Source organism: Vipera ursinii, assembly GCF_947247035.1.
Source record: "Vipera ursinii genome assembly, chromosome: 3".
In the NCBI taxonomy this organism is placed as follows: Eukaryota; Metazoa; Chordata; class Lepidosauria; order Squamata; family Viperidae; genus Vipera; species Vipera ursinii.
The window spans coordinates 120,086,895-120,231,073 of NC_139516.1; the positions used below are offsets into that span (position 1 = coordinate 120,086,895).

Genomic DNA, 144,179 nt, shown 5'->3' on the forward strand with positions numbered 1-144,179 from the left:
TTCACCTGATCCCAGCATTTCTCAAAGATAAGACAAAAATTTGAGCTAGGCTGAAGGTTACTAGGATACAATTTACAGGTAGTCCTTGAATTATGATAGCAACAGTTCAAAGTTACGACACCCCCGAAAGTATTTACAACAGTCCTGAAATTACAAATGTTGCAGCACCACGGCAGTCGTTCACCCTGACAACTGACCGCAGAGATGCTGCAACATTTCCCCTGCCTATTTCCCCCACCCCCTGGAACCTAATAGGCATTGGCCCTGCTATTCTAGCCCACAAGCCTCCTCCCCATCCCATCACTGATCACTCACCTTTGGAAGATCTGCAGAGACAGGGCCATGTGGCAGAAAAGAGGCTGTCTTCTCAGATGCTGGTGAAGCTGCTTTCTTTAGATTCTGTGTTCTTCTGTCCCCTTTGCAAAAGGCTTTTTGCACAGACGATGGAGGCCTGCAGGAGCGTGAAATTGCACACCTACACCTACACCCACCCCCGAAGGCGTCTGTTCCCTTTGCAAAAGCTTTTGGTAAGGAGAATGAAAGCCTTTAGGGATGCGATCTTATGCTCCTTCAGGCCTCCATTCTCTGTGCCAAAAGCCTTTTGCAAAGGGGACAGAAGAACACAAGATATAAAGAAAACAGCTTCACCTTCATCTGAGATGACAGCTGCTTTTCTGTCACATAGCCCTGAGCTCTGCCGAACTTCAAAAAATAAGTGTAGAGAAGGCCAAAACAACTATGAGGATCCTAAGGTTGGGAAGAGGAGCAGGAAATATCTCAGTGTGTGTAGGGAGGCCTTGGGTGGCCAGAGGTAGGTGGTGTTTTCCTGCACTAGGGCTCTCCCCCCCCCATGCTCTTCTCCACCCCGGGGTACCTCATGTGCACTTAACAACCAATACATTCAATTAACAAATGTATCGGGGAGTGGAGGGATGGGGGATCATTTATTTAAAGTGATTCAATTAACATTATGACCATACTGGGTAGGGTTCATTACAATCGTAACTCGAGGACTATCTGTATTTGGTTTCGGGCTAGGATACAACTTACTTGGTACCCGAGATTATGTTAGTTCTGCTTTTCGTTATTTGATAAACATTGTCAGAGATGACTAAGCCAAATAAGAAATAAGTAATTTTGATTACTTGTTAGCATCGCTGCCTTTACTGTGCAGTTGATACATGTATTCCTTGTTTTCCTTTCATTTAAATATATCTGAAAACACACTTTTTGAAGCATCCTTTCCCAATCTTGTTTAATTATGTTTTCTGATATTATGTCTTCAGTGGGAAACACTGACCTGTCCATCTTTCCAGTTGCTATACATGTTCATTTTCCATTTCAGGTTTTATTAAACTTTTAAATAAAAGTTTCCTTTAAAAGACAAGAATCCTGCCGTTTCACAATCACTTCCCCCCAACATTTCTGATATTTCACTTCCTTTATTTAGGCTTCCATATGAGTTAATGTCTAGCCAAGAGTAGCTCATTTGCTACTGAAGGAGAAAGTTGTCAGGAATTTCCTGGAAGAAATACGTTTGGCACAGTTTTCTTCCAGCAAAAGTCAGGTTAATTAAAGTCCTTTACTACAACACTCCTTCAACGTTCTAGATCTTGCATTTGAAAAGCATCAGCCACATTTTCTCCTTGCTTGGACACTAATAATATGCACGAGAAATTGCATTTTATTGTTCCTTCACGTATTTGATATCTAAATTTTCCTCAGCCGGTAAGGCTATTTTTCACACACTGTTGCTTTGCTACTTCCCTTATGTATATGTTGCATCTTCCATTTGGTATATTCCAAACATATTCCACCTGGTCTCAGACTTATTAAATTACAATAAGTTTGCCCCTCTGTACTATAACTTTTAAAAATATTTAAACGCGTTTTAATATAGAAACATTTCCCCTTTTTTCGATTCATGGTTCTGAATGTGACTGTTATCCACTGGGCTTGCTCCTTTATAGATTTTCTTTCTTGTGAAAAGTGATTCCCTCTGTTTCCCTTTCTTTGATCTGATAATGCTTTGTTCTCGCCCATAGCTGGAGTATTGCCACTCACGGCTTCGGTCTAGTGATGTTTTTTTCCCAGGGATCTCTACAAGCTTGTGGTTGCTGTAAACATCACTGTGATTGTTCTTAGGCAGGAAGGTGAAATTCATCTACGGTATTCTGGTGAAAGTCCAACACCTTAACAACCACACCACAGTTTTCATAGCATAGGAAAATCTTTGATCCAGGTTTAGCCTGAGTTCTATTGTATTGCCTGCATTAAAGGCTGCAAGGCACGGCCTGCTGAAATGCACAGCCTGTTAAAGTACAAAGTGGAAAGGTAGTCCTAATTTGAAAATTGCGGGAAATTTCTTTTATCTAAGAAGTTACGGGCAAGTAAGTTGTGATATAATTTTAGGTTAGCTGTTGCCAGTCAAGAGCTTGAACCAGCAAGAACAATTGGCTTGCCTAAAATTGTGAATCAGCAATTCATTAAATTAAAGCATCTCTTTATTTCAGAATTTGGTCCAAACAGCACTGTCTTGAAATTAAAATTGCCAGTATTAGAATATGTTTGGCATGTTTCTAGTTTAGTTTAGTTTAGTTTATTAGACTTATATACCGCCCTTCTCCCGTAGGACTCAGGGCGGTTCACAAGGTTTTTAAAAGAAACAATACTACAATTACAAAAGTTAAAACAATTAAAATGATTATATTAAACCTTGAATATAAAAAACCTAGTTAAAACCAGTTAAAACTCCAATTAATACCCTCAGTCCAGGCCAGAAAGCTCAAAGAGCCAGGTCTTCAGGTCCCGGTGGAATGAACGGAGGCCAGGGGCAGTCCTAAGCTCTACAGGAAGCTGGTTCCAAAGGGCCGGCGCACCCACAAAGAAGGCCCTCCCCCTGGGTGTTACCTGCCGATTGGATCTCTTACTGGTGGCACCCTGAGAAGACCCTCCCTGTGGGAGCGCACAGGACAAAGGGAGCTTGATGCTGGCAGCAGGTGCTCCCTCAAAGCTTACTGTATTTCAATTCCCCTTTTTAAAATTAAGAATATTACTAAGGAACACATGGATCATTTGAGGAACTCTGGAATGTCCCATTAATAAATCAATGGCTGAAAGATTCTATTTGAAAGCGATTGGATGGCACCAGGAGATTGGAGGAAGGAAATTATCGTGTCCCAGGAAGAAACAAGGGGGGATTTATAGTCCACTTAGTAGGACATTAATACCTGCAAAGATTTTATAAGGAGAGTGAACTTTAAATTCTGTGAAAACTCTATGACAGGGGTGTCAAACTGCCGGCCCGTGGGCCAGTTGCATCATACTGAAGCCGCGCCCACTCCATTGCTGGGAATGCAAAAAGAGTTGCGATATGTCGCAACACGTCACGTGACATGGGGTGTTTGACACCCATCTCTATGGTAATTTATCAGAAATAAATTGTTCTCAAGAACAAATCATGAAAAATAGTCTCATATTTGATCAGCTAACTTACTATGAAAATGCTATAAACATAGTACTTGTTAATGTGAGAAAAGCAATTAAGTAACTCATGACATTCTAATTACAGATCTAATTAAATCTACTTGAATGGCATGACAAGTAAAATATATAGCTGTCTAAAAATCATACCCATCAGGCATTCATCAATCATTCCTTATCAGATTGAGAGTATAAAGTGGGTTGTTACATGTCTTAGTGTCTGAACTTGTCAACATTTTGTTAGTGATTTTGATGAACAGGTAAGTGGAATAATTATCAGATCTGCAAATTACACAAAATGGAATAATGGGAACCCGAGTCAACTGGGGCAAAAAAGAGAAATGTCATTGTATTCTGTATCAGCAGTAATCATCAACAGAAGTCATCGCTCCTTTATTGCCAGCCTGCCTCAACTCAGGTTGTTACTACATCTATAACTGAGGGAATATTACCACTCCATGTCAGTAAATCTCCCCAAAGGATCATTAAATAAGGATAAATATGCTACGGAATAGTTAAAAATCATCAAACGCCAAATGGAACTTTAGATGAATTTTCTTTATTAACAGTTTAAATATTTATTTGTACATAATTTTTAGTGCAGTCTTTCAAATAAAATTATCAAACTATACAAAAATGATGGTTAAAAATTTGGTGACAAAGAGAGCGGTAAGAAACATGGAAACTCAATCATTTATAAATTCTCCAAAGCTGTGAGAATCCAAAGAAATCTTCTTTATTATCTTTAGTTTAAAAAGCTGCAAAAATATAAATTGTAAATTACTGTAATTAGCAGCTACAACAAGATCCTTTAAAATTGGAACTTGGTGGACTGAAAAATGTCTAGAAAAAAAGATGAGGATGAATCAATCCATAAATAAAGTGCTGGAGGTCTTAAAAACACTTAGAAAAGGAACAGAAGCACAACATCCCATTATGCAAGTATATTTATGCTTACAGCAAAATGGAATATGTACAACTATCTGTGATTGCAACTCAGTATTCCATGGTCATCACACCTATAGGTTATCTTGCTGATGCTTGGGTGGCCAGGAAGAAGCAGCAGAAGGAACAGGAACAAGAGCTGTGAATTGGCTATTTACAGAGGCTGAGAGCATAGCAACAGCAGCTTTTACTGCAGCAAACTCAGATGGACTTTTGTTAGAAATAGAAAGGAAAACAAGTGAAATATGCTATTCCCTTTTCAAAATATGACTTAGTCTTGCTAAGAGTTCCCTGTATATTAAAAGCAATTTTATTCCTGCTATTGTTTTGGCCTATGTTAGATTGCAAGTTTACATATCTGAAACCAATTACACCTGTGTTTGGCAGTAGGAAGGTATAGTAATATAGTTTTTACAATTCATGTGAAAATGCGATTCAACAGATACCCTGTGCAGTCCAGTACCTCTTATCAGCAATGGATAAAAATCTTCCCACTATTTCAATAGTTTTCTTTGTAAGTCTATTGCAAGGGCTATGGAACTACCATTTCACTCAGTTTTTTTTAAAAAAACAACAACAAAGAAATGAATTCAGTTGGGTTCCCATGTTATCAGTTTCACACATGTTGTTCATTGGAAAATGCAGGTACTCACAAAGACAAGGAGTGGGCCAAAGACCTATGCAGCCCTTCTATGGGAAATTTGCCCTTTTATTGCATATTCATTCAGGAAAACCAACATGGGCAGCCTAATTCAAAAAACATAAGCACCAGGATAGAATTAGTGTAAACTAAAACGCCTTTGAACTCTTTCTATTGAAGTAACTCTAGATCTGAGAAATTGTTGTGCTCATGAATTGCAGGTAAGGAGAACCAGCTCTCTCTTATTGACTCCCTATGTGTGAAACGTTTGGCTCTACAATGTCTTTTTCTGCCTTACTTTCAACAGACAACTGCCCTTGGGTTATGGAAGGACTGGAACAAGTCTTCCTCAAAGAAGTATCCTGGGTCTCCATTGTGAAGAGGTTGGCTTCAATTCTTTCCAGGTCATCTGTCGCAGCTTTTATCTTTGCACATAAGAGGTTGATATACGTCTCATATCGGTTTTTCTGTAGAGGGCAGTGAAACAGAATGAAAGCTATTTATCTGGCCCAAAATTATTTAGGAGATGTGCAATGAAAAACAAGGTGGCATGAATCATGCAAATCATAGGTGTATTTATATCTTTTACAGTTGAGAATTATTCCTGTCTCCTCAATAGAAAACGTAGCGCATCCTGAAAGGACATAACTTCATTTCTCAATTAGGAAAAATCTTTTGCTTGATCATGGGATGGAAGTAGATTATGATGCCCAGTTGTCAGATGCTTTTGTGCACGTCTCATCAAGTTCATTAGTTCTTCTACTGACAGCTATCATTTGCCAACTATCGGTAGGAGATAATAGAAGACTCACCTCAAAGATTAAGTAATGTTCCTTCAAACGATATTCTTCAGCCTCTTTTGACTTCAGGCATTTCACTACAGGGTGCAGTTTATGTTCAGTTAATTCATCTGTAATTTGCCTCATTTTATTCTCATGGGACTGTAGCTGTCCTTTCTGATAGAAAAGAAGAAAATGTTAACTCATCCCTTCTGTAAAATAAAACTATTTTATTTTAACAAATGTTTGTGCCTGACTGATTTCAAAAATGATCCTGCAAAATATATTATTCTTGTTGCTTTCAAATTAGTGTAGTGTAGTGTAGTGCAGTGCAGTGCAGTGCAGTACAGTACAGTACAGTATAGTATAGTATAGTATATAGATAGTATACTACAGTGTTAGTTATCTTAGGCAGGTTATACATTTTAAATAGAAAGGTAGCATAAGTCACATAAGATATGGGAAAGAAACTCCTCCTAAGCCTGGCAATATTTCTGCTACCTGTCTACCTGTCTCCTGCCTTCATCCCAAAACAGATCAGCCAAGGCATGTAAAGAGGGAGCAGAAATGACTTGCCTTCTTTAATCTGAGTTTGGGGCCTTCTATGATTTGTGATGCATATTCTGCTCTTGCAAAAAGAAAAAAAAATGGACAAGACAACCGCTGAGGCCTGCTCGGCAGCACGTTTTATTCAGCGCTTGCCTGAATTCCAGGCCACCTTACGTGCACCTTACATTTCAGTTTTACCTGACAGAGTTTAGTTGATGAAGATGGCAAGAGAGGCCGGCAGAACTTCTTCATGGAGCAAATAGCAGCTGGAAATGCAGGGGCAGAAAAAATGGCAGCTACCAAGTTTATTCTCAGGATCCAAGATAGCATTTCTCCCTTGCTTCTATGGAAAGTAGGCAGCATTGAAAGCCAAACGGTCAGAAACATACACACCCAGAGAGAAAGACATTTATCGTGCCACTCGTATGAAAAGCAGACCTGATCATTGGTACTGAACTGAAATACCTTTCTCTTTCACATCAATAATGAATCCTTCTTCTTTGCATTCTTCTTAATAGAGGCTCTCTCAAGTTGAGTTCTAAACCAGAGGTCCCCAACCTTTTGAACACCAGGGACTGGTTCCATGGAGAAAGGTTTTTTCGTGGATCGGAGAGGGCATGGTTTTGTGTGCTGCCTGCATCCCATGGATGGGGCTTTGCTTGTTTGTGTGGACCAGTTGTTGACATGCCACAGCCCGGTACCAGTCCATGGACTGGGGGTTGGGGACCCTGTTCTGAAGGCTGACTACATGCAGGTTTCTTGGCCACTGCTGGCATCTGCTGCTTGAGTTAAGTCTTGGGGGTCGTGGCCATGGTCTGTGGCCACAAAAGGTATTAAAGGGGGAACTGTGGTGTAGAAAATGTTGAGAACCACTGACCTACATTATTGCTATGATTTATTTGTGTTTTATAGATATAATTATATTTGTCTGGACATAATTTATAGAACCTGACAATTATGTTGGGATGAATATTCTTTTTTCTTTTAATGTAGAAGAAAACAGAATATATATATATTCTGAATATATATATATATTATTTTATACAGTATTTATAGAGTAGTCCTGAATTGCTTCTATGGTACTATAGAACTGTGTCCTTGCCTTCAAATAATGGCTTCTAATGCTAATTACATGGTAATTGTAGGAGATGACCAGGCTAAGCCAGAGGGAGGGGTCAAATATCTCATAAGTCACGAGTCCCTGCAGGCCACAAAAGATCTAAGTCCAGCCCAATTTGAATGCCTCTCTTATCTCCTGCACTTTTCCCTTGACTGCTAGTTGGTCAGATTCTTGTGGAGAGCTTAAACTGGCAATAAATCTTTATACTCATTTGAACTGCCTGAATTTCCAGATTTCCCCAGCGCTTGCTACTGTTCATTTACTGAACAGTAAGATCTGATGATAATGTCAATTATAATAAGAACCTTAATGTAATCATGAGACTTTGCTATATGAAAAGAGAGCTTATAGCTGAAGAAACACAGTCCATGGACCGCAGTCCCCATTTTTTGAGGTCCCAGATGCCCCCAAAATCATGTCACTCAAATTTACAAACATATTAATGGTTGTCATGATTGTTCAGTTTTTCATTAACCTAAGAACTGAAACAGATGAGTTAAGCTTCTGCCAGGCTGAATATGCCCTATTTTCCCTTTTACTTCCCAAATTTCTATGGCCTTTGGAAGGTGTTAAAAACAACATCTCAAATAAGTCACTCCAAGTTGTAATAATCTTTCCTGTGTTACTTACGGAGCTTGGAAGAGGAACACTCTCCAGTCTGCTGTCTTCAGTTTCAACACATTGGACTTTTTGCTATAATCCGAGGCTTTTGTGGCTAAGGCATGATGAATGCGAATAGCATTCTTCAGATCTACTTCAGAAAGATCTTTATCAGGTTTATATTCATCCTGTGACAGAGAAGAAAGATAACAGCAGCTCGTCCATAATCATTTGAATATAGTTTTTTGTATCGGCTGACAGATATTTCTCCAGATTTTCCTTTAAAAAACCCGAGACTCCAATCCAATGAAGACCATAAAAATAAATAGGAAAGAATAAAATCATATGATATTCACAAGAGGAATGTATAAAGCAGACATGTCAAACACAAGGCCCGGGGGCCGGATGCGGCCCGCGAAGTGGTTTCATGTGGCCCGCGAAGCCATCCTGGAAACAGTGAGGGAACGGCCCCCGCTGCCTTGGCCCTGGCCCAGAGACCCTCCTTCTGCCAGAGACCCTCAGATCTGTCCCACTCCTGCCCAGGCCCCCATAGGCACCCTTGATGCGAAGGATGTAGAGCTGGCCACGCCCACCCAGTAAGCCATACGCACTCTAGCCACACCCACCCAGTAGGCCACGCCCACCCTGGCCATACCCACCCGGCCCCCTGAGGGCAACTGCAATGCTGATGCGGTCCTCAATGAAATTGAGTTTGACACCCCTATAAAGACTGAAGAAATGTCTTGGACACAATAAATAAAGGAATTCACTTTTGAATACTCTTCCAGCAACTACTGAATCCTAATTTTTTTGTATTTATTTCAAAGTGTAAGTATGGAGCGTGCTAGTTCTTTTACAAACTTTTGCGTATGCATCCCTGGGACTGGTGTTGACAAGTGCTATATACTGCACAATTTTTTTTAAAAAAACCCAAGGAGATAAAATAAATGCAGGTTGCAAAGTATAATGTTGCATTTTTAATGCATGTGATATGTGATGAGGAAGCAGGATGCATTTTGTTATAAATAAGCTTCTCCTGGGGTAAAAGAGAGGGACCTATGTACTGATGAGTTAATGCAGTGATTCATATTACCCAGTGAATGAGCAGTGTAATATTTTTATTTTTCATGTTAACCAAGGTCTAAAAGTAAAACGTGTACAGAAGACAAGTACTTTTTTCCCCAAACAAAAGTTTATTAATTCAACACGGCAAAAATTGGGCACTCAATTCTACCCAAAGACATTTACTGGAATTAGGAAGTAAGATGCTATTGTATTATTTGATGCTCCCATTTGCCATAAACTGTATAAGGCCTGTTATATACAGACGTCCTTGCTGTTAGGCTAATTTTCTTCTGGTATGTTCCAGGACTTTCCAGTCTGGACTTTGCCCCAAAACTTCAGTGATCCAGGAGACCCTGTCTCATAACTGACTCTTCACGGAATTGTTTATCTCTTGTGGTGATTACAGACTCCTGCCCTAAATCTCTGGGTGCTTGAAGATATTTAACTAGTATTCCCTTATAATCTTAAGGCATTGTGTTCCTACTAATGAATTCACATTCAATAGTTGTTTCATAGGATTGCTGCATTTATGTGAGTAGTGTTTCATCACATAATATGCATTCTTCTTCATATTTCTGTTCCTCATTGACAAGTCTTTAGAAATGTAGATACTGTCAAGCATTTCTTGGCTTTTGGATACATGCCACACACCTCAAATAATGAAAATCTTCTCTCTGTGATTTGACTGGTGGCATGTGGATAATTCTTATCTATATATTAACAGCATGTTGAACAATTAGCTACCATTCACACTTTCTAAAACCTTAAGTAAGAATCACATACATGATCACAACAGTTCCATTACAGTATGTACTTTGTTTTAATCAGGTGTAACAGCTCTTTCAGATTAAACTTAAACAGAGTCTTCTTACATTCGTATATTAGATTATAGAAATGTTATTGACCCAAAATCACACACACCGAGAGAGATAATCACAGAAAAAGAAACACTAACCACACACAATTAAAATAATCTCTCAAATGAATAATGGTCTTAGTGGCTATAAGGGATTTCTCTGATATAGACTTCAAACTAGAAAAAAAGTATAGTACACAAACATGCATATAGGAAATATAAATCTGGTTTATAACTGCTTCTTATTAAAGATTCAGCAAAATATTCCATTGTTACTCATCAATTTATCTATAAGAAGTTCATTTCAAGGTTAATTTCAAGGATGATTCTGATCAAAACTCTGAGATGGATTTTCTACCATCTTTGGACAATATTTGCACCTAAACATTGTAGTACTACCCCAATGTGCAGTTCTTCACGTTTCTTGTTTTTATTGCTACATTATTTCCTAGCATTTTTTCTGCTTTCCATTTCTGCTTAAAATGAGAGGTATCAAATACTTGGAAAATATCATGTCCTGTCAGTGGGAATAGCAACTATCTCCTTGCTCCATGCTTCCTGTCACTTGTTGTAGAAAAAATCAGTTTCTGAATTTTAATCAGCAAGTTACATGCATGGAGGTATACAGACAATAGATGGGAAAACTATATGATAACAAAAATTAAAGGTGGGGCAGCAACATTTGTTATAATGTCAATGAATAGAAATTAACTAATTTAAATTGCTAGTTGAGTGCAGAAAACTTTCAAGTTATATATTCTGATCATATAATGAAAACCTTTCCTGGGGAAAGTATGGTTGGTTTCAGATGATTGGCTAAAAAAATTTATTTCCTGTGTAATACACTAGTTAATAGTTGTTTTAATTTTTTATAATCTATATTTTGCACTTTTTGTTACTTTATTTTGTTGCAGATTATTTTGTACAAATTGTTTTACTATTCATCTGTGTTCTACATCAGTGGCTCCAAAGAAATAGTGATACATTATGGAAATAATAAAATTAAATAAAGTGATTCATACATGATTTAGATGAGAGGAAAGAAGGGGAACTCATCAAATATTCAGATGGCACCAAACTGTGGGGAATAGCCAACACTTTAGATTTAGAAGATAGGCTTGAGAGAAAGATCTTGATAGACTTGAACACTGGGCCCTATCCAACAAATGCAATTCAGTGGCAAGAAAAGAAGATTTTACACAAAAACACAGATATAGAAGAGATGGCACCTGGCTCAACAGCAATAACTGTGAGAAGGATCCAGGAGTCCTGGTGGACAAACACTTACATATGAGCCAGCAGTGTGCTGGGACTGCTGGAAAAGCCAGTGTAGTGCCAATGGCTGCATCAACAGAGGGATAGAATCAAGATGACATGAAGTGTTAGTACCATTTTATACTGCACTGGTAAGACCACACTTGGAATAGTGAGTCCAGTTTTGGTTATCACAATACAAACAAGATGTTGAGACTCCAGAAAGAGTCCAGAGTAGAGCAACAAAGATGAAAAGGGGTCTAAACTGTATGATGAATGGCTAAAGGAACTAGGCATTTCAAGCCTAGTGAAGAGAAGGATTAGGGATGACAAGATAGCTGCCTTCCAGTACTTGAAGAGCTGTGATAAAGAAGAGGGGGTCGCCTTATTCTCCAAGGCACCTGAGAGCAGGACACGAAGCAATGGGTGGAAGCTCGTTAAAGAGAGACCCAACCCAGAGCTAGCGATTTCCTGAAAGTGGGAACAATAATCAATGGAACTGCTTGCCTCTCTGAGTTGTGGTGCTCCCTCACTGGAGGTCTTCAAGAAAAGTTTGGGCAGTCATTTATCTGGGATGCAGCAAGGTCTCCTGCCTTGGGCAAGGGGTTGGACTAGAAGACCTCCGAGGTCCTTCCAACCCTATGATTCTATGGTCCTATGAAAATAATAGGGGATATTGTATAGCTTATGGTCCCAATTCTTAAAAAAATCTTTAAAATCTCTTTGGAAGTAGATTACGGATAGGCATGTTACATAGCTATCTTTACTAATATGTAGGAATTCCTATAGGTCTGGGCTGTAGTTGATCAGAATTCTAAATTTTTAAGATTTCATACAGACAATACTTTAGCTTTGGATGACAAACACTCAATTATGAAGTTTTTTGGATAGACATTGCAGAGGAAAACATCAAAAATGTGTTTCTCTTTCGTTTTTCTTAATGACTTGGTGCTGCAGTGTGTTTTGTCTCTTTTGAAGAGGGTCTGGATGCAGCTCCTCCTGTGTGTGTGGTGGGGTGGTTGCTTGTGAAATTTAGAATTTGATTTGTGTGTGTGGATTTTATGCAGATTGCTAATTTGCTGTTATCTCCTTGTGTCAATATCTAGGAAGGGGAGTCGTTCTTTTTCTTCTTTGCCTGTATTAAAACTGTTGAAATAGCCTACTCCTAAATCATTTAGAAATATAAGAAGGAAAACCAGAACCTAACCTTGGGCCCAGAGATAAATAGGCAACCAATGTATCTGGGTGCTGGGAAGTGCAAAGTGATCTGAACATTTATGTATTTAATTTATATCCACCTTTATAGCAGCTAACATATCTAATACTCTTCCCTCCTCCTATTCCTCCTATTTTCCCCACAGTTCTGTAAAATGGGCTGGACTGAAAGAGAGTAACTGGCCCAAAATCACTCAGCTGGCTTTCATGGTTAAGGTAGAACCAGAACTCACAGTCTTCCGGTGCCTTAACCACTAGACCAAATTGGTGGCTCAGTGGGTTAGGACGCTGAGCTTGTCGATCAGAAGGTCGGCAGTTTGGCGGATCGAATCCCGAGTGCCGCATAACAGAGTGAGCGCCTGTTACTCGTCCCAGCTTCTGCCTACCTAGCAGTTCGAAAGCATGTAAAAATGCAAGTAGAAAAATAGGGACCACTCCGGTGGGAAGGTAACAGCGTTCCGTGCGCCTTTGGCATCTAGTCATGTCGGCCACATGACCACGGAGACGTCCTCGGACAAGCGCTGGCTCTTTGGCTTTGAAATGGAGATGAGCACCGGCCCCTAGAGTTGGAAACGACTAGCACATATGTGCGGGGAACCTTTACCTTTACCCTTATTAATATTGATTTTTTTATCTTTTATCTTTACCTCTATTACCTTTATCCTTTATTAATATTTTATACTCCACAAGAATTCTAACAGCTACACACAACACTAATTCAATGTCTCATATAACTTTTAAGCACATTTTCATATTTAGGGTATTACAATAATGTGGTTTAAGCATAACCAAATTAGTGGTTAGAATGCAGTATTGCAGGGTAATTCTGACCACAATCTGGAGTTCGATCCTGACAGGCTCAAGCTTTCTTCTGACTCAGCTTTCTATCCTTCTGAGGTCAGTAAAATGAGAACCCAGATTGTTGGGGGCAATATGCTAACTTTGGAAACCGCTTAGAGAGGGCTGTAAAATGTTATGGACCAGTGTATAAGTCTATTTAATTAGTTAATCTTCAAAGATAATAATAAATAGAGTATAACATGGTAATCCCATCTTGATGGTTTAGAGTCCTACTTTCTTGCTCTTCTTGTCAAAGATATGGTGATGCTGGGTGGTGATAGGCTTCCTCTTCTCCAATAGCTTATTCCCCCTAGCTAGCCGTGGTATTCATGAAGTCTTCTGGCAACCAAAGCAGTGATGGTGAAAGTGATATTTCCAGTCTCTAATTGTTTCTAATCAAATGGTCGTTAGGTGCCTCCCCTCCCTGCCTTTCCATGGCATTGCAATTGTGTTTCTCCTCCTATGGGGATCTTTCTCAGATGTTATGATGATATAGGAACAAGCGCCTCCATCCTTCAAAGAACTTGACACCAAGTATCTCACTCATACTTTCCTTCCCAAACTGAAATGTTTGATGATTCCTAAATGTATTTTCTTTCTTCCTTTCCTACTTTCTTTTTCTTCTTCCTCCCTGTTCGGCATGCCACATTCACCACAACGACTCTTCTTTTCTTTCAGTATTCCAACATTTATCTCCTCTATCTTCCTCACTCCTTCTTTTCTTGTTCTTTATTTTCCACTCTTCTACTACTTCATGTCTTTTTCCACTACAGTCTGTGTTCCTTACCAAGTTACTATGTCATTCTTCACTTTCCTCCCTCCTTTTTTTCTTTCCTTCCTTAAATTACATGTCAATTTCTCAGGCTCCTGGAAAATCCAAGTCCCCTGATCTGTTGACCTATACCAGACCAACTTAAAACCATGGCAAAGTAGAAGCTGGAAGTTAATATTCAATGCTGTAGGACCTAAATGCTGATTTCCCCCCCCCCATCTCCCCCTGAATTCTCAGGAATTCAAATAACATAGGATGATTATGTGCAAAAATCATCCTCCTTTAATTAAGTCTTTACATAAAACACACACATGCACACACACACACACACACACACACACACACAGAGAGAGAGAGAGAGAGAGAGAGAGAGAGAGAGAGAGAGAGACTCCTATGACAAAACAGTTCTGTGACATGTGGTTAGGGAGAAAAATAGGGAGAAATTTATTGCCCCTCTACTAAAGATTGAGGTACAGCATTAATGGCATATTCCATACATTTTGAATATATGGACAAAGAATTAATGAAAGTCAGATAAGTAATAGAGTCAGAGTTGGCTTTATATTTAGGTAGGGGGGGACCAACTATTAGAGGAACCAGATGCTGAGGGGCACCATTGGCAGCTTCCCAGATATTGCTCCTAAGCCTCATAGCCATGGCAATTTTTTTGGAATATCATTACCAGTCCGTAAGCTCAATTGTGATGGACAAGCCCATCCTATTGGTATTGTTGCAGCCAGTGCTTTTTTTGTAAAAGAAAAAGGTGCCGGAACTCACACATGTCATACAACCTGCCTTGCCTACACTACAAGGTTCCATCCAAAAAAGATGCTGGAACTCCGTTATGAGTGTTCTATGAGAAAAAAAGCCCTGGTTGCAGCAATGATCATTCAGAAGCCATTTGGCTTCTGAAATTGGAACATGACTGTATGTCTATGAATACCCTTCTTTTCCTTTGGTTCACAAAGCAAAATGTTTAGCTGGTTCCAAACAAAACCTTCTGCTGCCTATAAAGCAAACTTGTGAGTTTCCAGAGCCAGGTTTTAAGACTAGATTTTGTAGGTTTCTTCCTACGTTACATTTCTCCTAATATTGGTCTATTGGGCATTTTAGGTTTAATAGAAATTCTTGCCCTGAGGAAATATTCTGTGGGAAAAGGAGTTATCAACCATCCTTACCTTTTGCAAATACAGTATGGTCCCTTTAAGCACCGCATAAAATTTCTTCCATCCTCTTCGTCCTCTTGGAGCTGAAAATAATAGATAAATATTTCCCATGACTATCTGATTATCATGTGAAATCACAAGAAAAGTCCACAGAAAGGTCCTTTCAGATGCAACCCATAAAAAACAAGATAAGAGAGACTAATAAGAGAGACTAATAAGACTATATACATGTTTGTTTTCAATTTAATAGATATGAACAAGCACTTTTAAAATAAATAGAAATAAAATATTAAAGGATCACTTTTGAATTATCAAGCAAAAAAAAAAATGGAATGAGGTCACTCTTGGATCATGCCAAAAACAAAAACATGAGAAACAGTGGTATAGAATCCATGATGGGGAAAAGCATGGATTGAGCTAGATATCACCCACTATAAAGGTATTTAAAAGACAATGCATAAAAAATAGTAAGTAACCTCTGAACTCTAAGCTGTTTCTGACTAGATTGCTGATAATGTAAAAAAAAACATGTGCATTCCTCTGCTTTCCCTTTAATCCATAGTAAATTGAGTTAACTGGAATTGTTTTAATCTGGAATTATCAACATTTCAAGAAGTCACACACAATTTTATGTGTTGCACTTATTTTCTCTGTGAAAATGACTTCAACACTTTCTACTACAAACAATGGAGCGGCAAGGACTTTCCAAGGGCTTCTTTTCATATTTCTTCAGTGGAATCCAATAATCACATGTCGGTGGCGATTGTGCTCTAAGATGCTTTAATCCGTTACATAGTATGGGTAAGCCATGAATCACGGCTTTCCACTATACAATAAGTTACTATGAGACAAACCACATTAGTGTAAAGTAAGAGCCTAGTCATTGGGTTGCCTTTTGAAGCAACCTTTGAATTACAATTTAGGCATATGAAACAGTTTTTAAAACAATCACAATAAAATATTATTGATTCTGTAGTGCTACGTTGCCAGTAGAAGTTATAAGCTAGCAACTAACAAGGATGTTAACTTTCATTGATTGTGATTGGCTTAGTTTTGATTTAAAATCTTGTGTAAACCTAGTCACTGTGGCTCATTAAAAAAACATGATTAAAAGATGGATTTATCATAAATGTGATATATGAAACTAGGATTTTTAAATCCTTTTGGTTTGAACTGAACCAAAAGGAAAGATAATTGAACCTGAAAGTTGCCTGAATAATATAAAATGAGGAGATGAAGATGATGCCCTGGTGGAGCAGTGGGCTAATGCCTCCTTAAGTAACACCAGCTGCCTGCAATTAGTGCAGGTTCGCATCCCACCAGGCTCAAGGTTGACTCAGCCTTCCATCCTTCCGAGGTAGGTAAAATGAGGACCCAGATTGTTGGGGGCAATTAAGCTGACTTTGTAATAATGCTGCTTGGGAGGGGTGTGAAAGCCCTAATAAGCAGGCATATACATAGAATGAAGGCTACTGCTAAGCTTGTAAGCCGCCCTGAGTCTTTGGACAAGGGCGGGATATAAATGGAATTAAAATAAAAAAAATAAAAAATATGTCCAAATTTGTAAAATAATTAATTACAGACACATTAATTAATGGTAAAGATAATTTATTCCATCTTTATTTGCACTGATAGTGCAGGTTCACGTCCCACCAGGCTCAAGGTTGACTCAGCCTTCCATCCTTCCGAGGTAGGTAAAATGAGGACCCAGATTGTTGGGGGCAATTAAGCTGACTTTGTAATAATGCCGCTTGGGGGGGAGCTGAAAGCCCTAATAAGCAGGCATATAACATAGAATGAAGGCTACTGCTAAGCACATTGGTTTGTGCTTAAATTGTAAGCCGCCCTGAGTCTTCGGAGAAGGGCGGGATATAAATGGGATTAAAAAAATAAAATAAAATAAATGCATCATAGACTCAAGTTGTTATTGCATCATACCAATCTTGTCCTGATCTCGTCCTCCCCAATTAAGACTTACTTCTCTTCCCATCCATGTCAGCATGGGTTTTCCGGGTGAGGATGCCATGCTTGTAGGTAACAGCATTCTGGGCCTGGGGAGCATCTAGGAAAGGGTTACTGCCGTCAACTATCCTTGTGATTTTCTTTGCACTGGCCCCAAATTTATCATCCACCAATTCTGATAATGACTTCCGGAGTTCATCTTCATCACTTCAATGCAAGACAAAATGAATTTTAAAAAATTAAACCAAAACATAGATATATATATTTGGGGGTGGTGGTGGAGGAAATGCCACACAGTATTTAGAAAAAGAAAAAAGTCACCAGTTAGGTTCATTGTGACTGTTGGTCTAAAGTTATTAATATAGAAGTATTCCAGACTGCAGCATCAGAAAGGGAATGAAGGGAATAGAAGCAATTATTTCAATTTGCCTGTGTTAATTCTGAAGCTCTAACACAGAGGAAACTATAGTTGGACAACAAATGGGGATGAGAGTCATCTTTGGAGACAGGCTTCTGCCACACCTAGCAGTAATTTTTCAAGGTGAAACCTCACATACCCTGTGCAAATGGATGGAGACGAGGAAAGTAAGATTCAGTTGAATCTTTAACCAGATTGGAACGTGTCAGGTTACTTTTATGGCTCTCCAAATGAAGCAGGAATGGATTGGATTTGAATATGTATCATGCTGAATCATCATGATTTCTTCAATTTTACGACCTTTTTGCCACTGTTGTTAAAGCAAATCACTGCAGTTGTTAAGTGAATCACATGATCACTAAGCAAATCCAGTTTCCCTTTATTGGCTTTGTTTTTCAGGAGTCAGCTTGCAAATAAGCGATCACATGTTCTTGGGACATTGCAAACATAGTAAATACATGCTGGTTGCCAAGTGCCTGAATTCTGATCACATGACCATGGGGATGCTGTAAAGGTCATAAATGCAAGGACAGATGTAAATAACCTTTTCCGGTGCCACTGTAACTTTGCATGGCTGCTAAACAAAGTTATAAGTCAAGGACTACCTCCACAGTACAGTACTCCAGGAGTGTTTAATTAATTTAATCACTTAATTTCATTGTTACACAATGACAATAAAGATATTCCTATTCTATTCTAAAGGGACGCGGTGGCTCAGTGGGTTAGGATGCTGAGCTTGTCGATCAGAAGGTCGGCAGTTTGGCGGGTCGAATCGCGAGTGCCGCGTAACAGAGTGAGCACCTGTTACTCGTCCCAGCTTCTGCCAACCTAGCAGTTCGAAAGCATGTAAAAATGCAAGTAGAAAAATAGGAACCACTGCGGTGGGAAGGTAAAAGCGTTCCGTGCGCCTTTGGCGTCTAGTCATGCCGGCCACATGACCACGGAGACGTCCTCGGACAAGCGCTGGCTCTTTGGCTTTGAAACGGAGATGAGCACCGGCCCCTAGAGTCGGAAACGACTAGCACGCACGTGCGGGGGAACCTTTACCTTTATTCTACTCTACTCTACTCTACTCTACTCTACTCTACTCTACTCTACTCTACTCTACGCTACTCTATTCTATTCATAGAACTGCCAGGGCTCCAAGTCTGTGAGTGGCTCTAGAGGAGGAGCAGTGCAGCCTAAATGCACTCCCAATTAGGGTAAGGGAAGAGGAACTAATGCATGTGAAAGATACAGAAATTATTTTACTAAGCCACAGTAATTCACCCATGAGAGGTATTAAATAGAAAGGAAGAGGTGGCAGAGTAATCAGTATCCAGTGCACCCACAAAAATTTCCCTCACACAGCATAGCAGGCAGCATTCTTGGGAAGCATAATAAAGTACATGGAACAAAAGATCCAGCAAAGGGCATAGATGCTGGCCATCTTGTATGATCCTAGACTTAAAGGCAGGTGGAGAAGGTGGTGGGACAAAAAGGCAGGTGCTGATTCTGTGGAAGGCAGAGGGCTTCATTATCATCAGTTCCTCCAAATCTCCTGTGGAGATTAGTATGTGCAACATGACTTTGGAGCTGGTGACATCAGGGCAAAAGAGTAATCCAGCTGTCCACTACCTAGCTGATGCTTATGTTTCTATGAGATGTTACTAGAGGTCTGGTAGAAAATCGTTCCTATGACCTTTTGGAGCGTGTCGCCACTTGGGGACAGTTTTTTGATAACATCTGACCACTGTCCCCAGGATAAGCATATTTTGACTAACAAGCAACATTGTTCAACCCAATCATCAAGTTTTTCTTTATAATTAAGCATTTAGTCATCAATTTCTCTGCTACCAGATTTGACACCAGTCAAAAGTGAGCCCTGAGCCCTATTCATGCCACCTCTCCTTGTGTTTCCTTTGACTTCCCTTTCTAATTTGCTTTATTCTAACATGTCCACTGCTTGCCTATGCCCTTCTGGTGGCAGCTGCCTTCCTGCCTGCTTGTGCCCTGCCAGTCATTTTGGGTGGCTGCTGAATTGTCCCTGTGTCAAATGCTTGCTTATGCTCTGTCTTCACCACCTGCTTGCCTTCTGGCTGCCTCTCTGCACCATCCCCCAGTGCCAGACTGCCTCTTCTTCACTCCTTGTCCATTGAGCAGACCGTAGCAGCAGTGTGGTCTGACAGGCTACCTTTCTTTAGCTTCACTTTGCAAAAAGGCTATTTAGCAGCTGGGCTTTGGTCTCCTCAGTAGAGCAAAAGAGAAGAAGAAAAATACCCTTGAACGTTGCTGCTGAGATTGTCTCTATTTGTCTGGAGAAATGGAGTGGGACAAATTCTGTGAGGAATGACTGATCTTCAAAATCTCTGCTTCTCTCTATAATTTATTTGCAGCTTCTGAGCAATATCAAAGGGCTGATGAAAGCATGGATTGGGTGAATCTCATTCCATTGCACTCACCAAGAATTAAAGAGCTCTGGGGATACTGTAGAAACCTCGGCAAGTGGTTTTGTTGTTGTTAGTTGCAAAGTCGTGTCCGACCCATCGCGACCCTATGGACAACATTCCTCCAGGCCTTCCTGTCCTCTACCATCTTCTGGAGTCCATTTAAGCTCACACCTACTGCTTCAGTGACTCCATCCAGCCACCTCATTCTCTGTCGTCCCCTTCTTCTATTGCCCTCAATCTTTCCCAGCATTAGGCTCTTCTCCAGTGAGTCCTTTCTTCTCATTATGTGGCCAAAGTATTTGAGTTTCAACTTCAGGATCTGACCTTCTAAAGAGCAGTCAGGCTTGATCTCCTCTAGGACTGACCGGTTTGATCGCCTTGCAGTCCAAGGGACTCGCAGGAGTCTTCTCCAGCACCAGAGTTCAAAGGCTTCAATTCTTTGGCGCTCAGCCTTTCTTATGGTCCAGCTTTCACAGCCATACATTGCAACTGGGAAGACCATAGCCTTGACTATACGCACTTTTGTTGACAGGGTGATGTCTCTGCTTTTTAGTGTGCTGTCTAGATTTGCCATGGCTTTCCTCCCGAGGAGCAAGCATCTTTTAATTTCTTGGCTACAGTCCCCACCTGCAGTGATCTTGGAGCCCAGGAAAATAAAATCTGTCACTACCTCCATTTCTTCCCCATCTATTTGCCAGGAATTGAGAGGGCCGGAAGAAAAATGGGCCTGTGATTCCTTCAATATGTGTTGCTAGAGCCAATAAGCTTGCTAGCTTGGGGGGCATTGGGGTATCTGGAAATGTGTGTAGATGTGTTTTAGGTAACATATCAGATCTATCTTTTCCAACGATTTGCCTGATCCGTCTCTTTCAAGAGGTTTACAGGTCTATACTCTCATGCAACATAAATGACTTCTCTTGGACAGAGTCTTTTTATACAGATTTCCTCTGAAGAATTACTGGAAAATGGGTTTGACTGCTTAGAAAAGGGACTTGAGTTCTGGTCTAGTTCTGAAACATTACATCTGACCTTGAAACCTGATTGGGTTGTCACTACATATTGTATCTCAGGAAACATTTAAATTTAGATGTGCCAGTTCTGAATGATATCAACTCTCTTCCTGCAATTTTCAACAAAGGGCAAAGCATCTTCAAAGCATCCCCAAATATTCCGAAACATTCCAGAGTGGGAAGAGATGGACCATACTGTTTGAAAAGCACAAGGACTCTCAAATCATTAGATTCTGCTATGATGCTGGAGGAGTATCTTCTTTCTAATGAATTTTAATTATGGATATGCACTTTTTAAATTGCGCAAAATAGATCTTTCCAGTGAACCTCTGCAACAATAATTTTAGATTTTAGAAAGAACCGGCACAGTCATACTCCATTCAGTATCAAGGATACAGCTGTAGAGGTGGTCAACAATATGAAGTATCTGGGGGTGCAGATAACAAACAATCTGAATTGGTCTCTCCACACATCATCCTTAGTAAAGGGTGCAAACCAGCATCTGCATTTTCTGCGTCGGATGAGGAAAACACATCTTTCTCCTTCTGTCCTGGCCACTTTTTACAGAGGCACGACTGAGAGCATTTTAACAAGCTCCATCACTTTCTGGTTTGGTAGCAGCAGTGCCTCAGATAGAAAGTCCATACAGAGAGTGGTAAGGACAGCCGAGAAGATCATAGGAAGCTCGCTTCCTGGTATGTTTATAAGCGCTATGTACTTAGAGACCCCACACACCCACTTTACGGTCTGTTTCTGTTGCTCCCCTCTGGGAGGAGGTTTTGAAGTATTTCTAGCAGGACTACCCGATTCTGTAATAGCTTTGTTCCCTATGCCATCCGTCTGGTAAACTTGCATGCTTCGTTTTTCTCGCCATGCACATGTATACATAACCTGAACTAGACTGTTGTTTAGTGTCATATAATATATGTGAGTATATGCATAATTCTGTACTTATTTATTTTTGTCACATTTTTGTAGTGTATATTGGAGGCGGTGACCCTTTGAGAGCTGTATGCAACAAAATTTCATTTTAATGTATGCCAATTAATGTACATTCAAAGTGACAATAAAGTTATTATTCTATTCTATAAAATACGTATTTCCCCCCTTAATCTGAAAAAACAAACAAACAACAAAAACGCAGCAAAATCCTTAACAGCTCTTCTATATTAGTGAGATTTTGACAGCTGTGGACTCTAAAAACCCCATGAGCTTGTTTGCTCCAGCTAATCAATTAGACAATACAAACCTGGTATTCAGTTGATGCCCCACCCCTTTATATATTTGTTTCATGTTGTGTACCTATCTAGTGAATTTTGAAAGAATAAGCAACCAGAGCAGAAGCTAGGATGATGGGACTGCAAATCTGCCAAATTGGTATTCCTTTTCTTTCTAATGTTTGATATTTTATGGAGAGCAGAATGAGGTGGATTCTACCCAGAAGCTCAGAAGATGTAAGAATTCCCACCAAAAGGAAACTTGCCCCATAAAGAAAGCTCCCCCATTCCTAGACTGGGAGGCCCAGCTCATCATCATCCATGCCCTTGTAACCTCTTGTTTAGACTAGCAATACGCTCTGCTTGGCGTTGCACCTGAAGAGCATCCAGAAACTTCAGCTGGTGCAGAATACAGCTGCAGATAGATGCCAAATATATGGCACATATAATGCTATTAGTGCTTGATCTGCATTGGTTACTGATTATGTTTCCAGGTGCAATTCAAGATGCTGGTTGTCACTTGTAAAGTCCTGTATGGTTTGCAGCCAAGTTACCTGAGGTACCACTTTTTTCCAAGCATCTCCACCCATTCAATTTGATCTAGCAGATGGGGCATGCTACAGCTCCCGTCAGCCAGAGCGTTGACTGGCAGGGGCTAGAAGATGGCGTTTTCTGCAGTAGCTCCTGCTATTTAGAATGGCCCCAACTCTGTTGGTCTTTTGTAAGGCCTTAAAAACCTGGGTTACTGAGCCTGGGTGGTTACATCTGTTAAAGGTCCCATTTCCTGCCTTTACTGATGACAGGCCAAGCGTCTTGGCTGCTGTGTATATTTATTTTGGATGCTTTTTAGTGTTGCTTTTTGTTTTAAAATGATTTTATTCTTCTTGTTCTGTTCCAGCCTACGACCATCCCAGTTTGCTTCAAGGACAACCCCTTTTTTCTTTTTAAATCAATAGGATGGAAAAACCCAACCCAAATTTATTTACAGTTCCAAATAATAAAGTCCTTCAAACAAAAAAGCAGCAGAATATTTTTCTTAACAAAAATAAATGATTCATACATCAAACAAGAGTCAAACAGGAAGATTAGCAAGAACAGACCAGGATTTTCTTTGGAGCATGCTAGTCGTTTCCAACTCTAGGGGCCGGTGCTCATCTCCGTTTCAAAGCCGAAAAGCCAGCATTTGTCCGAGGATGTCTCCGTGGTCATGTGGCCGGCATGACTAGATGCCAAAGGTGCACGGAACGCTGTTACCTTCCCACTGTAGTGGTCCCTATTTTTCTACTTGCATTTTTTACGTGCTTTCGAACTGCTAGGTTGGCAGAAGCTGGGACGAGTAACAGGCGCTCACTCTGTTACACGGCACTCAGGATTCAACCCGCCAAACTGCCGATCTTCTGATCGACAAGCTCAGCTTCCTAACCCACTGAGCCACCGCGTCCCTACTGCATGTATACATAAATGTAATGTGGAAACTGGATTTACAGGAGAGAACAATTGACTTCCATGGCACAAAAATGTTAGTCTAAATATTGTATATATAAAGTCTGTATAAAGTATAGGTTGAAAGTGCACTTGGATTCTACCTTACCTTATGACCTGTTCTTTCCTTTTCTTGCTGACTTTAAATGGAGAAATCCTCTTCTAATCCAAATGAATGCCTAGGCTTCTACAGGACCACATCTCTTTATGCTCTTAGAATCACAGGGCTGGAAGAGACCTGCCCAGGTTTAAGTAGAGGGGTACTGTCAGAGCCCCTCAAATGTATTTGCCTTTAATCCTCCCATTTCTCTTTTTTGCTTTTGCCTATGTATTTTCGGGGCTTGCCATGCTGTTAGGGGAGGGTGCTTGCATGGGGAATATTATTTTGCTTTGCTTTGCTCTGTACGAGATGTCCTCCCTCTGGGTGAGATGAATGCAACCTGAAAACATCTGCCTTATCTCCAGACAACAAAGCTTGGGGCACTTGGGAAACGAAATCGAGAGAGACCTTGAGATGGGCGCTAAATCTCCAGCTTCTCAACACAGTGGCACCTGTGGATTGGCTGGATTTTAACTGGACGGTTGGACACTGGGGGAGGAGTTTTGAATTGCCTTTTTGATGTAATCCTTTACGTGCCAAATCTTTAGACTTTGCTTTGCTCTCTTGCCATCACTAACTCTCAATAAAAGTTCCTTTTGAGACAATGCTTGTTTCAAGGGTTTTGCTTTCTTGGGAGATCTAGCTGAGGCAGGTCCTTACAGCTACTATGATTTCTAGTGATCTGTCTTGATGTAGCCAAGGATTGCATTGACTTTTTTTTTGGCAGCTGCAGCACACTGCTGTCTCATACATAAAAGTGATTTTCACGGAAATTAATGTCCAGCTGATTAGTCTGTATTTTCCTAGATCCATTATATTTGCCATTCTCTTTTCCCTTTCTATCAGTTTGAATTGGGAAACTGGTTACTTCTGTCTTTCTATCTTTCTAATAACTAAAAATTTACCTTGTACTCTTCTTTAGAATCTTACAATATTTGAGCTACCCTTGCCATTAAGGCCCTCTGCTTTCAACCTGTCTAGTCCTTGGATTTGAACATTTACTGCCAAACCTTCACTCTCTTTTTGTTCTGCTGCCTTTGAGTCTTTTTACACAAATTTCTCTCTAGGTTGAAGGAGTGATCAAGACTTTGGAAATTTTTGGACATCTCTGCTATTTAAGTCCAATTTCAGGAGATTCACTGGCCAGAATTTTCAACTACGGAATGTTAATAAACTTTGCTCTAATTCTACCATTTGATTTCTGGGTCACTCTGATTATTATTATTTTTAAATCAGCATTCCTAGTCCTAAAGCAATGACAGCATAAACCACTACCTTTAGTTCCACAGTGACCCCACTGATAGTTGAAATGTACATCTGGAATGCTCACTTCTCACATATAAAACATTCCTTGTGTGCAGCTGTAATGATGGAAGCACCCAAAGAAAGTATTCAAATTGTTCACCAAGACAACTACTGTGTTATATGCTTCAGACTCTTTTCTGGCTTGGTAGAGCTTTAAGATCTAAGATGCAATATCATATACTGTGCACTTTCTCAAACATATTTAACCACTTCCTCAATTAAAAAGAGAGCCAGTTTGGTGTAATGATGAAGGCATTGGGCTAAAAATGGGAGACCAAGAGTTCTAGTCCAGTCTTAGATTTAAAAAGCCATCTACCTGACCATTAGCCAGTCCTCTCTCACATCCTATGAAGGAGGCCAAAGCAAATCACTTGCCAAAAAACTTGTCCAGAGTATTGCAGGGACTACAGGTAGTCCTCAACTTACGACCACAACTGAGCCCAAAATTTATGTTGCTGAGTAAGACATTTGCTAAATTTGAGTTTTGCCCTATTTTATGACCTTTCTTGCCACAGCTGTTCATCGCTGCAGTAGTTAAGTTAGTAACACAGTTGTTAAGTGGATTTGGCTTCCCCATTGATGTTGCTTGTTAGAAGGTCGTAAAAGGGGATCACATGATCCCAGGACACTGCAGCCATCATGAATATGAACCAGTTGCCAAGCATCTGGTTTTGATCACGTGACCATGGGGATGCTGCAACAGTCGTAAGAGTGAAAAACAATGATAAGTCACTTTCTTCAACTGAATGGTCACTAAACAAACTAAACAAACTGTTGTAAGTCGAGGACTATGTCAAATTTCCGACGTATGGCCTTTTCAAGTGACTCTGAGGCATTGTTTACCTTCAAAGTCCTTTATTAGCCTAATACACCGGCAAATGCTTGCTCGAAAGAAGCTGGAATCTGAACATATTTTCCCAAACATGTGAAATAGATTACTTAGTAAAACCAATATAGATGAATTTCAGTAGCAGTAAGTCCCATGAAACAAAAAAACTAATATCGGTGAGACTTCCAGGATAGAGAAATTGATTTTTGTCCCACACTAAATGGCTATGTGAGGGAACAAAGTTTTTCTTTTTTCCTGGCTTGTATTAAAATCCAAACTAAAGTATTTTCAATATCTGATGCTAAGCTCTGCTTTGAGGTCATCATTACTGAACCCTTTTCCTAAATTTAACATTTAATTTAGATTAGTCTAAAAAGAATGCTGCTAAAATGAAAAATGAGCACTGAAAATAATAGAGTAATCTGAGTTCCATTAAACAAGAAAGTCTCTGTGCCAAACTTGATTCTTGGTGACTGAATGGATACATCCATGTTGGGCTGGGGGCAACTACAGTGAAGAGGTTTCCCCTTGCCTTCTGGGATATGGCTTTGATTTCCCAACTCAGCCTACAGCAGACATGTCAAACACAAGGCCCGGGGGCCGGATCCGGCCCGCAAAGTGGTTTCATGTGGCCCACGAAGCCATCCTGGAAACAGTGAGGGAACGGCCCCCACTGCCTTGGCCCTGGCCCAGAGACCCTCCTTCTGCCAGACACCCCCAGATCTGTCCCACTCCTGCCCAGGCCGCCATAGGCACCCTTGATGCGAACGATGTAGAGCTGGTCACGCCCACCCAGTAGGCCATACGCACTCTAGCCATGCCCACCCAGGAGGCCACGCCCACCCTGACCATACCCACCCGGCCCCCTGAGGGCAACCGCAATGCTGATGCGGCCCTCAATGAAATTGAGTTTGACACCCCTGGTCTGCCTTAGCATTTCCCTGATGGTTCCCAGTGAAAACCCTCCTTAATTTTTTCTCAGATCAACCAAGGTTGGCTTTAACATGTCACGCCCTGCAATAGATTAATTAAATAATTTCAACCATTGACCCCACACCTCAGTTACAAGGTTGGCTACAAATAGAAAACAATGCAATGTATATTTAAAACAATTACTTACATTGCCCATTCTAGTTTTTCATTTTTTATGGAGTTATACAGGGCCTGAAACAAGAACATAGTATTATCAGAATATTTCAGAATATCTATTAATCATTATTAAATTTTCTGAAATGGGAAAATATTCTTACAGTTATTCTAACATACCATAGGGCAAGACAGCACTTACTTAGAATTCTGTGTACAAAAGCTAGACATAATACATTTTGCTTCAGCACGGAAGGCCTGGGAGAGCATCTTCTATTTCCCAGGAACAATAAGCCACTAAAGTGATTAGTTTAGAACAGTGATGGCGAACCTTTTAGAGACTGAGTGCTCACACGGCAACCCAAAACCCACTTATGCGTCGTCGGGTTCCGTGTGGGCGTGGCCCATTGGGTGGGTGTGGCCCATTGGGTGGGCGTGGCTGCGGTGGTAATGGCAGACTGGGTGGGACTAAAAAGTTCAATCAATCAATTCCAACTTTGCGAGATCTTTTTTTTCCCCGCAAAAAGTTGAAATTGATTGATTGATTGAACCTTTTTTTTTTGCACATGGTGGCGGAGGCCTAAAGCAAAAAGGGGTTATAAAACCCAGCTGAAGGCCTAGGACTGGGATGATGGCGCGCGTGCCCACAGAGAGGGCTCTGCGTGCCACCTGTGGCACACATTCCATAGGTTCGCCACCACGGGTTGTTCTGTTCCAGCCTACAACCGGCCCTGCAGAAATGTCAGGGACAACCCCTTTGTTATATTCAATAGGCTGGAATTAAGCCAACCAAATTTATTTGCAAAAACTAAACGAAACAGTTCAAAACAGAGTAAAACAAATACAGACCGAGACTATATCAGAAGCTCTGCAAACGGTTGCCTTCAGCAACCAGCACCTCCCACACATTCCCCTTTTAAACAACAGTCCCAGGGCGTGGCTTCTCTTTGCCTCCTCCCGAGGTGCCTCATTGCTTTTCTTTGTTCACTTCTGCTTGTCTGCCTCCTACTTTGAGCGTCCTTGAACAATGCCAGCTGTGGATCATCTTTGTCTAATCTTTCAGGCTCACACAGCTGGGTCTGAGGAGGAACAAGACGGGAGGGGCCTGGCTGAGGGCTCTGTGATGCTCCAAAGGCTCTCCAAACCCCTCCTCCTCCTCAGAATTGTCCGATTCAGCTGCTGAAACCACAGGCTGACGCTGAATCACAACACGGGTTTAGAACAAGGTGTGCAGTAGACACTTGTTCTTGAACACCTTCAAGCTGCCTCCTTTGTTTAATGGACAGTCCTATATGGAAAAATAGGTTTGAAGAACTTGCTTGTTTATTATGTGACCATTGCTCAGAGTATATGAACAATGAATAATCAAGACAATTTATGTTTCTTCATTAGGTATTCCTTTAGAGCATTTTTAGAACTACCTTACTGTTTTATCTTCATAGCTCTGGTATTAAGAAGATTGTAACCGAAAGAAAATGGTCTAATTTAAGTGAGGGTTTTTTTTGTAAAGAACAAATTCTATAAGATAGCTAGCTGTTTGATATAAATCTATATTAATCATGTTAACAGTGGCACAGACTACATAACCATTCTGCGTTACTTCTTGGTTTTTATTTCTTGTAAAACCTGTTGTATTTTACAATGAAAGGGATAAAGAAATGAACATCGGTTTGGAGAAACCTGTGTTGCTATATACAAGTAACCTGATTCTCCCTATTTGTTTTAGGTCTCCATGATTTTCTATGTGACTGAAATATGCAAGTAGAAGGAGCAATGCACCAGAAGCAGAGATAGTACTGAAGCAGTAAAAGTATTCAAAAGTGATTCTGAACCAGTAGCAGTGAAATATTGCTTGCTATAGCAATTCAAATAGCAATAGCACTTAGACTTATATACCGCTTCACAGTGCTTTACAGCTCTCTCTAAGCAGTTTACAGAGTCAGCATTTTGTCCCCAACAATCTGGGTCCTCCTTTTACTGACTTCAGAAAGATGGAAAGCTGAATCAACCCTGAGCCAGTGAGGATTGAACTGCTGGCTATGAGCCATTACATGACAAAGCGTGGTTAGAAATTAGTATGTAATTGGAGGACACACATATTTGGCAATTGCATCATATTCTGATACTTTACATTAGAACCTATTTTCTTTTCCAAGTTTGTACTACTTCAGAAGGTAGTAGAAGATGCATCAGTTTGAATACTCCTTGGTGAGCAGCTTCCTATTTAACACAAAATAAGTGCATTAAATAAAAACTTGGGAGCATCCTTAAATCTTTTCAAGAGACAGAAGACTTTAACACCAAAGAACTCTGAATTCAGTATTTTCTATATTTGCAACCTGAAGTAATATAACACTTTTTCTGATGATTTGCATTGAGTTTCATCAATTTGGGGGCCTCTAGATGTCTTGACCTACAATTTCCATAATCTCCAAGCATCATGTCCATTAATTATGTAAACTGAATAATACGGATTATAGTCTTAAGACATTTGTAGGACAGGGTGACAAAGGCGGATATAGACAATTTCTTAAGAATGAAAATGAGAATTTGCAGGGGCAGCATGTAAGCAGTGGTAGCTTATCATCCATTAGGTATGTGTTGTGTGAATAGGGTCTCAACTTCAGGCACATGGGCTTTTATCAATCATAATGACTAATTTTGGGGCATAACATTACCTTTAACAGATCCTTTGCAAAATCTTTCCCATCATTTAGTCCATCCAGATTTGCTGTAAACTGTTGGCAGGACATCTTTTTCCCAATATTCTATAATGCAGAAGAGCAGATCACTGGACACCTTTTTTTTCCAAAAAACCACAATGTTTTCAATACAATAATGAAATCTATGAATGCTCAGATAAATAAGGTAGATGCTTCCTATATAGCAATATTTCCCTAGAAATTGGGTCCAAAGTGCAGCCGAATGAAAAAGAAAGAAAAATAATAAGATTCATTTTATAAGCAGCCATGTTTTAAATGAATCAGGTTTGCGTGTGAACATGAAGTGAACTAACAGATTCTTCTCTGGATTCCATTCCTGAAAATTTCCCGAAGAAATGAGAAAGAGGATTGCTTACTGCAATCTCACTGGCCTCTTTCCTTAAAATCAGTTTGAAAAGCATGTTTCATCTAGTACTATGTCACAGGACTCCAAAGTGCTTAACTGGTGAACTATCAAAATCAGAAGCTTACCTGTAGGTGGAGAGGGAATGACGTAAGCCAGGGGTAGGCAACCTCGGCTCTTTTATGACTCATGGACTTCAATTCCCCGAATTCCTGTCAGCTATGCTGACTGAGGAATTCTGGGAGTTGAAGTCCATGAGTCATAAAAGAGCCGAGGTTGCCTACCCCTGACCTAAGCCATTTCTAACAGTTGTGGTCCCTGAGGGGTCCTTGGTGCACTCTGAGCTTGCTTATCTTCTTGCAAACATTTCATTATCCTAACTAGGTAACATCATCAGTGCTAGTAAGGAGTGCTGTTTGATGTCAATGTTTATATTCTGACAGCCAACAGCACTCCTTACTAACACTGATGATGTTACCTAGTTAGGGTCATGAAATGTTTGCAAGAAGACAAGCAAGCTCAGAGAGCACCAAGGACCCCTCATTTCAACCCTGAGCTACAAATATTCTCCTTCGTTAGTTGTAGTCCCTGTTCACATATTATTGAGAGGTTCCTGTAACATATCTAGTATATTTCCTTATTCCAAATATGTCAAATACTTTACATTAGGGCTTCAAAAACATTCAGATCAGGGAATAACTTCAAACATACATGTATTAATAACTTGTATCAATAACTTCAAACATACTTCCCAAACATTCAGATCAGGGAATAACTTCAAACATACTTTCCAAATTAATTTAAGAAAAAGAAAAATCACCCAGTACAGCCTTCTAATGGCTTGGATGATTAGAATATTCCTATGTATGCACAGAAGCTAGATTTTTTTTTCCATTGATGCAGAAATCTGAATTGTATTAATCTGACTTGGCAATTCAGTTGAAATATATAAATTGGGTCAATTTTCTAAATAATTCAAAGAATTGACTGGTGTTTTGAATTATCACACAACCATAATTCATAGATTAGTGCAGAATATAGGTATATCACTGGCATGGTATGTAAGGATACATCATTCCACATATGGGATTAAAAGCTGATGAAGTTGCTGGCAGTGATACCGGAACAATCATGTGAATCCTAATCTTAGAAGACAGTTGTGGCTTGTTACATCTGAGCAAGTGTCACAGCTGACCTCCTGTAAACATTGCAAAACATGTTGAAATGGGGTGCTATGGAGGAAACTACAAGTAGTCCTCACTTAATGATGGTAATTAGGACCAGAATTTCCATCACTTAAATGAGGTGGTTGTAAAGTGTGATGTCACATGATCCCCATCCCTTAGCGATGGCAATTCTAGTAATTCTGGTTGCCATCAATATAAGCCAGGGTGGCAAGTTCTTAAGCAAGGACTTCATGTGACTGGGCCATGTGCTATGGAGTACAAGATCCTATGGGGATGGGTGCTGCGGGCAGATACACACTATGGAATATCAGATCCAAAGATCTCACACTTGGTAGTAGGGCTCCTTGAGAGAAAAAGCAGCAGAAATTTATAGGAGTGACTTGAAACCTTCCCTGCTGGCTTTACTTTGCTTGGGAAGCCAGCAAAGAAGGTTGCAAATGGCCATCATGTGACTGAGAGACTATAACCGTTGTGAATGCAAAATGGTTGCCAAGTGACCAAATTGTGATCATGTGGCCATTGGGGTGCTGCAACAGCTGGAGCATCAAGGATCGGCCATAAGTACCACTGTTCAGCACTGTTGCAACAGTGAATTAGTTGGTCTAAATGAGTGGTTGTAACGCGAGAACTACCTATATTACAGTTTGTTGTGCTTATTCCTTAAGAACCATGCAGAATAACTATCTTACGCTGAAGCAATTGAAGGGGAAAATACAAGCTGAAAACAAGGAATATAGACCAGAATATGACTTTTTTATGGTCATGAGACTATCCTAGGGTTTCAGGTATTGCACTTTGTCCCTCCTTTTCTTCATATGTGCTTATTACTTTACACAGCTATAGCAAAATGTATTTTATCATGCAGATAATAAGGAAAATGTTCAATTGTTTCTTTTAATTGCCTGCCTGCTTTCTACATTTCTGAAGAAATTTACAGATCTGTAAACTCCCAAATTGTTTCACCAGATGGCAGCACTGTCTTAACTGTGTCTGTGCTTGGGCAGGGTCAGTTCATAACTTAATGTGAGACCACCAGAGAATCTGAGGCCTGTAAGGTAGACTGCAAAATTGAAAAACATGCGGGAAGGCAGTAACGACACAGCACTTCTGTGTTGCTGCCAAGTAAACTGCATGGATTTGCAGGAGGTAAATTTGGCTAGTGGGCGTCTTTACCTTTTTTTATTTAAGTTCATATATAGGGTGATCTCAGCCAGGAATAGATACAAACTGTTGCATGTACAGAATGCTCCATCCATGGAATGTCTGTTTTCGGATGATCAATGCATGGAGTAAAATCTGCAAGTTCCATAGGGTTTGCTTCATCAGAAAAAGTGCAGCCAGCTTTGGGCAGAATCTGAAAAGCCTGATACGCAGCTGTGGAATTAGAAGCAATATTTGTAAAATTGCCTTACCTTGGAGACAACTGGTGTGTGTGTGCGTGGGTGTACTTTCTCAACTTTTTAAAAGAATTTAGATGCACACACAATCACTTGTTGCTTTAAGCAGCACATTTTTGCTCTTCCATATTGTAGCTTCTTGCGACCACATAGTGATACATCGCCAGATCACCATATTGGAAGAAGCTGTAAGTTGAAAAGAATGCCTGTGCTGTTTCACACAAGTGGGTGTGTACGCACAGGATCCTTTTGAAAGCAAAAAAAAGACCCACCACTTAGTTACCTCCAAGGTAAGATACACTTTCCCCTTCTTCATGGCTCTTACAGAAATTTATTTCCTGTGAAAGAGAGGGAAATACCCATGGAAATCTCACAGGTATGTGGGGAAGGATTGAGTCTAACAAAAACAACATATGAAGAGATATGCTTTCATTTTTACAGCCACAGAACTGTAAAAACAATAACAGTTAACAGAAGAAAACAATGGGGAACTGTAAACAGTGTTGTATAAAGTCATTCCCACAATCAATTTTGGTTTTTACGTCTGGAAATTTACTCACAAATGTTAGACTAAAGTTTTTATGAAAAGACAAAACATGGTAGGTTGGTGGCAGGATTTTGAATTCTTTATTTTTAAAATCTGATTTTAACACAAATGTTCCTTACTTTGCGATCTATTTGTTAAGAAATATGATGAAATTTACAGCACTGGCAACATCTTCAGTGGGAACACCAATGTTAAAATTCAAGTAGGCAGTCCAAAGGTTTTTGAAAACTGTGTTCACAAGGAATGGTGATGGTTCACAAACATTGCCACATGATCCCTCTTATTAAAGGCTGGCAATAAAGATTTGGAGCAAACCATGAAACTAACAGTGCCTCCACATGAAAGGCTTATTGTACAATAAGATTGTACAAAGCATTCAAACAAGGTGCCTTCCACAATGTAGAAACATGAACAAAGCATCCCTCCCTGAAACTTTATAGAGGTGCATAAGAGTAGCGGCTTTTGCAAGACTCGTACACCCTTGTGACAATCATTTCCAGGCATCTAGGAGTGAAATGGTTGTCAAACTGTGGCAAGGAAGTTTTCTCTGACATTCAATCAGAGCTGCTTTTTATGACTTAAATCAACAACTTGGTTTTCTGCACTCCAAAACAGGAGAGATTGGGACTTTCCCTTTTTTGTTTTTTTTTAGGTATTCAAGGAATCCTATGATATCCCTACTCAGTTATCTTTTCCCCAGAGCGATATAGATCCAGATAAATATCCCTTTCTTCATAGGATTCAGTTTATAGTTCCAAGGTCCGTTTTGCCACCCTATTCTAAACTGTTCCAGTTTCTCCAAATCCTTTGTAAAGTATGGTGACCAGAACAGGCTAGTACTTGAGCAGGATTTGGTTAACTCTGGCTCATGTGAAGTTTGCAGACAGTAATAAGGTCTCTATTATGTTCTCTCTCTCTCTCTCTCTCTCTCTCTCTCTCTCTCTCTCTGTGTGTGTGTGTGTGTGTGTGTGTGTGTTTGTGTGTATGCACAGCTACGAGTCAATGCTGACTTCTGGCAACTGCAGTTTTCTTGGCAAGATTTTGGAAGGGGCTTGCCATTGTGTCCTCCCTAAGACTGAGGCAGAGTCACTGGCCCAACACCACCAAGCTAGGTGGGATTAGAACTCAAGTTTTCCAGTTTCTAGCTTGGTACCTTAACCGCTACGTCAAACTAGTTAAGGTCGGCAATACTAAGTCAGGCATCCCAGTTACTTTAGGTGACAGGTCTAATTTGTATCGAATCCTCACAGTAGTAAGCCGACAACTTTTAAAGTTGTTCTTTCTTTTCCTGCAAGGCTGAGTTACATTCTTACTCTACAGTGCTATTTTGCTTTCTGAAAATCCAAGGACCTCTTCCACAAGGATTTGAAAACTGTTTCTGGGTTCTCTTATTACTCCTATTTCCTGAGCTTGCTCCTAGTCTGATCCTTCCTTACAGAGACTTGTCTCTTCTCATTGTAATAAATCTTTACTCCTTCTCATTTGAAACGCGGCCATGCACAGCTGCACTGATCTTCTTCTCCAAAGTCTGCTAGCAGTTTCCACTTGATGCAAGATACTGTATACTCAATTGTTTTCAAGCAGGAACCCAAGCATATGGTAGATCTGCAGAACCACATCACTTTCTCTTTTGGCTTAGGGTATATTTCTTTTAGATTTCTCCAATATACAAATCTTCATTTGGGTGACCTTATTAGGTGCATCCGATTTCCACTCAAGTTTCAATACCCCAGGAATGGGTAAGATAATCCATGTAATGCAAGATGTAACACTTCATTCTCCTTTCTGTTGTAGAAGTATGTATAGCGCAAAACATTCAGTTTTAGGCTCAAAATATACAACAAAATAATGTCTACACTTCCATGCCCTGTAGTCAAATAAAAATGCAGTTTTCTACCCTGAGATCTACAGAACCCCAAGGAGAGTCTTAAAAGACCTGGTTGTTTCTAAAGGCCCAGAACATGGTGCGGCTCCATTAGCATATTTTGATTATGATTAATTATTATGAGTCTTCCTATAACAGTCCCCACTTCCCTACCTTAATTATTGCTATACTTTTTAAAAAATTTATATATTTAAACTCTTGCAAGCAGTTCAAAATCAGATATGACTGGGTGGCCATAGCAATCAAAATTCTATAAGCATATACATATCTATATGCTTAAAGAGCCTTAGTCTGCCAGATCGGTCCTGGGCTGAGGGACTCAACCAAGCAGGCAGGCAACAAGCGCATCCACTGGATAAAGAGGCCTCCTAGAGAATGTATGCCAGATGCATCACTTCAACCCCTGGAGTTCCCCTTGAATTCTATTTCTTAAAGTAATTGGTCAGGAAGAAATTCCATTACTGCACACACTGAGGACTGGGCAACCGCAGAAGGTCATTCCGCTGAAATTGCTTTTGTTCTGTACCAGCCTGCTACCGGCCCTGCAGAAAAGGCAGGGACAACCCCTTTACAAACGGCAAGAGGCTGGAATAAAGCCTGCCAAATTTATTAACATAAAACAGACACCAACCATGAAACAGGAGATAAGAAACAGGAACTATCCAAGCGGTTGCCTTCAGCAAACCAGCCCTCCCACACATTCCCCTTAAATACAGCTCAGGGCGTGGCCTCTCTCTGCCTCCTTCTGAGGTGCCCCATTGCCTTCCTCTGTTTACTCCTGATTGACTGCCTCCTGCGTCGGGCGTCCTTGAACAAGGCCAGCTGTGGGTCATCTTCATCCACGCTGTCAGGCTCACACAGCTGGGTCTCCACCAGGTGGGAGGGGCCTGGCTGAGGGCTCTGCTGAGCCTCAAAGCCATCATCAGCAAGCTCTTCAACACCCCTCTCCTCCTCCTCTGAGTCGTCCGACCCAACTGCCAAACCCACAGGCTGACCCTGAATCACAACAGCTTTGCTCTGTGATAGAGGAAGCACCATCTGTACAGCTCCATTTGCATGAGATTAGTGAATTAAATGTACAAAATGTCAAAAGAAAAAAAAACATAACAAAAGCTGAATCAAACACAAAACAACATTTGGGGGAGAGGGGGGCAAGCCAGAATCAGGCCTGACAGAAAGCGGCCAATATTCTTTTCACTAGTATCTGCTGACACTGGATTAATAACACACAAGAGACCTACAATATAGGGGGGGTTGTTATACATTTATAGTGCATTCTTTACATATTCTAATCAGAATTTTGGAAAATGACAGTAGGTTGTATAAGGAGAATAGGAGAATAGAAGAGAGCTGGAAGGGACCTTGGAGGTCTTCTAGTCCAGCCCTCTGCTCGAGCAGGAGAACCTGTAACCTTTCATACAAGTGACTGTCTGGTCTCTTCTTAAAAACCTCCAGTGATGGAGCACCCACGATTTCTGAAGGCAAGCCGTTCTACTGGTTAATTGTCCTCACTGTCAGGAAGTTTCTCCTTAATTCCAGGTTGCTTCTCTCTTTCATCAGTTTCCAACCATTGTTTCTTGTCCTGCCTTCTGGTGCTCTGGTGAAAAACGTGACCCCTTCTTTGTGGCAGCCCCTCAAATACTGGAATACTGCTATCATGCCGACCCTATTTCTTTTCTTTACACTAGCCAAACCCAAGTCCAGCAGCCTCTCTTCATGTTTTAGTCTCCAGGCCTTTGATCATTTTAGTTTCTCTTCTCTGAACTTTTTCCAAGGTCTCAACATCTTTTTTGTAGTATGGTGACCAAAATTGGTTGCAGTATTCCAAGTGTGGTCTTACTAGGGTTTTATAAAGCGGTACTAATACTTCACGTGATCTTGATTCCATGCCTCTGTTTATGCAACCCAGGATTGTATTAGCTTTTTTGGTGGCTGCTGCACACTGCTGGCTCATAGTCAAGTGATCGTTCACTAGGACTCCAAAGTCTCTCTCACAGTTGCTGTTTTTGAGCCAGGTCTCGCCTAATCTGTACTTAAACCTTTGGTTTTTCCTGTCTAAATGGAGGGTGCTCAGGCCTAGGAGAGGGACAGATTAAGGTAAGACAAAGTGGCTCTGGGTTGGAAAGCCATCTAACTACAGGGAGATACCATCTTTAGTTCAGGACAGGGATGCCTCCCCTCTGCAGAACTGGTTTGTACCTTGGGGATTCTGGACTAATATTTCCTGCCTGATGAGTAGACAGCAGCTAAGGCAAAAAAGGATCCTGGGTGCCAATTATGAGCCTTGCAGGAACAAGGGATTTTACTCATAGATGCTCCTTTTTAGTTATCACCAGGTTGAATTACAGCAATCTGCTCAACAAGGGAATATCCTTGAAAAGCTTTTGGAAACCACAGCTGGTCCCAAATATATCTGAGTAGTAATGGACATGCCATACTCACATGTGGCACTTCTATTTCAAGAGCTGCACTGTTTACCAGTATAGTACCAGTAAAGTACTGGTTGCCCCCTTTAAAGCTCTTCATGGTGCAGATCAATTATATTAAAAGCAAGATGTTAATTTTTTGCAAAGTAATCTGGAATGCATACCTGGCAATTAAATAACAATAGATCATGTTAAAATATTTAGTTTCTCACAGCTCTACCACACAGAGCACATCAAAATTAGGTACAAAAATCAATAGTAGGAACATCACTTTCATTTGGCCGGGGTGGGGGTGGGGGACAGGATATTTTAGGAGTCACAGAGAAACCGCGCCCATCCCATTGCCGGCAATGGGAAAAAGTTCTGATACATCGTGCGACGTCACTTGACATCGCGAGTTTGACATGTCTGGGCTAAGGCATTGTGACCATTTTATTCCTTTCCCCTTCTGGACAGGATTCAGTCTAAATTCTCAAGAACGTATATCTACATGAAGCCACTGGGTAAGAATCATCTGCCAGTGTGGGATGAGGTACCATCAATATGCTGCTGCTGATGTTCAAGCTTAGATTTCCATCCCAGGTGATCCAACTGATGTTGCTGCAATCTTGTGGTACCTGGAGGCTGTGTGGGTCTGGTTGGGGTTAACAGACTTTTGGCTGAACCTGGTAAGACTGAATGGCTGGGGGTGGATTTTAGTTCTGGATGGGGTTGCACTAATAAAGAAGTAACATCCTGGTTCATGGTCCTTTCTTTAATAAATGAATATCTGCAGACACCTCAGAAGCATATATTTTGAGAAATGACACTCATTCACATCAGAATAGCCCCATCCTCCTGCCTTAAAATTTGATTACAGCATACACTCATGCCACAAAAACTGGAATGTTATAATTGCTCCCTCTGGGGAAGGAGCGTATTTTAATGTTTGGTTCATTGTGTGTGATATTCCTATTTTAAAAAGTTTTGTACATGTTTATCATTTTTCCTGTTAATTGGTTCTGTTCTTATTGTTGATATTGCTAAACTCAATTATTTGTTTCTAATCTGAATATAGGAATTATTGGTTCATATAATATCAGTGGCTTATAACTCTTGTAAGTATTAGTAATTTCAATAAGTCGAAATGAGTTTAAAGAGCAAAGTTGAGAAAAATTATATGTTGCATACATTTCCTTTTTTAAAAAGTACACTTTAATAATAAACAAATTTATTTATAAAAAATGTTCTAGTGACTGAACTTACCACCTGAGAAAGGTTAAACAATACAGTAAAAGTAGAAGATCCAGGAGCAGGAGACAAAGAAAAGAGAAAAAAAACAAATAAACAAAAAGAAATTAATGTCAACATGTACTACTGAATGGCTACAATTCAGAGAAGCCTTCCAAACTTACACCTTCATCATATCTCCACAACCATCTCACTTACAAAGGAACTTAAATCTGGGACCTCAAAAGTTCTCTGCCAAATCTCCTCCAGGTAGAAAAGTTGTGAGATGTTGTCTGTGGTAACTTATGCCTAGTTCTCACAAATAGAACATGGCATGCTAAATCTATTTTGTGTTTGAGTAATTTTAGCTCAAACTAGAATTTCTGTTCACAACTAAGGTTTTTCTGTGAGAGTGGTCTCAGATCATCCACAGTTATTTTTTGATGCCCAATATGGAAACAACACTATTTATTCCCTTGGGTAACAGAGTGAAAAGCCTGTTTGGTGAGCTGGCAATCTTAGGTATTCTATAGGTTTAAAGTCATTATTCTTTCCCAAAGAAAGGCAGTGTCAGGTCTGCCAGGTTTGGCTTGGCACCTCACGAGCATCCTGCCATCAAGGGCTAGAGGGGAGGGGAAGAGGATGGATGGGCAATAAAGCTCTGTGTGTACATGATGGGAAATAGGGAGGGAGGAATGACAGGCGATACGGGCCACAGCAGCTCAGAACCAGTTTATACCAGCCTCCAAGGCCAAGCATCCTGAGAAAGTATGTGGACTTCTGCAAAGCATCTCAGCATTCTCAAAACACCTCGGTGAGTTCCAATTGGCTGAAAATTGCACTAGTCATGGGGGCAGGGCTGGGACGAGGGGAAAGCTTTCTGTATCTTTTGAGTGCAGGAAACTCAGAGCTAGCCTGACTTTACTGCAGCCAACACCTATAGTAAAAGAACCCTTGGTGCTTTAACAAAATGGAGTCGAGGGTCTTTCTTTCCTCAGGGATCAGATTGGGGCAGGTCTGACAGGCAGGGAGTCGAGATTCAGGAATTTATGGGAATGATGCAGGTATTGTTTGAAGGTCCTCAGAGAAGCAGAGAATTTAGTAGCAGATTTCTGGATGGTGCTTGAAAACAAAAACCCAAATGCCCCAAATCCTGGGAGAATTGAACTTAGTAAGGTACATTTGGCATACATATAAAATATAGAAAAAAGCCTGGGGAGAAAAGAGGAAATCCTCCATTTCTATCAGACTCTGAAGTAAGTAAGGCCTTACTTGCCTGGTCTTTTGAAGAGTTTAAAGACCTGGTTTTCCTGACTTGCTTGGGGCTCTTAGACAAACAATCAACTTTGGGGGTTGGCTAGTGTCCTAAAGAACCTTCCCGCTCCTCCCATTAAACTTTATTCCTGTTGTAACTGCCTTCTATTGAAACATATTTACAGGCTTTTATTTTAAATTGTACACTGCCCAGAGTTGCTCTGTGAGTGAAATGGGAGGTCTTTTTGACTGATAAATAAGTAAATAAATAAACTGTAGGTTAATGTAGTATGCAGATCATACTCTCCTGTCAAATATTTTAACTTATTCACAGAGTAGTAGTTAGAGTACTTTGGGATAATTAGGAAACCTAAAATGCTTTGTATCAAGGCTGCAGCTGTGGAGGTGGTCAATAGTATTAAGTACCTGGGGGAGCAGATAACTAACAATCTGACTTGGTCTCTTCATACATTATCTTTAGTGAAGTGTGTAAACCATTTTCCATTTCCTGCATCGGATGAGGAGAGCACATCTTTCTCCTTCCGTCCTGACCACTTTTTACAGAGGCACAATGAAGAGCATTTTAACAAACTGCTTCACTGTTTGGTTTGGTGGTAGCAGAGCCTGAGATAGAAGGTCCATACAGAGAGTGGTAAGGACAGCTGAGAAGATTATAGGAAACTCGCATCCTGTTATTCAGGACACTGCTTATAAGCACTATGTGTTTAGAACTCAAAGCATTGTTAGAGAACCCACACACCCACTTCAGTCTGTTTCTGTTGCTCCCCTCTGGGAGAAGGTTTTGAAGTATTTATAGCAGAACTACTAGATTCTGAAACAGCTTTGTTCCTTATGCCATCTGTCTTGTAAATTCGCAGGATTTTTTTTCCCCTGCCATGTATATGTATACACTTAAACTAGACTGGGATGTTTCTCTGTGTCATATACGTGTGTGTATGTGGATATATGCATATATATCCACATATATGAGAGCTGAATGCAACAAAATTTCATTTTAATATATGATGATTAGTGTAGATTTAAAGTGACAAAAATTCCTATTCTATTCTATTCTATTCTATTCTATTCTATTCTATTCTATTCTATTCTATTCTATTCTATTCTATTCTATTCTATTCTATTCTTCTCTCCAATCTTGGGGTTGCACTCCAAAATCATTTTGGTCTGGTAAACCTGGTTAACTGGTTTTTTGTTTTGCAATTTAAAAGCTTAGTTCTGAGGAAAGGAAATCTCCTGTAACACCTCACCCAAGTTCCCTTGGGAGGAGCATTCAGAAGCAGAAGGTGGCAGGTTAATATAAAGGACTGCCATAAAGAAAAGGAGTCAACCTATTCTCCAAAGCACTAGAAGGCAGAAGAAGAAACTGTCAGGTCTGCCATTGCATTGCTTCAGCCCTGCTTCACTTCGATGGCATCCTGCCATAAAAGGGGAGAGGGAGAAGTAAGGGGATATATGGGAAGGGGATGACAGGATTACAGGGACCAGAGGTGCCAGCCTGGAAGAGACCCTGGCATATCCAAGAACACAGGCGTGAGAATGGACTGCGAACACCCACCAAAGAGATGCCAAACTTTATGACTGTTACCAAAACACCTAGTTTGAATACAATTGGAGAATTGTAAAAGGACATGAGCCACCCCTCCATGGAGAAGGGAGCATCGACCACCATCCCTAGTGAACAAAAGCAACTGGTGTTCTTCCTGATCCAAGTGTGTAATTACATGCAGAAACATGGGGTCGACCTGCTGAAGTAGAGTAGAATGAGGAATGTAACTATGGCTTTGGAAGGCAAAACAGCAGAGTGGATGGTGACCCTCTACAATGATCATGTGATGGAACTATGTAACTTTGACATGAGGAAATGGTTTGAAGACCCCCTAGCCAACTGAAAGGCCAGAATAAAGATCAAAATTATAAGGCAAGGCAGATGACCTGTGGCTGCCTAAATTCAAGAGTTTCGGAACCTGGCTTGTAGGCTAGCCAACTGGCCCCAAGCTATGCTGATTGAGTGCTTCCAGAACAGCCTGAGCAACGAGATATTTTACACCTGTCTCTCCAGAGGTGTATCATGAACTCTCCAAAGTTGGTTCGTCCTGGCTGATGAGGTGGAGATTGATCTGGGTAGATACCATGGCTGTGCAAACTGAGAGTGGAGATGATCCTTCCCTACAGAAAAGGAAGCCCCAAAACCAGGGAAGTGGGATCCAGGCTGACCCACCAGCTGTTTTTGCTGCAGCAAGGAGGGTAATAGAGCAGCTGACTGCCAAGTACCCCAACTGGCACCTAGTCCCACGCAAAGAGGAGGCAAAGGCTCCAGAAAATCTCAAGAGACAGATTTTAAATGAGTGGAGGTTGTTGAGTTCACCCCACCACCCAGCAATGGTGAGGGAACTTCAGCCAAACACCCCAACTCTGTGGCAGAGAGTGACAATGGGACAGATGATGACCCCCTGGTAAGTCGCCTGTGATCCTCATGACAATACCAATAGAACTAGTGGTACCTTCTTTGGGGCACATGGAAAATCTGATTGCATTACTGGACTTGGGCTACACCAGGTATCTGGTCAGGCCTAGCACAGTGGGGAAACCGGGGATGCGGCTCGGGGAACTAAAGGTCCTGTGGCATTCTGCCAGCTAGATGGCTCAGTAGTAGCCCCCCTCCGCAACGTTCATCGTAGAGCTGGTAGAGATGAAAATAGGGCCCCACGAAGAAACCATCAACTTGATCATAGCACCAGACATGATAGACCTATAGTACTGGGCTTGGCAACTGGAACACCTCTGTAAATTGGAGGAGGTGAATGTTAAAAAACCATCGGAGAACAGTTGAGGGAGGGCTAAGAGAGAAATCAGCCTTGCAACGCCATATGTCATCCATTAGGAAAGTGAAAGGAGAAAGTGATGCAGTGGCGCGTGAACAGAGGTGGATCCTCAAATCCCCAAAGTACTGGGACTTGCAAGAAGTTTTCAGTGAGAAGGACTCAGACGTACTTCTTTCCCACCATCCCACAAACTGCTCCATAGAGATAATCCTTTATAGAGAAGAACCTGGCCTGTGTTCTGTTCCATCCTATGACTGGCCCTGTTTGAATGTCAGGGACAACCCCTTTTTATAATCAACAGGCTGGAAAAAACCCAACCAAATTTATTTCCAAAGAGTTAAAAAAAAAAGTGAAATGAAAAGTTCAAACAAGACTTAAACCAAAAGTTCAAATAAAAGTTAAACAGGAATAACAGACCAGGACTCTAGCAGAAGATCTTCAAACGGTTGCCTTCAGCAACCAGCACCTCCCATACCTTTCCCTTTTATCAGCAGTCCCAAGGCGTGGCTTCTCATTGCCTTCTCCCGAGTTGCCTCATTGCCTTCCTCTGTTCTGCTCTGCTAGATTGCCTCCTGCTCCTAGCGTCCCTGAACAGAGCCAGCTGTGGATCGTCTTCTCCCAATCCCTCATGCTCACACGATTGAGTCTGAACAAGATGGGAGGGGCCAGGCTGAGAGTCCTGCAGTGCATCAGAACCTCCCTCTGACACCAAAGGCTCTCCAAACCCCTCCTCCTCCTCCTCTTCAGAATCATCCGACCCAACTGCCAACCACAGGCTGACGCTGAATCACAACAGCATGGGGTTTTATTCAGCCAGCTAAGTCACATATGGCAGCACCATATTTCAGGAGGAAAAGGATGGATTACTGTGGGCTAAATGCTATTTGCGTTGAAAATGTCTAACCCCTGCTGCTGCTGAAAGACTTGCTTGCCCATCTAGCCAAGGAGAAAATCTTCACCAAATTAGATCTAAGAGAGGTGTATTATTGGCTGCATATTAAAGAAGGAGATAAGTGGAAAACAGCCTTCAACTGCCCTTTAGGATGTTTTCAGTTCCACGTGCTGCCCTTTGGGCTGCAAGGAGCACCTGCAGTTTTCATGCAATTCATTGACAAAGTCCTACGTGAATATTTATATACAGTAAAGGAGTCCTAGTTTACCTGGTGATATTTTGATTTACACTGAGACTATGACAGAGCATGTGAAATTGATTAGAGCAGAACTGAGAAAACTGTGGCACCAAGCTATACACAAAACTCTCCCAGTGTGAGTTCCACAAAAAAAAATGATTATTTGGGCTACTCCATTTCCCATAAGAGGGTAAAGATGGACCCCCAAAAGGTGAGTGCAGTACTGGAATCGGAACCTCACATACCTGTAAGCTCCAAAGCTTCCTGGGATTTGCCAATTTCTATTGGCAATTCTTCAATCAGAATAGAGCTGGAAGGGACCTTGGAGGTCTTCTAGCCAATCCCCTGCTCAAGCAGGGGACCCTATAACATTTCAGACAACTTACTGTCCAATCTCTTCTTTAAAATCTCCAGTGAAGAAGCACCCACAATTTTTCACTGCAAGCTGTTCCGCTGGTCAATTGTCCTCACTGTTAGGAAGTTTCTCCTTAATTCTAGATTGCTTCTCTCTTTGAGTAGTTTCCATCCATTGTTTCTTGTCCTGCCCTCTGGTACTTTGGAAAATAAGTTGACCCCCTCCTCTTTGTGGCGGCCCCTTAAATACTGGAATACTGCTATCATGTCCCCGCCTAGTCCTTTTTTCAACAGACTAGCCAAACCCAAATCCTTCAATCGTTCTTCGTAAGTTTTACTCTCCAGGTCTTTAATCATCTTAGTTGCTCTTCTTTACACTTTTTCCAAAATCTCAACATCTTTTTTGTAATGTGGTGACCAAAACTGGATGCAGTATTCCAGGTGTAGCCTTACCAAAGCTTTATAAAGCGGTACTAATACTTCATGTGATTTTGATTCTATGCCTCTGTTTATACAACCCAGGATTGTATTAGGTTTTTTGTACTGCACACTACTGGCTCATATTTACATGATCGTCCCTCTCACAGTTACTGTTTTTGAGCCAGGTTTCACTTAATCTGTACTTGTGCCTTTAGTTTTTCCTGCCTAAGTGTAGAACCTTGCTTTTCTCCACATTAAATTTCATTTTGTTGGATAGGGCCCATTGTTCAAGTCTGTCTAGATCTTTTTGGATTCTCAGCTTGTCTTCTGGGCTGTTGGCTATTTTTGCCGGCTTAGTATCATCCGTAAATTTGATGAATTTTCCTTCTATTCCCTCATCTAAGTCATTTATGAAGTGATTGAAGAGTCCTGGGCCCAAGACAGAACCTTGTGATACCCCACTGCTTACTTCCCTCTATGTAGATGTAGTGCCATTAAGGACTATTCATTGAATATGGTTTGTAGTCCAAATCCATCTGGTGGTGATGCTGTCTATCCCACATTTTTCTAGCTTAGAAGTAGATTATGGCCTACTTTGCTGAAGTCTAAGTATAGCATGTCCACAGAATTTCACTGGTCTACTAATTTAGTCACTTTGTCAAACAATGAAATAAAATTGGTTCGGCATGATCTGTTTTTAACAAACTCATTCTGGCTATTAGTTATAACTTTATTTGCTTCTACATGTTGGCAGATCTATTTTTTGATTATTTTTTCCAGTATCTTCCCAGGTATTGATGTTAGGCTGATTGGTCTGCAGTTTCCTGGGTCTGTTTACTTTTTCCTTTTTTGAAGATGGAAACTACATCAGCTCTTTTCCAATGCTCTAGTAGTTCTCCCAGTGCTCCAGGATTTTTGAAAGGTATGGTACAATGAGTCTGAGATAATATCTGCCAGCTCCTTCAAAACTCTGGGATGTAATCTGCCAGATCCCAGTGATTTATATTTATCAAGATTAGATAGGTGTTCTCCAACCATTTTCTTGCTTATTTTAATTTTTATTTCTAGTCTGTCTTTAACGGTTAGGGGTTTGGTAGGTTGGGTTATAGGTTGTTTTTTGCACGCGGAGTGATGCAAAGAATGAATTAAGCAGTTCTGCTTTATCTCTGCTGCCTATTATTTCCTTGTCATCTTCTCTCTTTAATGGATTGACTGTTTCCTTGAACTTGTTCTTGTTATTTATATGCTGAAAGAAACTTTTTAAAAAATTATCTTTCACTTTTGTTGCAAGTCTTTGTTCAATCTGAGCCTTTGCTTTCCTGACTTCATCTTTGCAGATTTGGGCTATCTGCTGATGTTCTGCCTTCGTTATGTGTCCCACTTTCCATTTTTTGTACTTGTCCTTTTCGTCTTTCCCTCTATCAGAGAGATCTTTGTGCAACCATACTGGTTTCTTCTTGGATTTCTTGCTTTTCCTCTTAAGTGGTATTGTACTGGATTAGGCTCTTATGATCATATTTTTCAGAGTTTCCCATGCTTCTTGAGTTGTTTTTCATTTTAGGATTTTTATCCATGGAATCTTTCTTAGGCTTTCTCTGAGTTTGTTAAAATTCATCCCATCATTTGCACTACCTATCACTAACCTTCTAAGACTAAGAGAGAGGGAAAACCCAAGCTGAGCCAGCCTCTTAAATGGACAGGAAACATGGTGTTCTGGGTGGTAATTAACCTGTTTTAGAAACAGATGCACTTCATACTATGTCCCCAAATCCCCTTTGCACGCACGCTGGCCAAGCTCTTTGTGCAACCTGTATATAGATTCCATAGTACCCCACAGAGGATCATCTCAGATTGCAGAGTTCAATTCACCTCTCAATTTTGGCAAGAATTCCTAAGGATGCTGGGCACCATGCAAGGATTTAGTTCCTCCCATTATCTCCAGACGAATGGAGGCTATGAATGCACAAATGGCATCCTGGAGCAAGGTGCTACGTTAACTACCAACAAGACAGTTGGGCTGACAACCTTCCATTCATGGAGGTAGCATACAACACAGTCCACAGCAGCATTGGTTTTACACTGTTCTTTACACCAGGTCAAGACTTCATGGTCATACCAGAACTGCAGCAAATCAATCCCCAAAATATATCATTAACAGACTGGATCGATAAACTACAAAGCATCTTGCCAGTAGTTTGCAAAGCACTGGAAGAGACACGTGAAACATACAAAAAATAAGCTAATAACAAATGACCCAAACCAAAAGACTTTAACGCTGGAGACAAAGTCTACTTATTTACCAAATACCTCCAATCAAGATAACCCTCAAAGAAATTTGGACAAAATACATTGGACCTTTCCCTATAATTAAAATTATCAACCCTGTGACAGTGCAATTGGAATTACCAAAAACCCTCAGATGCATTCACCTAGTTTTCCACTGCAGCCTATTGAAACTGGCAATTACTTCCCACTTACACCTAGCAAAGAAACCACCTCCAACCCCTGTCCTTACTGAGGGAGAACAACATTTTGAAGTCAAAAAGATCTTAGATTCACATAAACATAGAGGAAAAGTACAATGCTTGTTATCATGGAAGGATTTCCCCCTTCTGAAACTGAATGGGTTGATGCTCAACACGTTTGAGCCCCAAGACTCCTCTGCAAATTTCACAATAAATATCCTGACAAATCCCACTGAAACCGTTGTAAACTCTAACCATTTCTGTTGTTTGTTTGTTTTCTGTTTCAGGAATAAACCACTTTTTCAAGGGGTCAGAAGGTCAGGTCTGTCATCGCATTGCTTTAGTCCTGCTTCACTTTGATGGCATCCTGTCATAAAAGGCGGTAGGATAAAGGGATAGAGGGAGGGGGGATGACAGGGACCAGAAGTGCCAGCCCAGAACAGCTTGGCAGATCCAGACACAAGCATGAGAACAGAATGTGAACACCCACCACAGAGGCCCTAAAGCTTAGGACTATTACTAAAACACCTAGTTTGAATACCATTGGACAATTGTGAATGGGAGAAGGGAAATGCACTGGGTTTATGTGGGGATATTCAGATCTGGCTTTCCTTATGCTGTAACCACTTGGCTTTAGTAAAAGTACACCTTTCAATACAAATGGAATCAAGGGTCTTTCTTTCCTAAATGTTCAAGCTCAGATAGGCCTGACAGAAGCAATGGATGGAAGCTAATCAAGGAGAGAACCAACCTAGAATTAAGTAGAAATTTCCTGACAATGAGAACAATTAACTGGTGGAATGGCTTGCCTCCAGAAGTTGTGGGTGCTCCATCTGTCTAATGTCTATATATTTTTACCCATATGGTATGGCTGTTGTATTATTATTTATTATTCTTTACTCCCCCCTTTTATTGGTGATGATGATGATGGTGATGATGATGATGATGATGATGATGATGAAGAATCTGTTGGTTTGCATGTTCACCGAGTGCTTCTGTACCGGAGACAAATTCCTTGTGTGTCAAATCACACATGGCCAAATAAAGTTCAATTGAATTCAACACTGGGGGATTTTAAGAGATTGGGCAGCCATTTGTCTGGAATGGTATAGGGCAGAGTTCTTCAACCTTTCTGGCTTTGCGGACTGGTGGGGGGGAGAGGGGATAGTTCCATGTGAGTGGTGAGCAAGCGCACACAGCTCCACTACTGAATGAAATTGGTTGTTCTGAGCCAAAATATCTCACATATTTCATCATATTTATTTCTATAAAATGAGGAAGGTGGCAGAGACTTGGACAAATATCAGAGAAAACCTTTATTTATTTAAATGTATTTATTATTAAAATTATATACTGCCCAACTACCTTTGATTCCATGTGGTTCACTAAGCAGAAACAGAGAAAAATAACAATAAAACAATGCAATAGTAAAGAACAAAAAATGGCAAAAGTGGGCAACAATAAGGACAGATCCACAATAGTCAGAATTTCCATCAACCACTTTAACCAAAGATCTGGGCAAAGAGGCAGCAGGAAGATTGAAAGGGACCAAGTCGTCTGGGGAAAAAAAGGAAAACTTAAGCCAATAAGAAAAGATGGAAATCCAGGCAGAAATGTACATTTTAAGTAGGTCATATTCACAGCAAAGGACCACATTTGAAATGCAAGGAGGTGCTTCAAAACTGATTCTTACAAACGTGGACTCTTTCCAAATGAAGAAATGACCTGTAGGGGCCAACAGATCTCCAAAAAGGAGCTGGGATTACATTTGCATTGTTTTTATTATATAAATGTGCTATATTACAATTACTTATCTTGCACTATTTTAATGGTCATACGTTTTTTTAAAAAAAACTTGATTACTGAAAGCAAAATGGATGGGAGGACTGTATTCTTGTAAAGAGTTTTAATGAAGCGAAGCTTTAAATTTGATTGATTGAGCTGTAAAAAATTATGCCACATATATAAGAGAAAGAGATGCAAATTAGGAGATTTAATGCCACTGATCTACAAGGCCACTGGTTTATATTTTTAAGTGTGGAATGTTTTTTTTTAATTAAAGTAACTGTTTTTCAGTGTACTCAACAAATTTCAGCCCTCATCTAACAAAGGCACATAATTTAAGTTCTCCTTTTTTAATATACCAATTTAACAAACTGAATGTTACAAAAAAAATCAGGAATAAGAGTGAGTATCATCGGAGTATCCCTGTCAGCATGCCTGCCTGCCCTTTGCAGATTCAAGGGTAAGGATGAGAATGAGAAGCCTCCAAGAAGCAGCTCACTTTTATTACCACGCTTAAAGTAGCTTTCTCCCCGCATGGACCAGAGTCATTTTATTAAATTCCAACTATCTTGTCATCAAATTTCAGTGATACTATCTTGGGAACTGGATTTTACCTATTCCTATACTAATGCAAAACCAAAATGTTCCATGAATAATTTCACATATACACAGTGGTGGTTTTCAAATAATTTAACAATTGGTTCTCTGCCTCGCCTTCCCTCCACCTTGGTCGGGGTGGGCTGCTTGGAGGGTAGGCTAGGGTGGGGGCAGGAGGTCCCAGCAGGGGTGGGTAGGAGCTCTCAGTTTCAGAACTGCTGGAGGTCCCAGCTTGGGGGGGGGGCTGCAGGAGTCTCAGACTGGGGTGGGTGCAGGAGGGTGGGGGTCAGCAGGTCCTGGCTGGGGGAAGTAAAGGGGGTCTGGCTATGGGGGCAGGAGGGCCGGGACGCCTCCATGGAGGAAAGACTCCCCCACCGGCTGAGCCTCTCATCCACACTGCGGTCACATAGGATTGTGTAGAAGGGGTGCCAAGGGGGCTGGAGGGGGGGTGGCCGGTAGGAGGAGATCAGAGCTGCCACCATCTCCCTTTCACAGTGCAGCCCCATCTGTCAGGTCCACCATCATTGGCTTGGCATCACACTGGTGTTCTGCCATCAAAGGACTGAGAGGGGAGGCATGGGGGAGGGGACAAATGGGCAGCAATAAACCTGTATGCATTTTTTGTGGGAATTTGGGAGGTGGGATAACAGCTGAAGAAAAGCAGATCGCTGCAGGATTGATTCGTGCCAAGGCATCTTCAAGGCTGCTTGCCCTGAGTATCGAAAGTTACCAGCCCAAACACCTCAGCAATCCCAAAACATCCAAGCACCATCACATAGGCTGGGATTGGACTGGTTGGGGGAGAGGGATGGGATTGAAAGACATAGTTTGATTTTGTTGTGCAGGACACTCAAATTCCGCCTGACTTTAGTACAACCAGCATCTCTTAGTAAAAGTACTTTCACTTCAAACAAATGGAGTCAAGGGTTTTTCTTGCCTAAGGGATCAGACTGGGGTAGGTCTGACAGAGTCATTATTAGATTTAACACAAATGGAATTATTTACAATAATAAATAAATAACTTGAATTATTTACAATATATGAAGTTCTGGGTTTTTTATATGTTAAGTTCTAGATCTGTAGTTATATCAATTGTGGTAGGATAACATCAGACCTCTCCCCCAAATTGTTACACATTTTGACGTTGTATTCTGAAAGATTATTATATCTCAGTCTCTTCTCAGTAGGGCAATATTTTATTAGGTTAATTTGGAGTCACAAATTCATTAAGTATCATAAGTAAAGCAGGGAATGAAAAATGGGTTGTTGTTCAAACCTCAAGCCTGTATTTCATTATAACCTTAATGAAAGCATGCAGACATTCCAGGTAGCTTCATATGTCAAGATGGTTCAGGATTTTCTCAAGGGTTGATGAGCTAAAGAAGCAAATCAACAGTGGCTAATCCTTCACTTGAACATATTAAATCCAGTGGTTAACTTGAAAATTTCTTCATATTGAGGTAAAACACATTGCTAATTCCTATGCTAGGTGAAGAATAGAAACTAGAGAGTTTTATGTTACCAAATATTTTGAAAATAATTTAATTTCTATTCTAGCTAAGATCAAAAATACATTTTTAAAAAGGCTACGTTTGGCAGTGTCTTTTGCTCTACCTGGAGCATGAAACCAGATTTAATTGAAATGTTTAAGTCACTCCCCTCTACCATTTGTTTTACAATATTCATTTCCAAATTATTCTAGTATTCCCAGGTAGCCTCATATTTACCATAAAAGAAGAGTCAAAGGGGGAATCTCAGGGGAGAATCAAAGTTAGTCTCTTTATTAGCCATACTTACATGGCCATGGAGATCAGTGTTTAGCAGCATCAGAGCACAGGTGAGTGTATGGATTCCATCTGGAAAACACAAGGAATTTAATATACTTTAAAATTAGTCCCAAGGAATATATTCAACACAAGGCAGCTCCTATATCTGCTTAGCTCACTGGGAGGACAAGATTTGAGCATCTGGGAACAAACAGCTAGCAGAAGCTGATAAGATTAATTTTGTCCCAAATCCAAGAACTCTTCAAATTCTTAATAATATTCCTGCATTTAATTGTTACACAAAGGGTGAAAAGTGTCCAAAGCATCTGGTACATATTAAAAGAAAAAAAGAACAATAATGGCAATGTTGTGTGTGTGCCATCCAAGCAGAAAATACAACTGAAATACTTACCATTCAGATTTATGAGGAGTCCAGGAAACACATTGCTGTGGAAATGAGGGAATTTCAGCTATCCCACATTAATTAGGAATCAAACATTGCAATAACTGCTCTATCAGGTTCTTTATGTGCCTTGCAGACACTTTTATTATCCATAAGGTGAAGGAGGGAACTCAAGGTTCAGCCATATTGGGTCTAATGCATTCTACTAGAGCAGGGGTGTCAAACTCAATTTCATTGAGGGCCGCAACAGCATTGCGGTTGCCCTCACGGGGCTGGGTGGGTGTGGCCTGGGTGGGTGTGGCCTACTGGGTGGGTGTGGTTAAAGTGCGTATGGCCTACTGGGTGGGCATGGCCAGCTCTACATTGTTCGCATCAAGGGTGCCTATGGGGGCCTGGGCAGGAGTGGGACAGATCTGAGGGTCTCTGGCAGGAGGAGGGTCTCTGGGCCAGGGCCAAGGCAGTGGGGGCCGTTCCCTCACTGTTTCCAGGATGGCTTCGTGGGCCGCATAAAACCACTTCGCGGGCCGGATCTGGCCCCCGGGCCTTGTGTTTGACATGTCTGTACTAGAGGTAGAGGTGGAACCGTTTGCCGGTTGAGCTCCGGATGGCGCCTGACCTTCGCTCCTTCCGACGCGATCTGAAGACCTACTTGTTCTAACAAGTCGGCCTGGCCTGATGGGTGATGGGTTTGGATTTTAATATTGTTTTAGTGCATTTTAACTTATTGTTGTTAGTTCTGGGCACCTTGTTTAATCTTTTTTAATATTTGTATCCTTGTATTTTTATATGTTTGCCCTGTTCACCGCCCTGAGTCCTTCGGGAGAAGGGCAGTATACAAATAAAATAATAATAATAATAATAATAATAATAATAATAATAATAATAATAATAATAATAATTATTATTATTATTATTATTATTATTATTATTATTATTATTATTATTTAGTTGAAGAAGTGATAATTTTAGGAAATTTGGCAGAGTGGCCATATGATCTATCATCATCATCATTTTAGCCATTGCCTATCCACTGCAGGATGAAGTCCTCTTCTGCATATTTCCAATCAATATGGTCTTGAGCTTTCTTTGGCCAATTGGGTCCGCAATACTTGCTGATGTCATGGATCCATCTTGTTTCAGGTCTCTTTTGTGGATGCTTTTTATCAAGTGGGATCCATTCTACAACTGCCTTGGTCCACCTGCCATCAGCTTTTCTTGCTATGTGACCAGCCCATTTCCATTTCAATTCTTTTCCTCTCTTGATGATACCGTATACTTTCCTTTGTTCTCTAATCTATGTGCAGGTCCTTCCATCTTGTCTTGTAATGCCGAGCAGGTATCTTTTCATGGCTCTTTGCGCCACCCGTAGCTTTTATATCGATTGTGAGATAAGTGTCCATGTTTCACTGGCATATGTTAGAGCAGGTAGCACACACTGACTGAAAACTTTTCTCTTCAGGCATAGAGGGAGGTTGTTCTTAAAAATTGTGCTTAGCTTCTCAAATGCCTGCCAGCCACATTTAATATACCATTCAAAAAAAAGGAAAGGAAAGGACACATGATCTATAATTCAGTGTATTTCAGGCAGGGAGAACTAAGGCAATCAAAACAGTGTTTTAGTCTTCAAGAGGGTTGATTTTGATAAATGAGGGAGAAAAGTAAGAAAAACTTCATGTATGAAAATCCTGAGCAGAATAATTCAGAAGGGTTAGGAAAAATGAGATAATAAGGCCCAACCATAAGCAATGCCAGAGAAATAAAAATGGGGGACAGCTGATGAAATCTTGTTGCATCAAGAACTCTTGGAGTAAACAAAAAGGACAAATTTAGAAAATGGGCTCTAGCTAACAAAATGCTTTTCAATGGTAAGAAAAAAAAGCTAGGTTCTGAAATTACCTAGGGAAAATCAGATGCACAGGTACAAGGCAGGCAGCACGTGGCTCAGCACTAGTGCTAGAGAAAAGTCTCTACATTCTGGTAGATTACAGATTAAGCCCAAAATAGCAACTGCCAAAAGAGCCAATGACATGATATGCATGAATACGGGCCTTGGGACCAGATCATGGGAAGTGATAGTACCATTTTACTGGTGGTAAAATGTTGGACAGATCATCCTGAAATACTGTAATCAGTTCTGGTCACCACAACACAAAAAAGATGCCGAGGTAATGGAAAGAGAACAGCAACAAAGATGGTGAAGGGACTGGAAGCTAAAGCCATAAAGAACAGTGAAAAGAAATGGGTAAGTTTAGTCAAAAGAAGAGAAGGCTAATAGGAGTATGGCAACAATCTTCTAAAACATGGATGACAAAAGGGAAGGGGTGTGGATTTATTCTTCAGCGCACCTAAAGGAAAGACAAGAGCTGGTGGATGAAAGCTTTACACCGAGAGATCCAAATTTAAAATAAGGAGAAATTACTGACTGTGAGAGCTATTAAGCAGCAGAGCAACCTGCTTTTTGGGAGTCATCCTCCATCGCTAAGAGGGTTTTTTTTTAAAAAAAGCCCCACAAATGTTGGATATCCACTTATTTTGGATGGTCTGAGTATTCCTGTCCTGTGCAAGAAGACTGGAGTAGAAGACCTCCAAGATCCCTTTCAATTCCATGATTCTTTCTAGATCACCTGACAGTCACTCTTTTTTGTGAGGAGGTGTGTTTTACTTATGGTTTAACTCTCTTCTTCTATCACCTGTCTTATTATATCTTTCCTCTATTTGAGTGATGTTTCAATGACCACTCAGTGTTATAGCCAGAACCACTGTGGCCTTTTTTATACTATTTAATCACAGAATTTGGAGGGGGAAAGGAATACAGTTTTCCATTTGGAGCCCTTCCTGTTTTTCCACTGTTTGCTTTGCTGTTATTATCGTATGATGGTTAAAACTGTTCAGATGTAACAGCTGTATAATACCTTTTGAGTTGTGTCCACCTGACCTGTTGAATAATTGGCTATCCAGAAGCTAGGATTTCCTGGATTACAGCTCTGTCTTGATTTATTCAAAATTTCTAACACATGGCAATGGCTGTGTACATAAATCATTTGATTTTGATTTTTTTTCCAGCTTTCAGGAAGCCTAATTATTTTACTCTTCATGAAACAGGTGTCCTACCCTTAAAAGTGATAGCACCCAATGACATCAGCAAGTGTATAATGTGAAGTGTGTAGTGGGGTGGCCCAGGGCTCTGTTCTGGCCCCAGTGCTTTTCAACATCTTCATTAATGATTTGGATGAGGGGATAGATGGGGAATTCATCAAATTTGCAGACGCCAAACTGGCAGGAATAGCCAACACTCCAGAAGATAGGCTTAAGATACAGAAGGATCTTGAACATTGGGCGCTATCTAACAAAATGATATTCAATGGTGAAAAAAGTAAGGTTCTATATTTAGGCAAGAAAAATCAAATGCACAGGTATAGTATAGGTGGTACCTTGCTCGATAGTAGTAACTGTGAGAGAGATCTCGGAGTCCTAGTGGACAATCACTTAAATATGAGCCAGCAGTGTGCTGCAGCTGCCAAAAAAGCCAACACAGTGCTAGGCTGCATTAACAGAGGGATAGAATCAAGATCCCCCTTCATGGATTACTGCCTTGTCGTGGCGAAGGGGCTTGCGTAATTCAATGAAGCTATGAGCTATGCCGTGCAGGGCCACCCAAGACGGACAGGTCATAGCAGAGAGTTCTGACAAAACGTGATCCACTGGAGAAGGAAATGGCAACCCACTCCAGTATCTTTGCCATGAAAACCCTATGGACAGTACCAAAAGGCAAAACGATATGACACTGGAAGATGAGCCCCTCAGGTTGGAAGGCGTCCAATATGCTACTGGGGAAGAGCAGAGGGCTAGTACTAGTAGCGCCAGAAAGAATGAAGCGACTGGGCCAAAGCCGAAAGGACGCTCAGCTGTGGATGTGTCTGGTGGTGAAAGGAAAGTCCGATGCTGTAAAGATTTTTTCTCCATAGGAACCTGGAATGTAAGATCCATGAATCAAGGAAAACTGGACGTGGTCAAACAAGAGATGACAAGACTGAACATTGACATCTTAGGTATCAGCGAACTAAAATGGACAGGAATGGGTGAATTTAATTCAGATGACCATCAGGTATACTACTGTGGGCAAGAATCCTTCAGAAGAAATGGAGTAGCCTTCATAGTCAATAAAAGAGTAGGAAAAGCAATACTGGGATACAATCCTCAAAATGACAGAATGATCTCAGTTCGAATCCAAGGCAAACCATTCAATATCACAGTAGTCCAAGTCTATGCCCCAACCACCAGTGCTGAAGAGGATGAAATTGACCAGTTCTATGAAGCACTACAGCACCTTATAGAACTAACACCAAAAAATGATGTTCTTATCATCATGGGGGATTGGAATGCTAAAGTAGGAAGCCAAAAGATAACTGGAATAACAGGCAAGTTTGGCCTTGGAGTGCAAAATGAAGCAGGGCACAGGCTGATAGAATTCTGTCAAGAGAATACGATGGTCATAGCAAACACTAGAGATCAAATTGCCAACATACGCTGGATCATGGAGAAAGCTAGGGAGTTCCAGAAAAACATCTACTTCTGCTTCATTGACTATGCTAAAGCCTTTGATTGTGTGGATCATAACAAACTGTGGCAAGTTCTTAAAGAGATGGGAGTACCAGACCATCTTATTGGGCTCTTGAGAAACCTATATGCGGGTCAAGAAGCAACAGTGAGAACTGGACACGGAACCACTGATTGGTTCAAAATTGGGAAAGGAGTCCGGCAAGGGTGTATACTGTCGCCCTGCCTATTTAACTTATATGCAGAGCACATCATGAGAAAGGCAGGGCTAGATGAATCAAAAGTTGGAATTAAGATTGCCGGAAGAAATATCAACAATCTAAGATACGCAGATGATACCACTCTAATGGCAGAAAGTGAAGAAGAACTAAAGAGCCTCTTGTTGCAGGTGAAGAAGGAGAGTGCAAAACTTGGGTTGAAACTTAACATTAAGAAAACCAAGATCATGGCATCTGGCCCTCTCAATTCCTGGCAAATAGATGGGGAAGAAATGGAGGTAGTGACAGATTTTATTTTCCTGGGCTCCAAGATCACTGCAGATGGGGACTGTAGCCAAGAAATTAAAAGACGCTTGCTCCTGGGGAGGAAAGCCATGGCAAATCTAGACAGCACACTAAAAAGCAGAGACATCACCCTGTCAACAAAAGTGCGTATAGTCAAGGCTATGGTCTTTCCAGTTGCAATGTATGGTAGTGAAAGTTGGACCATAAGAAAGGCTGAGCGCCAAAGAATTGAGGCCTTTGAACTGTGGTGCTGGAGAAGACTCCTGCGAGTCCCTTGGACTGCAAGGCGATCAAACCGGTCAGTCCTAGAGGAGATCAATCCTGACTGCTCTTTAGAAGGCCAGATCCTGAAGCTAAAACTCAAGTACTTTGGCCACCTAATGAGAAGGAAGGACTCCCTGGAGAAGAGCCTAATGCTGGGGAAGATCGAGGGCAATAGAAGAAGGGGACGACAGAGAATGAGGTGGCTGGATGGAGTCACTGAAGCAGTAGGCGTGAGCTTAAATGGACTCCAGAAGATGGTAGAGGACAGGAAGGCCTGGAGGAATGTTGTCCATAGGGTCGCGATGGGTCGGACACGACTTCGCAGCTAACAACAACAACAACAACAGAATCAAGATCACGTGAAGTACTAATACCACTTTACAATGCCTTGGTAAGGCCACACCTGGAATACTGCATCCAGTTTTGGTCACCACGATGTAAAAAAGATGTCAAGACTCTAGAAAGAGTACAGAGAAGAGCAACAAAGATGATCAGGGGACTGGAGGCTAAAACATATAGGGAACGGTTGCTGGAATTGGGTATGTGTAGTCTAATGAAGAAAAGGACGAGGAGTGACATGATAGCAGTGTTCCAATATCTCAGGGGCTGCCACAAAGAGGGAGTCAAGCTATTCTCCAAAGCACCTGAAGGCAGGACAAGAAGCAACGGATGGAAACTAACCAAAGAGAGAAGCAACCTAGAACTAAGGAGAAATTTCCTGACACAACAATTAATCAGTGGAACAACCTGCCTCCAGAAGCTGTGAACACTCCAACACGGGAAGTTTTAAGAAGAGACTGGACAGCCATTTGTCTGAAATGGTATAGGGTTTCCTGCCTGAGCAGGGGGTTGGACTAGATGACCTCCAAGTTCCCTTCCAACTTTATTATTATTATTATTATTATTATTATAAAATCTGTTAGGATTCCTCTCTCTCAGCACAGTTTCCATGGAGACAAAGACAAGTGACTGGTAGTGAATGGGATGAGCATGGCATTTTTTGCCATTTCACCCTGATATGGATACTTCTTCCATTTTGGGGCCTAGTCAATTTCAAATGCAGCTATTCTCCTAAGAAGGGGATAGGGATACGCTATGTTGGTGGCCAATTGAGAATTTTGCAATTGCACTAAGCTGCTCAGTTGGTAGGAGTCTGAGTTTGTTTACGGTAGAAATAGAAGCATAAAACACCAAATCAATGAAATAACAGGAATAACCCTCCCCCCCACCATTGTTTCCCAAAGGAGGACCAAAGAATTTGGAAATCTACTTTCACTGTCTATATAAAAAAGAAGAGGAAGTAAAACAACTGCTTGAGACTCTGCTCTGCTCATGATATTGATCTGTTTGTTGTTGTTGTTTTTCCTTTTTCAGCTCCAGTTATAACAGCATAGATGGGGGGGGGGGGCGCAGAGGAAGGAGCCTAGAGATAACCTATAGCCAGACCATTTACTCCATTTCTGCTACAGTGCCACAAGTTTTTCCCTCTGACTGTTGATATGTCAAAGAGGATCTCTACCAATTGTTCTGTTTACCATTTACAGTACTACACACACAAAATCAGGATAGCCCCATTTGGCAGTGAACTAAGCAGATACAGTAAAGACAGAATAGATAGGTGTAGCCGGTCAGTGAATTTTATCACCTTGCTAAATTTTTGAGTTATTGGAGAACATTTAAAATTGGCTTTCGTTTATTTTTTTTAATGTATAAATATGTGAAATCTATAAACTAACTCAGTCCCTAGAATTTTAAGAGGCATACAAAAGCAATAGCAATGTAACATATATATATATATATATATATATATATATATATATATATATATATATATATATATATATATATATATATATATATATATTCGCACATACACAATAAATACAATAAAACCAAAACATAAGCTCCAACATTTTTTTTAGAAAAATAACATTCAGACTTGATGCCAACAACTACAAAACTATAAAACAATTATCCTCCAAAGGTCTTCTGCTACCGCCAAGTTATTACACCTCTGTAAAGAATGTGTAATCTCTTATTTATATCCCATTTTGCCCCCCCAATGAAGCATCTCCAGATGTTTTATGTTTCCCCATTATAGCCTTTAGCCTGATTTCTTTTCAGATGAACTTTGAAGCAGCTTGAGTTGAATAGGTTTGTCTTGAAATCTCAAATCATGAGTATAGGCCAGGGGTAGGCAACCTTGGCTCTTTTATGACTCGTGGACTTCAACTCCCAGAATTCCTGAGCCAGCATGGCTCAGCTTGGAAACCTTTCCCTTTCCCCTCAGCCTTGCTGGCTCAGGAATTCTGGGAGCTGAAGTCCACGAGTCATAAAAAAGCCAAGGTTGCCTACCCCTGGTATAGGCTTTAAGATGTGTGGATTTTAAGATGCGTGGATTTCAACTTCCATAATGCTAGCTGGTGTGAAGTCTACACTTTTTAAAGTTGCTAACTTTAAAAAAACACTGATTTAGATCAAACCATATCCTCTTTGAATCTCCAACTCAAACTTCACCAAGTTTACTCGTGAAGAAGGCCCTAATTTTTCAGCCTAAACCAGGGGTCCCCAACCCCCGGTCCATGGACCAGTACCGGGCTGTGGCATGCCAGCAACCAGGCTAGGCGTAAACAAGCAAAGCCCCATCCATGGGACGCAGGCAGCACACAAAACCATGCACCCTCCGGTCCATGGAAAGATCTCTCTCCACGTAACCGGTCCCTGGAGCCCAAAAGGTTGGGGACCTCTAGCCTAAACTACATAAGATATAAGAAATGTACCATTTGATATTTCAAGTGTCGTGTGTGGTGCCTCTTTTAAGTACTTAATTCTATCCTTCTTGTGCACTTTACTTCCTCTGCACATGGCCCTTATTCCTTCACACAGCATCATGCCTTATAAAAAAAGTGGTATGGAAGGAACTGAAAGGAGAATGGGAAGCCATAGGAAGAAAAGCAGGACGTAGTAGGTTTATCAGCATCTTCACATGCAACATTTTTGTATATTAGATAAAACAATCTGAAGATAATCAGAGCCAAAGGTGAACAGAACCAAAGCATTGCTCCTGTTACATGTCTTTGGAACCTTATATTCTTGGCCACAAATATTTGCAGGACCGTCTGCTACTGGGGACGACTTCCCATCGCCCAGTGCGCTCACACAGAGAGGGCCTCCTCAGGGTGCCGTCGGCCAGACAATGTCGGCTGGCGACCCCCAGGGGGAGGGCCTTCTCTGTGGGAGCACCAGCCCTTTGGAACCAACTCCACCTTGAGCTTCGGATGGCCCCGGACCTCCGGTCCTTTCGCCGCGACCTCAAAACTTTTTTCTTCCATCAGGCTGACCTGGATTGATGATGGGTTTTTAAATATGTTTTAATTTTTAACTGTGTAGTTAATTTATTTTGGGGCTGTTATTTAATTCTTTTTTTAATTTTTGTATTGTTGTTTTTTATTGTTGTTAGCCGCCCTGAGTCCTTCAGGAGATAGGGCGGCATATAAGTCCCATAAATAAATAAATAAATAAATAAATAAATAAATAAATAAATAAATAAATAAATGAATGAATGAATGAATAAATAAATAAATAAATAAATGAATGAATGAATGAATGAATGAATGAATAAATAAATAAATAAATATACCAAGAACACTATTATAATAGCATTGAAGCTACAGCTCACCATATTGTATCTAATTGTCTTACTGAAAATAGGGGCAGGAAGAGAAATGATAATAATAGTATCTGAAACACTGTTCTACTGTTTTAATAATCTGCCTGTTCCATGGAAGAATATCACCCCTTCTCAGCTGAGGCCTTTATTCCCTCTTCTTTTATTCAGGAAAGAAAAACTAGTCATTGTTGTTTTTTCCCCTGAAGCCCGGTGCAGTTCCTTTGATAAATTCAAGCAATGTTTCTCTCGCAGCCTCTTAAGCTAGAATACTGCCATGAATCTGAATACAATCTAAATAAATGAATTACTGAAATAAATTCGTCTGAGTTTGAGGGTAAACTCTGATCTTAGCTGACATCAACTCTTACCTTCTGATGTGCTTTCCTGGGGATTGCAGTGACAGTATCTGCGAGAGAAGTGGACGAGGACACGCTCCCGTTCCTGTGTCTCTCCCATAAGGGGGAAAGCTTTTAGGAAAGCTCTAAACATAGAAAGCAACTATTAAGAAAGCAACTAAACAAATAAGAAATTTAATACATCAAACTTTTTCAAGTTTTAAAGGTACCAAACCTTTTCGGATAAGAGATAATTCTGTGAGGATCGGAACTCTAAAGACTGAAAGTCATCAAGAGATTTGAGCTGAATAGCAGAGGCTGTGTAAAAGGCTTTTGCTGTAGCTCTTGATGAGATCCGATTTGGGTGTTTTGCTCCCAAAGGACCTTTGGTGGAATGTGCCCACCTAGTGACCATCATTCCCGTGGAAAAAAGACGCACTTCACTTTTGAAAACATCTAGGTGGCTCATACTTTTGGTTTTTTATTTCTTTTCATAGCAGAAAGACCCTCCATTCGGAGAGCAGGCTGGTTCCCTTTCATGGCACTCTTGAAGTCACCCAGTGACAACACTACACGGTATGTATTGTGTTGTGGGTTCTCGACCGCATGGCAATACAACAGACAATAGTTTCAGCATAGCCGCACTTTATTAGGAAAGCTCTGAACTAACAATAGGGGCTACCTGTACCCCCTTATATACCTGGCTAGGTACACAGGTAGCCAATCCCTTTATATGGTTTTCCCGCCGGGCGCTTATCCGCCAATCCCGTCACGGTACAGCGCCACCTGATGGTGACAGTGAACCGCTGCTTGTATTTTATTTATCCCCATACATAACACCATGGTCATCTATCATTTCAAGAAACAGCAGCAAGAAGCTACCTTTGGAGGAAGCCCATAATACTGGTCTTACGTAGAACGATTTTGTTGCAGAAAGGAATAAAAATATTGAATACACAATATTTTTGTGAATGTGAAACGTGAATGTGAAAAGACAGGAAAAACGATGGCTGAAGGGCTAAATACGTTCTATAGCAGTCCCACACCAGTGAATTTATATCCGGACGTTTCATTAAAAATTTGGCTTGCAAAATGAAAAATAGAATGGGTTGGATTTACTATACATTTGAAGCAGTAGAATATATGCACAAAATAAAACCAAAAATCCAGCTTATTTTTTCACAATAATCAATTAGATGTCTGCAGGAAGCCCACAGCAAAATATAAATGCAGTAAGTCTTCCCAATTCCTATTCCCCAGGAATCTGCATTAAAAGTGATCCTGTTTCTTATGCTGCATTCAATATATGAGCATAATGGCTAGAAGTTATTGACCTATATATCTTTTGTCAATTGTGTAGCTCCCTCTTAAAATCAAATCAAAGTTGTACTCTATTGTACCCTCTGAAAGTGAATTCTATAGCTTAATAATGTGCTGGGTGAAAAGCACATTATAGTGCCTGTGACCCAGATCATATTTTTATTAAGCCATTCACCATAACCCCTAGATATTTTTCCTAATTTGTCACTGCTAATTCACTGGCTTAGATGTGAAGTTAGAACTGTTTTCTTCAATATGCATTATATACTTATTTACAGTGAAATGCCTTCTCTTTGAGGAGCACAGAATCAATGCAAAGAAGTATGTCAGAGATTGAAAGAAATGTATATTAAGCGAACCAATGTAAGAGTTAGAAACAAGAGGGTTTCAAAAAAATCAACAATAGCCACAGCTATGTAGATGAAACTCTATCCCTTTGACATGTTGCAATGTGTATAAAAAAGGGGTGGACTTTGGATCACATGGCTGTGGCTGTCCTGAAAACACCCTGGTCAGAAGTCTGAAATGGAAGGCATAATTTCGTTTTACAGGTAAATATATAAAATAAATCAGATAGCACTTTAAACACAAAAAGTTGCTTTAGGAAATGTAATTTCCAGTAAAGAAGAGGTTAAGGTAAGGTTGGAGTTTCCCCATAGCCATTAGAAATGTGTCCTCACACCCTAATCCTGCCTTTCAGCCCATAGAAATTTATTTTTTCCCCAGTCCTGCCTTTATTACTATTTATAGGTAACTCAAGGCAGCAAACATACATAATGCACCCTCCCGCTCTTATTTTCCCAAAAGCAACTCTGTGAGGTGAGGGGCTGAGAGAGAGTGACTGGCCCAGAGTCATCCCACTGTGGGCTTTCATACCTAAGGTGGGAATAGAACTCAGTTTCCTGGTTCTAGGCCAGCACCTTAACCATTACACCAAACTGGCTCTTAATGGAGTCCAAACGTCTTGGATGAAAACTTCACACCAGTTCTTCACAGGAAGTCATCTTCACCTCACTATTTATTAAACATTGCAAGCAAAGCAAAGGTAAACTAGGGTCGTGGTTTGCCAAGATTTCATCATGCTCAATGGATGAAGAGGCCAGAGAGAACAATGTTCACATGTGGATCAGACTATTCAGTGAGTCAGTATGTGGTTTCTGCTCAACCAACCAACATTTCAAACTTCTTTAGCCTTTATAATACCCGACATTTTCTTTAGAGATGAACAGTGCTTGTTTCCCAGTTGTAATCAACCAATGCTATCTCTTTTTCTTTTTTAACCCTATAATGGTTAAGTAGCTAATAATAATAATAATAATAGTAGTAGTAGTAGTAGTAGTAAGTAAGTAAGTTGGAAGGGACCTTGGAGGTCATCTACTCCAACCCCCTGCTCAGGCAGGAAACCCTATACCATTTCAGGCAAATGGCTGTCCAGTCTCCTCTTAAAAACTTCCAGTGTTGGAGCATTCACCACTTCTGGAGGCAGGTTGTTCCACTGGTTAATTGTTCTAACTGTCAGGAAGTTCCTCCTTAGTTCTAGGTTGCTTCTCTCCTTGCAAAATTCCAGAAACATAAAATTAATAGATTTAATTATTGATTATCATCAATTAGCCCTGCTCACCTGAGTGCTTTATCCAAGGTCAACCCAGTAAAGTCGAAGAAACGGAGATATTCTTCTGCTACCATTTTGCTAAATTCGTTACTGCAATTAAAGATGACACCATCAATAATTATCGGCATACGCTTCACAAATAATCCTGTAAATGAATGTATTTGTGAGCATATACTAGAAATCAATGATATAGCAATATGAGAATAAAAGATGGGTGGAGAGGAAAGCAGGGAGCGAGGTGGGGTTTGCTATCCACCTAGCATTTATCATGACTATAACTACAATTATTTTACAGAACTCATCTTAAAAGCATCTCAAATGCTAGCATTTCTGAGAAAATCAAAATGAATAAATTCCCAGTGAAGCAGAGAATTTAACTCATTCCTTTTCACGCAGTGTTCTACAGATAATCAGAAATATGTCTAAATAGTAGTGGGATTCAGCCAGTTTGTACCAGTTTGGCAGAAACAGTAGCTAATTTTTTGTTGCCCGGCCCAGAATGGACTTCCGGAAGTGGCATCCACACAGAGAACCGGCTGTTCATATATCTGAATCCTACCACTGTGTCTAAGTCAGAAACAAGCCTTTACAGGACATTGTAAAAGATACGCAAGATGCATACCTCAAATTCACATGTTACATACTTTAGAAATCAGGATATGTGTTATATTTATACTCATGCTGCAATGCCAAATGTGCAGGAAAGGCAACCTTAGATCACGGAAACCCACATTTACATTACTGCTACTGTAATGTATTGGGGTTTTTTGCTTGTACTGATTCAGGTGTCTGTTTAAATGCTGCTTAAAGGTTGCTGACTAAGCCAGACTGGTTGTCTCCAAGAAGATCATTGGTAGATTTGGGGCGGGAATGGGTTCCTTTAAACCTATTGGCCGCCGCCTAGTGGCCAACTGTATAAGTAGCTACGCAGCAGCCACTGTTTCAGTTCTGTTCTGCTTGACTCCAATAAAGCATGTTCCTGTTTGTAACCTACCATCTCGCTTATTGCCTGCAAAGAACCAGCTACACAACAGCTACTTTAGGTAAAGGTTACAAAAAACAGCAGCTGCTATTATTTTCTGCTAGTACAAAATACCAGTTATTTATTTATTTTTGCTGATGGACAATGTGACATGCAGAAATATCAGCTTATGCAGGAATTCCCAATGTGAAATCCTTGTGATAACATACAATCTTTATGTGGTGTGTCTGTGTTTGCGTGTTTGAGTCAGTCTTCACTCCTGGCAACTACCTCCTAGACAAGTCCCTGCCTGCAATTTTCTTGGCAAATTGAAGTAAGGTTATTAATAATGAATATATTTTAAAGACTATCCTCAAAGGAGAGGAAAGATACTGAAACTGTGTGTTTTCTAAAATTGTTTTTCTTTTTCAAACAAATTGGGATTTATTTATTTATTTATTAAAATGTGGGCTCAAGCATAGGATGATTGACATTTGTTTAGAATTTTCAACTCCAGGGAGAAATTCAGCTAAGAATCTAATACAGAAGCTTTGCAGCACTGCTGACTGGTGAATTCTGGCAATTGTAGTCCACAGGTCTTAAAGTTACCAAAGTTAGACACCCCAGAGTTTTTATATACGGTAGTTTCTGTAGGTTATTCCCTTGGAATCACTCATTACAGACATGCTATTTTTAACTCAATTGTTTCAAGCAAAAAGTGAGTGACTCACCACCTTCCCCCCCCCAAGTCCAAATATAGTTACTTAATACAGGTGAAGGAAGAGATCCAGTTCTATTTTTACAGCCCTAAAGGCATGATACAATTCCACAGTACAATTTTTAGTATAAACATTCAAGAGACATCAGTCTTTACTTCATGTGTTGTTGTTTTTTAAAAAAAATATAAATATCTAGTAATGGTGTATTAAAATATTACCTCTCCAGGGGTGTCTGTGGGGATGGAAAAATAACATAAGTGAAGATGGCAGTCACAGTGTTACATAGATATACCAAGAGATAGGGCTTCAGTCCCATGGCTGACTGCCATCTTGATTTCTTTGATCTCTCTTGCCTCATAATTTGAATTTTCTTTCTTGAAATCAGTGACATTATTAATGAAGCACTATCAGAAAATGTGACTGAATCAATGTAATACTTTTAAACTAGACTATGGAATAAAAAATTAAGAAATAGTCCTAATGTAATCATGTACTATACATGATTTTTATATTCTTTTTAGTTAAAAAATATTGTCTCCCTATATCAATTAGATAAATATCATCATATTTACATTGAGGGCAATTTACCTCTGAGGATTAACTTTTTGTTTTAAAATTTCATTACAGTGTTTGCAAAGCAGCTACATAAAATATTTGGCTTGTCTCTAGTTGAACCATAAGATTTATTTTTTTTAGTCAGGCCATCCAACTGTGTCTGTTATGAACCATGATAATATAATAGCTGTTGATAAACAAAATTTCTTGTGAATCTTTTCTTGATTAACGTTGCCACCCTTCTGGCCATAATCATATTTCCACTTATGTAAATCTGATCCATCCATTTTCTAGACAAAATGCTTTTTAAAAAGGGAAATATTTATTTCTTGCAAGATATAGACATATAAGACGTACACAGAGACAACATCAGGCTTCATCTTAGTTTGTAAAAAAAATATTATCCTCGTAACACTCTTTGATGCAAGCTACACTGTCATTTAGAAAGGAAAAAGAAAAACAGAATCAGAGAGAGAGAGAGAACCTCTTCCTGGTTCCTGGTAGCAGTTTCATTACTGCTAGATCCACTGTGCATTTCCACCTTCATCATCACAACTTGTGGGCAGTTGGTGTTGTTGTTGTTGTTAGCTGCGAAGTCGTGTCCGACCCATCGCGACCCTATGGACAACATTCCTCCAGGCCTTCCTGTCCTCTACCATCTTCTGGAGTCCATTTAAGCTCACGCCTACTGCTTCAGTGACTCCATCCAGCCACCTCATTCTCTGTCGTCCCCTTCTTCTCTTGCCCTCGATCTTTCCCAGCATTAGGCTCTTCTCTAGTGAGTCCTTCCTTCTCATTAGGTGGCCAAAGTACTTGAGTTTTAGCTTCAGGATCTGGCCTTCTAAAGAGCAGTCAGGATTGATCTCCTCTAGGACTGACCGGTTTGATCGCCTTGCGGTCCAAGGGACTCGCAGGAGTCTTCTCCAGCACCACAGTTCAAAGGCCTCAATTCTTTGGCGCTCAGCCTTTCTTATGGTCCAACTTTCACTGCCATACGTTGCAACTGGGAAGACCATAGCCTTGACTATACGCACTTTTGTTGACAGGGTGATGTCTCTGCTTTTTAGTGTGCTGTCTAGATTTGCCATGGCTTTCCTCCCCAGGAGCAAGCGTCTTTTAATTTCTTGGCTACAGTCCCCATCTGCAGTGATCTTGGAGCCCAGGAAAATAAAATCTGTCACTACCTCCATTTCTTCCCCATCTATTTGCCAGGAATTGAGAGGGCCAGATGCCATGATCTTGGTTTTCTTAATGTTAAGTTTCAACCCAAGTTTTGCACTCTCCTTCTTCACCTGTAACAAGAGGCTCTTTAGTTCTTCTTCACTTTCTGCCATTAGAGTGGTATCATCTGCATATCTTAGGTTGTTGATATTTCTTCCGGCAATCTTAATTCCAACTTTTGATTCATCTAGCCCTGCCTTTCTCATGATGTGCTCTGCATATAAGTTAAATAGGCAGGGCGACAGTATACAGCCTTGCCGGACTCCTTTCCCAATTTTGAACCAATCAGTGGTTCCGTGTCCAGTTCTCACTGTTGCTTCTTGACCCGCATATAGGTTTCTCAAGAGACAAATAAGATGGTCTGGTACTCCCATCTCTTTAAGAACTTGCCACAGTTTGTTATGATCCACACAATCAAAGGCTTTAGCATAGTCAATGAAGCAGAAGTAGATGTTTTTCTGGAACTCCCTAGCTTTCTCCATGATCCAGCGTATTGGTAGCCATGGTAGCCATTGGTAGCCATTGGTAGCCATTGGTAGGCAGCCATTGGTAGGCAGCCATTGGTAGGCAGCCATTGGTAGCCATTGGTAGGCAGTTGGTAGCCATGACCAATTTTATTTTTCATTCACGTTGCATTACCTTTAACTGACATATCTATTCACAATCTATCCCAAATCAGTAAGTTATCTGCAAGTAGCTGCAGTTGAGTGCTAGAGCAGTTGTTGCACAATCAGAAGCTCTTCATTGGACAAAGGGACCCCGGTTTTTTTTTTTTTACAAAAGGTAACAATCAATTACTAGAATTATGTTATCCCTCTGCCCCCACTTACTTCTTGCCCAACTGGCGGGCCACATCACAGTGCTTGAATCCTTCAAGATTGTACAGCCTTTTAGCCAATCTTTTGGCAGCCTCACTGTGTGCCTTGCAGCCATTGATAAGAGTGTCTGTGCTGCCCTGGTCAAGTTGCTCTGTGCTGCCCATATCAGAATCTGAATCCAAAAGGCCATCTTTCATGTTGGCATCACTAGAACAACAAAAAAATAATTTTAATAAGTGACACTATGCTCAGATGTCAAATATCTGGGAAACCCAGAATTGCTTCCTCTTCCTACTCTTCAATTAGAATGTATCACATTTTTAAATCTATTGTTCTCTGATATTTTGACTTTTAAAAATTACTGTTATTTTTGTATTTTAGAAGTTACCGTTAAAGTTAATTTTGGCCATTGATGCTGTGTTTTGTGTGAGTTTAAGAATGTAAACAGGAGTTAGTAGGAGACAAACAACTCTTATTCTCATCTTTAACCCCAGAAACATTGCAGTAGCATAAGTAACCCTGAAAATGGTCAATAAGGTGCCTTCGGGACCTTGAGGATGGAAAATGCCACAAACTGATGATCAGAAGCCTCCAGGTTCTGCTTCCACCCTTAAAAGCCTTGTAGTAACATCATCATGACATTGGACAGTCTCTTGCAACATCTTGGAAGACCAGGAGCCTCAACTGCAGTCTTGGAATCCTGAAACATTGCTAACGAACAATGCAACTTGCCACTGTGTTCCTCAGTGAAAAGAAATGGGACAGCTCTTCCTTCTTTCATTCTTGCACCTATAATTGGTTGAGGGGAGGAATAAAAGGTGCTGGCAGTGAATGCCAACAGAGAGCAGGGGTTGGGTGGGACTAGTTCAGTGACAAATAAGCCTTACGATTATCCATCCCTATTGTAAAACATCTGATAAATGCATTTTAATGCTTAAGGCAGGAATAATTGTCTGCAGCAAGAGCTTTTTCAGAGTCCACAAAATTACAATTTGGCAAAATGACTCTCCGCAAATACAACTGAAACATAAACTGATAAGAAAAGATGTTACCCACTGATGTTAACATCATTTGTATAAACGCTACAAAAATATTTACATTTAACTTTGTATGTATTGAAAATACCAAGAATTGTATTTACTCAATGTTGGCAAAAGGAAAATACTATTCGAAGAAGAGAAGATCAAGGAAATGTATCACTAACTAGTATGTTGATTATGGAAACATAGAACCCTAACTATTATTGATTGTTGTTAAATATATGAATCCAAACAACACATTGTTTACCAAGTAGTAAAGATTGTTATTGTAAAAAAATAAAATAAAATGTATTTTAAAAAATTACAGTTTGGCCAACCTTCGTTCAACTGTTGAAAAATCTTTATCCTGCACTTTTAAAACTTTATTTTTTTTTAAAGAAATAGACCAGCCATCTTAGCAGTCAGCAGCTCAACAAAAATGGGTGCCCAAGCCCAAGGGAAGAGGCATGGCAAGCAGACACAGCCAAACACAGCTGTGGCTATTAACTAAATTAGAATGAAGTACTGGAAACAATCTGCTCTGAAAGGTGGGAAGTGGCTTGGATTATTTTTGAATTGTTGCTAGAAAAGACATGTTGAAAATGGAGTAGGAAAAGAGCATTGTGCGCGTTCCTGCACTCCAGAAGAGATGGGTGACACATACTGTATTGGCAACAACTTAAGAGAGGTGTGTGGATATGTTCAAAGTGTAAAAGGTAGAAAAGAAATTTTTGAATTCTGTTAGCCTATTATTATAAAAGTAATTTGTAAACTAGTACCTTAATGCGTTGTGGCTGACTTTTAGACATTTGTAAACATGTCCTATATTCTATTAAATCTCTTTACCGACTCTTGGGATTTAACCTGTTTTCTTAAACTAGATTTTGCATTGACTTTCAGCATGCATATTGTACACTTGAAAATGGAAGACAATGAGACTGATATATTTGTATGGTGCAAAAGGAACCCACAAATATCCTAACCACCACCATCCTATCAGAACCTATCATTCCCCCCCAACTAATCTCAACTGTCAATAACTGTCCTTCCATCTCCAACACCATCCAATCCACTTTCATGAGAGAAAGCGAAAGTCTTCTTTTTCTTCAAAAAAATCAATCTAGTTGCCTTTTCAAAAATAAAACCACTTTTGATATAGCTTGCACACTTCAGGAATTGAAGATTATTTGCTTTGCCTTACTACGTATATACGTGTATATCATATGGAATTAATTAGGGCTTTCAGCCCAAAAAATGTATTTAAAGTATTCATTAAATATAAATACTGTTAAATGTTATCACAGTTTTAATATAGTAACAGTACAAATATTACTGAAAGTCTAAGATAATAATTTAATCAACTAAAAGTTAAAAAAACCAACTTTTGAAGGGGAAAGGTTGGTTAACACAGATAGAAGAAGAAAACAGAGACAATGACAAAGTGCACAAATATGAAATGGCTTAAACTAACAATTCTTAGCCATAGTGATTAGACTTCATCCCATCAAACAGTAAATCAACAGAAGTTATCATCCCCACTAATTAATTTACCAGTGGAATCAATTAAAACTAGTATTGTGTCTGTGATTACATGCTAAGCATGCAATTAAATAATAGCTATAGTCTGAGTAAAGCCAATTACCTGATTGAATTACTAAATTTTGGAAGCTTTTCTTCCAGCTGTTCCATGTGATAGCCGTTAGGAATATTTTTCAGTGATACTTGGCTCAGCACATTCTCAGACTGGCTGCTGGTGATGGAGTTCTTCAGGGGACTCCCCAAATCGCCGTCCATAACCCTTGCCATCATTTCACCCTGTTTCTCTGTTGCCCTGGGTTCCAGAACTTCCTTCTGGTTAGTGAGGAATTTCTGTTCTGAAAATTCAGAACTTTCTTTGGTTCTTTGCTGAATAAGAGGTGTGAGTGGAGCTTCAAAGCTAACACAGCTGTCTGTCTCATCTGTAAGGGAGAGCACATCCAAGGAGTCCAGGCTGCTGTAGTATGTGCCCTTCATAAGGTCAGATTCCACAATTTTTTCAAAAGTAGAGCTGAATCCATCCCTGATGTCTTTAAATGCAAAATCTTCCCTGTCGTAACTGCTGCAACGGAGCTTAGATTCTGCGACAATCAAGCTGAAATAGGAGGAGACTTCGGATCAGTTAAAAATTTGTGCACAGTAGATGCTATTTTTGTAGACTCTGAGGAGGTGATTTAGGACAAAAGATTGCAATTGCAAAGAAATGATGTAATTCAACATTTGCAGTTTATTTATTTATTTATTTAGATTTATATACCGCCCCTCTCCCTCTCTTTTATTTTTGCCAGAATCTAGATTCAAATCCATTTTATGGTAGCACAGGTAAATTATTATGCTTAATAATTCCTTCTCTATTTTCAAGAATGGAAAAGACAAATAGAGTGCTTGATTTCTTAAAAATTTCTACAGCATGCTGAAGAGGCAAGATGTTGTCCGTGAAGAGTGGCCACTGACCATAAGAGATAGTTGAATACTTAGAAAAATAATCCAATTTAGCTCTTACTAAATCTGCTTTCATTTCATATGCTCCCAACATTTTGTTGTTCAGGAAATCAATAAAGACCTGTTTGTTCTGCCAGACATTGGGAAAAGAGTGGTTGTGAAGTCCCTTTTAGCCCGGAATTTTTGCTTTTCCAGTAAGTTGCATTCTTTATATCAGGGGTCTTCAAACTTGGTCCTTTTATGACTTGTGGACTTCAACTCCCAGAATTCCTCAGCCACGCATGCTGGCTGAGGAATTCTGGGAATTGAAGTCCACAAGTCATAAAAGGGCCAAGTTTGAAGACCCCTGTTTTATATGCTGGAGTTTTTCTTTAACTGTCAGAATTCAGAGTTGTTTAGGAGGTGGATGACCTATAAATTAAATGAATAAGACTTGGAAAATTGAAGCATTCCATCCCCTAGCGAGAGTTTAAGAGATCTCTGTGTTTCATCAGATGAGCAAAATATTTGCATCGTGCATTATAGAATCGGTATAGAATGTATTGAATCAGTAAAGTGTTTCTAACTTTCCAATTAAAGAAGAAAGGGGGGGAGAGAGTCCTTTAATTTGTTTTAAAACCACGGGCCACTTGTTTTTGTTGCTGTGTTTTTTTTTAATAACATAAGTCATCTCCAGGCATAGTTGCCTTTTCAGTGGGGATTAATTGTTGACAACTTCAGATTGTGACAGGGAGCCCCTGATGCTCCATTTCCTAAGACACATCTATCAGGCTCTCAAATCAGTTCCTCTCTACACTCTCCAAGAAAAATGAAAAGCATAGGGCTGGGCCAACTTTTAGAAAGCATCTTTCATAATACTCTTTTAACAATTCCCATAAAGCAAGATCAGATGCTTAAAATGTTTTCATAAAAGCCCCCCCCCGTCCTGAGACCAGATCCGATATTTAACAGAGAAATCTATATTAGCCTACTATGCCCTTCAAAGTGCTTACTATCATTTCTCTTAGAATTCCTGTCAAAGACAGCAGAGGTTCATAGCCTAAGGCAGGGGTAGGCAACCTTGGCTCTTTTATGACTCGTGGACTTCAACTCCCAGAATTCCTGAGCCAGCATTCTGGGAGTTGAAGTCCACGAGTCACAAAAGAGACAAGGTTGCCTACCCCTGACCTAAGACATCTAGTGACACCCAATAACTGTTCCCAAGTTAATGTGCCCTCCTTTTAAATTATAAGTCACTGCAAAAAGTTACTTTTGAACTAATGGCAGTTACCAAATTCTTGCTTTAGAATAATCTTGGGATTATTCTAAAGTGACAAGGAATTTTGAAGAATTACTGAAAAATAAGCATTAATTGAAGTAGTAAATGAATGCTAAACTCTGCTGTTCCTTAGAATGAAAAATAATTCCACGATGAAGCCTTCTGAAAATACATTCTAGAACTTCATTCCTACTGGATCAAAGGAAAGATGAATGGTAGCAGAAATTGCTTCTCTTCTTTTAAAGAAAAACCATGTTTTCCAGAATGTTTTAGCAGAGGCAGGCTATCATTAAAGGAAACAAAGCAAATACGCAAAAATCTGCCCTTTACTTAAAAAGCGTATTTTCTCTCATCTTAACCCTCTTGCAAATTTTCCTTCAGATTTTTAATTCAAAAGCGGAGGAAATATTGGACAGAAAGTGTGCCCCGTAATCCGGCAGATAAGCAGAGCGGACTTACCCATCGTCCACTCATCCCTAGTTGTTACCTTATGTGCTCTTCTCCATCCTCCGGATAAAACAGCTCAGCAACATCCCGACATGATTGCAAACCATGATGCTTGCTTCTGTCATTGAGAAACAACTCATTTGCCAAGAGGTTCTCTTTGAAAGCAGCACTGCCAGTCCTTGGAGTGGATGGGGTTTGTGCTCTGTCTTTATCGTTCTCTGTACCAGCCTTAGATTCAGCAGGTAACCCATTTATATGCACTATGCTGCTGGTGCTGTCACCGTTGGTTCCTAATTGTTCTTGCTGACCATTTCTCTTCTGCACACTCATTTCCTGCCACGCGTCTATTTCCACTTCCTGATGTTGGCTTGCATTATCCTGGCAGTCATCATCTGCCTGGGTTCTGAAAGACTTGGTGTCATTCTGCACACTGGGCATGATAGCTGGAGCATCCGTAGGCTCTGTGAGTTGCTCCCTCTCATTAGAGGTGATGGTGGCTAATTGAAACCCAAAGGTACTTGATTCATTACACTCTGCAGTTGGCAGTGGAATTTTTCCACTCATCTTCTACTGATTCTAGCTTGTCCCGGACTCCTCTGCCTTCTTTCTTGATTGTAACCCTCTAGCCTGCTATGACAAGAAAATAGTAAATTACCTGAATCTGTTACAAAGTGACTTAAAAAAACTGAATTTCTTAAAATAACGGTAACAGAAAATAGTGGTAACATTTTAAAACATCAAAATATATAAATCTGACAACTGTGGACACTCCTGCAGATGATGAGATACTGCAGCCCACACACTTGCTGATAGCATAATAATTGCTTATTGTAATTATCCTTCACACAGTTCTAATGCTTCACAAAATTAATTATTGAAAACTAAAGACAGTAGCAGGTGGGGTGAAATCACAGCAGGTAAAAAAAGTAAGGCGGTGCAGCATTTCGGATTGAAAGTCAAAAAGGTGCTTTGGTGCACAGGGGATGTAAACTTAATCCTGGTCTACATCTCCTTAAAACAGCTGTGCCTTTTCCCAGGATCAAGCAAAATGGGATTTGCTCTAAAGTTCTCTATTTGTGTCCCTGCACCCTCTGAAGCTATCAAATATGGAGTCCCGCAGAAGCTTAAGATAAGATAAGATAAATCTTTATTGTCATTTTTTACTGAGGGCACAACGGCACACATCAAAAATGAAATTTAGTTGCCCACTCTCCAAGTGAAACACATACATGACACATACCTAAAACACACTATATACAACATATGTATAGACCCACACCCCTACATATACATAACAATAAAATATTAAATACTGTCCATCTTGAATATATAATGGAAATTACAATTATTCATTGTAGCCCTTGAAATAGAAAGCTATTGCCAACTTCCAGAAGGTTGTTAACAAAAAGTAAAGATCTTTCCTTGGAAGGAAATTTCAGAGCCTTTCTAAGACCCTCTCCCTGAGGCTAACTAGAGAGATCTCAATGCCTCCAAGAAAGATCTGAAGAAATGAAGAGTTCAAATAGGAGACATAACTTTTTCAAATATTTGCATCATAAATTGTGAGCTTGTTCTAAACCATTCAGGTCAACAGAATTCTTTAAGTTGCTGCAGTTTCGAGTTATTCTACTTCACTAGTATTAATAAACAGTCTAGACTAGTGGTTCTTAACCTGTGGTCTGTGGACCCTGGGGTGTGTGTGCGATGTCATCACAGAGGGTCTGCAAATGCTTAAAGAAATGAAATGTTATGATTTAAATGAAATGTTATGATTTAAATCTTCAGTTAAGTCTTGGTGGTCTGTGGCCATAGTCCGTGGCCATAAAAGGTACTGAAAGGGTGTCCATGGTGAGGAAAAGGTTGAGATTCACTGTTCTAGACCAGGGCTTTTTAACCAGTGGTATGGGTACCACCTGTGGTACATTGGCACCTGGCAGGTGGTACACGACCATCCTAGAAAAGTGGTAGCTGGGGAGGGGAATGAGCTGAAATGGTGGCAGCACTGCACAAGCCTGAGCAAGAGATGGCTGGAGCTGCAGGGCTGTCAGGGCTGAGTGGAAGCACCAGGATCAACGCTTCTTCGGGGCTGTCAGGGCTCAGCGGAAGCGCCAGGATCAGCACCAGGCTCCAGCTGGAGCTCGGCGCTGTTCTTGGCGCTTCTGCTGAGCCCAGATTCAGATACTTGGCAACTGATTCATATTTATGACAGTCACAGTGTCCCAGGGTCATGTGAAGTGGCCAAAACCTGCTGCAACCACCCAGCAGATGGGGGGGGAATAAAAACCAAACATCCCCCCACCCCACCCCTGCTGCCAATCCTCAACAGAAATGTTCTCAACAATGAAAACCCTGGACAGGAGGAAGAGCGCCACCGGGCGGGCAGGCAGGTAGGTGTCTTGCTCAGCTGTGGCTTGGGGGACACTTTTTTCAGTTCCATTGTAACTTCAAACAGTCACTAAGCGAACTGTTGTAAGTCAAGGACTACCTGGACTTCATCACTCCTTTTTTGGGAGGGCGGGGTCATCAAGTTTTTGACACCTTGCTAAGCGACTGGTGGTACTCGGATGTTGCCATATCCTAAAAGTGGTACACTGGGTGAAAAGGTTGAAAAGCCCTGTTCTAGACCATTTTTTATTCCTAAATGCTGTTCTGTCTATTTCAGTTAGAATGGATTTTTGCAGTAATTGGAATGCTGTATTTTCCTTCTGATTTCAAAGATCTTGAATTCAGCCTAGAAGCAACTGAAAACCAAAAAATCACAATTCACTCTTTTTTCAGATTGCTCTATTATGTAACTGTTCACATTCTTAAACAGTTAGATGAGAGGATTGAAGAGGCGCTCATCAAATCTGCGGATGAAGTAAAGCTGGGGGGAATTCAGAAGGTAGACTCAAGATTTTGACAGACTTGAGCATTGGACCCTATCCAACAAGATACAGTTCAGCGGCAAGAAAACTAAGGTCTTGCATGTAGGCAGGAAAAACCAAATGCACAAGTATAGGATAGTAAGTGTATGTCTAAAAAGTCATGCTTATGAGAGGGATCTAGGTGTCTTGGTGGATGACCACTTAAGTATGATTCAGCAGTGTGTTGCAGCAGCCAAAAAGCAAACACAGTGGTGGGACACACCAACAAGGAGATAGTATCGCAGTTCTATGCACTAGTGAGGCCACATTTGGAATATTGCATCCAATTCTTGTCACCACAATACGAAAATGATTCTGAGCTCCTACAAAGAGTGCAGAGGAGAGCAACACAAATGATAAAGGGTCTGGAGACTAAATCCTATGAAAACTGGCTGAAGGAACTAATTATGTTTAGCTTAACGAAGAGAAGACTAAAGGGAGAAATGATAACCATCTTCCAATATTTAAAGGCTTGTCACAGGGAAGAGGGCATCAACTTATTCTCCATAGCACTTGAGGGTAGGACAAGAAGTAAATGGGTAGAAGCTCAACAGAGGGAGATCCAGCCTGGAAATAAGGAGGAATTTCCTGGCAATAAAAAACATTAAACGATTGAATGGCTTGCATCCCATAATTATGGACATTTCCAAAAAAGATTGGACAACCATTTTCTCGAGGTGGTATGGGTAGGAGATAGGACTAGAAGACTTTTAAGGTCCCTCCCAGTCCTATGATTCTATGTCCAGATGACTAATCCTTTGGTCTTCTCAATCCCATTCAACCTTCTTCTCAGAGCAGAATGCTGTGACAATAATAACTCAGGCCTTATTCACCATTTAGTTGGACTACTGAAACAAGCTGTATGTGGGCTGCCTTTGGAGACAATTCTGAAGCTAGAGCTAGTACAGAATGCAGCAATTATATTAATGGTAGGATAAATTGTCCTGGCCAGTCTAGGCATTTAGAGAGACCCTCTCCAAGGTCCTTCTTCAGGAGGTTTGAGGGGTGCGAACTAGATAACAGACCTTCTCAACGATAGCCCCCTTCTTTGGAATACCATCCTTTTCTGAAAGTATGCATGACCCCAACTCTACTTGCATTTTGCAAACAAATGAAAGCCATTTTGTTTGAGTATGCTTTCAGTCCTTAACTGTTTCTTGGCAGTTTATCATGTGTTATTTTTGGATGCTATGTTTCATTTCAATCTACATCCAGAGTCTGTCAGGACTGAGGCAGAAGAGAATAAAAAAATTACACTGATTTATGTGAATACCCATCTTGCAAATGTAGTTAACAACATATTAAAAACAGTACAAGAACAGTATTGACAGAGCATAAAAACCTACAACAGATGTCAAGAACAAACCCAATAAATGCCTGAATATAAGGATATATACATATACACATACATATACATATACATATACATACATGTAAAAAATTTTGGATTGCTAACAAAGAATTAAAGGGAAACTTTGTTAGCAATCCCAAAAAATTTACACAAATATGAGCTGTCACTGCTGTGACTACTGCCTGTGGATGGCCTTGGGTTAGGCTGAAACAGGAAATAAGATTTGTCCTGTGTTTGGGGCCTAGCAAGGTATTCTAAATACTTAACAAACACTTTAGATAGATAGATAGATAGATAGATAGATAGATAGATAGATAGATAGATAGATAGATAGATAGATAGGGGAGGGAGAGGGAGAGGGGGGGAGGGAGAGAGAGAGAGAGAGAGAGAGAGAGAGAGAGAGAGAGAGAGATTTTGGACTGAAAGAAGATGAGTGGGGTTTTAAAACTGGAGGAAGAAATATAATAACCTGCACAACTCCAATGATGCTACCTTGAAAACCAAAAATGCAAGGAGTTTGCAAATTCTAGTAATAAATGACAAGGAGCAAAGTGAAAAATGGAATACAATTAAATATAAGGAAAATCAAACTAATGTCAACCAGGGGAACAACCAGCCTCAGAACTGACAATGAAGATATCACAGTATTGAACAAGTTCTGCCTTTTAGGTTCAACCAGTGAAGGAACAAGCAGTCAAGAAATGCACTGCATAAGTAGCACTTGGTAAAGCAGCCATGAAAGACTTGGAAAAGATACTCAAATGCCGTGATCTCTGTACCTATAAAGATCAGAATGGTGCAAGCCATAGTATTTCCTGTGACACACTATGGAAGCAAAGGTTGGAGCTTAAAGAAGCAACACAGAAGATTATTGACACCTTTGAACTTTGGTGTTGGAGAAGACTCCTGAGAATACTGTGCACATCCAAAAAAACCCAAAGCAATAGATCTTCAAACAAATGAACCCAGAGTTCTCCCTTGGGACACAAATGGCCAGGTTCAAATTATGACATGCATTATGCGAAGTGCCAGATCTCTGGAAAAGAATCTAATGCTGGGAAAAGGTAGAAGAAAAGACAAGAAGGAGATGACCAGCAGTAATGTGGGTGGACTCAGTTATAGTAATGATGAGTGCAGAGTTGGACGACCTGAAAAATTAGGTTAAGGACAGATTGTCATGGAGAGAATCTACCTATGTGGTCATTAGGAGTTGAAAACTATCTGTAAACATAATAAGGGCAGATAAATATTGATATTTTGCCCCCCTCCTACCTTTACCACCCTGAGGTAGATCTTAATAGATACCCTAACTCATGCTCAATCACATTCATTCCCTAATATCCTCTAGTGGTGTTCTAGATGTCGCTTCTCATGCTTCGTTTCCCTGAACTCCTTGATAAACCAAAGAGAGATCCAAGATCTTTAAAATGAGAGCAGCCAAATAAGGTTGATCCAATCCAAAGGCCCAGCTGCCCACTCATTCCAAACCATGACTAAAGCTTCTGTTGACTTATGCAGCAAATCTTTGGGAAGAAACCCAGGCTCTCTGAAATCCAATGGGTCTACCCGAGGTGAACTGATCAAATTGGTTCTGGTTGATCTGAACTAGCTCATGGCCATCATTTTGGCCTCAGCCTATCTGAGACTCCACCACAAAGAAGACAAAATTGAAATCCACCGAGACCATAAGCTTGTGGGAACTCCATATGGCCACAGAATCAAGGAGTTCAGGCAGGGAGGTTGCAACGCAGCAGGGAAGCTGGTAGAGCAGCAGCGATGCCAACTGATCCCTAAAGTCCTGGTTAACAATCAGGGTCTGGCATCCAGTTAAATGCAAGACTCTACAAGTCCCCAGAGCAGCTCTACCATCCCTACTCTGGGTTCTTTGCCAATGCCACAGCCAAAACACAGGTGGGCATATTTCAGAACATCCCAGACAGGACTCATACACACCAGATACGTCTTCTCATCCATGATTAAGTCACAGCAAAGGAAGACTTTATTACAGTGTAGCTACAGACCAAAACCTCTGAAGGTCCAAATAGGGTAGAGTGCAGGAAGCCACAACATATCAGGGCCAAACACAGAGGCCCATTTCCCAAGTGCTGCCTGACCCCTGCCTCCCACCATACCTCTCCTTACCCATCAGTGCTGCAGGGTTCCTGCCGGCCTCAAACAAATAAAATGGCCTATATTTCCAAATCTATTAAGACCCCAGTAAGGGACGCGGTGGCTCAGTGGGTTAGGACGCTGAGCTTGTCGATCAGGTGGTTGGCAGTTTGGCGGGTCAAATCCCGAGTGCCGCGTAACAGAGTGAGCGCCTGTTACTCGTCCCAGCTTCTGCCAACCTAGCAGTTCGAAAGCACGTAAAAATGCAAGTAGGAAAATAGGGACCACTACGGTGGGAAGGTAACAGCGTTCCGTGTGCCTTTGGCATCCAGTCATGCCGGCCACATGACCACGGAGACATCCTCGGACAAGCGCTGGCTCTTCGGCTTTGAAACGAAGATGAGCACCGGCCCCTAGAGTCGGAAACGACTAGCACGCATGTGCGGGGGAACCTTTACCTTTTACTATACAAGCATATTTGTATAACTTCCAACAGTCTTGCCATTTTCCCCATAATACTGGCCAAAATAGCTGGATGCACAGAACTTTCAGCCAGTATTCACTTCTCATTTTTCAAAGTAAACAAAAATTGAGAATAAATCTGAAAGCCAGTTTGAAGGGGAAACGTGCAAGGAAAGAGAAAGGGATACAAACACATGGAATGCCTGGCTGAGAAATTCTGGGAGTTGAAGTCCACAAGTCATAAAAGGGCCAAGTTTGAAGAACCCTGCAATGTGAAATGCTCTGGAGGGCTATGAAGCTGTGCCATCATGAACAAAAATTGTGTTTTTGGAATGCCAGAAAAGTCCCACCTGTATTTATAGAACAGCATGTTTTTTTGCTTTCACACTGCAGTCCTGGAATGTCCACTTGACAGGATATTGCAGGGTCATGCGAACCTTTCCGAAGTGCTACCACAGAAGAATTTAGAAGGTGGGGAGGAAACTCCTATGCTGATATAAGTATGCAGAAGTTTTAAAAAATTAAAACTAAAATGAAATACAAGGGAAAAAAATTAAGTTCTTCTAGTCATAATGTCGTATACCATACATGCAAATCTCATTCCTCTAACATGACAATTTGCTTCAGAATTCCTTCGCATTCAATCAATCAATCCCTTTTCCTTCATTCATCCAATTCAATTTACATCCATTCCTACAATAAAATACAGCACAAGTTAATGGATAGACTAATGCTACCATTACTGTACAGGTGGTCCTTGACTTATGACCGGTCCCTTAGCAACTAAAGTTATGATGGACCTCCCTGGGAGTACTTATGTCCCGGTTCCAGTGACTTCCCCCCCATGGTCACATGACTGCTGTCAGGTACTTGGCAATTGGCCTGCATTTACAGCCGCTTGCAGCATCATGCTGTCACGTGAATGTGTTTGACAGTTTTGCCCAAAAACTGGTATTTACTTCTGGTTTTCAGCAAAAATGGCCCATAGTGACCCATTAGTTCACTTAATGACCACAGCGGTCGCTTTACATGTCATTTGCTTAATGACTATGGCAAAAAAAGTCATAACATTGGATTGGTCACATAGGTGACCCAATTTGCAAGTGTCACAATTTATGGCCATGATAAGAAGACTCTTTATGGTCGTACATTGAGGACTACATGTAATAATTTCTAACAACCAGATTTGCAACATTTTAGCTGCCATGCGAATGGTTCTGGGTAGTATTAGTGGAAGGAACTTTGACCTGATTTAGTTATTTAATTCATTCTTGTCCCAAAGTTGCTTTTTTCCAAAAGGCAACTGGACTTTCTTGATTTTTTTTCTTTGAAAACATCTTACTTTTCACCCAAAAAGCTTCTTCAGTTCTCTTCAGAGAACTTCAGAACTGAAGAAGCTTCTTGGGTGAGAAGCGAAATGTTTTCAAAGGAAAAAACCAAGGAAGTCTAGTTGCCTTTTGGAAAAAAAACACCTTTGGGACAATCATGACCCGGATGACTGAAAGTCTCCATAGACATTAATTCATTCTACTATATCTTTTTTGGTTGAAGGAAGCCTTCTTAATATAATTCTTCAATTGCCCCATATCTCAAAGCTCTAAGAGGATGAGAGAAGTTGGTCCAAGATCCTGCTCGCTCGTCACTTAAAATATTATTTACATTCGTACTTTACCTATCTTGCTTTTCATTTCCGTAACACTGCTGTTGAGACCAACCCATTTTTGAATGCCTCCCCTCCCATTTTTGACCCCAAAATGGGATCTGCAAAACTCAAAGCAGCATTTAGAAATTCAAAAGGCAACTACATACTAATCCTAGTAAGGAAAGCAGGAATTAGGTTCGTCCATGTCAAACAATCAAACCATTGTGATGGTGGGAATAAATTATTTAAAAAATATAACTTCCTGTTGAATGTAGAAAAACCAGGGAATTTTAAAACTAGCCTTTTATTTTAGACATTGGCATACAGTAAATACTTCCAATGTATGTTCATATTGGGCTATGGCTGAAAATGATAAGGCAAACTTATATTAGCAGTTTATCCACTTTATATGAAGCCTCCTTCACTTGTGTGGCACACAATGGCCCCCTGGCTTAAACTATTCCACTGCCAGGATTTCTCCTTATGGTACTTTTGGATCTGGGGCCTCCACGAACTCCTTGATCTCTATTACCAACCAATTTTTTTAAAAGGTTGTTGCCCTATAGAAAGTAGCCATCATGGGTGAGAAAAGAAAGTGGTCACTGGATTTAATTATGTCAGATGCCCTCAAATAACAATGCCCACGATTGGTCTTCTAAAAACAATTTCTTTTCTTTCTTTTTTTCTGGGGGGTGAGAGAAAGGAGAAATCTTTGGATCAAGAGAGATTTTTAAATTTTATTGTAAGGTTCAACTTATTTTTATCTAATGTTGTATGCAGTGACCATATTTCATTGTATAATGTCTAGATCTCAAACTATCCTACTCAGGAAGCCTCAGAATGCAACCAATCCACATGTTTAGGACATAAAATCCCAGCATGTAGTTTACTAATTTTTGTATTTTTTTTATTAAAGAGTTTTACAAAAACAAAATTTTACAATATATCCCCAAATCCCTCCCACCCCAAACCCACCCACTTCCCCCCCCCCCTCACTTCCCAGAGCTAAATACAGGATTATAGTTACAATAATCATATTCTAAATAAAAATTATGCATAATATACAATTAACCAAATTCATAATGCACTTTAACTCTCTTTTAACATAACTACAAACAACATACCAATAACAATATCCCACTAAAATCTACTCATAAGCTAAATGGTACTTTTTAGTCCCATATTTGTTTTGAATATAATTTATCCATCTCCTCCAAACTGAAATATATCTTTCCTGTGAATGATCCTTCAGATAAGCAGAAATCTTAGACATTTCTGCAAGATTCGAAACTTTAAACACCCATTCTTCTACCGTGGGCAAACTATCCTTCTTCCAATATTGTCCCACCAGTAACCTTGCTGCCGTTATCATGTTCAACGTCAAGTTAGTTTCTTTAACATCACAATCTACAACAATGCCCAATAAAAACAATTGCGGGGAAAACTTTATCTTTCTCTTAAAAATCTTTTGAATGTTCCACCAAATTTTAATCCAAAAAGCTTTTATATTTTTGTATTTATATGTTGGGACAGTAATGAATTTAAACCATTCTCTACTTCTGTAATCTCTGTCGCTACATAGAATGATTTATGGAGGTGAAGAGAGAGGCTAACACTGATACCCACCATGTTGGATTTAGCTTGAAATTTCAGGCAAAATTAATTCTTTGCTGTGAAAGCCCTGTATGTCCCTTTCCTAGATCTAAAGGTGGCTTTTGATTCTATACCCCAAGAGAAACTCTGAAGAAAATTAGCAGCCTTCATGATCAATCACCATCTTTTAAAACTCATTTATTTATTTATTCATTTCTACAGTATTGCCTAAGCCAGAGCTTTATTACCAGCACTTTTTGAAAAATAATTGAACCACTGCCACCAAATGTCACTGCTTCCAACAAGGAGCCACTGTCATCATTGGTTTTTATAGCCACTTGTAGCTCAAAAGACACATTGCTGAGCCCCTCCCATTGCCCCCAGGCTTCACAGGCCCAGCCAGCTCCATCACTCCTACCGCTCTGCCAGCCCCCAAATAGCAGATTGGCACGCCAAGTATTCCTTTGTGGCCCATGATTATTATTAAGGTCTCAGTCTGCCCCTTTCCTTTCTACAAGTTGTGCTAACTTGGTTTAAGCCAACAAGCAGCTTTCCAAATTTTCAGTCACAGCCTTTTCCAAATCCTAACAAGAATGTACCAGAAAATAACTGATTTGCATATATTTATGTGTCATTCAACTTCCAAGACTCTGTGCAGTTTAACATAATATGAAATTAAAATGTCAATCCACAGATTCCATATCTGTATACAGTTAGTCCTCGACTTACGACCCCAACTGAGCCCCACATTTCTGTTGTCAAGTGAGACACTAGTAACCTGGTGGTTAAGTGAATCCATTGACTTTGCTGGTCAGAAGGGGAACACGTGATCATGGGGATGCTGCAAAAGTCGTACCTATGAAAAACAGTCATAAGTCACTTTTTCCAGTGCTGTTGTAACTTTGAACGGTCACTAAGCAAACTGTTTTAAGTCAAGGACTACCAATCCAGTTTTTTTTTAAAAAAATGACAGTATAGGTAGTCCTCACTTAATGACCACAATTGAGACCAGCAACTCTGTTGCCATGTGGCACAGTCATTAAGCGAGACAACACATCACTACAATGGACTTACGACCTCACTTCCACCATGCTTGTTAAGTTTAATGACCCATGGTCATTAAACAAGACATGAAACTGCAACTTGTGATTTTACTGCTGGCTTCTCTCATTGATTTTTTCTTGTTGGCAGTGAAATGTGGAAGTGATGATTATATGACTGGAGAACACTTCAATGGTTTTAAGTTCGAGAACTGGTCATAAAGTTACTTTCTCAGTTCCATTGTGAACTTTCAAAGGTCTCTAAACAGGGCAGTCGTTAACCAAGGACTACCTGTACTAAAAATTCTACTTCAAATGCTCATTCACTCAATGCCATCTTCTCAGCTCTGCAGAAAAGCAGTACAAAGTATTCCAAGCACACAGTTCTGGCACCAGTGATCTGTGGTAGGAGGGCCGTAAGGCAGACGGGCCCGCCTTTGCACACCTTTCTTTAACTAATAGTGAACCATATCCCATTTCCAAGTCCATAGAAGTCAAATAAAGCTACATCCTTAACTTTTAAATAATTCAGTGTTTACTGTTTTCCGCTGTGCAATTTATTTTTCTAATTTAACATGCTATTCACGAAGTAATGAAACTCCTATATGTAGAGTTCCACCACCTACTTATTTGGCAGGGAATGGTTCTCAAGAAAAGCGGAAGAAAGGATATAGAACTGAACCTTTTCTCTTTCCCATTTCTTACATGACCAGGGAAACCTAAACATTGGACCGTAGCTGCACGGCCTAAACAGGGCTCCGCACAGCCCAAATGGGGTGCCACACAGAATAAACGGGGCTCCATGTGGTGAAAACAGGCCAGCGCTAGCGCCCACATGGCAAAAGAGCCTTGGTGGAGCAGTGGGCTAATGCCTCCTTAAGTAACACCAGCTGCCTGCAATTAGTGCAGGTTTACATCCCACCAGGCTCAAGGTTGACTCAGCCTTCCATCCTTCCGAGGTAGGTAAAATGAGGACCCAGATTGTTGGGGGCAATTAAGCTGACTTTGTAATAATGCCACTTGGTGTGTGTGTGAAAGCCCTAATAAGCAGGCATATACATAGAATGAAGGCTACTGCTAAGCTTGTAAGCCGCCCTGAGTCTTCGGAGAAGGGCGGGATATAAATGGAATTAAAATAAAAAATAAATAATAAAAATGGAGCAGGGCTAGCGAGTGTCATGAGGGCACTAGCACCACCCCATTCGCATCGCGTGTGTGCTTGTGGCCCTGTTTGCGCGTGCATGTGAATAAAATGCTTCCCTTTCCCTCCGGTCCGCCAACCGAGAAAGGCTGGGGACCTCTGGTATAATAGATAACCTTTGGATTTGCTAGTAGTGTCCCTTTCAAGTACTTATCAGTTCCAAATATAATAATAATAATAATAATAATAATAATAATAATAATAATAATAATAATAATAATGATAATAATAATAATGATAATAATAATAATGATAATAATAATGATAATAATAATAATAATAATAATGATAATAATAATAATGATAATGATAATAATAATAATGATAATAATAATGATAATAATAATAATAATAATAATAATGATGATAATGATGATAATGATAATGATGATAATAATAATAATAATAATAATAATAATAATAATAATAAGAAGAAGAAGAAGAAGAAGAAGAAGAAGAAGAAGAAGAAGAAGAAGAAGAAGAAGAAGTTGGAAGGGACCTTGGAGGTCATCTAGTCCAACCCCCTGCTAAGGCAGGAAACGCTATACCATTTCAGACAAATGGCTGTCCAGTCTCTTCTTAAAAACCTCCAGTGTTGGAGCATTCACCACTTCTGGAGGCAGGTTGTTCCACTGGTTAGTTGTTCTAACTGTCAGGAAGTTTCTCCTTAGTTCTAGGTTGCTTCTCTCCTTGAGTAGTTTCCATCCATTGCTTCTTGTCCTGCTTTCAGGTGCTTTGGAGAATAGCTTGGCTCCCTCTTCTTTGTGGCGGCCCCTGAGATATTGGAACACTGCTATCATGTCACCCCTCACCCTTCTCTTCATTAAACTACACATACCCAATTCCAGCAACCGTTCCCTATATGTTTTAGCCTCCAGTCCCCCAATCATCTTTGTTGCTCTTCTCTGTACTCTTTCTAGAGTCTCGACATCTTTTTTACATCGTGGTGACCAAAACTGGATGCAGTATTCCAGGTGTGGCCTTACCAAGGCATTGTAAAGTGGTATTAGTACTTCATGTGATTTTGATTCTGTTCCTCTGTTAATGCAGCCTAGCACTGTGTTGGCTTTTTTGGCAGCTGCAGCACACTGCTGGCTCATATTTAAGTGATTGTCCACTAGGACTCCGAGATCCCTCTCACAGTTACTATACTTAGCTATTTCCATATTGGCCAAGGTTGGTCCAATCTCCCTGTCCCACGGATGGCCCAACCCTTTTAGTTCTGAATCATTTAAGTAGAAAACGGAAAGTAATGAGAAAGGAGAGCAATGAAAAGTTGGGAAAGCAAACTAAGTTGGGAAAATCGAGTGACAGTGGCCATGAGGGTGATGAAAAATAAAATTGGTTGTTAACTAGAAAATGGTTGCCACACCAAAATTATTCCTGTGCTTAAAAAAAGAAAAGAAAGAAAAGCATTTCACCAGCTGGCCAAAAGGTTGCAACTAGAATCGTCACTTGTAAGGATTGCCTTCATTTGAAATTCAACCCGTTGCTCTCTGCGTCCCGTGCTTCTTCTCCCCATCAATATCTGATATGAACAAGACCAGATGATTTTCCCTTCTTGGTTGATGGCATGCGCCTTCTTCTTTTCAGCACACCAAGTTTCCAAATCATAGGAAAAGGCCCATGGAGGAAGTTGAATGGGAGGAAAGCGAATCAGACAGCTATGCTATGTCCAGCTTCAAGAATATGTGCCAAAGAACAGTGCTTGGAAAGTTTTTATTCCCACCGACCCCCTAAGCCAGCAAGAAACCCAGTAATGGGATGGCTTGAGAAAAAAGGATCTTGGATTCTGACTAGGACACTCAAGCTGAGTCAAGAATGTCAGAAACTGGCATTTCTTTGCAGAAAGCTGAAATGTATCTTTTCCCCAGAATATTCTGGGGAGAAAATATATATTTCAAATTCTGTGGACAACATCCTGAAATCGGGAGTTCAAACACTGTTATCACTGGCAATAGCCGGAGCTAAAAATAAAAGCCTGACACTGCCACAACCAATCAAGGATTCAAACTTCACCTGAAATTAGATACTCATCATTTCTACAGTATTTTCCTCCAAGTTCCTTAGGGAGACATAGATTGTTCGGTTCTTCATCACAAGAGTATAGTGAAATTGAATAGAAAATAAAGAAATAGGACCAGCACAAAGCCACCTAATCAACTTCATGGTTGATGGACTATCTAAGACAGACATGTCAAACACAAGGCCCGGGGGCCGGAACCGGCCTGCGAAGTGGTTTCATGTGGCCCGCGAAGCCATCCTGGAAACAGTGAGGGACCGGCCCCCACTGCCTTGGCCCTGGCCCAGAGACCCTCCTTCTGCCAGAGACCCTCAGATCTGTCCCACTCCTGCCCAGGCCCCCATAGGCACCCTTGATGCGAACGATGGAGAGCTGGCCACGTCCACCCAGTAGGCCATACGCACTCTAGCCACGCCCACCCAGTAGGCCACACCCACCTGGCCCCCTGAGGGCAACCGCAATGCTGATGTGGCCCTCAATGAAATTGAGTTTGACACCCCTAATCTACGATGTCGAAACATCACACATGTGAACAGACCCTTTTCTTTTCTGAGGGGTGTGTCTGTGTGTGACTGTTGCTTTTAAAAACTTGGTTAATCCTGTTTTAGGGCTTATGCTGCAGTTTCCGTATACTTCCCACATTTTTGGAAACTGCCACTAAATCCAGCAGTGGATTCCATGGAAAAACAAAAAAGGGCTTCAGAAGCCAGAAGTCATTGTGGAGCTACAGGTTGCCTACCCAAGCCCAGTTTCCATTTCCAGGAAAATCCAAATGAGTCCATTTGTTGGGATTCTCATTTCCTTGTGGACTGAAAGAGTTCCCAGATCATTTCACTCTGAAAGTTTGAAACTGAGCCAATGCATCATGCTTTGCAAGCTCGGTGAAAGTTGTTTAAATTGGAAGCAATGGGCGGAAGAGGAATAATTTTCATGTCTTTGGAAAATGTATAACTGCCATTTTCAGTTCAGTTGAAAGCCTCCTAACAAAGCATGAATAGTTTCTGTTCTGCAGGTATAGAGTTCCAATCCAGCCATCTTAATTCTTTCAGAGGAATAAAGATCAAGCATAGACGTGATTAGCCTCTCTTCTTATAACAACTCAATCTGCAGAGTCAAAGTGAACAGCCTAAGATATATCTATGGAAACTGGATAAGGGATAGTTACCCCCAGTTACAGTTCTGTATACCTTGAATCCAAGTTAGAGTCTCACCTAAGATACCATGTGAACACGAAACAACATACTACATGGATTTGTCTGTCACAAAACAGAGCAGATCCTGGTGATGAAATTTTGCTAGCTTGGAGATACTTGCCTTATCAATATGCTCTTTCCAACATAATTTTTTTACCTGACATATTACTGGATATTAAATGGTGACGGGTGAAATTATTTGCAGAGAAATCAAAGATGCCTTTCCTACTGCATTTCAGATAGGACTTCAAATACACATTGAGTATGGGCATAGAATAAGGCTAAATTAAATAATGGGTAAAACTCATCTCCCACCCCAAATTAAAATAATCCAGCTTCAATAGAATTAAACATACTGAATTGTAAAACTGAGTGCATTATGGGAATCACATATGTACATTTGTCACACAGGTTATACAGTGTGCCTTGGGAAGCATTTTCTTTTGAAATCTACTTCTTTCCTTCAAGAGCTGACATCTTCCCTTTTTTTATCAAATGCAAAATGTCCCTCTCACTCTGGCTGAAAAAACAGACCAGACTGCATGGTTGAAATTCAAAAGGGGGGCGGGGATGCCATTAAATCCTAATAAAACAAATCAAATCTCCCATTACATTACTTACAAAAAAACAAAAAACAAAAAACACCTCACTCTCTGCAGGATTGTTTTTCATGGCATCTCTTAAAATAATTTAGAGATTAAATTCTATTGGTTCCTGCCTCATCTTCATCTCCAGTTTAATGAAAGTGGACACAGGCACCAACGCTAATGCAGCAACTACAACCAAGGTGTCTTGCCAAAGAAGCCAGATTAAAGTGAAATCCTTTCCTTTACAACCTGAAATATTGACCTGTTTCTTCCTAAAATAAAAGTAACACATTGTAACACACAAAAAGCAAAACATGAAGAAAAGAACTAGGTTAAAGCAAGCTGCATCACATTTTTGTTGGTTCAGATAAACCTTCCTTGTACCATCTCCATGACAACCCTACAAGGTGGATGTTACACTGCTGAACTGATGCTTAAATGAACTGATGATGTAAAATACAGCACCAAATGTATCAGAATTTTACTAAAGTCCTTTTCTGTACATAATGAATTGTAACCTATCCAGGTGTGTATGTGTTAAATAATAAGTTTGATTGTGAGTTGATACTTGTTATCCACGTTTGGATCTTTGAGACTGGAGGAAGTAAAATATGAACATAATTATTTGAACGGCTCATTTTTCATTTCCCAGGTTTCAGTCTAATAATTCATATATAAAAATAATAACCCGCTTGGCTAAATGAGTCAAGGCGTATGGAAACAATTAAGTGAAAATATGGTGGTGCTTTATTAAAACAACAATATTTACATCTCAGCCTACAGGAACATATTTAGAGTATACTTATTGAGACATAATGTACACATATTCATTTGAGGATTCTAGAAATAAATGAAACCTTGTAAGTAAAGGTTTGTAAGCAAATGCAAGATATTCATAATGAGTGTAAGATTAATAAAGTACCTATTCGAGAACGATATGCCACAGAGGTGAATGAATACATGGTCAAATCAAGCAGGTTGCGTTTCCACTTACCAGAGCTAAAACCTTTTCTCCCAAAACGCAGTTCGTTTTGCTCCACAATCCATGCAAAATCAGCAGCAGCTATTTGTAAGAAATCATCCTGTTCCTCATGCCTTCCCAGACTGTCCTCTTTCTCACTCCCTCCCTTACCATCACTACTTGCAACGGTTTACGCCTCCCTAGATTTTCCTCCAGGTGTCAAAAAATTGCCTGGAATCAGGTTGCAGAAAAGGGAGGAGGGTTGAAAAAGAGAAGTATGAACCAGAAGGCGGAGATCGACGGAGCTCAGGGCTCACATTCGGCGCAGAGAAACCTGATGTACAAGGCTCTGGGTGAATATGCAGATAAAGCAGCTAGCCATTGAGGCAGCAGTTCTAGTGCAAGAGGGAGCAAGCCGCTCAGAATATTGCACATTTTCCTAAAAGATCTGAGAGACGGATGAGTCTGCTAGCCAATCAGATACCTGGAAACTGGAAACTAGGAAATTTCTGCCAAACAGACAAGCCGTCCTTAAGAAAATGCGATGCATACAAGCAACAGCTTCAGGATTCAGAGGAATTCACAGGAATACGTTCACTTGATGAGTCGATCCTTTCTACGCACACCCACACCAATTGCTTTATGGCAAAAAGGCTTCCAAATGCTTTGATTAGGATCGTTATTTTCTCTTATATGACCTTTTATTGGCTGACCAGTGTTTCCAGATCCAGAAACATACATGCCACTGCAGTCTTTTGCTGAACACAGTAATCTACCTATGAAACATCCATGAAACATATATATTGAGAAGGGGGGTGTGTGTGTCACAGGAGGATCAGTTTCAAGGTGGGTGGTTTTGGTTTATAGTATTAAATGTGAAAAGAAAGACCAACTCTGAAATTGCTGGGGGAATGAAGAAGCAGAGGCCAAGCATGTGCAGGGGGCAAGATGGAGGACCCAGCTGCATTGTAAGTGAGTGGGAAAGGCCAACAGTATGCAGTGGACAGTCTCTACCCCGCCCCCAAGCATATCTGATTCAAACATTTGCAGATATTTGAGCAAGGAGGAAGAGATTTTGTTCGCTGCTGTTCCTGCACTGAGCGAGGTACATTTTGAAAGAATGTGCACACCTATTTCCAAGGGAATCCTTAGGGAGTTTAGTTGACTTTCTCAGTCTTAGCAATAATAATGAAAGTATCCTCAAAGTAACATGGTGTAGAATGAAAAATCTTAATCAGGATCCAGTCCAATCTGAGAATAAACAAAATGGAGACTGCTTTAGAAAGAAGATATTTTATTGAAGGGCAGAACCAGACAGCAATGGGGCTCTGGGAAAGCTGACCACATGTTGCTGGGAGTGGTGGGTTTTTTATACCCTCTGGGGCTCTTGAGGTTATTTCTGTTCCTGTTTGAGGCTTTGTATTTCCTGTGTCGTACTTTGACCTGAGTCTGAGTGTGCCCTTTTGGTATTTTTTTTTAATCCCATTTATATCCCGCCCTTCTCCGAAGACTCAGGGCGGCTTACAATCTAAGCACAAATCAATGTGCTTAGCAATAGCCTTCATTCTATGTATATGCCTGCTTATTAGGGCTTTTGCCCCCCCCCCCCGCAAGCGGCATTTTTACAAAGTCATCTTATTACCCCCAACAATCTGGGTCCTCATTTTACCTACCTCGGAAGGATGGAATGCTGAGTCAACCTTTAGCCTGGTGGGACTCGAACCTGCACTAATTGGTATTGGTGGGCTAATGCTATTATGTCCCCAAAGGTCATGTCTTTTAGAGTTTGGGTGGGGTATGTAGATTTTAGAGGTCTTTGTCTTCCTAATCTCATCGCTTCTAGCATCCTGGCCCCAACCTTCCTGAATGGAATATCACATCTGCATTTCTAAAAGCTGGTTTCTGCTGAGTGTTCTGGCTGAGGGGAGGGAGAGGTTTCTGCCTTTTAAAGATCTTCTCCATTATTCCTTTGGAGAAATATATTCTGCCTTTTTAATATTTCCCAAAGTATTTCTTTCTCTGGATTCTTCCCTCAGTGGCTTTCCTGTGGAAATGACTATGGTAGAATCCAAAGAAGTAGTGAAGTCAAATAAAATAAAATAATAATATTAGAATGATAAAGAATGATTCAGCTATGCCTATTTGGGTTGTATAAACAGAATCCTGGGTTGTATAAACAGAGGCATAGAATCAAGATCATGCAAAGTATTAGTACCACTTTATAAAACCCTAGTAAGACCACACCTGGAATACTGCAGCCAATTTTGGTCACCATATCACAAAAAAGATGTTGAGAGTCTGGAAAAAATTCAGAGAAGAGCAACTAAGAGGGGTCAAAGACCTGGAGACTAAAAGATACAAAGAACAGTTGCAGGGCTTGAGTTTGGCTAGTCTAAAGAAAAGAAGAAACAGGTGACATGATAGCAGTATTCCAGTATTTGAGGGGCTGCCACAAAGAAGAGGGGGGTCATGTTTTTCACCAAAGCACCAGAGGACAGGACAAGAAACAATGGTTGGAAACTGATCAAAGAGAGAAGCATCCTGGAATTAAGGAAAAACTTCCTGACAGTGAGGACAATTAACCAGTGGAACAGCTTGCCTTCAGAAATCATGGGTGCTCCATCACTGGAGACTTTCAAGAAGAGGTTAGACAGTCACTTGTTTGGGATGGTATAGGTTCTCCTGCTTGGGCAGGGGACTGGATTAGAAGACCTCCAAGGTCCCTTCCAGATTCTATTCTATTCTATTCTATTCTGTTCTATTCTATTCTATTCTATTCTGTTCTATTCTATTCTATTCTATTCTATTCTACTCTACTCTACTCTACTCTACTCTACTCTACTCTACTCTACTCTACTCTACTCTACTCTATTCTATTCTATTCTATTCTATTCTATTCTATTCTATTCTATTCACACTTTGGGTCCAGATTCTTAAGAAACATCTCATACCTGTGAAAATAGCCATTCCTTCTCAAATCTTAAACAGATTCTTAAATACAGAGCTTTAATGTATCCTTCTCACAATCCAGTGCAAATTTTGAGGGCTTTCAGTCTCTGGATATTGACTCAAGCTGTTAATTTTTCATTATTTCTTCAGTGTTTGGTACTTTGTAACTACATTTAATTATATCTACTTTGCATATTGTGACAGCCAATTTTCAGAATATCTGATACATAACATGACCCAAATGAATACAAGGAACAAAAACATGTGTATAAGGAATCAATTTTTTAAAAATATATAATAAAGTCACAACAATATTTAAAAACGTTTAATTTATTAAAAACTATTAAAACAGGCAACTTTTATTTTAAAAATTTATTTATATTCCAGTTTTATTATTTTTATAAATAACTCAAGGTGGCAAACATACCTAATATTCCTTCCTCACTTATTTTCCCAACAGCAATAATCCTGAGAGGTGGGTTGGGCTAAGAGAGAGTGACTGGCCCAAGGACACCCAGCCTGAGGCAGGACTAGAACTCATGGTCTCTGACTTTCTAGCCTGGTGCCTTAACTTTAGCAATCTATTTTCATCTGGAAGTGTGAGTATAAAACTAAAATCCAAGTCTGAAAAGAGGAGGTTTCTCAGGTTTCACAAGTTCACCAAATTCCATTTTTGTAGCACATGAATATAACAAGCCAACTGCATGCATGCCTTAACTCACGCAATAAGCAATGCTATTTTGAATAGATTACAGTGGGGCTTCATCATATTATCTCATTTTTTTCTCGAACAGTGTGTCTTGGTATTGAATAATCAGTTGCAACAAGCCAACAAGCTGGAGGATCAATTGTGTTGACATGTTTGATTTCCTCTCTATGATCCTTCCTTATTTATCAAGTCCAACTGGGATAAACATATATGACAATTGTAGCATGGGGCTAAAAGGTCCAGCCTCTTTTGGGCAGCTTGGGAGCTTCTTGCTCATAACCTTGCAGGTGCTAAAGACATCACTTTATCACTTAGTTCCTCACAGTAGGCTCTGCAACAAAACACATTGATTCCAAATTATGACATTGATACAGAGCTTCATATAGATGCTACAATTACATATGTAGAAAATACAGAATAAGAGAGATGGAGATCTTCTAGTCCAACCCTCTGCTGAAGTGAGAGACCTCATACCGTTCCAGAAAAATGATTGTCCAGTCCCTTCTTGAAATCCTCTGTAATGGAGCACCCACAACTTCTGAAGCCAAGCCGTTCCACTGATTAATTCTCACAGTCAGGAAATTTCACTGTACTTCTCAGTTGGATATCTCTTGGTTTGGCTTCCATCCACTTCTTGTCTTGCTCTCGGGTGTTTTGGAGAATAGGTTCACACATACACACCCTTTCCCTGTGACAGCCCCTCAGATATTAGAAAACTGTTATCATGTCATCCATAATCCTACTCTTCACTAGACTAGACCAGGGGTAGGCAACCTTGGCTCTTTTATGACTTGTGGACTTCAACTCCCAGAATTCCTAAGTCAGCATGGCTGGTTCAGGAATTCTGGGTATTGAAGTCCACAAGTCATAAAAGAGCCAAGGTTGCCTACCCCTGGTCTAGTCTAGTGAAGAGTAGGATTATGGATGACATGATAGCAGTTTTCTAATATCTGATATCTAATATCTGTTTAGTACCTCTGGACTAAACATACCCAGTTCCCATAACCATTTATTGCATGTTTTGGTCTCTAGTCCCTTAATCACCTTTGTTGTTCTTCTCTGCACTCTTTCTAGAGTTTCAACATCTTTTTTGTATGATAATGTCCAAAACTGGATGCAGTGTTCTAAGTGTGGACTTATCCGTGCAGTATAAAGCAGTACTAACATACGCAGTACTAAGATACGCAGATGATACCACTCTAATGGCAGAAAGTGAAGAAGAACTAAAGAGCCTCTTGTTGCGGGTGAAGAAGGAGAGTGCAAAACTTGGGTTGAAACTTAACATTAAGAAAACCAAGATCATGGCATCTGGCCCTCTCAATTCCTGGCAAATAGATGGGGAAGAAATGGAGGTAGTGACAGATTTTGTTTTCCTGGGCTCCAAGATCACTGCAGATGGGGACTGTAGCCAAGAAATTAAAAGACGCTTGCTCCTGGGAAGGAAAGCCATGGCAAATCTAGACAGCACATTAAAAAGCAGAGACATCACCCTGTCAACAAAAGTGCGTATAGTCAAGGCTATGGTCTTCCCAGTTGCAATGTATGGCAGTGAAAGTTGGACCATAAGAAAGGCTGAGCGCAAAAGAATTGAAGCCTTTGAACTATGGTGCTGGAGAAGACTCCTGCGAGTCCCTTGGACTGCAAGGCGATCAAACCAGTCAGTCCTAGAGGAGATCAATCCTGACTGCTCTTTAGAAGGCCAGATCCTGAAGCTAAAACTCAAATACTTTGGCCACCTAATGAGAAGGAAGAACTCACTGGAGAAGAGCCTAATGCTGGGAAAGATCGAGGGCAATAGAAGAAGAGGACGACAGAGAATGAGGTGGCTGGATGGAGTCACTGAAGCAGTAGGCGTGAGCTTAAATGGACTCCAGAAGATGGTAGAAGACAGGAAGGCCTGGAGGAATGTTGTCCATAGGGTCGTGATGAGTCGGACACGACTTCACAGCTAACAACAACAAACATTTCTTGTGATCTTGCTACTATCTGTCTGTTGATGCAGCCTAGGACAGATTGGGGTTTTTGGCAGCTACAGCAAACCACTGGCTCATACTTAAGTGGTTGTCCACTAGGTCATCTAGATCCTTCTCACAGCTACTGCTGTTCAGCCAGGTGCCACCTATTCTATCCTTATACATTTGTGTTTGGATTTGGTTTTACCTTTGTAAAACCTTACTTTTCTCACTGCTGAATTACATTTTTTACTTATTTAATTACTTATTTATTTGTATCCTGCCTTTACTATTTTTATAAATAACACAAGGTGCCCAACATGCCTAATACTCCTTCCTCCTCTTATAACATCAATCCTATGATAACATGATAGAGGGTTGGGCTGAGAGAGAGAGAGAGAGAGAGGCCCTGGTTGGCTAAGGAAATCTGGGAGCTGAAGTGCACAAATCTTAAAGACGCTAAGTTTGTAGATCTCTGGTCTAGACTCATTCAGTTCCAGCCCTCTACTTAAGGGTGAAATGGCCTGAAAATCTATGCATCCTAAGGAGTTAGCATAGGTATTGTTGTGTTGTGGGTTTTGAAGAGCAGGAAAGATGCCAGGCAGATGAGTACAGAAGAATCATAGCTTTATTGTAACTGAACCTGTACTGGGGCTTTGGGGTAACGTTGCATAATATATATAGTCCAACATACTATAAACAACCAATCAGATTGAACCCATTATTCCTGCCAAGTTAACTGCTGCCAGGACTGGAGATGTCCTGTCTGGGTTGCTGGAGAATCGTTAGTTCTCCAGCAGCACACATGATTAAACCCCCCAAAAGCTCAGTACATAACAACCCTTCCCCTTTTAAGAACAAATAATATAACCTTTAACCAGTTTAAGGATTTCAATTCACTCCCAACTTCCAATATATAAGTGAATGTTTGGCCCCATTCAAGGTAGATTCATAACGCGACCTTCTTGGACGTGTTATGCACAACTGCATGTAATGAGACTAAAGACAGCTTTGCTGTTCTGCCTGTAGTGTTACAGTACCTAACAGTACATTATGATAGCTACAAAGAAATTAAAGAACGACTCAATGAAAAGACTCGCCCTCTGTTAATCCCTTTTCAGTGTGCAGTGCATCACAACTCTTGTGTTGATTAACAAAAGAATCAAAAAAATATCTAAATGAGCAGGCATGCCTAAGAACTGGTAATCATTTTACACAATACATTGTCTTTTATTTAACAGCATAGTCTGTAAGGTATGCAGGAGGCTTGTGTGGCCGTGAGGAATGTCTTGGGGTTCCAACCACTTTGTGGTCTACCAACTTATCTGACATGCCATGTGAATTCATGTTCTCCTGTGCTGTAGAATCTGAGGACGGAGAACTGCTCTTGCTGGCCTCTCCAGGTTGGCCCACCCCAGAGTCAAGACTTGGAGCAGAGTGAGCACAGCGGTCGCTGATGCTTGGCTGATCGGACTGATCAGGGGTCCCATGTTATACCTCAGAGTTGTCTTGGTCCTCTTCAGACCCGAATTCCGCTGTGTGCTGAAAATGCTGGTGGTACAGATGAGAGCTAGCTTGTGTGCCAGCTGGAGAACTACAGGAGGGACGTGCCAAAGTTCTCACTTAGTGACCATTCTGGAAATCTCTTCCTTAACTGGTCAACATGCCATCTGACCAGTTGCCCTCCTTCCACCCCTACTGTGTAAGATAGGGGTCCAGTTTTGTCAACCACCTGTCCTGGGACCCACAAGTGTCCAGGCCCATAATTTCTGGCCCAGACCAAATCGCCAGTCTGTAGCCCCCTCGGGGGTTTGGGTTGAGAAGCATCTGATGCCACTCTGGATGAAGTCTGTCCAGTTTAGTGATGAGACGTCTACCCCAACGAAGCTCCGCCGGACTTTTACCTGTGGCTCTGCAGGGTGTAGAGTGTTGGCAGAGTAAAAAGTCTGCCAGTCTATGATGCCAGTCACCTGTGATGATGTGCTTGAGTGCGTCCTTGGTTGTCCTCACCATTTGTTCAGCTTGCCCGTTCGACAATGGGTGGAAGGGAGCAGATGTGGCATGTCTGACTAGATTCGCTCTGAGGAAAGCCTGAAACTCAGCAGCAGTAAATTGGGCCCCATTATCTGAAACCACGACATCAGGTAGCCCATGTGTAGCAACGAGTTTTCTCAACACCTGGATGGTCCTAGCAGTAGTCATATTGGGAACCGGAATTACTTCCAGCCATTTTGAGTTGCTATCCACTACTACCAAGAAGAGCTGTCCTTGAAAAGACCCAGCATAGTCAATATGAACCCTGGACCAGGGAGTATGAGTCTCCTCCCATCTATGGACAGGTGCCTGGGGCATTTCAGGCCTTGACCTTTGGCAGATATAACACCCATGTACTTGCTCCTCAACAGCCTTACCTAAGCCTGGCCACCAAAGTTAGCTTCTAGCTAATGCTTTCATGCGTACTATGCCTGGGTGTCCCTCATGCAAGGACTCTTATCTCTTAATACTGAGGGAATAATGACTCTGTTTCCCCAAAGCAAACATCCTTTACGTGCAGACAATTCATGCCTTCTAACAAAGTAACTTTGAAATTCAGGGCCTGGACTTTTCTCTAACCATCCCATGAATACCCATGACAATACTCTGCTTAGAATTCTATCTGTGGCCGTTTCAGCAGTAATGTCCCCAGCATGGAGGGGGAATTCAGGCAAACCTTGTATGGATGATATTCCTGCAGCAGGAGCTGGATCAGGATCTATAAATGGCAGTGGTAGTCTACTAAGGCCATCTGCATGGTCCATTTTTTTTCCAGGTTTGTGAATTAACTTGAATTTATAAGCAGACAGAAATATAGACCACCTGAGCATCCTTGGGGATAATATGTGGGGGGTTTGTTTATCTGTTGTGAATAATCCCAAAAGGGGTTTGTGATTAGTGTACACAGTGAAATTTCTTCCATATAAATAATCATGAAATTTTTTGACCCCAGCCACTATGGCTAAGGCTTCTTTATCAGTTTGTGCATAATTGCGTTCAGCAGCAGATAAAGTTCTGGAATAGAATGCTATGGGAACTTGTTCCCCATTCTTTTCTGTGTGGCTTAAAACTGCCCCCACGCCATAAGGAGATGCATCACATGCAAGACATACAGGTTTAGACTCTTATGTAATGAGTGACTGTGGATTTTTCTGATAAGAGGGCCTTAAGGTCCTGAAAACCCTTTTCATGTACACTAGTTCATTCCCATACAGCTTTCTTATCGAGTAGCCTGTGGAGGGGCTCTGCTATGTGTGTGATAAATGTGTGATAAAAGTTCAGTAAACCCAAAAATGCTAGTAATTCTGCTTTGTTTTTGGGACTAGGAGCCTTTTTGATGGCCTTTACTTTTGATTCTGCGGGGTGGATTCCACTGGCATCGATACGGAACCCCCAAAACTCCATTGATGAGACCCCAATACTACATTTATTTTTTTTCAGTTTAAGGCCCGCATCACGAAGTCTTTGTAAGACAGCCCTGAGCCTATTTGCTAATATTTCTGCGGATTCTCCAGCAATGAGAACATCATCAAAATACGGGCAAACACCTTGAATTCCCTTGAGGGTGCGTTCCATGATCCCTTGGAATATCCCTGGTGCTGCGCTTACGCCTAACTGCAACCATTTGACTTTGAAAGCTCCTCTATGTGTCACTATTGTTTGAGCTGCTGCTGTGGCCTTGTCTACTGGCAGTTGTTGATACGCCTGCGCTAAATCGAGCTTGGCAAAAATGGCGCCCCCTTGCAAAGAGGCTAGAATACGGCTGACTATCGGAACCGTGTAGACATGCTGGTTTAAAGCTTTGTTTAGGGTACATTTGTAGTCCGTGGAAATGCGAACCTCTCCGTTTGGTTTAAGTGGGGTGACGATAGGGGTCTCCCACTCTTCCCCTTCAACAGGCTGTAATACCCCTTGTTCTACTAATTTATCAATTTCTGAATCGGTTTTATGTTTTAATGCAAAAGGAACTCTGTGTGGTTTGACTCTGATCGGTATTACATTGGGGTCTAATTTAAACGAAATAGGTGGTCCGGTATAAGTTCCTAATTTAGAATCGAACACATCTGCGTATTCTTCACAGACAGCTCTGAGGTCAGTACTCTGCATTCAGTTGATGCCTGTTATCTGAATTCCTAAAGCCTCAAACCAGTTAAGTCCTATAAAACCTGTTCTTTGACCCTTTACTACTACGACATCCAGGTGCCCCGAAAACCCTTTAAATTTTACTGATAGGGTGGCCTCCCCCTTAATTTTAACTTGGGCGTTCTGAAAGTCAGTTAAGATAATGCTCGAGGGCTTCAATTTAACCCAGTGATTGCTGTGTTTGCAGACATATTTGAATGTCTCATGCGAAATGATTGAGACTGCTGAACTGGAGTCTAATTCCATTTTGCATGGAATGCTTTGCAGGTCAATTGAGAGCTTAAGTTTAGATTTAAGGGGATGACGAGCCCCTGTGCGGCAAATACTTCTCCAGCTTTTGAAAAAACCCACACTGGTTGGACCCTGGGCCCCTGTACCTCTCCTTGTTGGTTCCCCCAACTGATGCTTGGGTTGTCCGTCTCTCTGGCGAGCTCGGCATATGACCGCGATGTGTCCGGTTCTACCACAGGTCCTGCACGTGGCCATACGGAATCTGCAGTTTGCGTGGGAATGGTTGCCTCCACACCCCATACATCTAGGGAAGAGAACTGCCTTGTAAGTGTTCACTTTTTATTGATTTATGCGTTCTTGTGTGCCCGGCTGTTTCTGTAGCTTGTCTATCTCCATCTCTTCTTCCACTGCTAGTTCGCTGCCAAATTTAGCGACCTCGTGGTGAACGGTTTCTTCGACCTTGAGAGGTTTGGTGGTTTGCACTACTTGCACGGCTCCTCCGGCTGCTTCGTCGGCCATTATTTCGTCTTGTGCCTCCAAGAATGTTAAATTGGGTCTGACGAATAGTCTCTGTTGGAGGGCTTTGTGTCTGAGGTCGCAAACGAGCTGATCCCTCAGGCGTTCTTCAAGGTTTGAGAATTTGCAAAGATGCACGGCCTGGCGCAGGCCCGCGATGTATTCTGACGCCGATTCTCCTGGACGTTGCACCCTCTGGTCAAACTTGAATCTCCACACCATTTCTGACATTTTTGGCTTAAAATGTCAGTTAAGTTTTTGTTTGAGGTCAGCAAATTATACTGCTTCAATTGGTGTGGGGGAAACAGGTTTTCTGCGAGGTCGAACATTGCTGGCCCACAGACGCATAGCAGCGTTGTAGCTTTGAGCCCATCTTCAGCGATCTGATTTGCCCTTAAGTAATCCTTATCTGCCGCGTAGCAGAGTGAGCGCCTGTTACTCGTCCCAGCTTCTGCCAACCTAGCAGTTCGAAAGCACGTCAAAATGCAAGTAGAAAAATAGGGACCACTACGGTGGGAAGGTAACAGCGTTCTGTGCGCCTTTGGCGTCTAGTCATGCCGGCCACATGACCACGGAGACGTCCTCGGACAAGCGCTGGCTCTTCGGCTATGAAACGGAGATGAGCACCCCTAGAGTCGGAAACGACTAGCACGCATGTGCGGGGGAACCTTTACCTTTTTAATCCTTGACTTGAGAGAGATACGACGGCCATTCTTCTGGGTGGCAAATGTCGAACTCCCTTAATTTGCCGACCTTTGGCATCTTGACTAATTACCTGCATTTCTGATCCTGCTTCTTAAGCTCATACGGGTAATTCTGAGCAAATGGCCACAGGCGTAGTTTGCTAGCCAGCCAAGGAAGAGGGGGGGGAAAGATGCCTCTTTCTGAAGTAGCCGAAGGACCACTCGGGACGACAGGTTACTTAACTAGGATTTATTTAGAACAAGGCAAAAGACAGAATAACTTGTCCGGCTTTTATAGCCGGCAGCTGTCAGTATAGTCCAATCAGGATCGTTTCTTTTGGCGCCGCGTCTAGCCGGACCAATCACCGCCGTTCCGTCTTTGACAGTTCTTCTTTCCGCATGGTGAGCCGGCTTGGGTGTTTTGACAGCCGCGAGCTGTCAAATGGCTGCGCCTGCGCCCTGGCGGGGAACTTTGACAGCTGTCAAAGTTCCCGCGTGTTCCCCTGTCAGTGGTGTTTACCTCATAGGACTAAACGGAATAAACGGTTCTAACTTGTTAATAACGTTTGTACACATATATTACACTTTCCACCAGCACGTAAAGCCGACCCCTCGTGAGTTCAGCTCTTTAAGGTGAAGCAGGATCCCACCTTCGTCGCCACTGTTGTGTTGTGGGTTCTGAAGAGCAGGAAAGACGCCAGGCAGATGAGTACAGAAGAATCATAGCTTTATTGTAACTGAACCTGTACTGGGGCTTTGGGGTAACATTGCACAATATATATAGTCCAACATACTATGAACAACCAATCAGATTGAACCCATTATTCCCACCAAGTTAACTGCTGCCAGGACTGGAGACATCCTGTCTGGGTTGCTGGAGAATCGTTAGTTTTCCAGCAGCACACGTGATTAAACCCCACAAAAGCTCAGTACATAACAGGTATGCTAATTTGAAGATAGGAAAAGTATTAAGAGGCGGTGGAGCTTTGAGTGCGCACAGGGAGAGAAAGCCGAAGAAGCTTAGCCAGGGAATCTTGGCTGGGAGAGGGAAAGGAAGAGGTTGGCTTGGAAAGAAACAGCCTGATGAGATGAAGGGAATAGGAGACAAGGCTTCCAATTAAAGGAGAAATTAATCCCTCCCCTGGTGGGATTAGCCTGCCCCACCAGTGCTGGTAGAAGAGGCATGCTGCAGACCCCCTCGGTCAAGGAATTTTGGCTGGTGGGGTTCAGAAGAAGATCGTTTTCTGCCATGACACTCACCCTCTGGAGTATCCCCAGTGAGATCTGTACCCACCCTTTTGATCTTCCAAAAGTGTTTGAAGACCTGCTCCTACCAACCGGGGTCTTGATGGGGTGTGTGGTATGTTGGAGGTAGCTAATGGATTAGACAGACCCCACCTCCTCCCTGTACATGCTTCAGTCTCTTTCTCTCACTTTCTTAATTGAATTTATAGGTTAATTGAATTTCAACTGAAATTTAAATTTGCAGTCTTTTTTATGTTTGTAATGTATGACATATTTATTGAATGACCATAAGCCACCTGGAATTGCCTTGTTAAAATGGGCAGCATAAAAGTTTAATAAATAACTAAAATAAATAAATACATTAAATTAAATCTGGTCAATAAGAGGTAAAAGGGGAGAAGGCATGAACTTTTCTCTGGGTAGGTCTTTGCCCAGCTGGGATTTTATTCCCTGCAGCTGATGTGAATACCAAAGAACCCAAAATATTATTGACACTAGGCCATGGGGAGAGAAGGCAGAGGATCCCTTGAGTAAAGCTTGAAGATTGAGGGGCTAAGAAGTGAAAGTGAAGGGCCAGGATGAAAGAGATCCAGTCCAGGAAAAAGAATTAGGTAGGCCTTTAGAAAGAAATGAATGAAACTGATATAAGAGACTTCGTTGAGAACAGTTTAAGCATCAGTTTATTGAAATATTGCTGTGCTTTTGAAATGTATTGCCTCTTTAAGGAGACAGCTGTGTTTATGCAACTGATAAATCAAGTGCTGCATGATCACTTATTTATTATTTATTTATTTATTTATTCAATTTATATACCTCCCTTCTCCTGTAGGACTCAGGGTGGTTCACAAGGTTTTTAAAAAAACAGATACAACAATTACAAAACTTAAAATCAATTAAAAAGAATTATATAAACCTTGCAATAAAACCCCAGTTAAAAAACAGTTAAAATCCCAATTAATATGCTCAGACCAGGCCAGAGAGCTCAAAGAGCCAGGTCTTCAGGTCCCGGTGGAATGAGCGAAGGTCAGGGGCAGTCCTAAGCTCTACAGGCAGCTGATTGCAAAGGGCAGGCGCACCCACAGAGAAGGCCCTCCCCCTGGGTATTGTCTGCCGGAAATCTTTTACTGGCGGTACCCTGAGAAGACCCTCCCTGTGGGAGCGCACAGGACGAAGGGAGCTTGATGCCGGCAGCAGGTGTTCCCTCAGATATCCCGGACCCAAGCCATTTAGGGCTTTATAGGTCATCACCTGCACCTTGAATCTCAAGGGGGTTTTGGTTTACCTTTACGATCTCCTCGTCTATACTGAAACCATGGAAAAGCACATCAAGTAAGTTTGAGAGGTGCTTAAGAAACAGTTAAAAGCTAGTCTCTATATCAAACTTTCTTTTTTAAAAAATACAAGTTTTATTGATTTTTTAGTTTTACATCCAGGTATTTCTGAAGCAATACGGTGGTTGGGTAGTTAAAAGTAAACAATAGTAAATAACAAAGTCATTTGTAGATAGGTCAAGTTACGTCAACAAGAGTTTCCTCTCCAATTCCCTTAGTTATGATAGCATAGTCAATTTAATCAACTTAATACATTTCTAATTATAACACAATCAATTAGAACAGGGCTTTTCAACCAGTGGTACGGGTACCACCTGTGGTACATTGGCACCTAGCGGGTGGTGTGCGACCATCCTAGAAAAGTAGTAGCAGGGGAGGGGAATGAGCTGAACCGGTGGCAGCACCGCACAAGCCTGAGTGAGAGATGGCTGGAGCTGCAGGGCTGTCAGAGCTCAGCGGAAGCACCAGGATCAGGGCTTCTTCAGGGCTTCAGGGCTCAGTGGAAGCGCCAGGATCAGCGCTAGGCTCCAGCTGGAGCTCGGTGCTGATCCTGGTGCTTCTGCTGAGCCTAGAAGAAGCACCAATCAGCATCTCCAGAGTCTTGTGATTTACATTCAGATGCTTGGCAACTGATTCATATTTATGACGATCACAGTGTCCCAGGGTCATGTGAAGTGACCAAAACTGCTGCAACCACCCAGCAGACGGGGGGGGGGATAAAAACCAAACACCCCACCCCACCCCCGCTCACCAATCCTCAACATAAATGCTCACAACAATGAAAACCTCGGACAGGAGGAAGAGCACCACTGGGCAGGCAGGCAGGTGTCTTGCTCGGCGGTGGCTTGGGGGCACTTTTTTCAGTGCCATTGTAACTGAACAGTCACTAAGCGAACTGTTGTAAGTCGAGGACTACCTGGACTTCATCACTTTTTTCCTTTTTTTTTGGTCATCAAGTTTTTGACACCTTGCTAGGCTACTGGTGGTACTCGGATGATGCCATATCCAAAAAGTGGTACAATGGATGAAAAAGTTGAAAAGCCCTGAATTAGAACAATTTTCAATATATTTTCACATATACATATCCATGTCCTGTTTTTACGTTTTACCTAATTGGAATAAGATATTCTGAACTAGCCTATAATATATAAAAGAAAACTCAATTTTCAGGTAGCCCACATTTCCCCATTTCATTATATAGTAATTATCCTGTCTAAAATACATATATTGTTCATTTCAGTGCATTCTTATGTTATACAAGTTTATTTTATTTAACATCTTAATAGTTCACTAATTATTGAGAAAATATCTTTTGTTGTATCCTTCCAAATTCTGTAATATAAGTCAGTTCTAATAGCTAACTTTCCTTTCCTTTAAAGGTCTAAAAGTTAAATGTAAAGTCAATGTGTATCTTTTAAAGATTCCTCTTAGCCCATTAAGAAATTTTTTTAGCTCTATCATTACGACAAATATATTCTATTTAACATCTGAGTAGTTCATCCTTTTTTAAAATAATATCTTTTATTATATCATTGCAAATTCTATAATATAATTCAAAGTTATGTTCTGATAGCTAATCTATTTCATTATATAGTAATTACCGTATCTGAAATACAAACATATGCTATTTGTCATCCTTACAATTCATCTATAGTTAAGAAAGTATATTTTATTATTTGTAGCTAATTTTCATTCTCTATATCAAACTTTCTAAATGCAAGTTCATCAAATGTGCCTCGACTACTTGGGCTACCAAGTAGACCCACAAGCAACTTCAAAGCTTTTTGGGGGGGGGTTGTGAATTTCTATCGGCAATTCATCCCCTACGTTGTGAAAATCGCCATGCCTATTACTGAACTGTTAAAAACTGGGAAAGGGGAGGGGAAATCCCTGACCTTGTCAGCCTTTACAATGGACTATAGAATGCCAAGCACCCTTTGAGCAGTTAGAGAGACTATTTGCAGCAGAACCAGTTCTTAAACACCCTAACCCTGAGGAAATTTTCATCATCCAAGATTCCAGTGATGTTGCTGTGGGTGCGTTCCTCCTACAAGAAACCCTTAGGGGGGATCTGCAGCCCTGCACCTACCTTTCACGAAAACTTTCGGAAACAGAGAGACGAGCCATTTGGGAGAAGGAAGATTTTGCGGTGAGATGGGCGTTATTAACTTGGCACCATTTCTTAGAAGGGAGTAAAAGTGCCTTTTGAAGTATGGACTGACCATAAAAATTTAGAGGCACTGAAAACCCCTCGAAAGTTTCTCCTAAGCAAGTTAAGTGGGCACAATACTTCAGCTGTTTTAATTTAACTCTCAAGTACCTCCCTGGGGGAAAGAACTTTCTGGCAGATGCTCTGTCTAGAATGCCCCAATATAAAAGCTGCTGTGAGGAGGTTATTAATTCCACCATTCCTCTGCCCCAGTCAGCCTCTCAGGTAACCACGAGAGGTCAGACACAGGAAGTCTGATGAACCTGATAGTCAATTAACGTGAAAGCTCAAAGAGGAATTAAAAACAGACACTTGGTTCAACAACAATAGATCGCTATTGACTTATCGAGATGGTCTACTCGGAAGGGCTCTAAACTGTACCTTCCCACTTCCCTCAGAATTCAAGCCCTCCAACATAGTCATGATGCAAAGCAAGCTGGTCATTTTGGATTTTTAAAAACTTTTTGTGCGGCAGCAGTTTTGGTGGTCAGGGATGAAAAAGGACATTGAAAGTTATATACAAAGCTGTGCTACCTATGCCGCTATGAAAAAGCACCCTGGAAAACCTCCTGGTCTGTTACAACAAGTGGCAGATCCTTCCTAGCATTGGGAAGAAATAGCCATGGACTTTATTGTAGAATTGCCAGAAAGCAGGGGAGCACAGTGATCTGGACTGCCATTGATCTTTTCTCGAGGCAAACTCATTTCATCGCTTGTTGGGGACTCCCATGTGCCCAAAAGCTAGTCAGGTTGTTTTTAAAACACATTTATTGACTCCATGGGGCACCAAAAAAACAATATATCAGATAGATGGTTTCAATTTACTGCAAAATTCTTGAGGGAGTTTGTGAAACTCTTTGGATCTACTTTAATATAACTAAGGGTACAAGGCAAGGATGTCCCCTATCGCCATTGTTATTTATATTAACTCTAGAGCTGTTAAATAGAAATATTAGACAAGACAGTGGAATAAAATGTACAAAAATAAAGAAAGGGGAGTATAAATTACAGGCATTTGCTGATGACTGAGAGCCACAAGAAACAGGACCTAAACTAATTGAGAAAATAGAAGAATGTGGTTCAGTTGCAAGACTGAAAATAAACAAAGAGAAAACTAAAATATTAGCTAAAAACTTTACAGATAAACAGAAAAGAGAATTTGCTAAGATGATGGATATGCAGATCACAAAGAAAGTTAAATATCTAGAAGTTCAATTAACAGCAAGATGTGTAACTGTCAAAAGAAGATGACTATGATAAATTGAAAGTGCAAATTAAAGTAGATTTGGAAAATTGAAAAAACCTACAACTGTTCTTGTTGGATAGAATAGCTACAATTACATGAATATTTTGCCAAAATTATTGTACCTGTTTCAGACAATTCCAGTAAGACAGGAAAAAATACTTTGAAAAGTTAAATAAAATGATATTAAAATTTATATGGCAAGGCAAAAAAGTGAGAATAACTGTAAAAATGTTACACGATGCCAAAAATAGAGGAGACTTTGGCCTTCCAGATTGGGAGCTATATTATCAAGCATCAGTATTCACGTGGGTGAAAGAATGGATTAATCTGAGGAACATAAGATTGTGGACACTGGAGGGACATGATCTTCAATTGGGATGGCACGTGTTTTTATGGTATGTGAAGAGTGATATACATAGCTACTTTCAAAGACATTATATTAGGAATGCATTACGGGTAGTATGGACAAAAATTAAAAAAATTAAATCATCATATCAAAATGGTTAAGCCAGTGGCAATATAATTGGAAGGGACACTTTGATTTAAGGGCAGGATCTCTATGATTCTATGGGCCATGTGTAGCCCGCTGGGTATTTTTGTGCCATCCAACAACAATTTAAGGTGCTGCCCGATCCCAGTTCTCTCCCACTGTCCTGCCTTGCTGCCTTTCTCAGAAAACCGTCTCATGCATGGGTGGTGAAGGCCACTGCACCAGCCATGCTGGCATACGGCTTAGGAGAAACATTTTGGTGATGTCACTCTTTGTCCAGGTTTGTGCCTGCTACTTGGTGCCAAGCTGTAAGCAGAAGAGCCCAGTGGCTTGTTGTGATTCAGGGTCAGCCTGTGGGTTTGGCAGTTGGGTCGGACGACTCAGAGGAGGAGGAGGGGGGTGTTGAAGACCTTGTTGAGGGGGTTGAAGATCTTGCTGATGAGAGCCCTCAGCCAGGCCCCTCCCACTTGGTCACCACGGAGACCCAGTTGTGTGAGCCTGACAGCGTGGATGAAGATGACCCACAGCTGGCCCTGTTCAAGAACGCCCGACGCAGGAGGCAGTCAATTAGGAGTAAACAGAGGAAGGCAATGGGGCTTCTCGGAAGAAGGCAGAGAGAAGCCACGCCCTGAACTCTATATAAGGGGAATGTGTGGGGAGGGCTGGTTTGCTGAAGGCAACCGCTTGGATAGTTCGTGTTTCTTAAAGCTCCTGTTTCTTGGTTCGTGTCTTGTTTGTTTTTGTAGCTATAAATTTGGCAGGCGTAATTCCAGCCTCTTGCCGTTTGTAAAGGGGTTGTCCCTGCCTTTTCTGCAGGGCCGGTAGCAGGCTGGTACAGAACATGGCTGAAGTGTCTGATGAGAAACAAGCAGTGGATTGCAGAATTAAAACTGGATGTTGGCAATGGGAAGGGCTTTACTGTTTGGGTGGGACCAATCAGGGAAGGAAACAGACAGAAGTGCAGCAGAGAAGGAAAGAGATTAAAAATTTACTCACAATACTATGGGAGGGAGAGTGCTAGGAAGCTTACAAGAGTGGAGGATCTCAAAAGTCTGGGAACTTTTACAAGAGGTACATCAGAGAATAAACCGTGGAAAAAAGTCAAAGAGAATTCAATACCTGGATTGAAAACTGACTATTCCCTAAAAAAGAAATTTAAAGATAACTGAGCCACTGGTGGCACCGTGGTTAGAATGCAGTATTGCAGGCTCATTCTGCTGACTGTCAGCAGTTTGATCCTGACCGTCTCAAGATTGACTCAGCCTTCCATCCCTCCGAGGTCAGTAAAATGAGGACCCAGGTTGCTGGGGTCAATACGCTGACTCTGTAAACCGCTTAGAAAGGGCTGTAAAGCACTTTGAAGCGGTATATAAGTGTAAGTGTTATTGCTACAACAGACAAATACCTGATCTAACTAAAGTGAGAAGGGGAATAATGTCTGTTACTTAATTATTAGAAATATGGGAAATGTTTATGTTTCTTACAAATGCTGTAAAATTTGATATAATGGTATTTCTTTCCCCGTGTGACTTGGACTGTGCTATTTACTTATTTTGTAACCAGAACGCTTAAAAAAAAGCCGACCACAGTAGTTGTATCTGATGCTGCTTTACAACATTTATGGCAATTCCAGACTAATGATTTACAGCTTCTTCTAGCATTATTCAGTCATCGCTGTGGCAATATAAAGTCTGACCTTATTACTGTGATATCAGCATGGGGATGCTAGCTGATGTTAGAAGATGCTGTAAATCACTAGCCTGAAAATGGCCTAACACTTCCAGTTGCTTTAATGCCTGCTTTTTATATTTGCTTTTATAGCAGTATAGTAAATGTTCCCATTATAGCAGAGGGAATGGGTTTCTAAGGCCATTTTACAGAAGTTGAATCCCTCTTCGTTTTCTCAAATGATCTAAACTACCAGAAACGACATTTTGATGTTACAGTGATGGAAACAATGGAAACAATGGAAAGATCACTTGAAGGGAGCATTTCAAAGTTCAAGTAAAAGTGGCTATCATGTGGCTCACAGCACGGACGTTCCTGACCAAAATCTGGTAGGACTAATACCTGTTATATGGGGTGGCTGCTTATGGTGGGTACTGTTGTTAGCTTTCTCAGCTGAGTCCCCATGGCCGCCTGTGCAGTGGTGGGATTCAAATATGTGAACAGCCGGTTCTCTGTGTGGATGCCGCTTCCGGAAGTCCATTCTGGGCCTGGGCAAGAAAAAAATTAGCTCCCGTTTCTGCCGAAGTGGTGCGAACCGGCTGAATCCCACCACTGCGCCTGTGCTCTAAGCCTGGGGTGGACCACCACCTCACAATCTCTACCACACTGAGTGAAGGAACCCATTTGATCTCTTTTGGGTCAAGGAAGCAGTGGATGATCATGAGTATTCATAATGTTGAAGGGTACTTCTCTTCATTGGTGCTGCAAGCCCCTCTTTGCAGAGTTTTCAGTGAGTCATGCGGCCTTTCTCCTCTATGTATTTTAACTTCTTTCTCTGGAAGGAAAGAAGTAGCTTCACCTGTTCTTTTCTCCTTCAAAAGTGTTGCATGGGTGAGTATGGGTCACCCATGAGTATGAGTCCATGACTGTATAGGGCAGGGGTAGGCAACCTTGGCTCTTTTATGACTTGTGGACTTCAACTCAGGAATTCTGGGAGTTGAAGTCCACGAGTCATAAAAGAGCCAAGGTTGCTATATATAGTATATATGTAGATATGGCTGAGATATGTGTCTGAGCACCTGTCTGTACAGATATGTGTCTGATGGGAGATGGAAAGTTGGGCTTAGGGCTTCATATATGTCTCCAGAGAGGTTATAGCATAAGCATTCCCATGTTTAAAATTAAAATGATATTTTAAATGTACAATGTAGAGTAGGCCAGGTGGTACACATGGGAATATTGGTACCTGTTGGTGTCACACTGGAACTTAGATGTGAAACAGTATCTGTCTGGAGACGAAGCTACTGTACAATTTTTTTTTAACTTTCTTGTCCAACGTATTATTTCTATTACCATTTTGCAATATGGAAATGTTAATGCAAATGAATGAAGCAAATTAGAAAAAAAGAACTTGAGACACTTATTGCTAAAATATCTTTTAGAAGAAATATCAGTGCAAAAAAAAGCTGTTCTCCAGACACATTTGCACAATATCATTAACATTAATATTTTTATCTAGTGATCTAAAGAGTAACACACTTTTTTAATGAGTGGGAGGAACAATATGAGGCCTGGGAAATGGCAAATTTAAGAAGTCTGGACATTAATTTTAGCATGATGGAAGGGGAATTCTGCAAATTGAAGTCCAGATATTATAGAGTTGCCAGGATTGACAAATACTGAATTAGCCTCACACCTGCACAACCGGGCAGCAATCACTCTAACATGGATTAATGAAGCACATCAAATAACAGTTCTTACCAGGGGAAAATCAGCATGATGTCTGCAAAAAGAAGCTCTTGGAGATGCTTGGAGACTAGTGCAATCTAATGCAATCAAGCATGTGGATGGGGTGTCTAGATAAGTATAGCTTCTATAATTTGATTCCCTGAGCTTTTGATTAAAAATCTTTAACTCAAAGCTCCCTAAACTATATATTAAAAAAGGAATATTCAGATCCTCATGCAATCACCATACTCATTGTTTGAATTAACGTGCTACACAAGGCCAAAACAGCAGGAGCGTGTAAATCAATAGAGCATATAATTGTTCATACCATTGCAAGGCTGGCAAAGGAGAAGAAAATTATACACCATCTTCAAAACGATTTTTGAGGGATTGGGGAGCAGAAACTATGGTAGTGTTGTGATTCAGGGTCAGCCTGTGGGTCCGGCAGCCGGGTCGGATGACTCGGATGTCTCAGACGAGGGGGAGGAGGAGGGTGTTGAAGACGAACTTGCTGATGATGGCTTGGAGGCTTCGCAGAGCCCTCAGCCAGGCCCCTCTTCTCAGCTGCGCGAGCCCGACAGTGCAGATGAAGAGGACCCACAGCTGGCCCTGTTCAAGGATGCCCGACGCAGGAGGCAGACCAGTAGAAGCAAGCAGAGAAAGGCTGTGGGACTCCTCGGAAGGAGGCACAGGGAGGCCACGCCCTGAACTCTAATAAAGGGAGTGTTTGGGGAAGGGCTGGTTGCTGAAAGCAACCGCTCCGTTTGAGGATCAAAGTTCCGGTTTCTTGTTTCATGTTTTGTTGCTTGTTTGTATAATAAATCTTGGCAGACGTTTTCCAGCCTCAGACGCTCTCCAGCCACTGCCGTTTGTACAGGGGTTGCCTTTCTGCAAGGCCGGTAGTAGGCTGGTACAGAACAGTTTGCTTTCAGCCTCCCACCCCTTACAACAGGGGTGTCCAAACTTTTTTCAAAGAGGGCCAGATTGGATGAAGTGAACATGCTGGAGGGCCGAACATTTTTCCGAACATTCTTTGAACAATTACAATTAAATGCAAATGAATTATTTTATGCCAAGTTAATTGCAAATGGCATACTTTTTATTTTATAACATAAGATCAACTGACAGCTGAGTTTTCACAATGTATTTTAAATAAATTAAAAAAAAACTTACCTGCACTAATGTGAAGGGTGAAACTGATTCAATTCAATTCTCCGTGCTATAGTTTTACGAGCCAGGCAAATGTTGGCAAATGTTATTTGCTTTGACAAGGTCAGACTCTCTGGTAACAGCTCACACACTTCCACCACTTCACAAATTCTGCTAGGCCAGGGCCCTACCTACCCCTGTCCAGCTCCCCACATCCCAGCCCATAAAATGGCTGTGAAACACAAAATGCGTGCACGTGCACACACACACACACACAGACACACCCGCCCTTCCCTGGATGTCGCCTTTGCCCAGGGGAGCCAGAGGGCTTCGAAGCCGGGGCAGCTCCGGCGGCAAAGAAGGCGCGCCCTCGCTGCACCGGCACAGACGCTGCGCCAAGCCCACGGTGGGGGGAGGAGCGTGGCGGTTCGGCCAGACAGGAAAAGGTGCGGGAAGCGGCCGCCGCCTGGTAACGGCGCCCAGACTCACAACGTGGAGGCGGCGAGCAAGCGTGTGCTCAGGGCGAGGCGGCCGCGGTCCGGTGAGGGAAGAGCGCCGAGGGAGTGGCTGGCCGGGCTGCGCTGCTGCCGAGCAAAGCTCGGCCGGTGTGCCCGCTCTGCTCTGCCTGGCGCCAGCTCAGAGACCGCCCGCCAGGCCCTTCTCCTGCTCAGCCAGGCCAGGCGCGCACCGTCAGCCTCGCTGCACCGGCACAGATGCTGCGCACAGCCTGGGGCGGGGGGGGAGGAGCGCGGCGGTTCGGCCAGGCAGGAAAAGGTGCGGGAAGCGACCGCCGCCTGGTAATGGCGCCCGGGCTCACAACGTGGAGGCGGTGTAGCAAGGCTGACGGTGCGCGCCTGGCCTGGCTGAGCGGGAGAAGGGCCTGGCGGGCAGAGTCTCTGAGCTGGCGCCAGGCAGAGCAGAGCGGGCGCCCCGGCCGAGCAGCGCAGCCCGGCCGGCCACTGGCTCAGCGCTCTTCCCTCACTGGACCACGGCTGCCTCGCCCTGAGCGCGCGCTTGCTCTCCGCCTCCATGTTGTGAGCCCGGGCGCTGTTACCAGGCGGTGGGCGCTTCCCGCACCTTTTCCTGCCTGGCCGAACCGCCACGCGCTCAGCCAGGCCAGGCGCGCACCGTCAGCCTCGCTGCACCGGCACAGACGCCCGGGGCAAGGGGAAGGAGCACGGCGGTTCGGCCAGGCAGCCGGCCCTTCAACCCACAGGAGGAGTGGCAGATCGGCGCGGCCGGAGTCGGGAAAACCACTAGAAGGGGGAGGCGAGTCACCTCTCCCCGCCAGGGGGTCGCCCAGCCCGTCCCGGAAGGCTGACATTTCTGCAGCCGAAAAAGTCGTCTCGGATTCCATGGCGGAAGGTCACCCCCGGGACTCCAGCGCCAGGCAGGGCTGAGAGGGGGAGGGGGGGGAGAAAGAGAGGGAAGGAGACAGGGAGGAGAAAGGATGAATGGGGGGAGGGAGGGAAGGAGAAAGAGAGAAGGAGGGAAGGAAGGAAGGAAGGAGGGAAGGAAGGAAGGAAGGAAGGAAGGAAGGAAGGAAGGAAGGAAGGAAGGAACGAAGGAAGAAGAGAGAATGGAGGCAGGAGAGAGGAAGAAGAAAGAGAAAAGAGAGAGAGAGAGAAAGAAAGAAAGAAAGAAAGAAAGAAAGAAAGAAAGAAAGAAAGAAAGAAAGAAAGAAATCGGAGGCTTGGACAGACCCCGCTCCAGGCTCCGGGGCCGCCGCCACGGAATGCCCAGCTTTGGGGGGAGTCTTCTGCAGGTGCGCCCTGGCCCCCTCCCCTCCCCTCCCTCCCTCCCGCGGCCCGTCCCCAAGGCGGCGCCCGTGGGTCCCCGGACTCACAGCACGCAGAGGGCGAAGGCGCCGGCCACGCTCTCGCTGTCGCGCACCAGGAAGCTGCCGGCCCGCCAGGCCCACGCCAGCAGCTCCTCGGCCGCCGCCCGGCTCAGGTCCTTGTGGTACCAGAGCGGCCAGCCCGGCACCGCCGGAGCCCCCGCACACGGGAGCCCCAGCGCCGCCCGAGCCGCCGCCATGGGCAGCCGCGGTGTGCGGGACGGGCGGGCAGGCCGAGACCCCCGCCGGCCACTCCCGCCTCACCCACAGTGCCGTATGGCCCGACCGGAGACCCCCGGCCGCTCAGGGCATGCCCGGCCCAGCGGCTCCTCCTCTGGGCTGCGCTCCGGCCGGGATGAGGGAGCGATCCACTCTCCGCGCGCTTCCCCTGCGCACTGGAGCCGCCCCGGGCCCCGAGCAGGCCTGGCGGAGGAGGAGGAGGAGGCGGAGGAAGCCGCGTGGAGCCCCGGAGCCTGGCTGGCGGGGTGGGGGCGGCAGCTGGGCCGGCCTGCGCTTCCTGGGGCGGCCCCTCGGCGGGGGAGGCGGGAGCAGCTCCCGAAGTGGCGGCCCTCAATCAGAAGGGAGGGCCGTGGGAGGGCCGAGGAGGGCCGCATTTACATTCAGCAGGGAGAGCTGTTGAGGGCCGTATTAAACCGCCCCGCGGGCCGCAAATGGCCCGCGGGCCGGACTTTGGACATGCCTGCCTTACAACTATTATGGAGCAGCTTCGTGCCGAGAATGCTCAGCTCACTCAGCAACTCACTTTGCTGGCAGCTCAGGTGGCTCAACTGCAAGCACAGGTTCATGCTGCACCCCCACCCAGGAGAAAATGCCAGGTAGCAATGCCGGACAAATTTACAGGTATTCCTGAACTGTTTCCTGCTTTCCTGGGACAATGCCAGCTCTTTATCAGTGTGAGAGCGGCTGATTTCCCCACTGACCGGGATAAGGTGGGGTTTGTGTTAAGCCTTCTTTCGGGGGATGCAGCTCGTTGGGGCACGCCTCTGCTGGCTCAACCTAGCCCATTGTTGGACAACTTTGTGGGGTTTTGTGACCATATGCGTCTAATGTACGAGGACCCAATTAAGATGCAGACTGCCACCCGACGCCTGAAAGCTCTGAGGCAGGGTCAACGCCCCCTACAGGCCTATATCAGCGACTTCCGGCTGCTTAGCCAGGATTCTGCCTGGAATGAGGCTGCGCTCGTGGATGCCTTTCAGGATGGATTGTCGGAGGAGATGTTGGATGAGCTGGCCCGTGTGGACATTCCCTCAGACCTGAATGGGCTGATCCATCTTTGCCTGCGGATCGATGCCCGGTTGCAGCAGCGAAAGAGTCGCCGTGCCACCCCACAGACCCCTGCCGCCCCTGTTGTGCATGAGCCCCCAGTCCAAAGGGAGGAGCCAATGGAGCTGGGTGCCGCCAGGTCTCGTCTTACGGTGACGGAAATGAACAGACGACGATCGGGGGGGTTGTGTTGTTACTGTGGGGACCTTGGACATTTGGCTGCTTCTTGCCCAAAGAAGCGTCAGCGGGCATCAGTGACCAAGCCTGCCCCGAGAAAGTCCCCTACTTTGCTGTCGGGAAACGCCCCGAGCCCGATCTAGACGGTGTGATAGATCGGGCGTCCCACAACAATAACAACACCGAGCGACGCCGTTCCGATGGTGCCTGTGAACCTCCACGGCATTTGATTTTGGAGGCACGTCTGATCCTTCCTGGCAAGCCAGAGGGGATTCCAGTCCATGCCTTAATTGACTCTGGGGCTACCACAAACTTTATGGACTCAGCCTTTGTGGCCAAATGGGCTGTTCCCCAGTGTCCGGTGGATCCGCCCATGTTAGTGGAGACTATCGATGGTCGAGTGCTCCTGTCCGGGCCTATTACGGCCGCCACGCAACCAGTATGTATGGCCATCAGTTCCCATGTGGAGGCCATCCAGTTCTACATCACTTCGGATCTGCACTTCCCCGTGGTCTTGGGACTGGCGTGGCTCCGGGCGCATGACCCACAGATCTATTGGTCACAGAACTTGGTCACCTTCCCAAGCTTGCAGTGCGTGGACCACTCCCGCCATATCTGTGCCGGCCAGGTGGAGGGTTCCCCAGGGGTTTCCTTGCCTCTCGAACTGTCCGACTTTGCTGATGTGTTCAGCGAGTCAGAGGCGGATCAATTACCCCCGCACAGGCCCTATGACTGCTCCATTGACTTAGTCCCTGATGCGCCTCTCCCAGTGGGGCGTTTGTACTCCATGTCGGAGCCCGAGTTGGCTGCATTGCGGGACTTCCTGGAGAAGAATTTGGCTCGCGGTTTCATCCGGCCCTCGTCCTCGCCAGTGTCTGCACCCGTGCTCTTCGTCAAAAAGAAGTCGGGCGAATTACGGCTTTGCTGCGACTACCGGAAACTCAACGCCATCACGGTGCGCAACCGTTACCCGCTGCCCCTCATCCCCGAGCTCTTGGACCGACTCCAGGAGGCTAAGATCTTCACGAAACTGGACCTGCGTGGAGCTTACAACCTCGTCAGAGTTCGGCCGGGTGATGAGTGGAAGACGGCGTTTGGTACTCGCTATGGACATTTCGAGTACACGGTGATGCCGTTTGGCCTGACCAACGCCCCCGCTGTGTTTCAGCATTTTATGAACGACATGTTTCGGGATTTGTTGGACCAGTTTGTCGTGATCTGGAGAAGTGCCAGTTCTACCAGGTGACCATCGATTTCCTGGGTCACCGCATTTCTCCTGAGGGCATCGCCATGGAGCCGAGTAAGGTGGAGTCGTTGCAGAGTTGGCAACCCCCGCGTCGCGTGAAGGATGTTCAGCGACTTCTTGGATTTGCCAACTACTATCGAACATTCATCCCTGGCTTTGCTGCCTTGACAGCCCCCCTCACCCGGCTCCTACAGAAGAAGACTCGGTTCCAGTGGAACGCACCCGAACAACAGGCGTTCCAGGCTTTGAAGGAAGCCTTCATGAAGGAGCCCATCTTGAAGCATCCTGACCCGCAACGGCCGTTTGTCGTGGAGGCGGACGCCTCCGACATTGCCATTGGGGCTGTGTTACTCCAGGCAACGACGCCCAGCGGTACCCTTTTCCCTTGCGCATATCACTCTCGGAAATTGAACCACTCGGAGCGCAACTATACCATCTGGGAGAAGGAGCTGCTGGCCATCAAGGCGGCGTTCGAGGCTTGGAGACATCATCTGGAGGGGGCGCGGCATCAAATCGAGGTCCGGACGGACCATAAGAATCTGGAAAGCCTGCAGACCGCTCGGAATTTGAACCAACGCCAGATCCGGTGGTCTCTTTTCTTTGCGAGGTTTGACTTCCGGGTTCGGTACATACCAAGCGGGCACAATCAGAGAGCAGATGCTCTGTCCAGGAAGCCCGAATATACCCGAGTGGAAGACAAGCTTCTGCCCAGGACAGTGACCCCCGTCGAGTCTTTTGCTGCGGTGCGGGAGCCGGTTGATATACGGGCTCGGATCCGGGAGGCGCAGCAGCAGGAGGCGTGGGTGGCTCAGCGGAAGGAGGAGGTGGGGCCAGATTCGCCTTGGACGGTCACGGATGGACTCTTGTATTATCGTGACCGGCTCTATGTTCCGGGAGGGCCACTCAGGGGTCTCGTCCTCAGCCAGTGTCATGATAACCCGGCAGCGGGGCATTTTGGCTTGTTCAAGACTCTGAACCTGGTCTCCCGTACCTTCTGGTGGCCCCGAGTCCGACACGACGTCCAGTCTTATGTCACCTCCTGCATCCCATGCAGGCAGGCCAAGTCAGCGACAGGGGCCCCGCCTGGATTACTGCAGCCTTTGCCAACACCCAAGAGACCCTGGGGGGCTGTGTCCATGGACTTTCTGATGGATTTACCCCCATCCTCCAGCTTCACGACAGTGTTTGTGGTGGTGGACATGCTGACCAAGATGGCGCACTTCATCCCCTGTCGCGGCTTACCGTCAGCTCGCGCAACTAGTCGTATGTTTATCCAACAGGTGTTTCGGCTGCACGGCCTCCCCGATAGAGTCGTCTCCGATAGGGGGGCCCAGTTTACAGCCCGCTTCTGGCAGGAGTTGATGCGTGCATTGGACATCAAGGTTTGCCTCTCGTCCGCGCATCATCCTCAAACTGACGGGGGTACCGAGAAGGTCATCGGTATCCTGGAACAGTATCTGCGCTGCTACGTCAACCTGCAGCAGGACAATTGGGTGGACTATCTGGCCATAGCCGAGTTTGCCTTTAACAACTCGCAGCACACCTCCACGCAGATAACACCGTTCTTGGCCAATGTGGGTTATCACCCCCAGTTTTTCCCCCTTTCTCCCGTGGACTCACCGGAGCCGGCAGCGAACGACTTCATAGCAGAGTTACAGGCGATCCATCGATTGGTGCGACGGCAGCTGGAGAAGGCCAAGGCCGATTACAAGAGGTTTGCTGATCGGTCAAGACGGGATACGCCTCCACTATCGGTGGGGGATCGGGTCTGGCTGTCCACCAGGAACCTACCATCCACACGGCCGGCGAGGAAGTTGGATCACCGTTACCTAGGACCGTTCCCAGTCGAGGCTGTCATCAATCCGGTCGCCTACCGCTTAACTCTGCCACGTTCCCTGCGCGTGCACCCCGTATTCCACCGGTCTCTGTTGGTCCCCGAGCAACCGGCTTGTCCACTCCGCCAAGCGGAACCTCCCCCATCAGGACCTCGTGATGGAGGCAGCACCCCCGAGTACGAGGTCGCCAGCATCAGGGATTCCCGTTGGCTGAAAGGTCGTTTTCAGTACCTGATCGAGTGGAAGGGATACGGACCAGAGGACTTCACTTGGGAAGACGCGACCGCCGTTCATGCCCCTGCGTTGGTGACTGCTTTTCACGAACAATTCCCATCCCGACCGCATCCAGATCGGCAGCCCCGGGGGAAGGGCCCTGCGGTGCGGGATAGTGTTGTGATTCAGGGTCAGCCTGTGGGTCCGGCAGCCAGGTCGGATGACTCGGATGTCTCAGACGAGGGGGAGGAGGAGGGTGTTGAAGACGAACTTGCTGATGATGGCTTGGAGGCTTCGCAGAGCCCTCAGCCAGGCCCCTCTTCTCAGCTGCGCGAGCCCGACAGTGCAGATGAAGAGGACCCACAGCTGGCCCTGTTCAAGGATGCCCGACGCAGGAGGCAGACCAGTAGAAGCAAGCAGAGAAAGGCTGTGGGACTCCTCGGAAGGAGGCACAGGGAGGCCACGCCCTGAACTCTAATAAAGGGAGTGTTTGGGGAAGGGCTGGTTTCTGAAAGCAACCGCTCCGTTTGAGGATCAAAGTTCCGGTTTCTTGTTTCATGTTTTGTTGCTTGTTTGTATAATAAATCTTGGCAGACGTTTTCCAGCCTCAGACGCTCTCCAGCCACTGCCGTTTGTACAGGGGTTGCCTTTCTGCAAGGCCGGTAGTAGGCTGGTACAGAACAGGTAGAGAGAAAATGTCCAAAATGCAAGAGCCTTGGTGGAGCAGTGGCCTAATGCCTCCTTAAGTAACACCAGCTGCCTGCAATTAGTGCAGGTTCGCATCCCACCAGGCTCAAGGTTGACTCAGCCTTCCATCTTTCCCAGGTAGGTAAAATGAGGACCCAGATTGTTGGGGGCAATAAGCTGACTTTGTAATAATGCCGCTTGGGGGGGACCTGAAAGCCCTAATAAGCAGGCATATACATAGAATGAAGGCTATTGCTAAGCACATTAATTTGTGCTTAGATTGTAAGCCGCCCTGAGTCTTCGGAGAAGGGCGGGATATAAATGGGAATTAAAAAAAATGTACTGTACGAAAGATACAAATTACATTGTTTGACTTTTTTTCCTGTAAGGTCTAGCAAGAATGTTTTTTTAGTCTGATCTACTGTACTTTATAAAGGGACGTGGTGGCTCAGTGTGTTAGGATGCTGAGCTTGTCGATCAGAAGGCCAGCAGTTTGGCGGGTCGAATCCCGAGTGCCGCGTAACAGAGTGAGCGCCTGTTACTCATCCCAGCTTCTGCCAACCTAGCAGTTCGAAAGCACGTAAAAATACAAGTAGAAAAATAAGGACCACTATGGTGGGAAGGCAACAGCATTCCGTGCTCCTTTGGTGTCTAGTCATGCCGGCCACATGACCATGGAGACGTCCTCGGACAAGCGCTGGCTCTTCGGCTTTGAAACGGAGATGAGCACCGGCCTCTAGAATTGGAAACGACTAGCATGCATGTGCAGGGGAACCTTTACCTTTACCTTTACTGTACTTTATATTGGCATTTAAATAATTAATGCCAATTGGCATTAATTTCCAATAGAGTCCAACTCAGCTTGGGTCTGATCAGGTTTATCTACGAAATGTTGCTAGAATTCTCACATCAGGTGTTCTTGGCAATCCTCTTTCTCTAGTAGGCAACAGGTCCTGCTACTGCGTGACATTCAATAGATGTAAGAGTAACAAAACATTTCTTTTTTACCATCCATATTACCACCATGTAGTCTTAGACATGTATTGCTGTATACTCTTTCCCTTTTAACTTTTCTTCCATCCCAAGTTGCAATCTTACATATGCCATGGCCCTCACCAGACAGGCCTACATATCTCTGCTGCCATCTACGTTTTGTTCAATCAAAATTTTCACTTAAGACTTCAGATACAGATGAGACCACCAGCGTTAGCTGTACTCATGCTACACAGAAGCTTTCCTTGCTTTCCCTAAAAAGAGCTTCCTTACTTTTCTTCCTTACAACCAAGATAAGGACAGAACTGGTCAGTTTAGATGCATTTAGCCCCGTAAGAAAAAGTGCAACCAAAGCCCATTTCTAACGAAGCACACTGGAATTTGTAAACTAGCAACTCCTTTTAAAGCCAAAGTATTGTTTCTCTCATTCCATCCATGATGCATGCAGTATATCAGGGGTGTCAAACTCAATTTCATTGAGGGCCGCATCAGCATTGCGGTTGCCCTCAAGGGGCCGGGTGGGTATGGCCAGGGTGGGCGTGGCCTACTGGGTGGGCGTGGCTAGAGTGTGTATGGCCTACTGGGTGGCCATACACATCATTCGCATCAAGGGTGCCTATGGGGGCCTGGGCAGGAGTGGGACAGATCTGAGGGTCTCTGGCAGAAGGAGGGTCTCTGGGCCAGGGCCAAGGCAGTGGGGGCTGTTCCCTCACTGTTTCCAGGATGGCTTCATGGGCCACATGAAACCACTTTGCGGGCCGGATCCGGGCCCCGGGCCTTGTGTTTGACATGTCTGCAGTATATGGAGACACTGTCAAAATGTAGAAGAATAGTAGGAGTTAGAAAAATCGTAGATTCACTTTCACGGCATTAATGATTAAAAGAGGGGAGCTCAGCCTTCTGATATGGGTGTGAAAATTCCAAGTGCCTCTAGATGGCAAAAAAACAACAGGAGACGAGAGCTCAGGCCAGTCGCCTTTCCTGAATCATGAATGGTTTGTATACACTCATTATATGATTTTTTTTAAAAAAGTGTGTGTGTGTGGGGGGAATATTCCATTTCCTTTATATACATTTCTTTGGTTTACCTGGCTTTCATCTTCCTTCTAACCATACAACCAAAATAAGCTATTTAACGAATGTTGAATGTATATAGTATGCTAATGATAAAATTTATAAATGTTAGCACACGATCAATGTCCACAGCAGGTGAAAATGTAGAGCAGAATTAGTCAAAATCATAAAATGGCTAATATGTTTTGTGTGATTTAGGTGCTTTTGGCTTTTTAACTACTGCCTATCTCTCTGGGTCAGTTTCTCGACAAATACCACAGCAGCCTTTCTGCTACTTTTCTGCTGGGAAGGGCAGGTGTGGCTAAACAAAAGATTTGCGCCATCCATCGTGTAAGGAAGCAGCGACAGATTCTGATCCCAAAATCTTCTTTCCCTGTAGTGAAATAGGGAGCATAGAGCATCATAAGATGTTTTCTGTCTTGCTCCAGTTATCTGAAGGGAACCTCTGCAATAGCTGATAGGGTGGATGGTTCACGCTCAGCCTTTTCCTTCTGGGTAAGAGAAGTTGCTAAGCAACCACATCCCTTGGGAGTCTGCAATGCCAGCATGCTGATCCCATTATGTCAGTGGGGAGGGTGAAACCAGCCTGCAGTTTTAAGTAAAGATGCAAGGACCTGACAGTCTGGAAGGGGAAACGGTTTGGGCTGTGAAAAACTGCCTTGAGACAAAGACCAGCATTCAGAATTATCTATGGAGGGCTTGCTACCTAGGTCTTGGAAGAGGCCTGTGTTTAATGGAAGAGAATATAACTGAGAAGATATGAACAGTGGGAAGGGAGATCCAGATCCGTTTCTCTGTGGATGAAAATTAGGGCCAATGTAGGCAGAATGTGGTTTGGGGGATGCTGTTTTCACTGCATCGTAAGACAATTGCAACCAAGAAATCTTGTTTACCATCATATTAGCCAGAAAAAGAAGCAGGGTTTTCCATTTTCTGGCAGTTCCCTGTTGCTGCTTAGCTTCCTTGGTCAGAAAGATCTCCATAGGCCGACTGCTTGAATGTTTAATCCCTTCCTCTTGAGCTCACAGGATGAATTGTCACTTCAGTTATCATCAGTGCTTTTTTGTAAAAGAAAAAGGTGCCGGAACTTACACGTCATACAACCTGCCTTGCCTACCCTACAAGGTTCCATCCAAAAAAGGTGCTGGAACTCCGTTCTGAGCGTTCTATGACAAAAAAGCCGTCTTTATCATCCATATATATGCCCTTTGCTATTATCTGTTTGCCTGCCATATATCTATCATCCATCCATATGTACGTACGTCTATACATACACAATATACTTTGTGTTCAAAGCAGTATGCAAAATATTACACAAAACTTTAAATATTACCATTATCAAACTATAGGCCAAGTTATTATCAAAGAACAAGAACTATTTCATAGCTATTGAATAAAGTTTTCACAGAGCACTTGGGGCCTATGTAAGCCTGCTACCAACATGTTCAACAAGTGACAAAGAAGATTCCCCCCAGCCCACCCTAAGACAACATCAAGGCTGAGCAAAGTTGTTGTTGTTAGCTGCGAAGTCATGTCCAACCCATCGCGACCCCATGGACAATGTTCCTCCAGGCCTTCCTGTCCTCTACCATCTTCTGGAGTCCATTTAAGCTCACGCCTACTGCTTCAGTGACTCCATCCAGCCACCTCATTCTCTGTCGTCCCCTTCTTCTCTTGCCCTCAATCTTTCCCAGCATTAGGCTCTTCTCCAGTGAGTCCTTCCTTCTCATTAGGTGGCCAAAGTATTTGACTTTTAGCTTTAGGATCTGGCCTTCTAAAGAGCAGTAAGGGTTGATCTCCTCTAGGACTGACCGGTTTGATCGCCTTGCAGTCCAAGGGACTCGCAGGAGTCTTCTCCAGCAACATAGTTCAAAGTCCTCAATTCCTTGGCGCTCAGCCTTTTTTATGGCAAAGTACAAACCTTAATAAAGAACAACCTTTAAGGAAGCGTGGAGATAAGTCACCAGGCTTTGAAGGTAATCGATAGGATTCACGTTTTGTGTTGGGATCACTACCTATGAAGTCAGCATGCTGACATTTGCATTTGCTACGAACAAGAGTTTCTGAATTGTCTTTAAAGGCAACTTCACAAGAAAACATCGCAATCTATCAGCACAGATGTAACACTGGCTTGGAGCTAAGGCTAAGGCTACGTCATCTTGGAAAAACGCGCCAGACCAGGCTGCTTAAATGTCACTTGGACATTTATAATGCTGGCTACAGCAGTGAGGCCACAGCTGGAATACTGCATCCAGTTCTGGTCACCACAATACAGAAGGAGGAGGAGGAGGAGGAGGAGGAGGAGGAGGAGACTCTAGAGTGCAGAGTGCAGAGAAGAGCAAGGGAAATGAAAAGAGGTCTGGAGGCTAAATTGGTACAACTTAAAGGAACTAGGCATATCTAATTGGAATTAAGATTGCCGGAAGAAATATCAACAACCTAAGATATGCAGATGATACCACTCTAATGGCAGAAAGTGAAGAAGAACTAAAGAGCCTCTTGTTGCGGGTGAAGAAGGAGAGTGCAAAAGTTGGGTTGAAACTAAACATTAAGAAAATGAAGATCATGGCATCCGGCCCTCTCAATTCCTGGCAAATAGATGGGGAAGAAATGGAGGTACTGACAGATTTTATTTTCCTGGGCTCCAAGATCACTGCAGATGGAGACTGTAGCCAAGAAATTAAAAGACGCTTGCTCCTCGCTAGGAAAGCCATGACAAATCTAGACAGCACACTAAAAAGCAGAGACATCACCCTGTCAACAAAAGTGCGTATAGTCAAGGCTATGGTCTTCCCAGTTGCAATGTATGGCAGTGAAAGCTGGACCATAAGAAAGGCTGAGCGCCAAAGAATTGAGGCCTTTGAACTCTGGTGCTGGAGAAGACTCCTGCGAGTCCCTTGGACTGCAAGGCGATCAAACCGGTCAGTCCTAGAGGAGATCAACCCTGACTGCTCTTTAGAAGGCCAGATCCTGAAGCTAAAACTCAAATACTTTGGCCACCTAATGAGAAGGAAGGACTCACTAGAGAAGAGCCTAATGCTGGGAAAGGTTGAGGGCAAGAGAAGAAAGGGACGACAGAGAATGAGGTGGCTGGATGGAGTTACTGAACCAGTAGGCGTGAGCTTAAACGGACTCCAGAAGATGGTAGAGGACAGGAAGGCCTGGAGGAACGTTGTCCATGGGGTCGCGATGGGTCGGACACGACTTCGCAGCTAACAACAGCATATGTAAAGAAGGGTAAGGCATGATAACTGCCTTCCAGTACACAAAAAGCTGTCATAGGGAGGAGGGGGCTGATTTATTCATAAAAAGCACCTGAGGGTGGGTGGAAGCTTGTTAAAGAAAGATTCAACCCAGAAGGAGTAATTTCCTGATAGAACAATTAAACTACGGAACAGCTTGCCTCCCACAGTTATGGGTGCTCCATCACTGGAGGTTTTTAGGAAGAGATTGGGACAACTATTTGTCCAGAATGGTCCAGGGTCCCCCGCTTGAGCAGGGGGTTGGACTAGAAGACCTCCAAGGTCCCTTCCAACTCTGTTATTCTATTGATGAAGCATCAGCTATGCACCACAAAGTGAATTCTCTTCCAGGTACCGTAATCCTGTCCTATCCTCAAATAAAGTTTTTAATGCTACTGGGGGAAAAAAAACCCCTTAGAAAACAAGATTCCTGTGAACACAAGATTATTGGCATGCAGATGTCCTCAGTTTTTCAGATTTTCTTCCCACATTTTAATTGTCTATTTATATCTGGCTTAGATAGATTGCAGCCTTCTTTCTGGTGAGGATTTCTGAATTAAAGGCAGCTTTGTAGCTTGGTCAGAATTTGACGGGTTCATAATGGAAATCCCTGAACGTACATCATTTTAACAGAAGAATATCCAATATCTACTTCAATCTTCAGAACTGAATGACGACATCCTTAACATTTAAGGACAGAAAAATTCTTAGCCTCAAGGATTAGGTTTACATCTGATTGTAATGGAGTCTTAGGCTGCCACCATGTGGCCATTTGTGGTATTGTAATGCATTTCATTATGGGAGAATATAATTCATTCATTTCTCTTCATTTCTTGCTTTTATTTGGAAAAAAATAAAATTAAATACTTTCCTTTCAGTTAATTGTTATGTCCCAGATTAGTTAAACTTGATGAAGCATTTTTTTCAATGTCTATTAAAAAGTAATGTTTCTGGACAAGCTTTCAAATTTCAATTTAAGAAGAGTAGAATCCACATAATGTGACAAATTAGGAATGGATTTTAGGTAATATTATCCAGAAGAACAGTGTTTCCTAACCTTGGCCACTTTAAGATGTGTGGACTTGAACTTCCAGTGTATGCCAGCCAGCATCGCTGGGAGTTGAAGTCCACGTATCTTCAAATGGCTAAAGTTGGGAAACAGTGCAATAGAAGAAAGACAAGTTAATTTGATTCAATCTGTGGATTCCAATTAATGCCAGGGAACAATGATTTTAACAAAGACATTGGGTGGTAAGAAAATACTGTCAATATAAAAATTTTGAGGAAAAGAAGAAGGAAATGAAATACCTAAATATTCAATCAATCAGAATAGAGCTGGAATGCAGACTGTTGCACTCCTTATTTCCAGGTTGCTTTTCTCCTTGATGAGTTTACATCCACTGTTTCTTGTCTTGCCTTCTGGTGCTTTGGAAAATAAGTTGACCCCTCCTCTTTGTGGCAGCCCACCAAATAAGGGAATAGTGCTATCATGTCACCCCTAGTTCTTCTTTTCTCTAGACTAGCAATATCCAATTCCTGCAAGCATTCTTCATATGTTTTAGTCTCCAGGCCTTTAATCACCTTAGTTGCTCCTCTTTGCACTTTTCCCAAAGTCTCAACATCTTTTTGGTAATGAGGCAACCAAAAATGGATGCAGTATTCCAGGCGTCAAGGGACGCGGTGGCTCAGTGGGTTAGAACGCTGAGCTTGTCGATCAGAAGGTCGGCAGTTTGGCGGGTCGAATCCCAAGTGCCGCGTAGCAGAGTGAGCGCCTGTTACTCGTCCCAGCTTCTGCCAACCTAGCAGTTCGAAAGCACGTAAAAATGCAAGTAGAAAAATAGGGACCACTATGGTGGGAAAGTAACAGCGTTCTGTGTGCCTTTGGCATCTAGTCATGCTGGCCACATGACCGTGGAGACGTCCTTGGACAAGCGCTGGCTCTTCGGCTTTGAAACAGAAATGAGCACCGACCCCTATAGTTGGAAACGACTAGCACGCATGTGCAGGGGAACCTTTACCTTTACCTAATTCCATGTGTCGCCTTACTAGGGCTTTCTAAAGTACTAATATTTCATGTGATTTTGATTCTATGCCTCTGTTTATACAATCAAGGATTGTATTGCCTTTTTTGGCTGCTGCCAAACACTGCTGGCTCATATTTGAGTGATCGTCCACTAGGATTCCAAGGTCCCTCTCTCAGGTTTTGCCTAATGAGCCAGGTTTTGCCTAATCTGTACTTGTACCTTTGTTTTTTCCTGCCTAAGTGTAAAACCTTGCTTTTCTCCACATTAAATTTCATTTTGTTGGATAGGGCCAATTGTACAAATCTGTCAAGAGCTTTTTGGATCCTGAGCTTGTCTTCTGGGGTGTTGGCTATTCCTACCAGCTTAGTGTCATCTCAGATTTGGTGAGTTCTCCTTCTATTCCCTCATCTAAGTAATTTATGAAGATATTGAAGAATACTGGGCCTAAGACAGAACCTTTTGGTACCCCACTGCTTACTTCCATTCATGTACATGTAGTACCATTAAGGACTACTTGTTGAGTCCAGTTTGTCAGCCTTGTTGGTAGGTTGGGCTGTTGTTTCTTTTCGTGTGAAGACTGATGCAAAGAAAGAGTTAAGCAGCTCTGCTTTCTCTCTACTGCCTGTTACTTCCTTGCCATCTTCTCTCTTGGTTGACCGACTGTTTCCTTGACTTTTTTTCTTGTTATTTATATGTTAAAAGAAACTTTTTTTATCATCTTTGACTTCTGTTGCAAGTCTTTGTTCATTCTGAGCCTTTACTTTTCTGACTTTATTTTGCAGATTTGGGCTATATGCTAATATTTTACCTTAGTTATGTGTCCCTCTTTCCATTTTTTGTACTTGTCCTTTTTGCCTTTCAGCTTATCAGAGAGATCTTTGTGCAACCCTGCTGGTTTGTTCTTGGATTTCTTGTTTTTCTTTTACAATGGCATTGTGTTGGCCTGGGCTTTTATTATCATATTTTTCAGTTTCCCAAGCTTCTTGAGTTATTTTCCCCTTTTGTATTTTCATCCATGGAATCTTTCCTAGGCTCTGAGTTTGTTAAAATCAGCTCTTTTAAAGTTTAAGACACTGCTTGGATTATGTTCCATTGCTTGTGTTTGAATTATATTGAATTCCACTCTCCCCCAAGGTTCTGGCAACTTCAACTCCATCACTTCTTCTCGATTAGTAAGGATTAGGTCCAGTATAGCTTTTCCTCTAGTTCCGTCCTCTATCTTTTGGATGACAAAGTTGTCACCTAGGTTGGTTAGGAACCTGTCCAATCTTCCACTTGCTGCAGAGTTTGTCTCCCAGTCGATATCAAGGTAGTTGAAGTCTCCCATTAGTACTGTGGTATGTTTCCTACATAAATTTGTTAGCTGATTAGCAAAAAGTTCATCTATTTCTTCTGCTTGGTTGGCCTGGATTATTTGGAAATATTTGTCAATTTATAGTATATGTAGTATATGTCTATATAGCAATGTGATCTTTTATATATAATGCAATTCCACCTCCTCTTTTATTAGATCTATTTCTTCTGAATAGTTTGTATCCTTCCATCTGAACATTCCAGTCATCAGTTTCGTCCCATCAAGTTTCAGTAATGTCAACTCTATCATATCTGCCTTCAGGTACTAATAGTTCAAGTTCACCCTGTTTGTTTCCTAAACTCTGAGCATAAGTGTATAAGCCTTTGAGTCATTTATGGGTCTTGGGTATGTTTCTTTATTTCTCCCACTTTGTAACAGGGTTTTCCATCCTTCCCATCCTTCTCTTCCTCATTATGTTTTTCGTTTTTCTTTCTTCTTTTTCATTACTCCCTACTCGTGTGATTGGTTATCTAGTGGTTTTTGTTTGGGATTAGGTTCTAATTCTAATTCTAATTCTGCCCCCCCCCTCAATTTTAGTTTAAAGCACTTTTGTTAAGATCAACCAGTCTTTTTCTGAATATATTCTTTCCAGTTCTTGTGAGGTGCAGCCCATCCCTTGCCAGGAGCCTTTCATGTAGGTAATGTAGACCATGGTCTAGAAACTGAAGTTGTCTTGATAACACCAGTTTTTAAGCCAGCAGTTCATTTCTAAAATCCTTTGCTCCCTCATTGGATGTTGGCCTTTTGTTGGAAGTATAGATGAAACCACTTGTGCTCCTAATTCTTTAAATTTCCTCCCTAGCTGTTCGTAATCTCAAAACTGATGCAATATTCTAGGTGTGGTCTTACTAAAATTTTATAAAGTGGTACTAATACTTCATGTGATCATGATTCCATGCCTCCGTTTATACAACCAAGGATTGTATTAACTTTTTGTATTAACTGCAACACGCTGCTAGCACATGGTCAAGTGATTGTCCACTAGCATTCCAAGGTCCTCTTATAATTACTATTTTTGAGCCAGGTTTTGCCTAATCTGTATTTGTACTTTTGTTTTTTCCTGCCTAAGTGTAAAACCTTGCTTTTCTCCTCATTAAATTTCATTTTGTTGGATGTTCAAGGTGTCAAGATCCCTTTGGATCCTGAGCTTGACTTCTGGGGTGTTGGCTATTCCTGCCAGCTTAGTGTCATCTGCAAATTTGATGAGTTCCCCTTCTATTTCCTCATCTAAGTCATTTATGAAGATATGGAAGAGTGCTGGGCCTAAGAACCTTGTGGTACCCCACTGCTTACTTCTGTCCATGTAGCTGTAGTACCATTAAGAACTACTTGTTGAGTATGGTTTGTCAGCCAGTTACAAATCCATCTGGTCTATCCCACGTTATTCTAACTTACCAAGAAGTAGGTTGTGGTCTACTTTGTCAAATGCCTTACTAAAATCTAACTATACTATGTCCACAGCATTTCACTGGTTTACTAATTTAGTCACTTTGTCAAAGAATGAAATAAGATTGACTGTCTGGTCTTCAAACGGTAGTTTCTGTTCCCCTAAGACAAGGGTAGGCAACCTTGGCTCTTTTATGACTCATGGACTTCAACTCCCAGAATTCCTGAGCCAGCTATGCTGAGGGGAAAGGGAGAGGTTTCCAAGCTGAGCCATGCTGGCTCAGGAATTCTGGGAGTTGAAGTCCACAAGTCCTAAAAGAGCCAAGGTTGCCTACCCTTGCCCTAAGAACATATAGGGTCATTTTTTTAATAGAAACTATTCCCTATTGTTTTCAGTTTTGGTGTATCAAGTTGTTGTTGTTTTTAAGATTCAGATACGGGGTCATCTTTTTAGAAGCTGTTTGCTCCTTATTGTGTTTAATTTTGGTGTAGTCTTCTTGTTTACATTGGGGTTTCTTGCTTTGTTCATTGAGTTTCAGAGTGGCTAGAGTTGCCTCTAGAGCCTTTACTTTTTCTTCTAGTAATTCATATAATTTACATTTGATACATACATTGTTTGGTCTTCTGTGGTCATAAGCTCAAACTTAAGTCATATTTTGCAAGTCGCTATAAAGCCAGTCTCTATTTCCGTGACTTTTCTTTGTTCGTTAAAAAATATATCTAAAAATTAAATATTTTCCCTGTTGTGAAGTGTCAATTGATAATAGTTTACAAAGGTTCTTGGCCCTTTATTCTCTGTCTTGAAAATTCATCACTATGTTCCCTGTTTTGAAGTGTCTGTCTCTTTTTCCATATATTTTTCCCTTTTAGATCTTTAAGGATTTTAAAAATAATACTAAAGAATTAAAATAAGTAAACTCTTTCTTTCAGTTTTTTAATGTAAAAAAATGGAAAAAAATGAAAAAAAAAAGATTTTTTAAAACATTGGGGGGGAAAATGGAAATTGCAAAAAAAAAAAATTGAAAAAAGAATTTAAAATCAAAAACATTAAAAGTTGAAAAAAGATTTTAAAAATTGAAAAAATAATTTAAAAACCAAAAAAGAAAAATTGAAAATTCAAAAAGAAATTTTAAAAAAAGACTTTTTTGGAAAAAAAATTCAGAGATTTTTAAAAATTTAAAAAGCTTCTTGGCCCTTTATGAAGCGATATGCACTTCTTTTTGCTGGAAATCTCAGGCTGTTTTCTAGGAGATGCTTTGCTCTTAACCCTCTATTCGTGGCCTTGAAATTTTATCCTTTTCCTCCCTGCCTTCTTGCCCTGCCACTGCTGGGGTTTTCAGGTACAATGTGCTGATCTGGGTTCTCTGTTGCAAGCAGCTGCTGCTTAGCTGGTGCGCTGTGCTGCTTTCAGCCCTTGCACTGGGCACTGCGTTCCTCTGTCACTTAGCCCTGCGCCACTGCTACTCGGGGTCCACCATGCTGCTCACTGCTACTCGGGGTCCACCATGCTGCTCACTGCTACTCGGGGTCCACCATGCTGCTGCCACCTACCTCCATTTCCCCATTGCTCAGTGGCCTCTGTTTGCACTGCAATGCCTCCGTTCAGGCTGGGTCACTGGGCTGCCTCTCTGTCTCTCAGCCTGTCAAAAGGTTCAGAGACAAAAATCACACAAGCCAAATACAGATTGGGCCCAAGGCAATATTTGGAAGCTACAATTGGCCCAGAACGGAAGAATGAGGACGGTTTGGGGGGCCTTAAGGTGGCACGTGTAACATCACTGTCACATGAGCTTTAGTGGCTGCCAATCTGCTTCTGAGTGCAATTCAAGATGTTAGTTATTACCTTTAAAGCCCTTTATGGCATGGGTCCCGGATACCTGTGGAACAGTCTTTCCCCAATGGGATTGGCCTAGTTCTGCTTATGCTGGCATAAGGAGCCTATTGTGGATCCCATCGGACAAGGAGTTTTAGCTATGAGATCCAAAAGAGCCTATTCTGCCATGGATCCTATTCTTTGGAACATCTTGCAACGGTAGGTAAGATCTACCTCTTCTCTTTCAGCCTTCAGGAAAGCCCTTAAAACCTGGCTATGCTGGCTGGCGTGGGGTCCTGGAGGAGAAGCTGTTGGCTGGAGGTGGTTAGGTGTACTGACCTCTCTCCACTCCAAACCTTTGTTTTTCAGTTTGCTTCAATTTTTAAATGAATGAATGAATGAATGAATGAATGAATGAATGAATGAATAAGAAAGAAAGAAAGAGAAAGAAAGAAAGAAAAAGAAAGAAAGAAAGAAAGAAAGAAAAAGAAAGAAAGAAAAAGAAAGAGAAAGAAAGAAAGAAAGAAAGAAAGAAAGAAAGAAAGAAAGAAAGAAAGAAAGAAAGAAAGATGAGGGGCATCCATTGAACTGAAGCCTTTGCTGTTCAAGGTGATTCTGAGTGTCTTACAATAAGATAAAACACACAAACATTTGACAGTTATAAATAAAAAAAATGATACATCTCATGGTTCAAAGGAGCAAATAAATTAGACAGATGATAGACAGACAGACAGACAGAACTGAGAGGCATCCATTAAACCAGAGCCTTAGCAAACTGACAAAGTTGTCTACCCTGACTAAACATAAGAAATTCAGAGATAGCGGAGGATTCTGAGACCAATTTATGCTAAAAGAAAACGTGTTGAGTCTTCGACCTCTTTTTACTCTTAGTTTTTTCTTTGAGACACAAATACTCTTGAGGTCATTTTGATACCAAGTGAAAACCTTTTTATTTCCCCATTCTTTTTAAATTGTAAAAGTTTAAATAGCTCAGATCAGCAGTCAATTGTCTTTTATTCCATTTTTATTTAGCCTTCTTTTACTCTTCCAACACCAACTCTTTCTTTTCATTACACAATCGCAAATGCACACAATGCACATAATTCCTTATACCAGGGGCTATTTTAAAAAAACGTTTGTGATGGGAAAAGGTGAAAAATCAAGAGCTGATTATGTCACAGACAAACCTTAAGGCATAATGTTTCCGCTTATGCCTTAAATGCACCAAGTTCACAGTCATTTTTGCCATACCTACCTAAATTCACTCAGATTGCCATCTTTTTTACTGAACATGTTTTCATTCCATTTATTGGCAAAGAGTTTCTGTTTTCATACAGGAATTCTATTCATGTATATATATATATATACACGTTATACGTGTGTGTATATATATATTATATATATATATATATATATATATATATATATATATATATATATATATATATATATATATATTATATATATATATATATATATATATATATATATATATATATATATATATATATATATATATATATATATATATATATAAAATAATAGAATTCTTTTATATTTTATATATATACACCAACCTACAGGACCACATTGTCTTGAATTTTCCTTGTGAGCCAGGAGCCAAGGGGATCCTTTTTTACTGGCATCAGATGTCTCAGCACATCAGATTACAGAACTGTCAGTGGGGAAAATAGTTTCCCAAATCTTTGCTTGCTAGTGAGCTTCACTAATGCTGGAGTCTGTGACATAGTCAGCTCTTCTGCTTGGCCTGACCTGAGAGTGTTAAAAATAGCAAGGTCAGGCGGTTGGTATGGATGAAATTGCCTGACAACAGTTGTGGGTGATGGCTGGAACTAATAGATCTCCCCATTAGTATTCTAACGGCAGCAGCGTGACACAGAGGAGAAGCATCGTCTTCATAAACTTAATAAGGGAAGGAGATAAAGTGGGACATCCGCAGCTCCGCTTCAGGTGGCTGCTTCCTCCCACGGCCCCTCTCTCTCTCTCTCTCTCTCCCTCTCTTTCTCTCTCTCTCTCTCTCTCTCTCTGCAGCAGGCCATGCGGCATTTGGCAGCCTATCACAGCCCTTCCTGGAAGAGCTGCTCTGGCTGATTGGCACTCGCACATGCGCCACAAAGGTTAATTGATGCTCTAACACTCCAGAAGTCCCACCATCAGCAATCTGCCAACAGCCTGCTCACAGCCTTCCTGCTAAGGCTGTGTCTCTCTTGTCATCAGCCCCCTCCTCTACCCTTGGATAGTTTGCCTGCACGTTGATAGAAACAACCGGTCTGCAGGCCTTTCTCCTCTTAGCAACGGGATCCTCAGAGGCTTTTGGAAATCTTTCCTCAGACACTGTTATGCTACCTCCAGAATGATGCCTTCCAAAGGTTCTTAGACTTTGTGGCTCTTTCCTTCATCTTCCTCAGCAGAGCAAATCCAGCACTGTCAGCAAATGGCCGCTCTTGATTTCTTGTTACTCATCTCTTCTCTCATCTTGGCATCCCAAGTGGTTAGACGATGGGCTGATGAGATTCTTTTGTGGCTAGAAGAGGATAACACTTGACATTTTCAGTATCTTACCTGGGACCACAATCTTTCTGCCACACTGGGATTTTTGGTGAGGAAACCAGTCATGTGGCCTCATGACTGGCCTCCTCCTGTTTGTAGAAAGGCACATGGTTGCAATCCAAATTAGGTGGTTGAGCATCCAAAACCTTAAGTGCTCTGGCCTGCTATGTGTACGGATGTACTTTATCCCTCCTCATTCCCTGGGTACTAGTTATAACAATAAAAGCACGTGAGCCCTGCAACAAAATAGTTGCAGTATTCTTGCTAATTGCTTTAAACAAGAACTCCCATTCAGTGTTGCAAACGTATGTGCACGCCACTACCTGCAGGGATAGAGAAAGAGAATTGTAATTTTTTTTTTTTTAATTAATACCCACATCCTGTATTTCAACTGATAATTTTTAAATGCACTTTTTAACGTGATACATTTTCTGACCATTCTGTTAGTCCATTTATTTCAAAACAGTCTTTGACTATCTCAGGAGAGATTTAAGCAAATAAACTAGCCATACACTTGTGAAACAAAATTCATGACATCAGAAACTTCTCGTGTACTGTCCACACACAGGGGTCTTCACAGATACAATGGGGTGCAAAAACCACACTCCTGACCCCCCCTCCCCTGGAATGCACCTTGCTATCCCTGTCCCATTGCCCTACTTGGATTCAGGGCACTCCTTTGCAGATGAATGAGAAACTGCTCACAATTGGAACTCCGCAGGATTCTTGACTGCATTTTTTTTCTAGACAGAAGGAAGTTATAAATCATGTATGTCCTGAGTCAAACTTTAATTTTCTGGGTGACCCAGAAGTCCTGTTGCTATATGCAGGTCTTCTTTATGTCTTCCATTGTTATGGAGAAGTGGAAAACTGTCCAACTGTTGTCATTGTGGTCCTCTTCCCCCCCCCCTCCTTTTTTCATTAAAAGGGGTGCCATGTATTGCCAGCATATCAAATGTCCATTCTATAGCTCATTGGGAAATATTCTGACAATTTTAACCTGTTGTTAATCCATGAATGAGAGCCTAGCTATACCGTAACCAGATCTAACAGCACAGTAATTTGTTCACAGACAGGGTTGTGAAATACTGACAGAAGTAAGGCAAATAAAATAAGGTAGGTTAAGGAGGAAATTGTCAGATAAAGGATTTAAGTTGCTCCTTTCACTGCAAAGTGATGTGGGGGTTGTTTGGCTGAAGTCATATTCATTTAAACTTGAAGCATGAACAAAATTGACATGCTCAGTTAATCTTTTAGAAATCCGTATGGCACTAGAACAACAACCAAAAAATCCCCAGACTTGGTAAATAATGACAATTTGGTAAATAAACACCATGTTTTATCCTACAATCACACAAAGGTTTTAGCAAAGATTATCTCTTAGAATCTTTGTAATTCTGAGCTGTCATTTGTTTGATTACTTTCTGTTTTAATCACCAAATTCATGACAACAGGTACAGCAACTGGCCTTAGAGCTGACAGGGAAGATATTTGAGTGATGGCTAGCTTCTGCCTTTTAGGATCAGAGTATCACCGGTAAAGGACCAGGAGTCAAAAATACCCCATAGGCTAGCAGTTGGTGGAGTAGCAATGATGGTCTTGGAAAAAATATTTTGATACCATGATATGATAGGTTAGAATTGTTCGGGAAATGGTTTTCCCTGTGACTTTCTATGGACTTCAAAGACGCATGATAGAAAGAGTTGATGTTTTTGATCTTTGGTGATTCCTGAAAATACCATGGATAAGCCAAGAGATAAACAGAATAGTTACCAAACAAATCAACCCAGAGGCACAAATAACCAGGCTCAATTTATCCTACTTCAAATGCATTACACAAAAAAACTATTCCTTTGGAGGAATCTGTAATGCTGGAAAGATAGAAGGAAAGAGAGGTAGGGGAATACCAGTGGCAAGGTGAATGGACTTAATTCCAGCTGCAATAGATATGCCTTTGCAACACCTAAAACACCAGGTTAGGGACAGATCCTCTGTGGTCTATGTGGTCACTAAGAGTTGATTCTAATCTGATGGCACATAATCAATCAATTAACTATTACTCCACTGGCTATGTGCCCCAGGCAGTTAAGCCCCCCATTATTGCTAATAAGGAATGAAATTTTGTCAGCGTTGTAATGTGGTAGATAGGATTATTCTTCTTCCTTCAGTGTACCGCTGAAATAACCCTGAGAGTGGAGAGGGGAATGGATAGCCAGAAGTGGATATTTTAAAAGATAAAGAAAGCAAAGAACGGGTGAAGGTTATTTAGAGTTCCATAAGGGTTAGATTTTGAGCAGCTGTGGTGTTTTGAATGCTGTTGGTTATATTTCACTGCCAGTCCAAGACAAATCACTTCAGTCTCTCAAAACCTTCACACTCCTATTTCCCTTCTATCCCCAAAGAAGTTTCAGGTATAAAGCTATAAAAAATAAAACATTACATCAATGTCTCCTGAGGGGGAAAAACAATCAAATTGTTATCATGAAATAAATAGGACACAATCCACACAAACATTTTATTCCTTATTCAGCTCCGAAAGAAATTTAAGCATGCGTTTAAAACTCCAGCTAGTATCAATGGGCCTTCAAAGTGCAAAACTTTAGCTGATGCCCACTGTTATTTTTTTCCTCAGGAGTTCTGAATATTTAAAACCAGCTTCTTGGGAGCTGACTGTTTTAGAAACTGGATTGCACTTCTAAACATAGTGACAGTTTGAAAAGCTGAGATTAACAGCTGGACCATAGCATGTCTCCAGTAGGCAGAAGTACCACAGGGATCCTGCCAAATCAGTCTCTCTAGAAAGACCATTTTTTCCCTTCTGAATCTATTTTCAACCCAGTGAGCAATGCCCTGAAACCTGAAGACTTGCTCATTTTTACCCCAACATACAATTCTCTGAATCTGGACTGCCCAGATCAAGTGAGGCTTTAGTCACCACTTAGAACAAGAAAGTGATACAGTCCTGCATTGTTCCTGGGTGGCCTCCCCATGTTCATAAATCTTGAAGGGCTGACTGGTTTTCAGAAGAGCTCTAGCAGATGAAATAACAGAAGGAATACTTGAAGCAGCACTGGAGAGGAATTAGAAGAGATTTGGCCTGAACACGTGTAAGAGCCATATTAAAGATTATATCATGGCTATGTGAGTGATAATTTATTTCTCTGGTTATTGCATCTATGGAGTGTTGCTGGTGATCCAATTGGGTCAAGGTGATCCAATTCCACTTAGAGAATGAAGAGTCGGAGGAACATCTGCAATGCTATTAGGAAAATTATTCTAGGCATCTGACAGATAAATTTGTTTGGATCTATTCTGAGCTAGACCCCAGCAATGGATGCTGTGCTGAGGTCATTAGGGCACCCTGATTTGCTTATCTGTGGGGGGGGGGGGAGAATTGAGCCTGTAAGTTTTGAAGAAGTGGACAGGGTCCTCAAGAATGTGAGTGCAGCCACCTGTTTATTTGATCCATGTCCATCCTGGTCAGTCAAGGCCTCTTGAAAAATAATGACTAGTTGGATCCAGTGGCAGTCAATTTATCATAAGAACATAAACAGTGCCTTGCTGGAATGGACCCCCAGCCTATCTAGATCGATAGTCAGCTCTCCCAGCAGCCAAACAAGTGCATAGTCATTGATCGCCCTTGAAGGAGGGTGTGTGTGTGTTTCTATAGTTCATAAGGGAGACGTAGTCTTCCACTCTTAGCTCAAAAAACTAGCCAGCATTAAATAATAAGATAAGATAAGATAAGATAAGATAAGATAAGATAAGATAAGATAAGATAAGATAAGATAAGATAATCTTAATTGTCATTTTTTACTGTGGGCACAACGACACACATCAAAATGAAATTTAGTTGCCCGCTTTCAAAGTGAAACACATACATGACACACACCTAAAACATACTACAATATAAAGAACATATGTATAGACCCACACCCCTACATATACGGTACATAACAATAAAATATTAAATACTGTCCACCTTGAATATATAATGGAAGGAGGAAGGCTGAGGGTTCATAAGGTTAATGCTGTATGGAATGAAACTATGGTTGAATCTGGATGTTCTGCTACGGATACCACGAAGCCTCCTCCCAGAAGGTAACAAGGAAAACCGGTTGTGAAGAGGATGAGTAGTGTCCCAGATAATCTTACGGACCCTGTTCAAGCAACGCTTCTGTGCTATGTCCTGGATGTGAGGGAGGGAACTGCCAATGATCTTTACGGCCATCCTCACCACACCACACCCACACCATTCAAAGGGTGTTCACCCACAGTGTACAGCTTAGCAAAGTGCTTAGCTTTGAATGGTATGGGAGTATGAACAGATTTCCAGAAAAATTGCAGACTGCAGGAACTGTTTGCGCTTCACTTTGAGATGCAGACAACACAGACTCATCCCAAACAGCCTGTGTCTGTGTTCAACAGTGAAGAGACACAGGGCAGAAAACATCCAGCAGAAAGCACAGCTCCAATTTCTCAATGACTCAGGTAACCCTGAGGACACAGATAAACCTCCAAGTGGCCTCCACAACTCTCTAAAAGAATGCCAGTGACCAGCTGTCTGCAAGGAATATAAATCCTTCCATTCCCCACCATCCAGTCAGAGCCAAATAAGCTTCTTGGATGAAAAGCAAAACATCTTCAAAGAAAAACAAGAAAGTCCAGTGGCCTCTTAAAAAAAAAAATCACTTTTGGGACATCCAAAAACAGAACCAGAAATGAACTAAATTTGAAATTGTAAGTGAAGCCAACAAAAGAAAAGATTGAAAATCCTGTCTAGACTGAGATCAGACTGGAGACTGGCATATCCTCCCATTGGATAAGTCTGCTGCTGCTGTGCCATTCCATGTCTCTCTTCCAAGAAATCAATGGCAACTATGGGCAGACGCACATGCAGTTAAGTTTACAACATTAAAGCATCAACATGCAGACATATGAAGACCACGAAGTAGGGGTTTTTTTTTTAAAAAAATCCTCCTTTCCACCATCTGCTCTAATGTTTATTAGCACTGGCATTAGCATTTATTACCATTGACAAATACAACTCTTTAGGGCCTTGTGAAAGAGTCAGAGTGTGGGGGCAAACTCATCTCCACAGGGATGATGTTCCGCAGGGAGGAAGCCATCACGGAGAAAGCCTTTCTTCTTGGTCCTGCTAGATGAACCTTCTTAGGAGAGGGGACCTGTAGCATTCCCTTCCTTGCTGCTCTGCTACCACGTTTTGAATCAATTGAAACTTCCGGATATTTTTCAAGGACAGCCCCATGTAGAGCATGGTGCAATAGTCAAGACGGGATGTGACTAGGGCATGAGTGACTATAAGTAGGGATTGTTAGTTCAGGAAAGGACTTAATTTATGCACAACCTCCAGTTGCACAGAGGCCCTTCTGGTCATGATTCTGACTGCTCCTCAAGCAGTTATCGCGAGTCCAGAAGAACCCCCAGATTATGCACTGGATCTGTCTGGGAAGTGCCACCCCATCCAAGACTAGACATAGCAATTGTCTTTATTTATCAGTTTTGTTGGATCTTCTATTTTGGATATCGAGCACTTTAGAGAATCCTAGTTGTTCTTACAAGGTACACGGTGGCTCAGTGGGTTAGGATGCTGAGCTTGTTGATCAAATGGTCGGCAGTTTGGCGAGTCAAATCTTGAGTGCTGCATAACAGAGTGAACGCCTGTTACTCATCCCAGCTTCTGCCAACCTAGCAGTTCAAAAGCATGTAAAAAATGCAAGTAGAAAAATAGGGACCACTACGGTGGAAGGTAACAGCATTCCGTGCGCCTTGGCGTCTAGTCATGCTGGCCACATGACCATGGAGACGTCCTTGGACAAGCACTGGCTCTTTGGCTTTGAAATAGAGATGAGCACCGGCCCCTAGAGTTGGAAACGACTAGCACGCATGTGCGGGGGAACCTTTACCTTTATCTAGTTGTTCTCAGTGTAATCTGAGGACCCCTGGTGAGAACTTTTTAGGAGCCTGCAAAATTAAATCAATAAACATTTTAAAATTTCTAATATAGTAAACATCAATAGATGTAACTCACATAAACCTTTTGGGGCTCCTCAACTATTTTTAAGAATGTGAAGGGGTCCTGAGACAAAATATTGGAGGACCACTAGTTTAAATGATTTGTGTTATCTCAAAATGATAACTCTGGAAAAGTTCTGTAGGCACAAGACAAACAACACAACATAAAATCTACTCTCCTTAGAATATGACCATGAAGGTTAGAGAACACCTCACTTAAAAGTGAGGGAGAAGTTAAAAGTGTAGGAGTCTACTTCTGCTCTGATTGTTTGGTTTATTTTAGTCCAATCAGACAAAGCTGAAGTAGTAATATTTCGGTAAGAAGTAACTATGTCATTTCCGAATTTTGATTTAAAGGAATCTAAAGCTAAGTATAAACAAATAGACACTTAGACCCCAAGAAAATAAGTTTTAATAGAGCAACTATAATTTGGATTCTCTAGCAGAAACTAATGGGAAAAAACGCTCCAGATGGATAGCTTCTTTAGAAAGGAGATAGTAAAGATGTGGTTTCATATAAATTCCAACAAGGAAAGAATGGAAGATAGCAGAAGAAGTCAATGTGTCTACACAAAAAGGCTTAGGGAAGCTCTCAGAACTAGTATCATTTCTATACTAGTAAAGATAGAACATAAATGAGTGCTTCAAGTATGATTAAGCCTGAGTATTATTTTATGTCACTATAATTTTATAAGTCTACTTCTATATTATTTTAATTATAATATGTTTAGATTTTGATGTATCTATTTATTACTTTATTTTGGGGTTGTTGTAGTCTATGACAAAAATAAACTAAATTAAAGAAACTATACGTCAAAAAAAAAAGGACACGGGGGTGGAAAGAGGTCACCAAGAAAAGAGTACACTTTGCAGACTTCACATCAAAAAGGCTCAGAATAAGCTAGCTGACAAAGGATGCTTGTAAGAACTACAGAAAGAATTTCTCCTGAACATATCTCATGTTCAAAATAAAAGGGAGGAAAACAAAGAGGGGGAAAGTATATCAGATGCTCAGTAAAGATGGCAGAAAATAATGAATAACAAAGAAAGGGCAGAACAACTTACTTTTATTTTGGCTAGTCTTCTCAGAAGGCAGGACGTGCCTTGAATCGGACAATCAGGCAGTTATGAAGAACTGATTAAAGCAGACATGTCAAACACAAGGCCCGGGGGCCAGATCCGGCCCGTGAAGTGGTTTCATGTGGCCCGCAAAGCCACCCTGGAAACAGTGAGGGAACGGCCCCCACTGCCTTGGCCCTGGCCCAGAGACCCTCCTCCTGCCAGAGACCCTCAGATCTGTCCCACTCCTGCCCAGGCCCCCATAGGCACCCTTGATGCGAATGATGTTGAACTGGCCACGCCCACCCAGTAGGCCATACACACTTTAGCCACACCCACCCAGTAGGCCACGCCCACCCAGGCCACACCCACCCAGCCCCCTGAAGGCAACCGCAATGCTGATGCGGCCCTCAATGAAATTGAGTTTGACACCCCTGGGTTAAAGAAACAGGATTCCAGCTCTAAACTGTCAGAAAATGGCCAGAGAATGGCCTCTAACCTTAAACGAGCATGAGTGCCAGACACATCATCTTAGAATACTGAAGGAACTTGGCAAGGTTGCCTACCCTCTTTCTATTATCTTTAAGAAATCTTGAAGAATGAATGAAGTACCAAACAACTAGAAGAGAGCAAATACTCCTCTCCAAAAAAGAGAGAGAGAGAGAGAGAATAGTCAGACCTAGGTCACTACAGACCAGTTAGTCTGACAGTAATAACTGGAAAAATTCTAGAAAAATTGTAATCTGTAGCTGATCTGTAAAGAACCTTTAAAACAAGGTGGTTACTAGATGTCAGCTGCCACCTCACCCTTGCTTGTGCTTCGATACCATGTGGTTAAGTCTGCCATGAACTATGGGGAGGGCGGGAAGGAGGGGGGGGTGCTTGGGGAAAAAAGCAAAAGTAACGGCTGCTTGGGGAAAGCAAGAGTAACTGCTGTAGTTTGCCCCCCCCCCCCCGATGCTGCTTGCTGTTCTGCTCCACTCCATGATGTGGCTCTGCCTTTTTAATCGTGAATTGGAACAAGGGAGAAGCAAAAGGTGTAGAAAATTTCATCCCCAATGAATACTTTTTCTCCTGCTAGCCACGTTAGTTGCTTTGTGATCTGCTGCAGGTGCTGCGTGAGGAGTAAAAAGCAGCCACGAAGGATGCCAGGAGGACTGCCAGGCTCCCCCACCCCCCACAGCCTCTGTGATCTCCTCCCTGGCGCAAATTGTATGCTGCCCTTGTTGCCCACCACCACAGCCCCCCCGTGATTGCCCTCCCGCCACCAACTGCACACTGCCGCACCAGCACTAGCACTGCCATCTGCCAACCAATTGGCCAGCGGCTACTTGTCCTATGGAGCGAAAGGCCATAGGGTCAAACCATGCCTTGGGGAATGGACCAGGATGAAGGGCTGGGTGTGGAGGGCTGGGAGGGTATTGGCAGTGGACAATCACTGGCAGTGACCCAGCAGAGGAGGAAAGCTAGCTGCTGTTTAGCAGTGGTAGTTGGCTGGGAGCTAAGTGGACGTGGCCAAGGGTCGGCGCCTAAATGTCCCATTCCATCCCCAGAAGGCTGTTCTAAGGTCATCCAGCTGGGAGAAAATGACCGTTCTGAAAACATCTTGAACCTGATTGGACATGGAGAGGGAAGTGATGGGAGACAGCTAAGGGAGGGAAAAGTTAAACATAGGGATTTTGGTGCGCAATTCTCAGATCTGGCTATGCCCTACTGCAGTGCACTTGACTTCTAATAAAACTATACCTTTCTCAACAAATGGAGCCAAGGATTGTTTCTATTTAGAGGTTTAAGCTTGTGGCGGGTCTGACATTGGAATTGTCAGCATGAATATTGTCAATAACAAGTGTTCTCCAAACCACATGAATCTCACTGTTGTTTTAAACTGGGCATCTTGGTTTGCAGATTGTGGGGTGCTATAGATAAAATACATCTTGACTTCAACAAAAGATTTGACAAAGTATCCAATGAGATTTTGATCAGGAAACTAGTTAATTATGATCTAGTTGATATGTCTGTTAGAAATATCCAAAGCTGACTCAAAATCAGACTCAAGGAGTGTTATGTATATATGTATATAGGAGATGTTCACAGAGATAGCCACTGACACCACCAGGTGGCAGGGTGCCCTGTCAGGATTGGCAGGGCAGTCTTTGGCGGGAAATCCGGACAATGGGATTGGTTCCAAGTATACCTGGCTAGGTATATAAGAGGGGCAGTTGCCCCTTTGTTTGCCAAGTCTGTGCTACATCAATAAAGGAAGTTATGCTGAACCCTGTTGTCCTGTGTCATCCATCTTGGCCATGCGGTCCTGAGCCCACGATCTAACAAGGAGTATTCATGAAAGGGTCTTATTCAAAACGGAGTGATGTATCATGTACTCTTGAACATCCTTCAAGCAT

General features: G+C 42.0%; 1 protein-coding gene across 1 annotated transcript; it reads right to left on the bottom strand.

Annotated features, from left to right (window-relative positions):
* Positions 1-3,212: 3,212 nt before the first annotated feature.
* PSD2 (pleckstrin and Sec7 domain containing 2) lies at positions 3,213-74,031 on the bottom strand (the record flags this gene model as incomplete). The annotated part of the gene is made up of 15 exons (XM_083360291.1): positions 3,213-3,230; positions 5,347-5,535; positions 5,881-6,024; positions 6,595-6,739; positions 8,147-8,304; positions 15,297-15,367; positions 17,263-17,453; positions 27,157-27,200; positions 29,801-29,890; positions 51,485-51,543; positions 61,219-61,331; positions 64,127-64,207; positions 68,404-68,598; positions 71,053-71,541; positions 73,634-74,031. 15 exons carry the CDS (start codon positions 74,029-74,031, stop codon positions 3,213-3,215), a joined length of 2,385 nt encoding a protein of 794 aa, XP_083216417.1.
* Between the last annotated feature and the right edge of the window lie 70,148 nt (positions 74,032-144,179).